We start from the raw sequence: 134653 nt of genomic DNA on the forward strand, positions 1-134653 counted from the left end.
GAGAGTGTGTGTGAGTGTGTGTTAGGAGGGTGTGATGGTGTGTGTGAGTGTGTGTTAGGAGGGTGTGATGGTGTGTGTGAGTGTGTGTTAGGAGGGTGTGATGGTGTGTGTGAGTGTGTGTTAGGAGGGTGTGATGGTGTGTGTGTGAGAGAGAGAGAGAGAATTTGTGTGTATGAGAAGTGGGGTGGGGGTGGAGGGTGAGAGGGTGTGTGTGTGAGAGAGAGAATGTGTGTGTGTAATATAGATATATTTATGTAACAACAATTAGTAAAAAAAAAGAGAGAGAGACCATGATATTGAAAGAAAGGATTATATAGAAGGGTTTGGAGTGAAGAAATGGGACCTAGAGCTGGTATAGTTATATTAATCTCAAGAATAAAAAAAAATTCAAGATATATTTATTTTCTTTTTATGTGTATAAGTGTTTTGCCTGAAAGTAGTGTACACACAACATACATACCTGGTAACCATGGAGGCCAGAAGAGGGCCTCCTATCTCCTGGAGCTGGAGATACGGATGGTTGCAAGCCACCATTTGGGTGCTGGGAACCAAACTTAGGCTCTATACAAGAAGAGCAAGTGGTCATAACTGCTAAACCATCTTCTCTCCAGCCCCTGGTGTGATTGATCTATCTCTAATTGACAGCCACTCACAAATGGAAAATTAGATTTCTCCAACAGAATAAACGTGGCCCCCCATAGGACTTAGAGTGGCACTATTAGGAAGTGTGACCTTGCTGGAGTAGGTGTGGCCTTGTTGGAGGAGGTTTCAGAGGCTCAAGCCAGGCCCTGGTGCCTGCTGATCCAAACAGAACTCTCAGCTATGTCTCCAGTACCCTGTCTGCCTGCATGCCATCATGCTTCCTGTCATGATGATGATGAACTAAACCTCTGAACTGTAAGGCACCGCAATTAAATATTTCTTTTTATAAGAGTTGCCATAGTTATGGTGTCTCTTCACAGCAATAAAACCCTAATGAAGACAGGACTCTCACTGGGTATACAAACCACTCTGAAGAATAGACCTCACACCCAGCGATAAACGGCAAACACAAAATGAATTCAATGACATCTTTGGAGGTTCTTGTTTCGTATTGCTTTGCCTGAGCATTGCTTTTATTTTTACTTTTCCCTTACAGGTCTTCTGCATATGTATTATGGTTTCCCAGCATTGTGTTTTTATGGAGTTTCTGCATGTGTGAATATTTGTGTCTCGGCATCTATGTATGTTTCTTGTGTGTCCCACCTCCCTTCCCCCACCTTTGGCTCTTTTTCTTCTATTTGTTTGTTTCACCCTGTTCTGGTTTATTTTTATTTATCTTATTTATCTCACTACTGTTTTTTAGATGTCTACTTGTATTCTACTGAACATATATATATATATATATATGTATATATATGTATATATATATATATTATGGATTTGGGTGGATAGAGAGTTGGAAGGGAGGAAACCATAATCAGAATACATTGTATGAAAAGATCTGTTTTCAATTTTAAAAAAAACAACCTGTGTCCTGCAATATCATATTTTATAATGAGAATGAAGGTCCAGGAGTGTGGTTCACTGGCAGAGCACTTGCCAAGCATGACCAGGGTTCTAGACTTGATTCCCCTCACTGGAAAACAAATAGTGAGATATATCAGGAACAATAAAAATCACTCCAAAATTATCATCTGAGACTGGAGAAGCAATGGTGAGGAAATACAGTGGAAACAGTGTCTGTAATTGCTCTCCGTCTGAATGGTAATGACAGCGGTGCCTGACGTCTGATGGGACAGAAAAGGACAAGAACCAAGACATTTGACAGCTGCGTGTAAGTCAGAGTAGAGAGATAGGATCCAACCTGGGTAATTCTTGTTTTATTCAAAGAGGGATTAAAATACTGCAAGTGTAACTTCAGATTTTTGCTCAGTTAAATCTGTATAAAAAAAGTTCTTTAATAACCAGTAGGAACACATGATAAAAATTCCAAAGCAACAGAAGGGAAAAAGGGTGGGCAAAAGGAAATACATTGAAATGTACAAATGTCAATAAAATATAATCAAATTGAGGGTCTAGCTATTAGTTATATGGCCATTGGAATTTTTTTTTTTTTGGAGTCAGTTTCCCATATACCCCAGGCTAGCTAAAGAGAGGCTTGATTCTCTGACCTTCCTGCCTCCACCTCTCCTGTGAGTAAAGTATGTCCCACCATGTCTTCTGTGGTGCTGAGGATCTAGCTTAAGGCCTTGTGTGTGGCGGGCTAGGCATATAACTCTACTGCCTGAGTTATATGCCTAGTTCTGGTCATCAAGATGATTCCATGAAAGGAATTAATTTTTTAACAAGCAATGCTAGAACAATTGGATAACTACATGCCAAAAGATGGTCCTATTTCTTATGGTGTGCACAGAAATTAACTTTAAGTAAAAGCTGGAGCTATAAATCCCCTAGAAGAAAATATTGAATTAAATCTTTGTGACTTGAGCTATACAAAAGCAAAAGTAACCATGGGAAATGTAGAGAAAGCAGACATGACAATATCAAACTTGATGCTCCAAAGGCAATCATCCGAAAAGTGAATGTAGGGGCTGGAGAGATGGTGCTGTGGTTGGGAGCACTGATTGCACTTCCAGAGGACCCGGGTTCAATTCCCAGCACCCACATAGCAGCTCGCAACTGTCTGTAACTCCAGTCCCAGGGGATCTGACACCCTCACAAGGAGGTGAATGCAGATGAAACACCAACGCAATAAAATTAAATGTGAATGCAACCCACAAAATGGGAAGGAAGATTTTTTCAATCATATATCATAAGTAACTTGTATCTAGACTCTATAAAGAATTCCTACAGCTCAATAAAATAACAGAAAACTCGGTTTCCTATAAATCTAAAACTATTAATTTGTTTTAAAAAGACAAAGCCAATTTTAAAAAGAACAAATATCTGAATGGACACCTTTCCAAAGAAGACATACATGTGGCCAGCTAGCACTGAAAAGATGTTTAATAGCATTACCCATTACAGACATGCAAACCAAAACCCCAGTGAGAAGCCAGGAATAGTGGAACATACAAACCTATAATTCTAGTTTGAGTGAAGCTGAGGCAGGAGGTTAGCCTGTACTATACTGGAAGGCCCCATCTAAAGACAAGAAAGAGAGAAAGAGGGAGAGAGAAAACACAAAATAAATAGCCATACTCACTAGGACAGTTTTTTTTTAATAATTTGTTGAAGAAACAAAAGTTATTGGTGGAAATGTAAACTGGTATACTCACTTTGGAAAAGTTGGACAGTTCCGCAAATGTAAACATCTGCTTGTTCTACATGATCCAGAAATTCCACTATAATCCATAAAGTTTGGGCAGGTGGGGTAGGCCAGGCTGTTAGCAGGGATCAAAGTGAGAGAAACAAACAAGAAAGGAAGGAAGCAGGGAGAGAGGGAGGGAGGGAGGAGGGAAGGAAAAGAAGAGGGAGAGAAGAAAGAGGAAGAAGAAAGAAAAGGAAATGGTCAAGTTGAGATCTACAGTTCACAGACAACCCCACTTCAAAGAGCATCTATAAACCACAGTCAAGAACCTCTGCAAGGCAGTGGTGGCGCACACATTTAAACCCTCCAGGAGGCAGAGGCAGGCGGAGCTCTGAATTCAAGGCCAGCCAGGACTACAGAATAAATTCCAGGACAGCCAAGGCTGCACAGAGAAACACAGTATCGAAAAACAAACAAAAAACCTAAAACAAAAAAGAACCTTAATCAGTTAGTCCTAAGTGGAAAAAGTTGTATGTGGGCAACAGAGACATCCAGTTAGCGGGCCAGCCTGCGGATGCCCACCTTTACAACAGTTTGGTAGCTACCTACTGAAGGACTTGCTAACAGGCCCAAGCATTGCAGACAGATTCTCCGCCCCCCTTCATTTCCACTCCCTTGCTAGAAACCATTAGATTATGCTCCAGGGTCTATTACCCAACTTAGCTACTGACTCATTCCTGAGACGAAATACCAAGGTCCAGCAATCAAAATTCATTCTTCAGCTAATACTGAAATCCAGGCAGGATTTCCCAACTCACCCTAACACAGACTTGCCCTTTTTCTCCTTAAAAACTCACTCCTTGCCAACAACACCTCCTCGCTGCTACTGCTGCTTTCTGTCTGCCTTGCCCCACTCAGGAGCAGCACCCACCCTAACCCCCTGCTTGCCCCTCCGGGGTAATAAATCTGTTTTGCGCTGAGAATTTGGTGTCTGGGTATGTCCTGTGCTGACTCTAAGGGGCTGTCCCTCCCTTATGCCTATTATACAAGCCTCTGTCTAAAGAAGGTATATTCCACTTGGATATTACCCAGTACAAAAGGGTTACATAATTGAATGATTTTTGTCTGACTTTATGATGACATTTATGTGATTGCTTTTTGGCAGTGACCAAAGCCAGAGTTGCTCTGATAAATTAATTTTCTTTAATACCCACCCTTAATCATTTTCCTCAGAGGCTCATGTGCTTTAGAATTTACTAGTATTAATTCACTCCAATAAAAAAATTTTTTTCTTCCTTAGTTTCAAGTCTATTGTGCTTCCGAAAGGTAATTTTATCAACAGAACTGCCGAAATTGTCAGAGTACAGGGATGAATGTCAGAAGACCCAGGGTTTCCAGACAAATTCTGACAAGACAGAAAAAGTCAAAGCAGATTTCTTCAACGTGTTTAAATGTGGTCCTGATTATAAAGATTTTTACAAGGAATATTTAGGTTATTTCTTAAAATGACTGTGGTATTCCGCTCTTCTCGATGGATTAAATTTTGCTTGGGATGTTGTCTCTAGCGCTCCCACCTCCTGCCTGGTTTCTGGTCTGCCCCATTTCACGTTTCTGCTGTTGGTTTAGGTGTCATCTCTTCCAATCTTTCCATGCAGCACACGGCAGGTGCCCCTTCAAATATCTTCTCTGGACTTAGAGTTTGCCTCTAGGGTAGTATGCAGTGCCGTAAATTGTACGTACCTGCTAGTCAGTGTATCCCTCTTCCTCTGCATGATAAAACATGGTTTGCTGTATGACAAGAACTTTAAAACTTTGAAGAAAGAAATTGAAGAAGACACCAGAAAAGAGAAAGATCTCCCATGCTCTTGGGTAGGTAGAATTAACATAGTAAAAATGGCAATTTTACCAAAAAGCAGCCTACGGATTCAACGCAATGCCCAGCAAAATCCCAGAAAAATTTTTCCCAGATCTCAAAAGAACAATACTCAACTTCATATAGAAAAACAAAAAATCCAGGATAGCCAAAACATCCTGTACAACAAAGGAACTTCTGGAGGCATCACAATCCCTGACTTCAAACTCTGCTGCAGAGCTACAGCAATGAAAACAGCCTGGTATTGGCATAAAAACAACAGGAGGACCAATGGAATCGAATCAAAGACCCAGATATCAATCAACACACCTACGAACACCTGATTTTTGACAAAGAAACTAAAATATAAAATGGAAAAATAAAAGCATATTTAACTAATGGTGCTGGCATAACTGGATATCAACATGTAGCAGAATGAAAATAGATCTATATCTATCGCCATGCACAAAACTCAAATCCAAATGGATCAAAGACCTCAACATAAAGTCAACCACACTGAAGCTCATAGAAGAGAAAGTGGGAAGTACACTTGAATGCATTGGCAAAGGAGACAACTTCCTAAACATAACCCCAGTAGCACAGATACTAAGAGAAACAATTAATAAATGGGACCTCCTGAAATTGAGAAACTTCTGTAAAGCAAAGGACATGAAAAACAAGACAAAATGGCAGCCTATAGAATGGGAAAAGATCTTCACTAACCCCACATCAGACAGAGGACTGATCTCCAAAATAAACAAAGAACTCAAGAAAATTGACATCAAAAGAATAAATAATCCAATTAAAAAAATGGAATACAGACCTAAATAGAGACTTCTCAACAGATGAATCTCAAATGGCTGGAAGACATTTAAGGAAATGTTCAACATCCTTAGCCATCAGAGAAATGCAAATCAAAACAACTCTGAGATTCCATCTTATACCTGTCAGAATGATCAAGATCAAAAACACTGATGACAGCTTATGCTGGAGAGGATATGGGGTAAGGAGAATAGTCCTTCATTGCTGGTGGGAGTGAAAATTTGTTCAGCTGCTTTGGAATTCAGTATGGTGATTTCTCAGAAAATTAGTAAACAATCTACATCAAGACCCAGCAATACCATTGTTCAGTATATGCCCAAAGAATGCTCAATCATCACAAAGACATTTGCTCAACTATATTCATAGCAGCATTATTTTTAATAGCAAGAACCTGGAAACAACCTAGATGCCCCTCAGCTGAATAACGGATAAAGAAAATGTGGTACATTGACACAATGAAGTACTACACAGTGGTAAAAAAAAATGACATCTTGAAATTTTCAGGCAGATGGATGGATCTAGAAAAAAAACATATTGAGCGAGATAACCCAGACCCAGAAAGACAAATATAATATGTACTCACTCATAAGTAGCTTCGAGACATAAAGCAAAGAAAAACCAACCTACAGTCCATAACCCCAGACAACCTAAACAACAAAGAGGATCTTAAAGAGACACACATGGATCTACATAGGAAGATGAAAAAGACAATATTTCCTGAGTAAATTGGGAGTATGTGGGTCATAGGAGAGGGTAGAAGGGGATAGGGAGGAAGGGGAAAGGAGGGGAGTAGAGAAAAATGTATAGCTTAATAAAAAAATGGTTTGAGGAACATCATTTAAATGTTTTACAGTCCAAAAAAGTTAAATGGTTGTGGAAAGTCCAAGAAATTGTACCAATAAATGGTTGTAAAGGAGTCCAAGAAGGCATGCCACCCATCCTTCTTAGAATCCTGGACCAAAAAAATAAAACCTCAATGGGACAATTTAATTGGGTCAATTAGGTCAGATAATAATATTGTTTAATGTTTGGTTGCATTAGATATCAACATTTAGGGATCTGGGTGAAGGACATAAGAGAACTTTTATCTTCATAGTTTTTAATCAACCTAAAATTATTTCAACATGGAAAGCTATTTTCTTTTAAACAGAAGCAGGTATGTGTAATAGTCTGTCCTATACCTTTAAGAGAAAAGGCTCACCCACTCCCTCCCCCATCCCTTCCCCAGGCAAGCCAATCTTCCTTGCCTGATCTTCCTTGCCTGAGTTCTTTCTTTTCAGTCTCTCTTCCTAAGAGGTAGCTTCTCCTCTCCTCTCCTCTCTTCTCTCCTTCTCTCCTCTCCCTCTCCTCTCTCCTCCCCCCCTCTCTCTTTCTCTCTCCTCTTTCCCCTTTTCCCCTTTCCCCCATAACCCACTAAATAAATACCCACTTTCTCTGCATGGCATGTCCATTAATTTCTGTCTCTCACCTGCTGCCTCCCACCTGCCTGGGACCGGCAGAGGCCTTTGGTGATGGAACCTGCTGCCCCTGGTGGCCCACTGCTGCCCCTGAGCGAACTGCAGCATTTTATCTAAACCATTACAGTATATATATATATATGTTGACTTTGTATAAAAGGGAGGGACAGAGACGCGATGGAAAGAGGCAAAGAAGGCCAGCTGGGGTAAGAGCTAGAAGCCAGCTGACTTTGGGAAGTTGAGCTAGAAATGGACCTGGAGAATTTTTATAAACATGGTATCTGAAAGTCATGCTGCATTCTCATTCTCTCGGCACTCCAATCAGGGGACTCTTCTCACTGCCACACCCTCTGATGTTTGCTCCCGAGGTTTATTCCATGTGCTTTCAAACTGTTTGGTTCCGTTCAGCAAGTACTTACCAAGTGCTTGCTGTGTCCCAGTTCCTGGAGCACTAGATGGATGCAAAGGTAGTAAGATTTGATCCTTGCCCTGGGTGGGAAGCAGGGCACAGTCCGAAGGGAAGACTGAAGAAAAAGAAATCAAAAAGTGTCCACACAGTAAGAAGCATGAGCTGTAGACTCAAGACCCAAGTAAAGAAACGACATAGAAATATGGGTGCTTTTCTCAGATGATGAAAGCCTCACAAGAAGGGTAACGTCCTGTGGTCGCTCAAAAATGTGAGCTTGTTTCCACCTTGTCTGAAGGTCAGAGAGTTGGAACTTATTTCTGTTCCTTCAAGGTTAGTTTCTGTTTCTACCTCAAACAAAGGTCCACCTTGATTTAGTCCAGAGAGTTCTGCTCTTTCAAGGTTATTGTCAGCAAGCTAATAGCCAAGCCTTTTACTCCAGGAATAGAGAAGCAGACTACAAAAGTCTAAGGATCCAACTAAGTTCTTAATCCCCTCACCACTCAGGGAGTGGTTTGCCTACAGAATGTTTTGGTCTAGGGCAGGAGCGTTACTCGTCTTGTTCTAGCAACAGAATGTTTAACTAAGAATGTAGCTTGCAAACTTCTACTTGTCTGTTCATTTCCTTGTATCATGATAATGTAGTTTTTGTCTTACTTCTCCCTTTTGGGGTCATGGTATTATAAGCAAATGAAAATTAAACATGGATGATTTCAGTATTCACTGGAACTCCCTCCTGATGTTATCCTATATTTCTGTTTTATTATTTTTCACTTGTGTTTTTGTTCTCTTTACTATTTTTCTAATCCCCATGCCCCTACCCTGGTCATTGGGATCTTTGCCAAAGCTGGTATCCAACAACATGCAAGCTGAATTTTGAAGCTCAGTAGAATTTTTTCAGGTAGAGAAGTTAGAAAGAAACTTCCAGGCACAGTGAGTATAAGATCTCAGTCATGGGAAACAGTAGATTTTACTCAGCAGATCTAAAAAGAGAAGCAGACACAGTAGCTGTTCTCCAGTGGTTTCTTGGCTATTCACAGGGAGTACGAGCATCACTACTACCTAACTGCAAAATATTTTCATGGGGCTGAGATGGCTCAGAGGTCAAGAACACGTGCTGCTCTTCTAGAGAGCCCAGGTTCAGTTTCCAGCATCTGTAATTCCAGTTCCAGAGGATCTGATGTTCTCCTCTGGCCTTGCATGCACTTCCAGGCATGCCAGTTGTGCAGACATACATGCAGGCAAAATATAAATAATCAAATAAATCTCTTTTTTCAAAGAATCATTTTTTTGAGGCTGGAGAAATGACTCCGCAGTTAAGAGCATGCAGTACTCATTCAGAGGACCCATGTTCAATTCCCAGCACCCACGTCATGTGGTCACAACCGTCTGTAACTCCAGCTCCAGTCATATTAAATTACGGCCCATCCTAATCTAGTCTGACCTTATTTTGACGTAATTATGTATGCAAAATCCTTATTTTCAAATAAGGTCATTGTCAGGAATACAGAGAACTTCATATATATTAGAGGGACACAAATGAACTCCTCAAAAGTAAATTTGTAGGGTTTTTTTGTTTGTTTGTTTGGTTGGTTGGTTGGTTGGTTGGTTGGTTTTCGAGAAAGGCTTTCTCTGTGTAACAGCTCTGGCTGTCCTGGAACTCACTCTTTAGACCAGGCTGGCCTCAAACTCACAGAGATCCTCCTGCCTCTGCCTCCTGAGTGCTGGGACTAAAGGTGTGCGCCACTACACCCATCTACTTTTGAGTTTTGCTGTAACATATAGAACACATTTTGTTGTTGTTGCTTATTTGTTTTTGTTTTGATGAAGTGTAACTTATCTATTTTCTGCTACCTATACTTTGGTTGCTGTTTTGTGTTTATAATTTAATTTTGAGATGATATATAGAATCTTGGTGAGTTTTTATTCTCAACTTGAAGCAACCTAGACTCACCTGGGAAGATAAAACCTCAACTGAAGAACTGCCTCAATCGGCCTTTTGAAATATTCTTAAGAGATTGTCTCAATTAATGTCTGATGTAGAAGGACCCAGCCCGCTGTGGGCAGCACCATCCCTAGACAGGTGGGCCTGAGCTGTCTAAGAAAGCGAACTGATGAAGACACCACAAGCTTGAGGCATAGAACATGGAGAAATCAAGCTGGTACCAACCTAAGATCTTCATCTCTCTGAGTAACTTTAGTAGTGCTAAAAGGTTCTATGCATGCTACCAGGAGAGAAAAATAATTATCATCTTACCCAGCTGTGGATCCTGAGAGCTATGATAATAACCGGCCTGACAAGGCATGTCCACTGGCAGGATCGTGCTACAAATGTTGTGGGAATAACCAATCACCTTCTTGGATCTAAAGCCTATTCCACAGAACAGAACTCATACCTAACTCCATTAATAGGGACAAGAACCTTCCTTTACTCTATGTGTTAAACAATCTGCAGCTGAATTGCAGTACCTAACGCAGTATGAATGCAGTGTAAACAATTGTTATATGATGTTGCTTGGGGAAATAAGGACAAAAGGTCTGCACATGCTCAGCAAAGGTGAACTTTGTTCTGATGATTTTTCATCCGCAGTTGAATCCTCTGCGCAGAATCCACAGATACAGACAGCCCACTGAGATTGATAACTGCTGCAAGAGAATCTTTTCCTAACTTGCAGTGGTGTGGGAAGTCTGTGAACCTCGAGCACAGGACCCCTCAGTCCTCTCTTAAGCATGACCTCCGGCAGGGCTGGCTCCCCACCCTTCTGCAGGCTGCTTCCCAAGCTCTTCGCCCATTTCTAAACCATGTGTTCTGCTCTGGGGTCATATTTTATGGAACAAATTACATAATACGTGCTTGAATCCATAGACTGATCTCCTAAATCCCATTTTAGTAGAGCCACAACTTGAAATAAAATGGAAAGAAAAATTAAGATAAATCATTTTCACTAATAAAAATTTAATTACTTAAGGTTTTTTTTAAAAAAATTAACTATAAACGTTGTACTTCACAAGAAGTATTTCCACATAGAAGTTGGGGAGATGATCAGTGTAGATATCTGCACCAATTCCACAGGAAACTCCTAGTCACTTTCAAGGGATTCAGAGGCTAATGTAGAATCTTGGCTGATTCTCTCTCTATCCTTTCTAAATCTATTTTTTAAAAATAATTTTTCTCATGCAGCCACGTGAGGATACTTAATAAAAATCATTTTAAGTTGTAATTTATTTTTTGGTTTTATGTAGGCATTTCGGCAAGGGCGCTCTTTCTAGGATTTGAAGTACACAGTGCTTTAGCTCTCCAGTCCTCCTTTTAATCCCATCTAACGCAGGATACATCAACTGTTGCTAAGGAAGCGGTCTGTCTCCCGGCTTTTCCATCCTCCCAACTCTCCTGTAGCTCCAGCACTCTCCGTTCTCTTTTAAGAATTATTTCTTTTTCAAATCTTACGATTCAATGCTTTCTTTCTTTTAAACAGTGTGTGTGTTTATTTTATGCTTTGCTTTTGTCTATTTATGTTCATATGTGCAAAGGGCCAGGCATGGTTGGTGCACACCTTTAACCTCAGTGCTCAGGAGGCAGAAGTAAGTGAATCTGTGTATTTGAGGTCAGGCTAGTCTATAAAGTGAGCTTCAGGACACGGTGAGAGAGTCTCAAGAAAAATGTTAAAATTCACAAAGAATTTTTAAGCCTGAAAATGAATGATTTGATGTCAAAATAGACCAAGAGCTCATATGCCAGTGTTGATGATGGGACAGACAAAACAATATCTATTTGATTTAGAATCAATGTAATTGATTTATAATAGAATTGGAATTATGTATCAGAAATCTCACCCTGTATTTTAACGTTATTATTCTGTCTTTTAAAAGTAAACTCGGACTTCCAGGTTCTAGTAGAGAATATAAGAGGTTGTGTGCTGAGTGTCTGTAAGAGTGAACATGAATATGCTGAGTGATATTTCCTTTAGAAGAAATTTTATATTCTATGTTCCCACTAAAATGTAAGTTAAAACCATGTGGTAACCAATACGTGGAGCCCAAATCCAGATCACAGAAAACGCCAAGCCCTAGTGAGGTTATAGGCGACACTAGTGAGGTTATGGACAACACAACTCTCACCTATTGCTGACAGGGTTGTGAAAAGCCACAGCCCTTTAGAAGGACAGTTTTACACACCTAAACAAGCCAGCAATTGTGTCCCTTGGTATTTCAAAGCGGTTATAAAATCATGTCCACACAAACCCCTGGAGAGGCAAGTTTAGCAACTTCATTCATTATTGCTAAGTCTTGGAACAACCAAATGTCATTTAAGAGATGAATGAATATATAAGCTGTAATGCATTCTGATAATCCAAATAACCAAGTGGAAAATATTATTTATCACTAAAAATAAATGAGCTGTCAAGACATGAAAAGACATGAGTGAGGGAGGGTGGTGGTGGCACACACCTTTAATCCCAACACTCGGAAGGCAGAGACAGGCAGATCTCTGTGAGTTTAAGGCTGGCCTGGTCTACAGAACAACTTCCAGGGCAGCCAGAGCTACACAGAGAAATCCTGTCTCAAAAAACAAAAAAATAAAAAATAAAAAGATAAAGACACAGAAAAAATGAAACCTGTGTTACCAAATGAAAGCCACCCAGAAAACGACCTGCTATGACTCAGTCATACAGCATTGTGGGAAAGGCAGTCCTGGAGACAGTCGGCTCCTGATCTAGGAGATTAGAAGGGAGAACTGAGGACTGGAGAGAGGTTAAGAGCACTGGCTGTTCCTCCTGAGGTCAGGAGTTCAATTCTTAGCAAACACATACCATCTGTAATGAGATCTGGCACCCTCTTCTGGCATGGCAAATCTCTTTTTTTTAAAAAAGGGGGTGGAGAACTGAATAGAGAAAGCAGAGAGAGGCCTGTGAAAGTGTTCTGCACGACACAGTCATGGTGAATATATGCTATCATACACTTGTCTAAACTCAAGACAGCAAGCGTGAATACTGTAACCTGTGGGCTTTGGATGACGACTTGTCAGTGTAGGGCCATCAGTTGTGATGAGTGTGCCAGGCGGTGAGGAACCCTGACAGCACACCTGGATGACCCCACGTATGAGAAAACTCTGCACCTTCTTTTGGCACAGAGAACCTAGAGCTGGCCTAGAAATTTAAATCTATTCAAAACATATAAACCAATTTTGCCTAAAAAAACTCGAACTAGAGAAAGTTTTCAAGTACTGAACATGAACCTACAGGAGAGAAAAATAGAGCCAAAATTTAAATTAATATAAAAAAAAGTCATAACAAAGAGCTAGCAGCGTCTTCAAAGGAGCGGGGCAGCTGCTCAAGCCTCCAGCTTCCAGGCCTTGCTCGTGTGCCGTCCTTTAGAACAGTTTCCAGCTCACTGAAGAGGGAGTGCTTCTCGGCGGGCCAAATTACAGCGCTGAGGCAGTTTGGGAAGAAATATAATCAACCATTTGTTGATTATTTATTCTTTAATCATGTCCTCAAGCACCTACAGATGTAAGGAGGCATGTGGCCTCAGACTGGAGCTTCCGCAAACAGCAGGATAGCCTGGCCCAAGAAATGGCACTCGCTGCGTGATGAAAGCCGCCCCTTTCAAACCGTGTTTGGTTAGCACCTATGCCCTGCTGAAGCTGGCAGAGCGCATCCTCTGTGGGCATGCTGCCAGCCTAACAGATGGCTCTGAATGTAACCCTGCCAGAGAATCAGTATGTGCAATGAGTTCACAACTGTGGTCAGATTCGCTTCCAAGGATGTTGCAGCTACTTAGACTGCCTAGCAAAAATGGACAACTTCCGTGTTTTTCGGATGGCATCCATAAATATGCAAATCATTCTTCGAGTCAGTGGTTCCCTGGAACAGCAGCAGCAGCAGCAGCAGCAAGGAAATTGGTAGAAATGTGAATTCTTGGGCACTACCCTTACTTAAGAAACCTGAAACTCTGGGAAAGACCTCCTCATGTGGTATGTGCAACCCACCAGGTTAACTCTGATGCAGCTGGTAAGGTTCCCAGTGCACAGAACTACTTGTGAAGTTTTTCAAAATACTAATGCGGCTGGAGCGATGTCTCAGTGGTGAAGAACACTTTCTGCTCTTGCAGAGAACTGGAGTTTCGTTCCCGGTATCCACACTGCTTCTAACTCATTCTAGCCTCCGTGGACACCCACATGCATGTGCACATTTACATACATAAAATAAGATATTTTTATAAATAAAAGAGAAGCAATTACGTTATGTTGTCAAATGTCCTGAAAATGCACAAGATGGCTTTCACCAAAATGGCAGGACACCACAGTGAGAGCAAAGCCAGCACAAGACCAGACTCTTGCACACAGCTAGAAGATCAGAAATCCCCAGAACAGAGGCTTGGGAATAAGAACTAAGTGGAACGCAGAGGATGAACTGAAGCCCAAAGTGGGATAGAGGCCTTTGATGTGATATTTTTAAGGAGCAACCTTGAGACAGTCACCTGGGAAAAGGGGAATACAAACAGGGTTGAGCAGAGGTAGAAGCCAAATGGGAAGAGCTGGCGTTAGAGTGACTTACCAAAGTCACCTCAGCTTGGGCAGAGATTATAGGACAAGGAAATGATGATGGAAGTGATGTGCCCTAGGGAGATATGACCTGGAGCTGAGCGGCTCTCTACTTTATTAAACACTGAAGGGGCCAACAAGTGATGGTGCTCCCAGAAACCATCCCAGGCTCTCTGCACCCCACCTTCACCTGTCTTGTTGGCGTTCCCCCAAAACTAAACCCCCCCTTTCTTGCCTGCTTCCTTCTCACAGTTGGCTTAATTAGTATCTTAATTTCTTCAAACTGTGGCCCCTAATACCCTGGCTTTGTTCTTGCCCTCTAGTCTATACACAGCCTTCTTATACACCCTTCCATACCAGTCTCTACCATTACCTCGAGTCTATACACAGCCTTCTTATACACCCTTCCATACCAGTCTCTACCATTACCTCTAGTCTATACACAGCCTTCTTATACACCCTTCCATACCAGTCTCTACTATTACCCACCACATATTCTATTTCCCAAATCAGATTCTCATGAATGACCAGATCACGGGTCTTGAGTCACGCCACCCCATCAGTTGCTCTCTGATCTGTGTTTTGGCTCCCCCTACTCCAGGGAGTCATATGAAAGGCAGATTTATATGGCACCAAAAACTGGTTCCTTTCCAATGTCCCTTTGTCAGGACAGTGTACAACCACATCCAGCACAGTCTCATACTACATGCCTTCTCACTTTATGCTCTAGAGTAAGAGCCCCTTCCTAGGCATAGTCACAGAAACTACATCTGAGTCGGAAGCATCTTTGGTATTGGTTTAATCCTAGCAGAAAGAACTTCTGCCATTGGTGAGGCTGAGCACCAAATGACTGACCAGGAGACGCCAGCGGCAGCCATATCTCCAAGAAGCCTCCTTTGCTCTGGACGCCAACAGTAGACAGCCTTACTGGAGAGCCAGGAAGGTGAGAATTCAATGCAGATGAAATTTAAAGCACCTAACTCGAAGGCCGGAGCTATAGCTCGGTTGGTATAGTGCTTTCCCAGCCCGGCTCAGCCACTCTCTCTCTGTCCTCTTCATGAGACCCTCAGATCCGTCCCTGGCACCATACACACTGTGTGTGGGGGGGGGAGGGGGTGCATGCCTGTAATCCCAGCACTCACTCATCCTAGGTTACATAGCTAGTTTGAGGCCAACCAGGACTACATAAAACCTTGTCTCAAAAAAATATGGTTAATTGGTTAATAACATTATATAACATATATATATATAATTATATATGATATTCTATAATAACACACATATATATTTCTTACACTTGATGGCAAATTAGTATGTTCTTAATTTTGGCATGGCATAAATTTTAAAAATATTACCACAAATGAATCTTTTTTATCAGAAAATTATTTTTAGTCTTTGGTCTTAAATCCTAACATTATATATAGCACATTTGGCCTGTAGCAAATACACTAGTTATTAATGTTTTAAGCATCACATAATGGTTTATGATACTCCCTGAACTTGCAGAGAAAGAAAGCCGTTCTTGGAGACATCAGATCTGGCTATCTGAGGCTTCTAGAACAGACTGAGCTTGTCATCTGGCTGCATTCCAATTCTGCAGGGCTGGATGCTTCTAGGCAAGAGAACAGGCAGAAAAGCTGCATTGTGGGTGCCCCCAAGTGGGTACTCTCTGAGGTGCACACTGCAGAATCTCTGGCCAGTTCCACTAGCATCAGTTCATGTGTGTAAGATGTTTTCAGATACAGGGAAAAAGCTGAGCATGTGTGTGTTTTTTAGCATACATCTCTCACTGTCATATAACAACAACTGAACTAATATTTAATATAATATTCCAGGTTATCACAGATCATTTATTTTCTAGCAAGTATCTTAAAGTAAGGTTTTCAAGTTATGTCTTATAATAACATGGAATAGAAAAATGATAGACCTTAGTAACAGATAAAACCTGACTTTGAAACTAACTTATTATGTAAGTTATTTTGGGCAACTACTTAACCTCCATAATCCACAGTTGCCTCATTTTTAAAATGATGTTAGGACTGCCTAAAAATAAATTTATCTTATAAGATTATATGTGACATAAGACAATACATATAATAGGACAGAGTTAAGCATATTATAAACACTTAAGAAATATCATTAGTATTTTTATTAATCCTAATATTATTAACAATATTGTTATATTTAACATACGCTGTAATAAAATATATGAAATAATATATATTTATATACTGGCACTATAGAAACTCCTAAATACCTTTTCAATAAACTCTTTCTTATTTTCATCATCCAAAGGCAATTTCTATTGTTTACAACTAAGAAACGAACAATTAATATTATTATAGTAGTGAAAAAGGATGAAGTAGACTTACATTCTTCAAAACGGTGAATAACATGAGAGATGCTAAAAAGATGGAAAAAAACCCAGGCTGTGGTGGTGCATCCTTTAATCCCAGCACTCGGGAGGCAGAGGCAGGTGGATCTCTGTGAGTTCGAGGCCAGCCTGGTCTACAAGAGCTAGTTCCAGGACAGGCTCCAAAGCTACAGAGAAACCCTGTCTCAAAAAAATATGTGTATAATTTCATAAAAGGTTTGGTTGAGGTAACTGAAATACGAATTGTACAGTGGATAAAAGTTTTATATCAATGTAATATTTTTTGAATTTTATACAATAGTATGGTTATATGAGAGAATCTTATGGTTCTTAGGAAACATGTGTAAATATCAATGACACAATCCTTATTTTCATACAAATTCAAAAAATAATAAAATGGGAGAATCTTTTTATAGTCACCAAAAAAAAAAGTCTGTACATGTAGACATTAGTGTGGTAGTGCCAGTAACTCATCAAGAGGCAGAAACAGAATACTCACCACAAGTTTGAGGCCAGACTGACCTACACAGTGTGTGCACTCTCACAGTGAGGGGTGAGGACTACACTTACCTGTGGGTGTTAAAACACATATTTAGTATGTGGTTATGCTGGTTTAGTAAGTGATGGCTGCAAGATCCATGACTTCACTAGCCCTGACTAGTTGGCTAGCTTCCAGGCATGATTTCCTTTTTGTTGGGCTGTGGAATAATCCTTCTGTACACTGTGTGAAGATGTGCTGCTCTCGTCGTTAATAATTATAATAATAATAATAATAATAATAATAATAATAATAATAATAATTGTCCAATGGCTAGGCAAGATTTTCAGGGCAGAGAGAATGCTGGGGAGAAAAAAGGCAGAGTCACCAGGAGTCACCAGGAGATGCAGGGTGAGCAGGATGAGAAGTACGTACATGAGGTAAACGAGGCTTGGGACAGTGCTTGGATTAATAGAAATGGGCTAATTTAATTTGTAAGAGTTAGCTAGTAATAAGTCTAAGCTATTGGCCAAGAATTGATAATTAAGTCTCCATGTGGTTACTTGGGGTGTGATGATGGGACAGAAAAGTACATCTACAAACGGCACCCAAATGTCCAGCACATACATCCATATAAGACCTGAGAAAGCTTTGAAAGGTTCTAAACACACAAAAACAGAGCCAAACATGACTTTTTAGACTTGTGTCTCTCACACCAGCCACAGTACAGAGAAGTGTCTCCTAACAGGTGCCAGCAAATTGGAGCCAGCTGCTAACCACCATGTACTACCACCATACACTAAGCTGAGCTGGGCTGGCAGCTGATGTAGCAGTTAAAGGTTTGTCTAATGAGATCAGACAACAATACAGATGCTCAGTAAAGACAGATCCAAATTGGAGGGAAAAAAATGCTAAATGGTTACAGTGTATTTAAATATATACATAGACTTGTGAGAGAAAAAGGAGGGTATATTAAAAATAGTTTAAAAGTTAAGTAATGTCCTTTAAAAGGGAGTAAAGTTCTAATTAGAGAAGCAAAGAGATAGATACAGAAGAAGAGAGGAGGGTGAAATAATAATAAAAATGTCTGAAAAGTCATAAGGAATCATACTATGAACTATCTACCAAAAAAAAACCCACTATAACACAGGTAAATCTGGCATGTATATATTAACAGATAGATGGATAGACAGACAGACAGACAGAATTTAAATTTTTTTCCCATTTAGGCTGACAATGCTCCCACTAAGAGCCAAAGGAAATGAACAAGAACCCCAGCATCAGGCGTGAGTTACGTATAATTTTAAAAGATCATACTACTTTTTTTTTTTAAAGAAGTTGGTAAGAAATCAAAGCATGCGCCAAGGAGGCCAAGAGTCAGTATTTTGGCAGGAGAAAAATCCAAATTAAATAAAAACTCTGAGGCAAGAGATCTCTAGAAGGAATTAGAAAATCTCAAGGGTAATGCTGTTTATCTAGATAACCTGGCAACAGCAAAGAGTAAAAGCATTTCGTCTGATTTTAATTTCTATCCTGTTGTCATCACCACCACACACCCTAGTTCTGTTGGTTTGGGTTTTTGCTCTCCCTCTGCATTTTGGCAGCTTGTATTTGGATCATATCCACATGAGGTAACTAAAGACACTGAGTTCGCTGTGAATTTAACTGAAGCAAAGCAGACAGAGTTACAAAGTATCTCTCAAAACTTTAATGGTCCTGAATAAGCCTGGTCTCACTGTCCCCTTGGAAATCACGTCATCACTTGCCTGCTACTGTGGCTCATATATATCTATGGCATTGTACAAATGTAAGACCCATAACAAATGGCTTATCTCTCAAGACAATGGGTAACTCAGCAGCCTGAACTCTAAATCAAGGCTCCACCCACATCCCTTGATTTGTGCTTTCATATTAATGAACCACACAATGAATCAGGCAAGAGCTTCATAACTTTTTTAGTTTCAAAATGCTGCTATAACAAATTGTCACACTTGGTGACTTCCAACAGCACACATTTGCTAGCTCTGTTTTGGAGTTCAAAGGTTTGACAGGGATCTCAGCACACTAAACTCCATATGTTGGGAGAACTATGCTTCTTCTAAAGGCTGTACAGGAAAACCTATCCTGAGCCCTTTCTAGATCCTGGAAATGACCCACAATCTTGCCTCATGGCCATCCTTGCTTTCAGAGCTTGTAACAACTAGTGGAGTCTTCCTCACGTTGTGTCCCCTCTGCCTCTGCTTCTGCCACCACATCCCCTGTCTCCCCTCTGTTTCACTTAGAAAGACTCTTGGGATTATACTGTGCTCATCCAGATACAAGACCATTTTCTCATCTCAATATCTATGATTTAATCTCCTCTGTGAGGACCCTTTGATCACGTGAGATAACACATTCACAGGTTCTGAGGATTAGGATGCAAACACATTCAGAAGGAGATAAAACTGAAGCAGCATTCTACCTACCGAAAGGACCCTCCATGCCAGACATGATGGCTCTTTCTGTAATCCCAGTGTAGGGGAGGTGGAGACCCTCCATGCCAGACATGATGGCTCTTTCCGTAATCCCAGTGTAGGGCAGGTGGAGACCCTCCATGCCAGACATGATGGCTCTTTCTGTAATCCCAGTGTAGGGGAGGTGGAGGCAAGGGAATAGAGTCCCAAGTCAACCTTGACTATACACTGAGTTCTAGACCAGCCTCAACAAAATGAGATCATGTCTTTTTTTAAAAGGGGGGTGGACTTTCCAAAAACTCATTTTAAAAAGTAGCAGAGAAAAAATAGACAATAAATCCCTTTATCTACCTAGGGTTAGACACTTATGCTTTGATAAGGTGAGAAAGGGACCTTGGCAGAGGGTCTCATGGTGGGTGAGGTCCAAATGCAGTGGGTGACGGAATACTCCATGCAGAGAGAACTTGAGTGTGGATTTTTCTTAAAAGGGAGGGAAGGAAGAGAGAGACAGACAGAGAGAAGGGAGAGAGAGAGAGAGTGAGGTGGAGGGAAAGAGGCAGAGACCCACTTGCCTCCTCAGGAAGAGAGAGGGGGAGAGACAGAGACAGACACTGGAGTGGGCGGAGCTTGTCCTTTAAAGGGATCTTTGCATCTGCTTACAGTCAGGGAACTGCCTGCCGTACACAGATGGGTGACTGTGCCAGATTCTCAAGAGGTGCCTGGATCCTAGTACCTTATGCTGCTGGTGTTGGCTGGTGTAGGAGGTCCTTCTGTATTTCTGTTGCTTTCATTGGTTAAATAAGGAAACTGCCTTGGCCTTTTGATAGGGCAAAACTTAGCTAGGCAGGGAAAAGAGAACTGAATGCTGGGAGAAAGAAGGCAGAAAAAGAGAGCAGCCACGAAGCTGCCAGGTCAGACGTGCTAAATCTTTCCCGGTAAACCATGACCTCGTGGTGACATACAGATTATTAGAAATGGGTTGAATCAAGATATGAGAATTAGCCAATAAGAGGCTAGAGCTTATGGGCCAAGCAGTAATTTAATTAACACAATTTCTGTGTGATTATTTTGGGGTTAATCTAGCAGGGCAGCGAGGCATGGCCCGCCACTCCTCTTACTACAGATGGCAATGGTGGGGGAAGAGGAAAACATGGTGTGCCTTTGGGAGAATAAAGTGAGAAAAGACTTAAGTGATTCAATTGGCCGCTTAATTTAGGGGTTAGAGAGATGGTTCACCATTTAAAAGCTGCTCTTGTAGAGAACCAGAGTTCTACTCCTAGGACCACAGAGCAGCTTACAACCATCTATAACTCCAGCTCCAGAGGATCTGGCACCCTCTTCCCGTCTCCTTAAGCACAAAGCACACAAGCAGGGAAAACAGTCATACACACCAAATAAAAATGAATAAATTAAAGTGAGTCTAAAACAGAAGTTTTCAACCTGTGGGTCAAAACCCCTTTGGGATTAGAATAAATCTTTCACGGGAGTCACCTCAACCATCCTGCATATAAGTGTTCATCTGGCCATTTTTCTACTCCAAGCTTTTTCTAACATTTAAATGTGTCTCTTACCTTAGAGTGCTTTTCTAGGCTTGATCTCCAGTACTGGGAAAAATTAAAAATCTTGATCTTGCCTATTCTAAATCAAGGAGGCAATTTAGGCAAAGCTCTAACTTAGCATATAAATGAATCTTGATGATTCCACTTACAGATCTTATTTTATAAAATGTATTTCTTTAATGCTTTGCTTCTGAAAAACACATTTTAAAATTGTATATGCATCACCTCTTTAGACCAGGTTACCTGACTTGGAGATGAGCCATAGGAAACAAAGCTAATTATCAAAGTGCTTAGATTAGAAAGTCTTTCAGGGTTAGATGGGCAGTATAAAGTGTGATATTATCCATATAATGGATAACTTTTTTTTAAATTAGTAACGGGAAAAGGTGCCAAGAAAAGTATGGTTAGTACTGTGTAACCGTGTTTTTCCTTCATGAGGCCATAATAATCCAGAAGTAAATTCAAAATGAGCATTAATCAGCATAAAGTATTTGCACAATATGGAAGCCACTTAATTTTAATCGATAGAGTAGCTTCATAATCACATAACCTTAGGGTTAGTAATGTAACCCACAAATACCTCCCTGGGACTAGCGCTGAGAAAAAAATGGTAGAAAGAGCTCTCTTGGGTCTTGCTTGGTAGTTAAGACTGTAATACCCACATCAGGCTGCTCCAGTGGGCCCCATCTTTGGAGACTATTCGGGCTCCCTCTCTCTGTCTCTCTCTCTCTCTCTCTCTCTCTGTCTCTCTCTCTCTCTCTCTCTCTCTCTCTCTGTATCTCTCTCTCTCTCTCTCTCTCTCACACACACACACACACACAATTTTAAAAAATATTTTTAAACTAAAAAAAGAATGCTTACAGATGTTTTGAGTGTTATAAAATTTTTCATCTCATGGAGCTGGAGATATGGCTCAGTATTAAGAGCACTGAGCCCTGATTACTCTTCCAGGGAAACTGGGTTCCATTCCCAGCACCACACAGCAGCTAACAACTGTAATTCCAAAATCTGACATCCTCACACAGACATACATGCAGGCAAAACATCAATGCACATAAAATAAAAATAAATAAATTATTAATTTTTCATCTCTTAAGCATATGTTAAATATTCAAGTCTTCTAAAAAATAGATGGTTTTGATTTTTTGAGGGAGATGGGGACTTACGCTAAGAATTGATTTTCAAGACAAAACAAAATCCACTGAAATTCGTGTAAAACCTACCTGTATATAAAATAATTCTAGCCAATACGGAGGTAAGATGCCATATATATGAGAACATAATATTTTCAAACAAGGATAGCCTAGCCTTATATATATTAAGAGTTTGAATGTAACTTGAAGAATATTGAATGCAGTTACTGCCTAAAGTATACACAAGTTCATCACCAAGACCTGAGATTTAGTATTCATTTAGTCATTTAGCCTTTTACCATCAATGTAAGCACAATAGGGAAAGTATTGTTATCGATCACTATAAAATATTAAAATATCCCTAATGTACTGATTTTTACATTTTTAAATAATCCATTTTTACTATAACATATCAAATAATAGATAGATGGGAATAAAAGATTAACAATTTCTGTATTTCTTCTCAACCTTATTGCTCAATAGTTTACTGACTGCCCAAATTAATTAACTGATTAGTAAGCCAAGCATTTTCTAAACTGTGGATACAGCAATAAGCATGACAAAATCTCTATCCTCGGGGACAAATATTCTGTGAGAATCAAAAGAGCAAGCAATAAATAAAAGATGAAGGAGGAGGAGCTGGAGAAATGACTCAGGTTTAGAATGCTCCCTGCTCTTCTAGAAGACCAGAATTTAGTTCCCACACATGTCAAATGGCTCATAACCACCTACAGCTCCAGCTCCAGAGATCTAACACCCTCCTATGGCTTCCCTGGACCCTCACACACATGGCAGAAATTCACCCAAGCATACAGACAGACATGTTAATAAAAAATAAAACATAGAAAGCTGGAGCGGTGACTCAGTAGTTAAATAAGTGCGCTTGTTCTTGAGAAAGACCCACGTTTGGTTCCCAGGACCTACACGGTGGCTCACTACCATCTGTGACTCCAACTCCACGGGATCTGGTATCCTTTTCTGACCTCCTTTGCTATCTGGCATACACCACACACACACACAGGCAAAACATTTATACATATAAAAGAAAAATAAATATCTTAAAAATAAATAACCTTTTCAAAGACGAAAAAAGACAGGCAGTGGTGGCACAGGCCTTTCATCCCAGCACTCGAAGGCAGAGGACAGCAGATCCAGCCTTATAAAGGAAGAATATTCTTACACATGCCTCAACCTGGATGAACTATGAAGACAATCGCTATGTGAAAGAAATCAGTTATTAACCAAGTACTTGGTACACACTTGTGATCCCAGCCCTCTCAAGGCTGAGGCAGGAGGATATGAAGTTCCAAGTTGGTGTGAACTATATAACTAGATTAATCTCAAAAATACACAACATGAACTTAAGAAAAGGACAGGTATGTTGTGAGATGGCTCAGTGAGTCGAGCTGCTTGCCAGCCCCTGAGCCTGATGACTTGAATTCAATCCTGGGATCCGCAGGGAGGGAGAGTACTGCCTCCCTCCGGTATCCTCCGACCTTTACAAGCATACTGGCTTATACATCCATACACATATGCCTCCCCTCACATGAGCACAAAGCCAGTAAATGAATGTAATAACAAAATTAGAGGAAACAGCAGCTAATTACAAAAGAAAATAGTGCATGACTTAAGTGAAGGACCTAAAGTAGTCAAGTTCACAAAAAAGAAAGAATAGTGATTGTCTGGGGCTGGGGAGAGTGCCAAGGAAAATACCATGATTAAAACATTATTCAGGCAGAGCAAATTGTATTTTTATATTTAGGAATGTGTGTGTGTATGTGTGTGTGTGTGTGTGTGTGTCTGTGTGTGTGTGTGTGTGTGTGTATAAAAGAGACCATGAATTTGAAAAAGACAGGGAGTTGAGTATGTAGAGGGTTCAGGGAAGGGAAACAGTAAAGGAAAACTATGTCATTATAATCTCAAAAAACATTTTTAAAAATCTATAACGAGACCAGAAGTTCAACAACAGTCATTTATCTGAGACATTCACCTGGTTTGCTCAAAGTTACCAAAAATAGGTGCTTAATAAACTTCAAAGAACATTCAGACACTTTTTAGTCCAAAATTATGATAGTTATAATCTCAATTTTTGATTTTTGCTTTGTTTGTTTGTTTCGAGACACGGTTTCTCATTAGCTATGGAACCAGTCCTGGAATTTGCTCTCTAAACCAGGTTAGCCTCGAACTCACAGAGATCCATCTGCCTCTGCCTCCCGAGTACTGGGATTAAAAAAGTACACCAACACCACCCAGCACATTATAATCTCTTAATTCTTCTAACTATAAAGTTGGAAGAAAGCCAAACACAAATCGGGCAGTGGCGGCTCACGTCTTTAATCCCAGCACTCAGGTGGCAGAGGCAAGTGGATCTCTGAGAGTTTGAGGCCAGCCTGGTCTACAAGGACTAGTTTCCAGGAGAGGCTCCAAAACTTCAGAGAAGGCCTGTCTAGAGAGAAAAAAAAAAAAAAAGCCAAGCACAGCGTCGCCTTTAATCCCAGCACTTGGCAAGACAGTTCAGTGAAGGAGGCCAGGCTAGGCTACATAGTTACAAAAGCAGTTGACCGCTTATTTGTTTATCCCAGTATTTCTAATAAGGACCTCTTTCTGAAGAAAGATTAGCTGTCTAAACACCTTTTTCTGGGTTCATTTAAAGAAATAATCCCTCTGGACCTGGTGGTGCAGACCTGTGATCCCAGCTACTTGGAAGGCTGAAACAGGAGGATTACAGGTTCAAGGCCTGTGTGGGCAACTCACCCTGTCTGTAATAAAAGTGCAAAGAGGGTTAGCTTGTATAGCTTGTCTGGCACCTCCAAGGTGCAAGGCTCGGTCCGCAATAGCGGAAAAAGATTTTAAAAATATCTGCACCCTTAGTGATGCTAACAACGCCGGGGGTAGCCTTTTGCGAGCTCTTTTTAATTCCATTGCCTGCCGGCCTGCGGCCGTGTGACTGTCCTTGTCCTTCTCTGCTGGTTACTAATAAAGTTGTTACAAAGTGACCTTGAGCGTCTACCCCCGCCTTCTCCATCCGGGTGCTGCGGCGTGGATAAGAGCCGCACCGCGCCTGCGCGCCCAGCCCCACTGCTTCGACCTCTGCCGCCGCTGTCGCCGCCGCCGCCGCTGCCGCCTCGGGAGGTAAGTGGAGGGCGCGGGCCCGGGGCGGAGCGGGCCGCTGGGCCCCGTCCACGGGGCTTGCACCTCCCGGGCACGCGGCCACGCCGACGGCCTGCGCGGGGGCCCTGGGGGCCCGGTGTGGGAAGGGCAGGCCCCTGGGGGACACTTGACCTTAAGCCTCTTTTTTCCCTCCGCAGAGAGGGAGCGGGAGAGGAGCCCACGTCGCCTGTCACCCACATCCACGCCGCACCTCCGGGAGGAAAGATGTTCGCCTGCGCCAAGCTCGCCCGCACCCCCGCTCTGGTGCGTAGCCCAGGCCTCGGCCCAGCGTACCCGCTGAGGGACGGGCTCTCCTTCACCCTTGCCCCGGTGCCCTTCTTTCCTCCTTCCCCCTTCCCTCCCCACCCTGCCCGGCAGGCCGTCCCCACGCCCTGCGTCCCCCGAGGCCTGTCAGGCCCCACTCAGCGTAGGTCACAGCCTCCTTGCTCCTGGAGCGCGCCCCTCCCCCACCCCCCTCCCCTGGTCCCGGTGGAGTTGGGGTCGACGCGAAGGTCGGGGTGCTGGGAGTTGGGAGGGTGCCGCTGAGGCCTAGCTGCCTCTGCAGCGCTTCCTTCCCATGCGTGTCTGTAGGTCAAACTCTGCCGCTGCAGAGGGAGGGCCTTTGCTTCCCTGTGTGGGCGGAGAAAGGTGGTAGGGGAGCCCTGAAGATTTCTTTTTAGAGACTGAAAGTCTGAACCTAATGGATTTGTCCTAGAGAATCAGGTCCGGGCTCTGAAGGAATTTTCTGTGACCTTAGTGTCGTGGACACTCAAGGGCAGAGAAGCCAGAAGGCAAGATGTCCTTATGGTGCCAGAGTTTACTACTTAAACTCTGTAGTAAATCTGTGATTAGTGGGCATTTAGGAATACTTTGGAAATACTGGGAGCTGTATTAACTGCTGGGCTGTTGTAAATGACAACATTCATAGTGACACTTTTAATAGGTTGCTGGCCCACATGGACTTACTTGAATTACAAAATTGCACTTACTGAAACTTCCACAGCAGTGCTCAGTCACTTTGTAACTAATTGTTCTTAGGATTTTAGTTCACAGATCGATTAGATCGCATGGTTTACAATTCTTTAGTCTGAAGTGTTGTTGGGTTCAAAAGGACCAAACAGCCAAGATCATTGTACAGAGAAGTAAATCTCTGCTCATTTTCACTTCAGCTTTCTCCTTTGGAATTTATGGTTACGAGAAGACCCACCTATATTCCTTATACTTGAAATTTTTCCTTTCCTTCCATTGATAGATCCGAGCTGGATCCAGAGTTGCATATAGACCAATTTCAGCAGCAGTGTTATCTCGACCCGAGGCTAGGACTGGAGAGGTAAGTAGTGATAATAAAGATGAGGAAATAAGTTTTCAGGGTTGTTATAGTGAAGGGTGAGTGACTCCAAGGTAGTTTCTTTCCACTTTAATCAACAATGTGTAAAATGAGCCTCTGAGAGGAACTCTGCTGGCCAAAACAGCCTCCCGACTTAGCAAATGAATGTTTTAGTCTGTACTTATATTTAAGCCGGTAGTTTTGAGTTATTTGTATTTAAGATTAAAGTAGTCATGACTATCAAAAAGAGCCTGCTGTGTTGAAAAACATTCACATATTCTGTGTCATAATTTTAACAACTCTAGAAGGTATAGGTATAGATTGTTAATTATCTTATACAAGATAAGAATTAGTACAAGTTCTTGGTTTTCTTTTTCATTGTGCCATGCAGTTATTTATTCATACCAAGCTACACTATAAAGACATCACCGTTTTGACAGTACAGTCGTTAAAATAGATGTGATTGCTGAATTGACCTTTGCCTTATTTCCCGTTCCCAGGGCTCTACAGTATTTAATGGGGCCCAGAATGGTGCGTGCCAGCTGATCCGAAGGGAGTTTCAGACCAGTGTAATCAGCAGAGACATTGATACTGCTGCCAAATTCATTGGTGCAGGTGCTGCAACAGTGGGAGTTGCGGGCTCTGGTGCTGGTATTGGAACAGTCTTTGGCAGTCTTATCATTGGTTATGCCAGGTAATCACTCTGTCTCAGAGGAAGTTAAACAGTGGGAAGCTGGAAAGTAGTGAAGTAATGGTAGCTCCTTTGTCGTGTCTGTTGTGTGTCTCCCATTGTATTTTGTGAGCTGTGTGTATTAGTCACCGAAAGGGCACATGCTCTAACCCCAGCCAGCCAGGAGAGAGACAAGGGATCATAAGTTTGAGACCAACCTCAAGAATATCGGGACCCCTCAAAGTGGGTGTAAACTAAGCATTTATATATGCATAGAAAGAGAGCTCCCTAACTGTGTGCCACATGATTAGGAGTGGGTTTTAAAAAAGCAATTTGAGAGACAGAAGCAAGGTAGTGTAGGGAGATAGCGCCTCTATAGAACTTTCTAGGTTGCAGAGATCCTCACACTAGTTATCAGATCCTTGACCATCTGCTAAATGTGTAACCGTCATCTGTGTTACATTGTGTCTTTTAGAAACCCTTCACTGAAGCAGCAGCTGTTCTCATATGCTATCCTGGGATTTGCCTTGTCTGAAGCTATGGGACTCTTTTGTTTGATGGTTGCTTTCTTGATCTTGTTTGCCATGTAACAGAAATTACTGCCTGAAATGTTGGCATTCATAGTAATTACGGATGTAATTCTGTGTATCTTACTGTGACCCCAAAAGCTGTAGTGCTGGTGTCATGGAAATGTACCGTTTCCAAAGTCATTTCATTAAAGATGAAAACTTTAATTTCTGCTGTGGTTTGTACTTATCTAATGTGGGGTCCTCATAGAGAAAATGACACATTGGGGCAGTTGGTTGTCCAGGTCAGAGGAAGGTGGCATGCATGTGAATTCTACGGGAATTCTCTTAGTGCTCTGCAGATTGTGCTTTATGAAGATCTTATTTCTTAATGTAAGGGAGAAATATTTTAGTTCTTTGAGCTTCTTTGAAATATGACTAATACCACATCTAAATAATTTTGTGTTTTTTAAAGGTTACCATGAAGTAGAACAAATAGAAACAGAATCACCTACCACCCTACATTGCTGGATCTGAAAAGAAATCATGTCAGTTTCTAGAACTTGGAAGCAGTTACTGGGAGGGAATGTGACTTTGTTTTTTCCAGAAGCCCCACATTAAGTTGTTCTGTGTCCGTAGTAAATAGCCATCGATCTTAGTCACACTGGCAGCTGGTTTCATATTTAAATACACCTCTTTTAAAAAGTAGTTGCCAGGAGTAAAATTAATTGGCTACAGTTTTTTGAGCCCCAAAGTTGCTGAAACACTCCTGCCACCATTTGTAGTGGAATTGCTAGGAATGATGGTTGAGTGAGGTCTACCCCAGTAGTGCACAGTGCTTCTTGCTGAGACTTTCCCTAGTGAAAGGAAGAAAGAGTTGCTACCATGGAAAGACTGTTCTTGACCTAGTAACTATTGTCACATTGACATCCAAGTTTCTGCTTTAGGTAAAAGAAACAAGTTTTAGGATTTTTCTTTTTGGAAGATGGACAGAATTAGGACAAATGTGCTCTTTCACTTTAGTACCCTCTGCCTGTGTTGGTTTCAACTGAGAAAAGGAATTGCTGAAGCATACCTAAGTGCTTGTTTAAATTAATCTGTGGTCTTTTGGCCCTGGGTAGCTTTGTACATAGTGTTGGAGAATCGCTATTTAGACATAGCCTTGCTTACAAAAAACAAACGTCCCAAAGGGCAGGGTTGCTTTAGTTCATTGTTCATCCAGTCTATCACATACAAAATTTTTGGAAAAGCAATTTTTTAATCACTAGAAGGAATGAAGACAGTATTGTAGCTAATACCTGCAATCCCTGATGGTTGAGAGGCCAACAGGAACTGATAGGCGGTAAACATTGAAGATGCTAAGAGAGCTAGGTGGTGGTGCTCCTTTTCTTTAATCCCAGTGCTAAGGGAGACAGAGGCAGGCAAATCTCTTGGGTTTGAGACCAGTCTGGTCTACAGAGCCATTTAGTTACAGGACAACCAGGGCTACACACGGAGAAATCCTGTCTTGAAACACCCCCACCCCAAAGAAAAATGCTAAATTAAGTAAGCCAGAAACAGAAGACTGAGTATATGATTCTGCTTTAATAAAATAGGTATGTTTGTAGAGACTAAGCTAATTAGAAGTTTCCGGGAACTCTAGAGACAAGGGAAGGTGGGTGACTGCCTCATGGTGGTGGAGTTTCTTCTTGGGTGAATGAAAATGTTCTAGCACCAAATGGTTGAAAAAGGTTATAAATGTACTAAGTTATCAAATTGTATACTTTTTAAATGGTTGACATGACAAATTTATGTGTATTTTACAATTAAGTCCCTGTGCCATGTAACAAAATAGTAAAGTCATAACAAAATTTTTAAATCATAGGAAAATACTTAGAACTAATCTGTTCCAAGTTCATTTTAAATAAAATCAATTTGGGTAATTTTTAAATCATAGGAAAATACTTAGAACTAATCTGTTCCAAGTTCATTTTAAATAAAATCAATTTTGGTAAAGACTTACCCATGGTTGACGATCAAAGTATGGAAACTGATTCTCTAGAATCAGATTCTCTAGAAAAGCTGCCTCCGCAGGGAGAATCCCAAGCATAAAAGAATCTCTGTGTAGTGAGTGCACAGGTTTCAGTTTACTGAGCAAAAGGAGGTAAGTCTTTATAAACTCACCTAGAACTACAGGCTGTTTTATGTAGATGGGAGAAATATTTATTGTGTACCATTTGCTATTTTTCAGGCAAAGTCTCACTATGTACACTAGCTTCCCAAGTGCTCCGGTTAAAGGCGTGTGCCACCGCGGCACTGAAGGTTGGACGTGACATGCTAGGCAAGTGTTCAGTCACAAAGCTACATCCTTAACTGGGCGCCACTTTTGTAACAAGTGCCACCTCTTAGTTTATGAGCTTTGGAGGGCTTTTTAATAACTTAATTTCAGAATGGAAGCTGATAGAGATGTTACTTTCATATCAACCAAACATGAAATGAAGCATTTCCTCTGTTGAGAATATTGTGCTTATTTTAAAATTACCAACAGGCAAGGATACCCCAAAGCACTAGAATGCCAGTTCAACTCAGAATGTTGTTCCTTGGTGCACTGCAGGTTTGTAATCTTTTTGTTTGATAGTGCATTTCTTTAATAGGGGAGAAGGGCGATTTTCAGAACTGGGAACCAAACCTGGGCCTTGTGCAAGTCAGGCACTCTGCTGGGTGATACCATTACCTTGAAATACAGTATTTTTAATGTTTTGCTGATTAACTCAATATTAGTTTGAGTATCAAGTTAAACTAATAGGAAACTTGTTATCTAGCAGTAAACCGTAAACTTGTATTTGATTAAATTAAAACAGGTGAATTTCATAAGTGCCATAAGAAGTGAGGCGTTTGGAAGGGGTGGGCTTCATTTTCCACTGAAGAGATCCCTTGAAAAACCTTGAATAGTATGAGGACAGTCCAGAAAGAGAATATATTGCCTAGTGAATTAGCATAAAGGAAGATGAAACAGCCAAGCACTGATGACAAGAAAACGTTTCCTGGAAATACACTAGCTTGTGGGAGCCTAGCCTGTTTGGATGCTCACCTTACTAGACCTGGATGGAGGTGGGTGGTCCTTGGACTTCCCACAGGGCAGGGAGCCCTGATCGCTCTTTGGGCTGATGAGGGAGGGGGACTTGATTGGGGAAGGGGGAGGGAAATGGGAGGCGGTGGTGGGGAAGAGACAGAAATCTTTAATAAATAAATAAATTAAAAAAAAAAAGAAATACACTAGCTTACACACTAGAGCTGAAAGGCAGGCTGGGACCAAATCATGTAAACAAGCAAACATGAGTTTTTATCATGTGATCATAATCAGGCTCTCAAAATTTGGCGTTGTATTTTGGAATTGTTAAAAAGAGACCAGTGTGGAATGACCTGAGGTCAGTACCAGTGGTTACTAGCAAATCTGCCAGTGATAAAAAGGACGTGTGACAAGACTTCTGGAGAGACGCACACACATCTACACCCCAGATTGGGAGCCACAAGGTATGGACAGCACCAAACTCCACCTTGGTGAACCAACGGGTTTTACTGGGATTACTTAACAGGAATACGGGTTACTTACAGGAGCAGAAATGGCTCAAAGACAGCTACATCACCAAAGTCCACCCCAGCACCTGTGACAGCTCACCAAACTAAACCTGAAGCACACTGCAGGTTCCGAGCTGTTTACCTTCCTGCTGCAGGAGCTTCCCTGCAGGATGGATGTTCCAATCTCTGTTGTTACACAACAGGGCTTACTTAGTCTAGGATGGTGACCCTGGTAATTTCACAGACTCTTCAAAGGACTAAAGAGATGGCTTTAGTAGTTGAGAGCATTTATGGCTGTTGCAAATGATGAGGGTTCTGTTCCTAGCCCCTGTGTGAATCCATGGGGCTTCACAACCATCCAGTTCCACGGACTTTGAAGCCCTCTTCTGATGTCTGCAGAAACCAGGGACACATGGTGCGTAAACACACATAGGCAAAAAATTCATATACATAAGGTAGTTTTTTTTTAATTTTTAAAAATTTTAACAAGAAAAATCTCCAAAAGAGTTTTGGCACTTGCCTAGCTCTCTGGAGCCAGTCGGGAAGGCAAGGACGACCACTCCCCATCTATTGAGTGCTACTTATGAGAGAACCTCCACATGTACTGTCAGCACTCAGAACAAGCTGAAAATAAAACCCAGCTCATTTCCTAGATTATATAACCGTTGTTCAGTAGGACCAGGATCTAAATCCATACCTTCCTGCTGTGGGAACTCCTTCAGCTAGAAGCCTTAAGATACCAGCCCACTTAGGCGCGGCCTCTTACACTATAAATGCAGATGTAAAGCACACACTCACTCTCTCCCGAATTCTGGATTCGGTTCCTGTTCCCCATCCGTGCAGGGAATTATGATCTGTGAGTCTACCCCTAAATAAATAACCCTTTATTATACTCAGTTCTTAGCTAATGTGGGATTATTTCATAGCATCCATCATTACCTTCCTTTATTTCAGAGCCCATGCTTTTAATTTGCAATGTGACTATTTTAGAGATGCTGAGAGGAAATTGATTTGGGGAAATAAGGAATTTTGACTTTTGTATAATTTTAAACATGAGACAGAATCTTAGAAATGAACTTCGTTCTGTACAGAGAATGATTTATACTGGGCCTAAACGCTGTGAATAAAAGTTCAGAGCAGAAGGTCTGAGAAATGGCTCAGTTAAGAATGCATTTCTCAGCCGGGCAGTGGTGGTACACAATTTCAATCACAGCACTTGGGAGGCAGAGGCAGGTGGATCTTTGTGAGTTCAAGTCAGCCTGGTCTACAAGATCTAGTTCCAGGGCAGGCTCCAAAGCTACAGAGAAACCCTGTCTTGAAAAACAAACAAACAAAAAGAATGCATTTCTCTTGCAGAGGACCCAAGTTCAATTCCTGGTACCTGCATGAGGCTGCTCACAATTGTCTCTAACCCCACCTCCAGAGGATCCAATGCCTTCTGTTCTCTGTAGATACTATACTTATGTGCACAAACCCACAAACATACACACAGGTTTTTTTTTTTTTTCTCTTTAGGACAGAGTCTCATTATGGAGCCTTGGCAGGCCTGGAGCTCACTGTGAAGACCAGGCTAGCCTTAAACTCACAGAGATCCACCTGCCTTCACTTCTCAAGTGCTGGATTAAAGGAATGCACCACTACTACACCTATTAAAAAAAATATTAATGTGTAGAACAGCAGAACCCACTCCAGGTAGGTAACAAATTTGTAGGAAATCTAATTATCCTAATTTTGTGAATTGCAACTGTGTTGGGAGCCGTGTTAACGGAAATGAAGAGCAGCATCACTGGCAAAGAAATGACAAAAAGGGAGCTTCAGACAGAAAATGGGCATGCACCTTATTTAACAAAATGACCTGGCCAGGCGGTGGCAGCACACGCCCTTAATCCCAGCACTCAGGAGGCAGAAGCAGGTGAGTTTGAGACCAGCTTGATTGATAGAGCCAGTTCCAGGACAGCCAGGACTACACAGAAAAACCCTGTCTCAAAAAAACAAACAAACAAAAGACAGAATGACCTGCAAACTGAACAAGTGAAGGAAATGAGACAGACAAATTGTAATAGCTCAAAAGCCCACAGCCTCAATAGACTGAACCATTTTTAGCAAGAGCTACACACTGGCCAGGAAATTCAGAATTTAAACTCTTAAGAGTTGACATAGACGTGACGAATTATCAAAATCTGTGACTATAGGTGATGCGGATGCTCCCAAGAGCTGGGATTAAAGGTGTGCGCCACCACTGCCTGGCCTGAGACTTTTAAAATATATCATTTTCGCAAACTTTTAGAGAGCCAACAGCATGACTATATTTGTACTCGTCTCTCACCCAACCCTCCCCATATCCCAGGCTTACCTGTGCATACCACAATAGCCTTTCTTCTGCTGTATCTTTCATAATACACTGGAGTTTGCTAGCCAAAGTGAGATGCAGGGAGAAGTAGCATCAGCACCCCCAACTGCTTGCTAGAAATGCCAGTTCTCTAACCTCACTCCAGATCGGCTGAATCAGAACTGCACTTCAACAAGGAACACATAGGAGTTTTAGACATGTTAACCTTGAAGTAGCATGATGCTACAGTATTACAGTTACACAGAGGAGTTCTAGACATGTTAAACTTGAAGTTGCACGACACTGCAGTATTGCAGTTCTCTCCATGCTGACACTCAGGTCATAGCTTTAAACATTGTCAGCTCATGCACTGGAGATTTTTTTTCCTCCCTGCATTGAAATCATTCCTAACTCAATGATACTCCAAGTGTGATCTGAACTATGACATTTGGGGCTCAAAGGCCTTTCAAATGATCTGATCTGTGCTATGTCCATTTTCACCTACCCTGGGATACCAAGTTTTCATTATATACTTCAAAATGTCACAACTGACATCATAAAAGCAGAGATAAGAATATCACTGCCTCTTATCAAGCATTGATGGAGGAAGGTCATTGGTTAAGTAATAAAGAAACTGCTTGGCCTCATAGGTTAAAACATAGGTGGGAGGAGTAAACAGAACAGAATGCTGGGAGGAAGAGGAAGTGAGCTCAGACTTGATAGCTCTCTTCTCTGGGGCAGACACGATGAAGCAAGCCGCCAGGTCAGACATGCTGAATCTTTCCCGGTAAGACTGGTGCTACACAGATTACTAAAAAATGGGTTAGGCAAAATATGAGAATTAGCCTGTTAGAGGCTAGAGCTAGTGGGCCAAGCAGTGTTTAAATGAATACAATTTGTGCGTTGTTATTTCTGGTGTGGAGCTAGCCGTGCAGGAGCCGGGTGGGACGAAAAGCAGGCCCGCAGCTCCCACAACAAAGCATGACATAATAACTTTCAAACTTGAAAATGTGCATTGTCTGTCTTTATCTGTACAGGTGTACCCATGATGGCCATAACTTCTGGAAAATGTGCATTGTCTGTCTTTATCTGTACAGGTGTACCCATGATGGCCATAACTTCTGGAAAATGTGCATTGTCTGTCTTTATCTGTACAGGTGTACCCATGGTGGCCATAACTTCTAGAAAATGTGCATTGTCTGTCTTTATCTGTACAGGTGTACCCATGATGGCCATAACTTCTGGAAAATGTGCATTGTCTGTCTTTATCTGTACAGGTGTACCCATGATGGCCATAACTTCTAGAAAATGTGCATTGTCTGTCTTTATCTGTACAGATGTACCCATGGTGGCCATAACTTCTAGAAAATGTGCGATTACTGAATCAGTCTTTACTGAACTCAAAGCAGTTCCCCATTGAAAACCTGAATAAGTATCAATGGTGTGATGTACATATTTTAGTTATCCAAATTCTACAAAATGGAGCACATCCATCTGCCAGTTTTCATTCCTTTGAGTACTCTTTGGGTTACTTCCTGAAGGTAGTGGTATTTGGTTGTATAAAGAACCAGAAGGACATCTCCTTATAATTTCCTTGGCTTGTTGCCACATGACGGAAAAATATTTTTTTTTAACCTTTGCTATTGGCATGATGTTTTTAATGAAATTCTGAGGGCTTCAGCAATTTCCAATCAATAATTGATCTATTTCTGCATTACTTTGTGCTAGAGGACCTGGCAGACCTGTGTGGGAATGGATGTGTGTTATATATATGGAATGACTCCTATTCTTGATTGTATCTTGTAACTGAATAAATAATAAAGTCAATTCTATATTATCTGGTATAAATTCAGAGATTTCAATATGCAAAACAACTCTTTCTACATATTGTGAATTAGTAACTATGTTGAGAGATTCTTTAGAATCCTTTAGTACCATGAGAATAGCATATAATTCTGACTTTTGGACAAAATCGTAAGGACTTTGATCCACTTATTAAATTTTCTGTTTTGTAACCTGCCTTTTCTGAGTTTATTTGCATCAGTATAGAATGTAGGGGCTTGAGCTATTGATGTGTCCTGTACAATGTGAGGAAGGACCCAGTTAGCTCTCTTTTAAATTTTGTTTTGGAGATAGTTGTTGTTAATCTCTCCCAAAAAGTTTCTACAAGCTCTTTTCCAGGGTTTGTTTTCTTCCCATAATTTGTCAATATCATTATTAAAAGGTACTATAATTTCTTCTGAGTATGTTCCTGTTAATAGATGAAGTCTCAATTTTCCTTTCAGAATTAACTCAGAGACCTTTTCCACATGTTTTTAATTTTTTACTCAGTTTATGTGGTAAAAAGATCCATTCTAAGATAATATCTCTCCTCTGTATTAAAATTCTTATAGAGAAATGTTTGGAGGGTAATATGACCAAAATGCAGTTAATATTTGATTCCATATTAGCTACATGTGGAATTTCTCTTCAGTCAAAGCCAATTCTCTCTCAGCTTCAGCTAATAATTTCCTGGCACTATTTATTTAAGTCGTTGGCAACATCTAATTTTAAATTAATCAGGTCAGTAGGACCTATCCCAATAGTGTGCTGAAGATGGGAAATGTCTCCTGGCAATCTTTGGAAGTTATTAAGAGTTTGTAATCCATCTCTCCTGATTTGCACCTTTTGGGGTCTAATTTTCTGTAAACCTATTTTATAACCTAGATAATTAATAGAATCTCTTCTTTGAATTTTTTAAGGAGCAATTTGTAAGCCTTAACAAGGCAAAATTTTCTTCTTTAAAAATTCTTTCTAAAGTATCTACATTTGAACCAGATAGCAAAATGACATCCATGTAATGGTAAACTACAGATTCAGGAAATTGCTTATGTATCATTTCCAATGGCTGATTTACAAAATATTGGCACAGAATGAAGCTATTTTAACATTCCCTACAGTAGGAGAATCTTCCATTGATATCTTTTAGCATGCTGAGAATTATTTTAAGTAGGCACTGTGAAGGCAAATATTCTTTGTCTTTTTCTTTTAAAGTTTAGTGAAGAAATGATCTTTTAAATCAATAATTATAAGAGGCCATCCTTTAGGCAATAGAGAAGGCAAAGGAATGCCAGACTGTAGCAAACCCATTGGCTGAATCACCTTATTAGCAGCTTAGATATATTACCATTCTCCATTTTCTAGATTGCATTTTAACAACAAATACAGGAAAATTCCAGGGGTTGGTTCTTTCTTCAATATGATATATTTAGTTGCTTTTGTACCAGCTGTTCTAAAGCCTGAAATTTCTCTATTGTTAAAGACCATACAGCTTTGTCTGTTAGCCATTTTAAAGGAAGGGCTGTTGGTGCCTTTGAAATATCAGCAGCTGTTGTGTCCTGTTCTTGTATAACCTGAATGGTTGGTGACTGTTCTTTATAATAACATGTAATATTTTTTCCCAGAAATATACATTAATTTATGGTTTGTTTCTAAGATTGGGGGAATGTTAATCTGAGTATTCCATTGCTGTAACAAATCACATCCCCACAAATTCATTGCTATGTTAGCCACATATGGTTTTAATATTCCTCTCTATCTTTCTGGTCCTGTATGTTTGACCCATCCCATGCTCTGCTTTACTTGAGATAAAATTTTGGTCCCTGAAAACTAAACATGTACATCTTGAAGAGGCAAATTTGGATACCAAGATTCTGACAAAATAGTTATGTATGCACCTATGTCTACCAGACCTTCAATGACAATGTCATTTATTCATATTTTTTAATATTTATATATTTATTATGTATACAATATTCTGTCTGTATGCCTGAAGGCCAGAAGAGGGCGCCAGACCTCTTTACAGATGGTTGTGAGCCACCATGTGGTTGATGGGAATTGAACTCAGGACCTTTGGAAGAGCAGGCAATGCTCTTAACCACTGAGCCATCTCTCCAGCCCATTTATTCATATTTTTAATTTTGGTCTTTGTTCATTTATAGAAGTTTGCTTAAATACTTGCTTTGTGGTTTCTCCTGAATTTTTTGTTCTCTCTTTTAAGCTGTTCTATTATCCAGAGCAGTATGGTGTCTTACATTACACATCAGGTTCTTTAATAGCTCTGGGAAGGAGTTTCCTCTACACTGGCAGGAAACAACCAACCCGGATTTGGCATAGGGGTCCATGAGAGGCCCCTCAGTGAGTTCCCCCAAAGGCAAAGAATTACCTTGAATATTCCTCCTTGAGTTACATTCATGAGTCCAATGCCTGCCTTTGCCACACCTGCATCATGCACTAGGGAGGGGCTTTTGACTGGATTATTCTTAGAAAAAAACATTGTTTCTAGGAATTCTCTGTCTACAACCCCCTTTTAAAGTGACTTCATTTGCCACAATTATAACATTTGAAATTTCAATTTTTTTTCTCAACCCTCTGGAAATGACCTCTGCTGTCCATGTATGATCATGTAATAAGACTCAATGTAGCAATCTCTTCTGCTCCAGTGAAAGGCTCTGGTGGAAATTTACTTTTTCTGCTCAACTCCCAAGGACTTTCCCAGCAGATGTAACTTTCTTCTGTTTATTTCTGTTCAGCTCCCCTAGCAGAATGCCTGGTAAAGGTTCTTTTTGTTTGTTTGCTTAGTTTATGCTGTTTGTTTATTCTGATCCTCGTCAGGAAAAGAAGATCTTCACCCAAACTCTTTTAAGAAAGAGATTGATTTGGGAAAGAGTAGTGCAGGAGGTGGCTGCCTCTACCAGGGTGGGAAAGGACAGACAGCAGCTGACTGGTCACAGGGGCTTATATAGGGCTTCTTAGGGGCAGAGTTTTCCCAGGGAGAAGATTTTCTGTTCAGGGATTGGTTAGTTTTCCTACTCAGGGACTGATTGGTTTAGTTGGTCAGGGGCAGAGTTGGCTCTGGTTTCAGGGAGAAACTGTGTTTCCTTCACTGGCCCTTTTTAACCTTTTGGCTCTATTTTCAAGGTTAAGGCATATTTCTTTCACTGGTTCTGGCTCTAGGGTCAAAGCATGTTTCTTTGGCTCTGGTTTCAGAGTCAGGGTGTGTTTCTTAGTTTCTGGGTTCAGGGCTAATGTGTTGTTTTCACTGGCTCAGGTTCAGGGCCATGGTGTTAGATTTCATGCTTGGGGATTGGTTGATTTCCTGCTCAGGGATTGGTTGGTTTTCCTACTCAGGGATTGGTTGATTTCATGTTCAGGTGGTCAGGTACAGAGTTGGCTCTGGTTTCAGGGCCAAACTGTATTTCTTTCACTGGCCTTTTTTAGATTTATGGCTCTAATTTCAGGGCCAGGGCATATTTCTTTCACTGGCTCTGGTTCCAAGGCCAAAGTGTATTTCTTTGGCTCTGGTTTCAGGGTGAGCATGTGTTTCTTAGTTTCTGGGTTCAGGGCTAAAGTGTTGCTTTCACTGGCTTGGGTTTCAGGGCCTGGGTGGGTTTCTTTGGTTGACCCTTTTACCCTACAGTGAAACCATCGCAAACAAAGAAGAGGAAGAAAAGGGTAGTGAGGGAGGGGGAAAGAAAAAAAATTCCATTTTTGTTTCTGGAAAAAATAATGTTTTTCAGAAGTGTTATTTATGTTTTGTATTATTAGATGTTCAAAGACCCTTAGCCAGAACCCCACTGATTTAATGTGCCAGTGAAAAAACAAATTCTAATATTTCACTTTCAATTTTATAGACATTTCATTTACATTTCACTCAGCATTCTAGAGAGCTACACAAGATTGACTGGGTCTCTTAGCTGCTGGACAACTGTTTTGCAAACTTTGTAACCCTATCTTTCCATGTCACATTCTTTCAACTACCAATCTGTTTATGCTCCCTAAAACTTGGCCCTGCTGCCTGACAGGAATTTATATCATTTTTTTCCCACCTGAATGTTGTAAATGATATATTTCTTCTGAAATATTTAGCAATTTAGATTTTTTTTTCTCTCCAGAGAGTAACAATACTGAAGAGAAAAACTGACCTAAGACCTAGAGAGACCCATAACCCAAAGACTCTTGGCTGTTCTTCCTATTTGCATAAGCTAGCATTCTGCTGATGCTGACAGACACTCCCTAGAGAACCTATGGGACCTTGGCAACAGCTGACTTCAGTGGTAGATTAGTCGGCACTTTCCAGGCACAGTGATTCCATTTTTTTATATTTAAGTCTCAGGAATTGCTTCCTCTAACAGCTACACAAGGTTGGCTGGGTCTCTTGGCTTCAGGACAACTCAATATTATTCCCTCAAGTCTTGTACTTAGCATAGAATTGGCAGATTTTCCCATCTCTCAAGAGATACCTAAAGATCTGCTACACTCAAGCTTCTCAAATTGTATAAAAATAGCATTTGTAACATTGCATATTTTCACACCTTTTTTGTACCATAGAACATAACTCCATTTAAGTGATCATACTAGCAAAAAGAAATTTACTCAGAGGCTGATGGTGAATGCCTTCAGCACTGGGGAGGCAGAGGCAGGAAGATCTCTAAGTCCAAGGCTAGCCTGGTCTACATAGTGAGTTCCAGAACAGCTAGGACTATGCTTTTTGACAAAACTAAACAACAGCACTTATTTAGTAGACCTCCGCACAAGAGCCTTAGTAAGGTAGCTTCATCCAGGCGCAGGGCTGGAGTGCCCACGCTTGAGGAGCATTGATGCCCTCTACAGGAGCTAGAGCATTTAGTTGACGGGTGACCTACCAGGTCGTGTGCAAGGTAAGAGGGCTCTGGGAACGAACAGTGTATTAGTCAAAGGGTCTAGATGGATCACTATGAACAGAAAGGCCTCCCTCAGTTTCTGGCATAAAGAATCAATGGCTTTGGTATTTCGTGGGCCTTAGGTTAACACAGACTTGTGGGGGAATCATGAAGGTCAAGTAATGTAATTGCTTCCTCAAACAGCTACACACGGTTGGCTGGGTCTCTTAGCTGACAGACAACTCATTATCCTTCAGTATTTAAACTTCTCAGAGGTAAATATCTAATTACTATCTCAAGTGAGATATGCCATTCAGTAGAAGAAAGTAAACATTCTTGCCAAGAAGCAGGGCCAAGTTTTAGGTAGAAAAATCTATGCTAGAAATTAGTTCCATATACTTTTATTGATCACTTAAGAATGTACAATATGGTGGCAATCCCTCCATCTAACAAGTCAGATTGGAGATGAAACACTGATTATCAGGGATAAGAACGAAGCTCTGAGCTTCTCTCATAAGCCAACTGATAAAATCTGAAAATGAACCATACCCTTTTAATCTCCCCCAGTCACACAGCACTAGTTATCATTAAGAAACCAAGGATTTGGTTTCGCTTGGACAACTGCGTTTTTAAAATGTTATGAATAGAAACCTCCATGGTGAGCACAGGAACCAAGAGGCAATAAAAACATTTCAACAATGTGCAGGAAACCCCGGGGTTGCCAGAGGGTGGGACAGAGAATCTGTCATAACGTGGAAGAGCCTGGAATATCTCAAGTTTTTTTTGTGACACCTTGGACATTGGCCTAGCAGTCGTGCCCACTTTCTCCACACCTTTTACACTTGACCCCCCTGGCAAAGTCCAAGCTAATCCACTCTATTACGATGTGCACTGATACCATGAACATATGGAATCTTTCTCCAGGGGCTTGATGCTAGTTGTATCAGACAGACACAAGAGCCTTGCTAGACACACAAAAAGTGTTTCATATGTTAAATACCCCCTCCCATGTATGTGGGTACACACATCTTTTAGCAATAACAGACTAGCGGATTAAAATAGATTGAAATACCACATGCCCTGACATTTGGGAAGTTTGAGAGCATTAAAGACGATTCTTGTAGCACTCAGTACAAGAGTACTTTCATGATAGAAGTGAGTTCTTCCCAAACAATCTCTTCTTGTACCTAAGGGATACATCTTTTGTTCAGAAGCCATGCGTTTTTTCTTAAAAACGTCATTGTTGATAATGCACTTAGGGACAAGTATAAATTGATATCTGGAATGTTCGTTCATCAGAAAACATAGTCCTAAGGCATTTACACAAAAGGATACAAAGACATTTCAAACAGATAGTGCCTATATATCAAGGCACCAAATAAGAAAAATGTAAAAACACAGGGAATAGAATCAAATGCAGGTTTTCAAATAGACAGCATGTCACATTAAATTCTTTTTAATTTTTTAATTTTTATTTACGTGTCTGTCCGTGTCCGTGTCTGTCCGTGTCCGTGTGTGTGTGTGTGTGTGTGTGTGTGTGTGCGCGTGCGCAGGATCTCTCAAAGCCCAGAAAAGAGTGTCAGATCCCTTGGAGCTAAAATTACTACAGTCTTCTGTGAGCTACCTGACAAGTTGGGAGCTTGGGTTCATGGTTTTCTTGATACAGCAGCAATGGATCTTAACCAAGGACCCATCTCTTCAACCTTTGTACCAAGTTCACTCTCCTTAAAGATAAAAGAGGTAGATACAGTTATGAAACAATAAAACACTTCCTACATTGTAAGCCTGCAGAGAACTTTGTGGCAGCTGGGAACACTGAGGAATTAGACTCAAGGCAGGACAATGGGGAAACAGGACATCTTATTTGGCTGGAGAGAGAGTTACAGATGGACGGGATCAGAACTGAAAATGCTCAGTTAGCTTGCTTCCGTCTGTAGAAAAGCTAGAGTAAGAGGGGAGAGGGGGGACAGAATAAGAGGTAAAGGGAGCTCCCTTGTTTACCACCAATTAGCCAATATGCCTAAGCAAGAACTACATTTTTTGCATTGGATTTTTTTTTTAACTGGGATTTCTTTTTTTTCCCCTCACCCGAGGCGTCTTTAAAAAGTTAGTGAAAGCTGGGCAGTGGCACACACCTTTAACCCTAGCCCTTGGGAGGCAGAGGCAGGCAGATCTCTCTGAGTTTGAAACCAGCCTGCTCTACAGAGCAAGTTTCAGGACAGCCAAGGCTACAAGAGAAAGCCCATCTTAGGGGGAAAAAACTTAGTTAAAACTAAAATTTCCAAACAAAACAAAAACCACATTTCTTGCTTATATAAAAATTCTGAAAAGATTTTCTTTAAATTAACATGTTCTTCTAGTACAGTGTGTAGAAAATTACTTGATAGCAGAAAATTTAATACCAAAACTTCTGATACTCAAAAATGAAAATGTCTGGATACAAGAACTTTAATTTTTTCATATACATGGTGGTAAGGCAATTTAAAAACTCAGTTCGTACTGATGTAAAGTTCTCTTGCAATGCTTTAACGTTTTAAGGTGTATCCTCACATTAGATATTTTGTTGGGTGGAGGAAAGGCCATTTTGGTGAGAGTTTTCTAGCTCTAGCAGTTTATGATCTGGCACTTTGACATTTTGTCTACCATCATCTCGACCAGCAATCCGAGCTCAGCTGATATAATTAGTGTTAAAATCCACCAACGTTACTGCAGTGTTACTAATATTACAGGATGGTACTTTCATGTCAACTTCAGAACCAACGCTGTTAATAATCTGATTTCTTTCAGGTTTCTTGAGTAATTACAACTCGTTTTAAAGGAAGATTGAGTTGGCTCACACTCATGTACACAGGCCAGGCACCTATTAAAAGGTCCAGTGCACGACAATTTCACTTTCCTCCCTGGCATCATTATTAGACCGCAGGTTCATTAACCCTCAAGCACTATTCCCAATAAGCTTACAACAAGTTTAGTTCCACTTGGCATGGATAAACGGTGTATTTTATGTAAATACCTAGGTTGTACTCATAAATCTAGATTAGAAATAACCACTTAGCAGATGGAGAAGCGTGACACCAAAAAAGCTTGCTTTTAAAATGATTCATGCAAAACTTCACAGACCCCTTAACCACATTTTTCCACTTTTGCATATTTGTTGGACAACCAACATCCCTAAAATTAGCACCAAAATCTTCAGTTTGGACAGAAAATAATAAAGCAACATTAGGAATAAGTATTTTCGCACCTTATTCTGCTTTTAGGAGTGTACCTGTTCGGGAGTTGTCAAGGTTTGTCTCTTTCGTCGTTAGACTAATCAAATAATCTTTCTTACTGCTTCCAGCTTTAAGGACCTACCACTTTGTATTTGCTTGCTTGAACGCATGTGCACCACACGTTCACCTAGACCAGAAGGGGTTGTCGGATTCCCGTTTGTGAGCAGTCAGCCATATGGACGGAGCAAAACCCGAACCTGGGTCCTCTGTACGTCAGCAAGAGCTCCTAACCACTGCACCATCTCTCCAGGTTCTTACCCCCGGTTTTTAAAAAGCTACTTCCAGATATTATCAGGCGTGTCTTTGGCACTACAATTTACAAAGCAAAAGGAAAATATTGCTGTTAGAATGCCACTTCTATGCTGTGTTAACTGGTCCTCTCTAAAACGTTAATATCGGTTTTGTAAGCTTCAAAAGATTGAAGCAATCCTACTGAAATTAATGTTTTTAACCTGTAATCAAGTAAAGAAAATGTAATAAAAGAGAACACACCATGATCTTATTTCTCAAGTAAAAAGATCGTTGCATTGTTTTAAAATATGGCAACATGGTTACCATGTAATATACAATGTACTTGATGCGGGGTGGGGGCGGAGAATCAGCTCCAGTTCTAGCTTAGGAAAATCTGAACAAAGACCTCTCTGAGACAAGGCTTCTCTTTTCTAGGCCCCTAGGGCTGACTTATTTTGCTTCTGCTCGCACATGGAGCGGGTGTGATGACTGGCAAAGCCCCACTCTCCCCAACCTTAAGCATAGTTCCCCAGCTATGGCTTCCGGGTAGCCGGAGGGTGGTCCAGGAGCGCGTCTCCCTCCGTGTCCCCCAGATCCCTAGAGGCCGGAAACCGACACACCAGAGACGCCCCGAGCTCTGGGCTGGGCTCCTTCAGCCTCCCCAGACCTCACCTTTCTTCTCTCACACCGGCCACGCCCTCCCTTCTCCCTCCACCGGCACCTGCGCGCGCGCCCCCGATGCCGTGCCCGCCTCCCGCTGGTTGCCAATCACAGCTTCCTGCAGTTCCCTGGTTACCGAAACAACGGTCCTAAGGCTTTGGCCACGCCCCCTGGCGCTGCTTCCCGCCTTTCGCGCCCTTCGTCCAATCCCTAGCGTCCGAGTGCTCTCCGGTTCCCGCCTCCCCGGCCCCGCCCTCAGAAGCCCCGCCCCCTTTCGGAAGCAAGGCGGCGTCACCTGACCCGTAGGCGCTCCCTCGGTAGAAAGCAGGAAGGGGCGTGTGCGCGAAGGGGCGGGGCGCGAGAAGAAAGCAGCGGGGATGCCGGGAGTGGGGCGGGGCCAACGCTTGTCAGTCGGGTCTCGCGAGAGAGGACGGAAGCCTGTGGGAGCCCTTGGCCTTTAAAGTGCGATTCAGCCCTTTCCTCCGGGGCTAGTTTGTAAACACGGCTGGGCTCCGGGCTGCCAGGGGGTGGACAGGACCATGAATTAGGGACCTGGGCAGGTGAGTAGTGGGGGAAAGGGCCGCGATCTAGGGGGGCTGTGAGGATCTAGAGGAAGAAGGCGCTAACATGGCGACGTCTCTGCCCGTAGTCCCCACCCCCCGCCTCCCACCCCCTTGGCGCCCCTGCTGTGGACCCCAACCCTCCGGACGGCTGTGGCCGCGCCGCCGCCGCTGGCCTGACGGACCGACCGGACCCGTTAGGTAATGCGGCTGCTGCGTCTGCCTCTCCCTCGCGCGCTTTCCCAAGCCTGAGCAAAAGGGAATAACGGCTCCCTCAGACCCCTCCCTCCGCTGTACCATCCCCTTGTGTGGTCACTTGAGAGGTCCCCGGGGCGCTCTTCGGATCCGCCCAGCTGACGGGCGGGGGTGGACCCCCGCCTCAAGTCCTTGATCGGGCCGCAGGAGGGTCCACGCTGGGCTCCCCACCTAGGGCTCCGACGGTTGAGCACCGCGGGGTTTGGGATGGTGCGGTGGAGAAGGCTTGGGCAGCGTGGCTAAAGATCGAGCCGGGGTCCCGGGCTTAGGTGCAATGTGATGGAGGCAATGATATGAAGGACCTGGGAGCTAGAGGTGTCTCGGCCTTTCCCGTCCTTTCTGCCACCCTCACACTCCCGCCACCCCCCAGTTTTTCCAGGTGGGGCGGGGCTGAGGTGTGGGTGCAGGTTGATTCTGCTTTTTCCCCCATTTTTTTTTTTAATCTCGACGGGTGTTTTGCAGAGCTAATCTGTTCCTTTTATCAATACCCCAGAGACAAGGGAGAGAGAATCGTGTGGGTATTTTGGGGTGTGAGTGTGTCTGCCTGCGCCTGTCTCTCTGTCTCCATAGTGCTCATTCATTGAACCAGACCTAGGAGTAGCTGGGGACCATTTTTATGCATCTAGGTAATATAAAATTGTCTCTTCTTAATGGGGATCCTTAAAACTGAGGAAGCCAGGTAAAACTACCGTCAATATAATGGAGTAAAAGGGATTTATTCATTGTAAACTCTTAGGCCTGTTTATTAATACCTAGATTACCTTGTGGAAGTCACAGTTTCTTAGGGATTACAAATTATGGAGACATTCACATCACATGCATGTATTGCTATATTTGAAACCAGACCAAACTCTGACTCTTCTCTGAACTCACTTTTTCCTATTTGAAGAAATTCTTAACCCCTGGAATTGCCATTGTAGTAATAACCATCTCAGGAATACTCCTTCAGAGCCAAATGGCCTTGATCAATTGCTGGAAAGTAAGACTTTATAAAAGCCTATTTTCAAACAAGTCTAGATAATTTCCTGAAAGAGACACAGTAAGAATCTTGTATTTAAATTTACTAATCCCACTTGAAGAATCCACCGCAGCAAACTTTTTCCAAACATATAGGGATATTTTTTAGAGTAAGCTAAACATGTATCCTGTATAGGTTAAGAAAAGTTAGTTCATGGAATTTTTTTTATTTTGACTTTTCAAGACAGGGTCTGTCCTGGAACTCATGTGTAGACCAAGCTGGCCTCGAACTCACAGAGAACCTCCTGCCTCTGCCTCCGGATTGCTGGGATTAAAGGCTTACACCAACACAGCCCAGCAAGTTCGTGGGTCTTAATTCATCAGTTGTGTTATAATTAAGCTTCTAGGTCTTAAAAATAATTTTGAAAAATCTTCAAATTAACAGTGTTTATGCTGCCCTCCTAAGCTGTTTTTCAGTCTCAGTTTTAAAGATGCTGCTGCCATTAAGTTTTGAAAAATCGCTTAAAATGTAATATTGTGCTCACTTAGAACTTAATTCTTTGGTATCTGTTTTTGTGGGAGGGTGGTTTGAGACAGTTTCTCCTTGTAGCCCTGGCTGTCCTGGAACTCCCTTTGTAGACCAGAGCTCAGAGCTCCTCCTGCCTCTGCCTCCTAAATGCTGGGATTAAAGTTGTGAGCTACCTCCCTGCAGTTCTTTGTTATCTGTAATTTCTAGAGATGCACTTTCAGGGCGATTGTCTTATTTTTGATATAAGGTACTAAAAACTTCTACCTGGAGATTCCTTTAACATTACTAGGCTCTTTATTTTGTATTTGGAGCAATAGCAAATGTGTTACCTAGAAAAGCTTACATTTATTTTTATGTAGAGGAGCAATGTTAAACTAAGATAGTGGTGGAACTGGTTATATGTCAGCCCTTTAACAAATAATTGGGGGGTGCTTTGATGGGTGTTTAAAATTTTAAAGCTGTATTTTGAAATTCTATCATCCATTAAATATCTCATGGCTAACATTAAATCAAGATATATAGTTTTGTCTACTTTTAAAAATCTTGAAACCTTGAGTTCTAATCTGTACTTTATCTGTACTCTCCCAATCAATTATATATCTAAATCTGGTAAACAGCTCTACCTTACATGCTGTTTCCATCATTTTTGCCTTTGGGCTCTTCCGATATGATATGTGTGTCTATGAACTGGCATTTCTTTCTTTTGTAACTCCTATTGAAATGCCCTTAGAAAGGTAATTCCTTCATATTTAAAACATAATTCCAGAATGTCCCTTGATTAGAAGCAATGAAAATAATTGTATAATTCAGTTGACCCCTTTCAAAATTAGTAGGGATAGTTCTTGAACTACTCCTTGTATTATTAACTTGTAGCCTAGAAAAACTACCTAGCATAGTTATATAGTCAATAGTTCGACATTTTTGTGTTTATCTTATATTCACATCTATTTCTTCAGACTAAAATTTTTCCTGAGATGCTATATGGTCTGTGTATTTTTTAAAGATTTGCTTATTTTAATTAATTTTTTTGCTTGAATGTGTGTATGTGCATCATTGTGTGCAGTGCCTTAGAGGACATCTGAGATCCTGATTCCCTGAAACTAGAGTACAGGTCTTTGTAAGCCATGATGTGGGTGCTAGAGTCTGCCCCAGGTCCTTTGCAGGAACAGCAGGTACTCTCAGCTGCTGAGCTTTTCTACCCTTGTAGGAAAGCTCTTTCCTATTGAGCTGTGCATTCCCAACCCTCTTTATGTAATTTGTTTGTAAGTTTAATTTATGTAGTATGTGCCTGTCTGTGGGGTGCTGACATATGTATGGAGATCACAGGACAACTCTGAGGAATAAATGTTCTCTTTCCACCTCATGGGTTCTGAGGACGGAGCCCTGGTCATCAGAGTTGATGGCAAGGTTCTCACACATGAAACCGTCTCATTGGCTCTAATGCTGAAGTAGTAGAGATCGTCATCACTGTTTTTGTCTGTGGGAGAAAATTCCTAGAAAAAACACTTCCTTTGTTCTGTTTCTCAAAAAAGTTCAAATAAGGTATCATTTCATAGAAAATGGAGGACTGTTATGAGTCTTTAAGGCCATGATAATTGTAATTACCTGTTTTATATCACAAAATATGGAATATACAATTATAAACATGTATGTGATATATATGTCTTCTTGTTGACTTTTATTGACAAACCTAAAACTGGTATATTTTCAGTTTAAGATAGATTCTATGATGCTTACTTTGTTTTTGTTGATCATTGTAAGTTTTTCATCTTATTTATCATTAGGCTATGTATAATGTGTTTATATTGGTGCGTACATGCCACGACTTGGGTGTGGCAGTCAGAACAACTTTATGGAGGCAGTTCTTTCCACCTTATATGGGTTATGGGTGTTGAATTCAGGTTATTAGGTTTACACAGCAAGTGCTTTGCTGGCTGAGCCATCTCACTCCCCCTAAAATAATAATTATTATTTCTATTTCTTTTCTTCCCTCTGCTCCTTTTTAGGGTAGACCAAAAGGGTCGTAAATATATTTTGGGGTGTAGGTGTATTTATTCAGGTTCATATCTTATCCAGTAATTCTCAACCTTCTCCCCCCCCCCCGTTCATATCCCAAAATAAAAAGCACTGGAATATAGTAGTGAGTGACTTGTTACCGTGAGATCCTTGACAGAGTTCTTAGAGTAATTGTACTTGGCAAATGGACAAATGGACAGACAGATTTGACTTATTTTAGTAGTATATGGTTACCCCTCCCCCCTTTTTTGATACAGTTTCTCTATGTAGCCCTGGTTATCCTGGTACTCAGTCTGTAGACCAGGCTGGTCTCAGACTCAGAGATCCCCAGGCCTTTGCCTCCCAAGGGATTTAAAGCATGGGCCACCTTCAGTTTTTAAATATGTTCTCTAAAATATTTTCCTTTTGTCTAATAGGCTCTAAACTTTTGGATTCCAGTTTTCTACCTTTACTCGCTTAGTTTTGTCTTTCCTAGCATTATAGTTTTCCATTCTATAGATTTTGTGATATCTGATGATTATCTACAGTTAATAAGTCACTTAAACCACTCTTAAATTTCCTGCTATTAAATGCCTGAATGGAAAAAAATGCTTTTTTTCTTTTCTTTTCTTTTCTTTTCTTTTCTTTTCTTTTCTCTCTCTCTCACTCTATAGTCCAGACTGGCCTGAAACTTGTGATGGCCTCAGACCCATGGGAGTTCTCTGGTATCAGCCACCCTGTCCAGCTAATTCGCTGTGTTCATTTATTTGTTTGTTTGTTTATTCATTCATTTATCCATTTATTTATTTACTTCTTTTTTTAAAGTTTTCTCGAGACAGGGATCCTCTGTGTAATCCTGGCTGTCCTGGAATCACTCTGTAGACCAGGCTCACCTTGAACTCAGAGATCTGCCTGCCTCTGCCTCCTTAGTGCTAGAATTAAAGGTGTGTTCCACCACTACCCAGCAGTGCAGCTAGTTTTTAATAAGTTTATTTATTTAATTTTGAAGACAGCATCTCACTGTGTAACACTGACTGGCCTAGAACTTGCTGTCAAATTGTGCTGGCTTCTAATTCCCAGAGATGTGCTTGCCTTTCCTCATGGGTATCGTTGACGGTGCACACTACCATGCCTAGCGGCTGTGCTCTGCTACTTTTTTTTCCTTTCCCTGCTTTTAACATTGAATTAATAAGCATAATTTTCTGTTGTATACACTTTACAGTATTTGATACCTTTTTCTTTCTTTGAGTTGGCTCATAAGATAATAAACTCAATGGAATTGCTTATCAGAGGAAGTAAATATTTATGAGGTTGCCAAGACTTTTGGTTTCTCCCAGAAAAAAGTTAAGCAGGCTCACGCTGGCATTTTAGTGTAAATGTGGTAGCTTTGCCATCATTTTTCTAACTTTGTGGTTATGATTGTTAAGTATGATGTGATTACTTAATTGAGAATTATTAAGGGAAATAAGTTGTATTGTTTTAAGTTTCAAAGTCATATAGTTGACTATATAATTTTATAGTTACTGAACAATAACATATGTACTGGGACAAATATCTATTTCATATTTTCTGCCACTTCCATTTGTTTCTCTTAAAGTTGACTGAAACTTTATGACAACCTAATAACATCAGTGCTTAAATTTTGTGCACTTTGCACATTGAATTTATTGGTTTTAATTTATTAGCTACTTTCTGAATTACATATTTTAACGAATTATTTAATTTTCTTTCATATATTCTTCTGGCACAATGAATGTAGTTTTAGGGTAGTTGTTAGGACTCAATTGTCATGAATCCACTTATGACCCCCATAATTTGCTTAGGCAAATTATTTGTTTTCTGTAAGGAGAACTGCACTTAACCTTGTAAGCATTTGAGCAGTGTATATCAGTGCTCACAACTGCGTCAGGACTGGCTGCATGCTCAGTGCGTGTTAAGGTGATTACTGTCGAAGATGACCCAGAAATGATCATCTTCTGCAGTCCCTTTAGGAATGCTATGGCATGACTTGCAGAGAGTACAACAGTCATTTATTTGGTAGCTTTGGCAACAAATTTGTATTTTCCCTAGGAATTTATAATTTGTAGTAGAAATTACTACCTTAGAATTTCCATAAACCTATTGCAGAGAATTTCATTTTGTTCCATATGTACCTTTCGCCCTAAGTCAGACTTACCTTTTCATGTAGTAGTGTAGCATATACATATTTTGAGATTATAAAAATTGATGCCATAGTTTTCACTAATCCCATCATCAATATTTTAGTGAGATCTTTCATAATATCTTCTAATGAAATTAAGATGCTACAGTTTTCCAGGAGGTGGAAGCTTGCATCTTTAATTCCAGCATTTGGGAAGCAGAGACAGGTGAATCTCTGAATTCTAGGCCAGCCTGGTCTACAAAGTAACTTCCAGGACAGCCAGAGCTACATAGAGAAACCTGTCTTGAAAAAACAAAACCAACCAACCAAAAAAAAAAAAAAAAAGACATAGTTCTAATATTTTTTTTTCTTTTGAAGTTTTTACCAAGAATTCAGCTAACATAGTTGTACCATCAGTTCCCAGTTATCATGTTGCAAGTTGCTGGTGTCTTTCTGTCATTTGTTGGGTATGTTTTAGTGGTGAAATATGGCTATTGGGCTAGGGATTTTTCTTTCACTTTCCTGAACTTCAACATACTTAGAAAAAGAGAGAAAGAAGTGAAATTACTGTTACTGTAATAGGAATTATATGTAATCTGTATTTTCCTTGTTGTAATGAAAAGTTTTTATTAGTGAGTTCTTACTACTAATGATGATTGACTAAGTGTAATTTTTTACAATGTGTGTGTGGTGTACCTGCATATCCATGAGGATGAGCACATGTCTGCATGGTTGTGCATTCACATGTGTGCACATTTATGGAGGCCTGGCAAAATTTCCAGTGTTTGCCTGGATTAGTCTCTACCTTATTTTTTTTTATTTATTTTATTTATTTATTATGTATACAGTGTTCTGTCTGTATGTCTGCAGGCCAGAAGAGGGCACCAGACCTCATTACAGATGGTTGTGAGCCACCATGTGGTTGCCGGGAATTGAACTCAGGACCTTTAGAAGAGCAGGCAATGCTCTTAACCACTGAGCCATCTCTCCAGCCCCTCTACCTTATTTTTAAAGTTTTTATTTTTTGTTGTTGTTACTATTATGATGGTGATGATGGTGTATTTATGCATTGCATGATGTGTGTTTGTGGGCATTCATGCCATGACATGGGTGTAGAGACTGAAGGACAGTTCTCTGGAATCAGTTCTCTCTGTCCACCTTTGCATGGGTTCCAAGGTTCAAACTCAGGTACCTTGACTCATCTAGCCATGCACATTTGTTTTCGAAGTGGCGTCTCTCACTAAAATTGGAGCTCTTGCATTCAGCAAGGCTACCTGGCGATTGAGCTCTAGAGATCCACCTGATTCCTTTACCCCCAGCACTGGTTCCAAATTCATATCTCTCTTTTTGGCCTAGCTTGTATGTGAGTAATGGAGATAAAATTCAAGTCCTCATTCTTGTGTGTCAGGTCCTGTGCTGACAACCATTTCTTTGTCTCCTGAATAATTCCAGTTCTTTTTCTTTTCATTTTGGTGTGTTTGTACATGTGGTGTATGTGCGCGTACATGTACACGGGTACATATCAGATTAATTTCTTCAACCTTTCCTCTACCTTATTTTTTGATACAAAATCTCTCTCTGAACTTGAAGTTCACTTTTGGGTAGGATGATTGTCTAGTGAGTTCCCAGGATCCACCTGTCATGATGTGTGCTGAGAATTTGAACTCAAGTTCAATGCTGAATGCATTACCCACTGTGCTATCTTCCCAGCTCCCAAATCATCATAATTCTTGAAGTGTGAATTTCTAGTTCTCATACATAAAGGCCTAGATTTGATCTCTGGCACTGTATAAACCACTGTGTTGTAACACAGGTATGTGATCTCAGTAGTGGGAAAGTAGAGGCAGGAGAGCTGAAGTTTAAGGTTATTCTTGGCTCCATAGCAAGTTCCAGGCCAGCATAGGTCATACGAGATTTTACCTCTGAAAACGAAAGCAACCTTGGCTGACTTAGAACTCACTAGAGAGATCCTTGCCTCTGTCTCCCAAGTGCTGAGTTTAAGGTGTTTGCTACCACACCTGGCCCCAAACATTTTATATTAAAATTTTAGAGGGGGAAGGCAGTAAGTATATTTTATTCTATGTTTTGAGCAAAAATGATACTGTAAACATTATATCATATAACTTAATCCATTACCAAATCTAAAACCATGTTATTAGTAAAATGATGTGGGCTTTGCCTCCGTATGCTGTGAATATCATTGGTTAATAAAGGAACTGCTTTGGGCCTTTAGCAGAGCTATAGGGAAACAGAGCTAGGCAGGGAAAACTAAACTGAATGCTGGGAGAAAGAAGGTGGAATCAGAGAGAAGTCAGGTAGCCCCGCCAGAGACAGACACCACAACTTTACCCGGTAAGCCACAGCCACATGGTGATACACAGGTTACTAGAAAGGGGTTAAATTATAAGAAGCTACAGCTTTAAATAATAGAGTTTTTGTGTGATTATTTGGGGGCTGAGCAGCCGGGGACAAGTGACCTCCCTTCCACAGTAAAACTTAATCTACTGCTTTTCATACTTGTTGCTTTTAAGTCTGTGAGTTCTGGGAAACAACTAGCCCACTCAACGCAGGCATTGGTGGTCTGGAAATAATTTAAAATAAAATTTAACTTTGAAAGTAAACTAATTTGCTAGATGGTGGTGGCACATCATGCCTTTAATACAAGCATTCAGGAGGCAGAGGCAGGTGGTTCTCTGAATTAGAGGCAGCCTGGTCTACAGAGTGAGTTCCAGGACAGCCAGGACTGTTATACAAAGAAACTCTTGTCTCTAAAAACAAAAACAAAGCCCCAAAAAGTAAGCTAATTTATTTGTTTTGGGTTTTGTTTTTCTTTTGAGATAAGTAGCTTTAGCTAACCTGGAATTCACTATGTAGACCAGGCTGGATTTGCCTTCCCAGAGACCTCCCTTTCTCTGCCTCCTGATTGTTGGGATTAAAGGCATTATGCCCAGTATTACTTTTTTTAAATTGAAGACTATTTTTGTGATATTGAACTGATATTACTATTTAATACTCATTTATTATGTGCTTTATGAATCTTTATCAACTTTGAGATCAAAGCTTCAGTATACTGTTGATACTGATATGCCTGGAAAATATCTATTGTGTGTCATAAGTAGAGAAAAAATTAAAATCTGCTTGATATCTGTATGCTATGAATATGTTTTATTGCCATTGGTTAATAAAGAAGCTGCTTTCGGCCAATGGCTTAACAATATAGCCAGGCTGGAAAAGATACATATATAGAGAGAGAAGGTGGGGTCAGAGAGAAGCCATGTAGCCACTGCAGGAGACAGACACCGGACGGAACCTTACCGGTAGGCCACAAGCACATTCTGATACACAGATTAATAGAAATGGGTTAATTTAAGATATAAGAGCTAGTTAGAAATATGCATAAGCTAATAGGCCAAGCCGTGTTTTGATTAATACAGTTTCTGTGTGATTAATTCAGGTCTGGGCTGCCAGGAAACGAATGAGCAGCCTTGGACAACAACTGCTTCCCTCACTGAGGTTGGGAATACCTTTCTCACTTTTGAGGAGTTTCCTTTCCCTCCAGTGGTGAACTAAGCATTCCATAGCCAGTATACACAAGGATGATATCAAATTCACAAACTAACAATCTGTTTGACCCCCACAGAAGGTTTTGGTGTTAAATGTGTAATATTCAGTTTCTAGGCATAAAGTATGAGTTAGTATTTATTATTAAGTATGATTTAGTATTAAGCATTAGGAAAACAGCATTTAATGTCAAAGTAAAATGCAGTATAACTTACATAAGCTTAATACTGTAAGTTCATGCCCTAATTTGTATTGTACACATTATTTTCTTAATTCTTTTTGGTATCCGTTAAGTACATGTGAAGGATTGTAGTGAGATAGTATATAAAGGAAATCAGAGATACTTTAACATTGAATAGGTAGTAATTCTTTTTAAGTTACGGCTGTAGGTTTTCATACTCATGGATTTAGGTTTGTTATGAGCATATTGCTGTTCCCAGGGTCGTACTAAGATCACCTTTTATACTTTGTGCTACTTGTGAAGTTATGACGAAATTGTACCACAGAAAACTCCCTGCCTATATATGGTTCTGCTGCCCTTGAATGACCTTGTGATAGAGCACAAATCCATCCTCCTGATACCTTAACATTTTTGTTCACTATAAAGGTTTTCCATTAGTGACTTATAAATTGCCATACACTTAGCATCTTAAGACGGTATAAAATTATTTTTATAGGTCAGGAAAAGTCCATTTAATAAAGTTCTCTGTGGTGTTTCAATATATGTATAAATTATGTAGCATTTTAAAACAAGTTGAAATTTCTTCTCAGTCATCTTTCGTTTTTGCATGGTGAAACACTGAAAATCTAGCTTTTATAGAGCGGTAGTACTTAATGGCTATCTGTAAGAGCATCTACCATGTGTGACTTAACTCAATGATCAGCCTTTCCTCACCTTCCTTACTTTTGCAGATGGATAATCACTGTTGCATTCACTCACAGTTTGTGTGTGTGTGTGTGTGTGTGTGTGTGTGTGTGAGAGAGAGAGAGAGAGAGAGAGAGAGAGAGAGAGTCTTGTAAAGTGTGTTTTTGTTGTTTATACATGGGTAAGAGAATGTAGTGCTTCTCGTTCTTGGTTGGCTTATTTCACTTAATATAAAACTTATAAACATATAAACAGAGACTGCTTTAGTTTCCCAGCTACCCAGATGCAGATAATCACACGGAAACTATATTAATTAGAACACTGGCCAATGGCTCAGGTGTATTCCTTGTTACCTCTTACATTTTAAATTAACACATTTCTATTAATCTATGTATCACCATGAGGCTGTGGCTTACCGATAATGTTCTGGCATCTTTTTCCTTTGGCAGCTACATGGTGTGTCCTTGACTTCACCTACTCTATATCTCTGTTCAGATTTCCCGCCTAGCTTTACTCTGCTAAGCTATTAGCCAAAACAGCTTTATTTATCAACCAATAAAAGCAACACATATATAAGTCGACATCCCACATCATCTCCCCTTTTCTGTCTAATTAAAAAGGAAGGCTTTTAACATAGTAAAACTACATATACAAAACAGTTATCAAACAAGAATTATAGTTACATATTGAGCCTGTTTACATTCATCAAATAAAGGAAAATACTCTTATCTATCCTATCTTTGTGAGTCTAAGTTTTATATCTAATTTATCTTTTATTATAACAAAAGTAAACTATAATTATAACTATCTTGTCTTCAATCCATCAAAGACCCCAGAAAGATATATTACCTAAGTAAACTGGAAGTGCATTGTAAGCAACTTCCAAAGTTCTAGAAATGACAGATATCTCACTACCTGGACAGTCACCTAAAGTTCTTTTTTAACATTGGGGCATCTATCTTCAGCCTTTAGGCCATAATATCTGGCACACTTTTCAGTAAAGCAGGAAATAAGATCTCTTCTGCCATGTAATGGCAAAATTTATCAGTTGCTTTATTCGGTATTCTGCATAATGTCTGGCAGTTTCTTCTGTGAAGCAGGAACCCTGAAGGACCATCCTGCCTTTTGGAAAGTTCAGCAGTCAGTTTTCTGTAGGTCCTGCATGTCCATTTTATACAGCATACTATTAAGCACTCCAGGCAAGAGCAGTTTCTTGCCCAAATAACTAGCTTTGCCACATTGAAGGCAAATTTCATAACAAGTTTCTTCAGTGCACATGAACCTCTCAAAAGGTGCTGCCAGAAGTAGACATGTATCACTGTTGAGAAATTCTTAAGTTCTTAAAACCTTTTAAATGCCATATTATGTACGTCTTCGAAAGGTTTGTAGGACTAACTATCCATGTTGAATATATCTCTGTACCTCTAGAAAACCTAACTAACATTACTACAGTTTGACTGTTATAGATGACTATTAATCCACAAGTTTTAATTATACATTTTTAAATGAGCTGTATAAACATAATACCTTAAACAAGAGTAGAAATATACATATAACAAATTTGACCTTAAATTTGTTCAATAATGAAGAAAAAAATAAACTAAATTCTTGCTTCCTTTTCATTGCTTCAACATAATTTTGTTTGGTCCAGTGTTTAAGAATACTTTATTGATCATTTTTTACTTTGTAATAACTGTGAACCTAACGTCTCAATTTTCATGTTTATTCTTTTCTTCATTCTCATGGAAGTCCCTCTCAGGAAAGTGTATTTCAATTAGTATTTCATAAGTGGAAAACATAGTCATTAAATGAAAATTGTTTTTATTATGAACTACAGGGCATATAAAGAATTCATAACATTATTGAACACAGAACAAGATACAGTTGATAAAACCATGTTTTGCTTTTAGCAGAGATACATTATTGGAAAATATGATTAAATTAATGGAGGTGCGTTGTGACAGTCTTATTTAAAATTATCCATATTTTGAAATATAAAGCCAGGGCAGGGTGTGCAAATAAGATTTCAGTTAAGTGAGGAGTATAAGGGCATTTCTAGTTTTGAAAGCATGAAAATGAGGACTCAGGGAAAAAGACAAGTTGAAGACCTAGAAACCAAGTATTCTTGGGAAGCTTTCATGTGACATTATTGATACAGACCCCTCAAGGTTGTGACTTTGTAAGTTTGTCCCAGCAATCTTACTATGTACCACCCAGTACTTCTCTTGTATGTATTAGACTCTTGAGTTTGTGACCAAGAACAGATTGGTTCTCTTTAACACTGATGCCGTCCTCTGTGCTCTGTGTTCTAGTAGTGTTTGGTTCAGGATAGAGTATTTACTGTTGGCAGTCCTGGTACCTTTGTGTGGAGATATTGCCTGTGCCCACAGGTTAGTTATGCCCAAATGTACAGAAAGTGGGTAGGATGATATTGGTGAAGGAGAGATTCCTTACATCTGTGACTTCTGAGCTTTAACAAGTGTTCCTTTTAATCGAAGTCTAGGTGATTATGGAGTAAGTTAAGCTATGTAGAACAGGTATGGCTGGTTAGTTTAACCTTGTTGCCTTTTGCTTGAAGGATAATTGCCCTGCTGTGTTTCAAGATGCTAGTTCCAGATCTTTTGTGAACAACTGCTGAAATAAGAGCATAAACATCTGTGTGCAGAAAAACATACCTAAAGTCACACTTGTAAAAATGAGCATTTTTCTGAAAAACAATAGTTTGTAGGAATCTATCTCTGCCTGAAATATGTGAGCTTTTCCTATTATTATCACACAGAGCAGTATGCAAGGCCAATCTGCAGGTGACGAGGACGAAGGGACAATCATGAATACCAGGATGGCAGTGTAAGAGCGCAGAGAAAAACGAATTGTACTTGGAGAGAGTAAACTACAGACTGTCCACAAAATTGTCCTTGAATTGCTGTCCCATTTATAGCTGCATTTTGCATTTATGTTGCTAAATATCTTTTTTTGAATCCTTTCTCCATAAGGAGCAGTTTATATTTAAAACAGATTTTTTTTTCCCCCAGCCTTGCAATGAGACACTTCCTGGTTTCTGATTTTCTACTTTAAGATATTAAGGAAACTTCACTAACCCTAAAGGAAAGTATTGCCCTTCTTTCCAATAATCTGCAATAGGGAAATTCCCCCAAATTCTTATGTGGCCTGATAATAGGGGTTCATTCCAAGGTGATCTATTTCCTTTTGAACATCATGCTTTGGAAATCAGTACCTTTCCCTAACATGGTTGATAGCTGAACCATCTGCCAACTTCTTATTCATCTCACCTTATCCAGTACTTACGTAACAGACCTGTGTAGTCATTTGTAAATTTTTTGGATTGTCTATAAGAGCTTACCCTCAGCCTGGCTGTGGTGGTACATGCCTTTAATCCCAGTATTTGGAGGCAGAGGTAGGTAGATGTCTGAGTTTGAGGACAGCCTAGTTTACATAGTGAGATCCAGGACAGCCATGGCGGCTACACACTACACAGAGAAGCTCTGCCTCGAGAAATGAGAGAGACAGAGAGAGAGAGAGAGAGAGAGAGAGAGAGAGAGAGAGATAGAGATATGTCCCAAATGACAATGATTTCAGATTTTTCTTTTCTCTTACATTGGCGTTCTGATATTCATGATTGTCCCTTCTTTATTACCTACAGATTGGCCTTGTATATATAGAGAAATCTTTATGAATGAATGTTGGTCATTCTCTGCCAGTGGCAGGACCTTTAAGACACTTTTATGAGCTGTTTACATTTTAGAAAGAAATGAATAGGATGGCAATTAATTATCCAACAATATGCATCCCTTTTTACTCACTGATATTTCAGTTTTTAACTAGGCAGATGATGGCCTGATAATGGAGACTCAGTCCCAAGGGAATGGTACAAGATCATCTCTTTCCTTTTGAACACCATGCTTTGGAAATCAGTACCTTTCCCTAGCATAGTTAATAGCTGAAGCATCTGCCATTTCACTTTGTTCACTTACATAACAGATCTATGTAATCATTTGTAAGTTTTGTAGATTGTCTATATGAGTTTACTCTCAGCCAAATAACTTCCCTGGCATTTTTTGGCCACTTGTGACTAAGTTCTACCCCATAGAATGTCAGTAGAAATTTTCTCTGGTGTTTGTGAAAAGCTTCCTTAAAGGGAAGTCATTATTTACTTTCCTTTGCTGTGTGATGTACAGCTATGATGACTAGAGCTTTACAGTTGTGATAAACCTTGAAGGGAAAGGACTTATGAGCACGTCAGAGCACCAAAGGGCCCTGAGTACCTTATGATTATGGTTCCAGGATGCCTGTGTTTACGTGAAATAATTTAAGTTCTAAACAATATAAGGTTGCATTTAATCAGTGGATCTTGTTCTAGCCTGCATGCATGGAACATCAGGCTATTTCCATATGAGATACACATAAACTAGGGTCCATAGATTTTATTGTGTAGCAGCAACATAAGAAAAATAGTTTTCACTATGAACGTTATGATGCCTGAATTCAACTCTGACACTTCATTTATTACTTGTTTTTTAGGTATATACTGCTAAAAATAATTTATTTTCTTCCTTTCACCATGGTTCTATTGCCTTACCACCATCCTTAAAGCTGGTCTATATCTAGTAGATGGTAATGTGTTGGCAATTGGGGTATTATTTGGTGACCATCTTTCTGAAACATTTGAGATTTTGGAAGAAACTATATAATAAGGTGAACAGTGGGCAAAATTTAAATATAACATGTATGTTAAACAGGGTAAAAGTGTTTTCTGTTTCTCTCCTTTTCTCTAGAGATACTGATGGCAGCTTGGAAAGTGCTGCTTGTGTAACAAGAACTTAAGGATTCCTGTCAGCAGACTAAAACTCATGGCCCACCAGCGACAAAGGTAAAGGAATTTGAGCTTCTCCCCGATCCTGCGTGCGCGTGTGTGTGTGTGTGTGTGTGTGTGTGTACATGTGTACACATGCACATTCATATCATGAGTGCATGCATATGTTGAGGCCAGAAGTCAATGTTAAATGTCTTTCCATTTGTTTCTACTCTAGTTTCTGAGACAAGGTCTTTGAACCTGGAACTCACTGATTCAGCTAGACTAACTGGCTGACTGGCCAGCAAGCTCCAGGGTTTCTTCTATCTCCACATTTTCAGGGCTAGCCTTTTTTTCCCATGAGTTCTGGAGATCTTTTCAGGATTGTGCAAAAAGCACTTCACCAGCTATGCCATCTCCCTGCTCCAAAGTAAAACTTTGAATGTAAAATTGTTCTCTTCATATTGTAATGATTAGTCTCTAAAATATTAATGAAAATAACAGCTGTTTGTGTTTGACAGTCCTCAAACACTAGTAGCCTATATTGATAGTATTCAGTCTAGGGGGTCAGGGAGGGATCTAGAGGGTTAGCAAATTTGGAAATGACCTCTTGAAAATGAGATGTGTATTAGCATATGAGAACACACTAAAGACTTAAATTCTATAATTCTTTTCATAATCCAAAAGTTCTTAAACTTAGCTTTTTAGCAAAAGGTCCAAAAAAGTCCTAATTTACCTAAAAAATTGTAAGGTAACAAGTTAATCTATAAATTGTTTTGTGAGTTACAGAACTTTAAGTGTTCATATGTTTTGCTCTTTTTGAATGATCTGATATTAGCATATGCAGGATGCCTAATCTCTCTCTCTCTTTCTCCTCAAAGGAGTTTATGTTATTTAGGTTCTCATAGTCTGATAAAGTACTTTAATTTTAACTTATATTTGTGGGTATTTAGCTTTAATCATAATTTTACTTTATGCTTACAAATTAGTACACTTCAACAATTTAGTGATAGAATTGGTTAATACACTGTAGCTTTCCGTCTGGAATAAGATTATAGGACCTTACTCAGTCTATACCATGATTTTTGGATGGTTTTGTTTGGATGTTGTTTTGAAACAAGTCTTACATTCTTGTTCAGGTTGACCAAGAACTCACTGTATAGCCCAAGCTGTCTTCAAACTCAAGACATTCTTCCTGCATATACCGCAGTAGCCAACTCTAGACCAATTTCTGCTTCAAATGGGAATAAAGTGATGTTAGTCATGTTTTACATATAGACTTAAAAATTTATCAGTGAAAAAATTAATGAGTACTTAATATGAAGTTATTACCCAGTGTTTTTAAAATCTTTTCTTTCTTCCTTTCTTTCTTTTTTTTTTAATTTTCGAGCCAGGGTTTCTCCGTAGCTTTTTTGGTTCTGGTCCTGGAACTAGCTCTTGTATACCAGGCTGGCCTCGAACTCACAGAGATCCGCCTGCCTCTGCCTCCCGAGTGCTGGGATTAAAGGTGTGCGCCACCACCGCCCGGCTTTTAAAATCTTTTCATTCGAAATTATATGGCTGTATATTTTCAGTAGCTATAAATTTATAAAGTACTCTTTTAAGTTATTTCTGGTCTGGAGAATTAGAGCCTCTGTAACAAAAATGAAGCCTCAGAAGCCTGGGCTAAATCATCTTATTATCTAAGCCATCTCTACTACATCTTGCTCTTATTTTAAAGAAGAAAACAGTGGCTTCCATTTGATTGCTTACGGCAAACAAATCATTGAACTATTTTTTATTTTACTCTCAAAAGTATATTGTAGATATCCCCTTTTATCAAACCACACAAGTGACTGAGTTAAAGCTTAGTCTTTGAAGAAACAGTGTTTTCTTTCTCAGATGTAGGAGATCTGTAGGACTAATGTCTTCCCACCTCAACTAACAGCACTTGGTTCACATTAAAGGTCCTTAAACTTAGATCTGTGTAGTTCTGTGTTACTTGGTGTGGTTAATCTCTGACCTTTACCGCAAGTAGTGGTCGTTTGTGTCTTCACTGATACTAAAGCACCATAATGTAACTATTCACGATTTTCTTAGGAATGGGAATGCCATATTTTAGATTCTTCATAATTTTTGAACTATAAGTTCAAAATGCACTTCACAAGCCATTTATAAGCTCCCTTGGCAGCTTTCGTTATATGAAGATATTTTCAAACTTGCTGTGAAAACATGATGAGCACAGATTTAAAGGTTTGAGGTTTAGTTAGATTATCAGAGAGATAACACTTAGAATCTCTTAGAGGAATTGTTAACATTTCTAGCGGTAGATGCTTACAGGGTATTTATGGCTGTCTCCCCTGGGTATTATGTAATAGTGATAAGAGAATGGGTATCTGTGTTAGTTGGCTAGGAGAGCAGTTGTGTAGATTTGTATTGGAGAAAGACAGTGATTCTGGAGGTGTCAACTTGTTAAAAAGCTTCTTTAGAACTGTCAGCTTGTCTATAGATAGTTAATATTTACACGCTTATGCATTGAAATGAGTGGTGTGTTGCCTCAGGTGTACTCACAGACAGCTGCCTTGCCCTGCCTGAGCTTACATTGTGTTGGTAATGACAGAAGCATGATGAGATGGTCTTTGGATTATCCTAGTGTTCTTTTCTTCATAGGTAGCATCGTACAGTTGGATGTGAGTAGAGAAATGATTTATTTTACCTAGGGTAAGGGAAGACAGTTTCTCCTTCCCGTCTCCTAAGGTAGGACTCCAGGACTCACCACTACTGCCAGTTGTCTGTTTCTGCATGGGAATTACTACTTTTTCTGAACAAGACATAATTTCCCCCCCACACCACTAATTTATTTGCAATGAGAAAACTGTTTACTGTCTTTAACACATGATAGGGGAAAAGAAGATGAGAAGGAGGAGTCGGGATTGTAGTGGTGGCTTAGTCGTAAAGTACTTCCGGGACAAGCTGGAGCACACTTCCTTAACCCTGGCTTAGAAAGTGGGGTGGGCACAGAGAGGGGTGAATCCCTGAAGTTCATGGCCAACCAGTCTAACCCAGTGAATGAGTTCCAAGCTCAGTTCTAAATTCAGCGAACCTAGTTTTAGAAAACAGGGTGAAAGACAAGCAAAGTGTGCCTCTGTTGACATTCATGTATATCTGCATGCACATGTTACATACACAAGCATACCAAAATAATCAGAAAGAGTTGGCAGATTTTTTTTAAAGTGGGCCATTTATCTTGTTAATTTCAGTATGATTTACATATACACACACAATTTGCTTATATTTAACCTAGCATTAAATAAGTAAGTTGCAAAGATATGGAAGAGGAAACTAGATCATTTATATTCAGGAACAAATAAATTTTGATAACTTTCTAAGTACAAATTTTGAAGTTGTGTGTGTGTGTGTGTGTGTGTGTGAGAGAGAGAGAGAGAGAGAGAGAGAGAGAGAGAGAGATTGTGTCTTTGTAATAGGGTATTCCGTTTAACCCAAGCTGACTATGATTCTCCTGCCTTAGCCTCACTTAAGTGGGGATTTTAGGCTTGTACCACCAAGCCTAACTTAGGTCTGGTTTTTCTTATCAGATTTCAAATGTAGTTAAAAAAAAAATTGCTGTTTTTTGTGGAGCTTGATGGATTAATACCTCTAATTAATACATTTATATAAGTTTTCTTATTTCAGAAGTAATATATTGATATAAATATTCTTAATTTTTTTGATGAAATAGTGTTGAGAATGATCAAGGGCTTTCATTTTCAAAATCAAATGCATTTTAAGAAATGTTTCAGTGCTATTTGTAACAGTGTGAAACCATTTTGTTTTCAGTATCTTTGCTATGAATCAGAGGACATGATAAGCTATTTAACTTAATGAAATTCAAGTTACATGTGAATTCTGCCAGGTAAGTACATGATACAATAGTTAATATTTTGAACCATGTTTCATATTATAAGTTGTAAAACTTATTTTCTCGAATGTTGTATCTACTAGATGCATATTTCAATGTTCTTTTCCTAAATCTGAAGCCTCTTATCAGTATGGTTTTCGGTTGGTTCTTATTTCTGAATTATCAAGTTAAGAGCATTAAAATAACTGGTGTAGTGACACAGGACTATCTATAATCTCATTATAGAGACAGGACCCACCCAAGATCAAGACCTGTGCTATAGTAGCAACATCCTATCTCAAAAACAACAACAACAATAACAAAAAGAAACCAAAACAGTGTGGAAGATTGTACAAATACATGTTTTCTGTTTTTAATATCTTCTAAAATGAGTTCTTGTTGATATGTTAGAAAAGTTTTTAGCTATCAAATAACAGTTGCAAAATGTCACATACTCAAGTCCTCTTGGTTCAGTTTACCAAGTACCATGTCATGAGGGCATTCCAGTGCCCTGCTTTTAAAACACGAGCTATCAGTTCTTAAAAGAGTTCATTAGAATCTTTAAGTGGAAATTGTGAAGAACGAAGGCAATCTTGACCAAGAAATATCTTTTTATAGTTGTATTTGAGTCAGGATCAAAATCGTTGGTTAGTATGTCTATTAGATCTTCATTTAAGCTTAAAAAGTTTCTCCCTCTGGTTTTCCTTTTTCCCTGTGAATTTTACTTGTTGAAAAGACAGAGTAGTGGGGGCTGGAGAGATGGCTTAGTGGTTAAGAGCACTGGCTGCTCTTCCAGAGTTCCTGAGTTCAATTCCCAGCAACCACATGGTGGCTCACAGCCATCTATAATGAGATCTTGTGCCCTCTTCTGGCCTGCAGGTACACATGGAAGGAATGTTGTATATATAATAAATAAATGAATGAATGAATGAATGAATGACTGACTGGGTAGTGTCTTAATAAAGGCTTCCATATTGGTTTGGGCTGATTGCTTGCTATTGGTAGTATTAGATATGTTTCATATGTTCTGTGGAGTTTTGGTGGGTTTTTTTTCAACTTGTGATAAAAAAGTTTTACTAGATTCAGCTCTAACACCACTTCATACTCTGCAATTATTTTTAATTTTATTGTTCAATTGATGTGTATTATCAGCTGGATGTAAACACTGTCTCTACTTAGTGATTTTTAAACAAATGATTCTTTAATGCTATGTAACCATCTCAGATTTAGAAGGATTTTCTGGAACACATGTGTGGATGAAGATACCTATATTATTTTTGTCTTATATCTTAGATAAACTCTTGGTTTTGCTTGATACCAAAGTATAAATTTTATAGAACAAATTACATTTTGTGGAGTTTTGTTTTGTCATTTTTTTTTTTCTCCCTGAGCATTGCCTTTTGGGTTCTTTTAAAGAAACTTCAGGGCTAGAAAGATGGCTAAGCAGTTAAAGAACTTGCTGTTCTCCCGAAGAATCCAGGTTTGTCCCAGCATCCAGGTGACTACTCACTACTGTCTATTTCTAGGGGATCTGGTGATCTTGGTGTTGGCAGGCACCATACACAGACAGTGGACATACACGTAGGCAAAACATTCACAAACGTAAATTAAAAATAAAATAAAAGAGAGACAAACTTTTGCTTACATCAAAATCATGAAGATCGTCAGTGCTGAGTTCCATCTGGACGGAACCTTCATCTGGTGGTGGATGGAGATAGAGACAGAGACCCACATTGGAACACCGGACTGAGCCCCCAAGGTCCAAAAGAGGAGCAGAAGGAGGGAGAACATGAGCAAGGAAGTCAGGACCATGAGGGGTGCACCCACCCACTAAGACAGTGGGGCTGATCTATTGGGAGCTCACCAAGGCCAGCTGGACTGGGACTAAAAAAGCATGGGATAAAACCGGACTCTGAACATGGCGGACAATGAGGACTGATGAGAAGCCAAGGACGATGGCATGGGGTTTTGATCGTACTTCATGTTCTGGCTTTGTGGGAGCCTAGCCAGTATGAATGTTCACCTTCCTAGATATGGACAGAGATGGGAGGTCCTTGGCTCCCCACAGGGCAGGGAACCCTGACTGCTCTTCGGACTGGAGAGGGAGGGGGAGAGGAGTGGGGGGAGGCAGGGAGGAGGCGGAAATTTTTTCAATAAAAAAAATTAAATGGGGCTGGAGAGATGGCTCAAGTGCTTAAGAGCATTGCCTACTCTTCCAAAGGTCCTGAGTTCAATTCCCAGCAACCACATGGTGGCTCACAACCATCTGTAATGAGGTCTGGTGCCCTCTTCTGGCCTGCAGATATACACACAGACATAATATTGTATACATAATAAATAAATAAATATTTTAAAAAAATTTTTAAATTAAAAAAAACATGAGGATCATTACCATATTCTGTCATCACTGTGACTTGATTTATGTGATGTGAGATGGCCAAAGGTAGAATCCATGGGCTTTGTTTTTTCCTAACAGATTTAAAGACTCTCAAAGGACTTAGAAAAATTTAGAACATTTCCTAAATTTATTTGTATGTAAATATTTTCTGTAACTACTGATAGCCCTGTGTAGTATGCTTTGGAAACACTTATCTAGACGGTTAATAAACCAGAGTTGTAAAGGGTATACCCAAAACTACTAGTTAAGGCAAATATTGATAGAAATTTTTTTAGCTGACATGTGGATGCTGAGAATCGAACCTGAGTCTTCTGTGAGAGCAGCCTCATTATGTAGCCCAGGCTGGCATTGAATCCCTGAGTGATCCTCCTCCCTTCTGCCCAGCCCTCTGCCTAGTGGTGAGGTTACAGTTAGTTGTGTGCCAAAATACCAGGTTGTTTTGTACCCATGAACAGTAGTCAGTAGGAATGAAGTACACCCCTTTCTTGTTAGGCACCGAATTGAATTCTTTATGTTTCATGACACGTATAAGTGTTGCCTGCAGCAATAGGACTTTACCATCAGATTGCAGGGAATAACCAATAAATGTACATAAGTAGCCTGTGATGTTTAAGGGTTTTCGTGGGTGTCCATTGGACTCCGACTAAACAAGGTGTGACCCTTGCCTTGCATTGGAGGTTTTGCTTAGCGGAATAAAATGTCTGGCTGGAACACTCTTCTATTATTTGGTGACTCCATTTAGATTCCTTTCATATATGTATGTATTTTAGGATGCTTCTGCATTAATAGGTTTCCATATGGTTTTTCTAATGACCTTTAGTGTTAGCTGTCCTTCCCCATATTTCCTATTCCTTTTTTTTTTTACCCTTCTTTTCCATCCTCCCTACTTAATCTTCCTAGTTTAGTTTCCCCTTTGTCTCCAACAATATATCCTATTTTCCCTTCTTTGGAAAGACCTCATCCCTTCACTAGGTACGTGAACTCTTTGGTTATTTAGATTATAGCACACATTTTGAAAACATATATACAGTATCTATATATAAGAGAAAACACACATGCAATATTTATTTTTTGGGATTACCTTACTTGGGATAGCTTTTTTTCCTGGCCCCACTTATTTACTTGAAATTTCCATAATTTCTTTTTTTTAGTGTTATAATGTGCCACATTTTCATTATGCGTTCATCAGTTGGTAGACATCGAGGCTGTTTGTAATCTCTGGCCATCATGAGTAAGGCAGTGAAGTGCATGGACGAATGAGTCTGGAGGAGGGTGTGGAGTCCTTTGGGTCTATGTTATAGCTGGCCATTGAGGTAGATTGACTTCCAGCTTCCTGAGGAACCGCCACACTGATTTCCATATAGTGGCTGTACAAGTTTGCACTTTGGCCAGCAATGGAAGAGTATCCCCTCTCCCCACATCTTCATCAGCTTGAACTGCCATTTGTTTTATTGGTTACAGCCCCTCTGGCTAGGGTAAGATAAAATCTTAAAGGACGTTGAACCTTTCTTTAAGTGTTTTTTAATAATTTGTGTTTTATCCTCAAGACCTCTGTGGTTAGTTCTGTACCCTAGTTGGTTTTTTGGGGTGGGGTTTTGTTTTTTTGTTGTTGTTTTTTTTTTTTTTTTTGGTGTTCAGTTTTTTTTAGTTCTTTATATATTGCAGATTGATTGGGAGGATCAACATAGTAAAAATGGCAATTCTACTGAAAGCAATCTATAGATCCAATGCAATCCCCACCAAAATCCCATCAAAATTCTTCACAGATCTGGAGAAGACAATAATCAACTTTATATGGAAAAACAGAAAACCCAGGATAGCCAAAACAATCTTATACAATAAAGGATCGTCTGGAGACATTACCATCCCTGACTTCAAACTCTATTACAGAGCTACAGTATTGAAAACAGCTTGGTATTGGCATAAAAACAGAGATGTCGACCAATGGAATCGAATAGAAGACCCTGACTTTAACCCACAAACCTGTGAACACCTGATTTTCGATAAAGGAGCTAAAAGTATACAATGGAAAAAAGAGAGCATCTTCAACAAATTGTGCTGGCAAAACTGGATGTCAATCTGTAGAAGAATGAAAATAGATCCATATCTATCACCATGCACAAAACTCAAGTCCAAATGGATTAACGACTTCAATATCAGTCTAAACACACTGAACCTGATAGAAGAGAAAGTGGGAAGTACTCTACAACATATGGGCACAGGATATCACTTCCTACGTATAACCCCAGCAGCACAGACATTAAGGGCATCATTGAATAAATGGGACCTCCTGAGACTGAGAAGCTTCTGTTAAGCAAAGGACACTGTCACTAAGACAAAAAGGCAACCCACTGACTGGGAGATCTTCATCAACCCCACAACTGACAAAGGTCTGATCTCCAAAATATATAAAGAACTCAAGAAACTAGACTATAAAAGGCTAATCAACCCAACTATAAAATGGGGCACTGAGCTGAACAGAGAATTCTCAACAGAAGAAGTTCAAATGGCCAAAAGACACTTAAGGTCATGTTCAACTTCCTTAGTGATCAGGGAAATGCAAATCAAGACAACTTTAAGATACCATCTTACACCTGTCAGAATGGCTAAAATCAAAAACACCAATGATAGCCTTTGCTGGAGAGGTTGTGGAGTAAGGGGTACACTCATCCATTGCTGGTGGGAATGCAAACTTGTACAACCACTTTGGAAAGCAGTGTGGCGGTTTCTCAGGAAATTCGGGATCAACTTACCCCTGGACCCAGCAATACCACTCTTGGGAATATACCCAAGAGATGCCCTATCATACAAAAAAGAATATGCTCAACTATGTTCATAGCAGCATTGTTTGTAATAGCCAGAACCTGGAAACAACCTAGATGCCCTTCAATGGAAGAATGGATGAAGAAAGTATGGAATATATACATATTAGAGTACTACTCAGCAGTAAAAAACAATGACTTCTTTAATTTTGCATGCAAATGGATGGAAATAGAAAACACTATCCTGAGTGAGGTAAGCCAGACCCAAAAAGAGGAACATTGGTTTCTAGCCATAAATAAAGGACATTGAGCCTATAATTCGTGATCCTAGAGAAGCTAAATAAGAAGGTGAACCCAAAGAAAAACATATAGTCATCCTCCTGGATATTAACCTTCATCAGGCGATGAAAGGAAACAGAGACAGAGACCCACATTGGAGCACCGGACTGAAACACCAAGGTCCAAATCAGGAGCAGAAGGAGAAAGAGCACGAGCAAGGAACTCAGGACCGCGAGGGGTGCACCCACACACTGAGACAATGGGGACAATCTATTGGGAACTCACCAAGGCCAGCTGGACTGGGTCTGAAAAAGTATGGGATAAAACTGGACTCGCTGAACATAGCGGACAATGAGGACTGCTGAAAAGTCAAGAACAATGGCACTGGGTTTTGATCCTACTGCACGTACTGGCTTTGTAGGAGCCTAGGCTGTTTGGTTGTTCACCTTACTAGACCTGGAAGGAGGTGGGTGGTCCTTGGACTCCCCACAGGGCAGGGAACCCTGACTGCTCTTAGGGCTGATGAGAGAGAGGGAGTTGATTGGGGGAGGGGGAGGGAAATGGGAGGCGGTGGCGGGGAGGAGACAGAAATCTTTAATAAATATATAAATAATAAAATAATAAAATAAAAATAAAGTATCTATTAGTAAGGAAAAAAATTGTGTTTCATCCTCGAGACCTCTGTGGTTAGTTCTGTACCTAGTTGGGTTTTTGGGGTGGGTTTTTTTTTTTTTGGTTTTTTTTTTTTTGGTGTTCAGTTTTTTTTTTTTAGTTCTTTATATATTGCAGATACTGACCCTTACATATTAACCCTGTATTAGATGTATAATTGATAGAGATCTTTTTTTATTCTGTTGACTGTTGTTTTGCCCAAATGAGGTGTCCTTTGCCATAAAGAAGCTTTTCAACTTCATGAGGTTCTATTTATTGTTGGTCTTAATGCCTACTATTAATGTCCTGTTCAGAAAGCCCTTTCCAGTGCCAGTAAGTTCAAGCTTATCCCCCACTTTTCTAGCAGATTCAGGATATCTGGTTTTATGTGGAGGTTCTCGATCCATTTGGAGTTTTGTTTTATGCAGGGTGATAAACATGGGTCTATTTTCAACTTTCTCCATGCAGCCATCCAGTATGACCAGCACCATTTATCGAAGATGCTCTCTTTTCTTCCTTATGTAGTTTTGACTTTTTCTTCTGTCAAAAATCAGGTGTGTTCATAGGTGTGTGAATTTATGTCTGGGTCTTCACTTCAATTCCATTGATCAGCCTGTGTGTTTTTATGTCAGTACCATGCTGGGTATTATTATTATTATTATTATTATTATTATTATTATTATAGTTTTGAAATACAACTTGAAATCTGAGATTGGGATACTGCCAGCCCTTTTATTATTCAAAATTCATTTAGCTTTTGTGAAGCCATAGGATTTGAAGATTGTTTCTTTCAGCTTCTGTGAAGAATTTTTATGGGAATAGTACTGGATCAGGTTGCTTTTGGTAAGATGACCGTTATCACATTATTAATCCTACCAATCCATGACATGGGTGGTCTTTCCATCATCTAGTAACTTTATTTTTCCATTTCATTTCCATGTTCATTTTTCCATTCATTCCAGTATCTTCAATTTCTTTTAAGTTTTTATTATATAGGTCTTTCACTTACTTGGTAAGTGTTATGCCAAGATATTTTATTTTTTGAGGCTATTTTTCAAAGTATTGTTTCCCTGATTTCTTTCTCAGTCTGTCATTTGTATATAAGAAAGCTAGTAATTTTTGTTTTAAATTTTGTATCCTGCTATTTTGCCCAAAGTACTTTTCAGCTGTTAAGTTCCCCTGGTGGAAATTTTTAAGAGCCTTTTTAAATAAAACTATTTAATCTGCAAATATAGTTTGACTTCTTTTCCTATTTGTGTTTTTCTTGGTCTCCCATTGCTCTAGCTAAGACTTAAGTACTATATTGAATAGGTATGGAAAGATTGGACATGCTTGTCTAGTTCCTAATTTTAGTAGATACACTTTATATTTTAGTCTGTTTAGGTTGATATTGACTGTGGGCTTGCTTGAAATTGCCTTTATTATATTGAGGTATGTCTCTTGTATCCCTAGTGGCAGTGTTCTAACCCCTTTCTATAGAATAGATTTTGCATGTTGCATGTGTCTACTCTCATAGTAAAGGTAGAAGATTATCGACCTGTTCTGTGGTCGGTGAAGCTAAGTCTCCAAAGATAGAAAGAAGGGGACACCAAAACTTGTGTGGGAAGCCAGGGGCACCCCTGGCACTGAGCTCAAGAGTAGTGCAAACAAAGCATCTCTATTCATTAAAGTAAGCAAACCATGAGGCGATGTTCACAGTTAGCTTAAGCCAAATAAGTACAAGGAGAGATTACCCCTGCTGTTAAGACCTGTCTTTGGTCATGTGAAGAAGCCAAGAATATTCCTCCCAGGCCTTTGCCTTTCCACAGAGCTATAACATGGACGTGCCAGGACATTGCCTTCACTTCCATGCTTTCAAGTCCATTCACTTACCATAGTTTATGCAGTTCTTTCTAGAAAGATGTGGGAAGAATATTCTGTACACTGCCCCATTTGACAGAAGACAGGATTAAAAATGTCATCAAAGTATGCTATTTTGCATTCAAATAGAAAAGTTAGCAAGTTTGGTAGAAATCAGATCTTGAGATAGTTAATTGAAATTGTTCTTTATTCACAAACATCTCATAAACACTTGACTCTCTGTGCTTTGTTACAGGTGATACAAGGACCTGTGGAATATGAGTGATGACAAACCCTTTCTATGCACTGCCCCTGGGTGTGGCCAGGTAATATAGCCGTTGCTTACAATAATCTTGTATGTTTCTTTTCATTTCATTTCAAATCATTGCTGGAATATATTATCATTAAGGTTTTACTGCAGCGATTTTATAAGATTAGAATTAGGATAAGAACAAAACAAAAACATTTTAAAATTCTTTAATATCTGTCCTAGTACTAGAAAAAACAGTGCGGTACAGTGGAACTAGTTTATCTTATAGTAAAGGTTAGAACCATAGACAAAAACCCCAGACTTAAAAGAATATTATTTGAAAAGACAAGATCTTCTGAGTAATTTGGGAGCCTGGGGACCATGGAGGAGGAGAAAGGGGGATGGGAAAGGAGGGGAACAGAGAAAAATATATAGTTCAATAAAAACAATAAAATTTTAAAAAGAATTTTATTTGACCTGTATTCATTGAAGCTACCTAACTTAAAATCAGAAATGCATCGCTATATTTAGAAATTGTTTTGCTTATTTGAACTTTTATAAAACCAGCTGATATCTACCTTAGACAGTATCACTAATCTATTAATGTTCTGAAATCTAACATCTTTAATTCAGTGCATGTGTGGAAGTATTTTCAGAGATGTTATTTTAATTTTTACTAGGATATTGTTATTAATTGATATTACGATTATCTTTTAACTACAGATACTAAAGAAGAATCGAGTTTTAATGTATAGTAAACTTACAGAGTACTTATACTACAGAGTTAAGTCATAGACATTAAAGTTTTTTATTGGTTTCATGTATTTTTAGTTGGTATTTTAAGTTGAAATATAATCGACATACAGTAAACTTCACTGTAGTTCACAGTTTGATGTTTTGGGCTTTTTTTTACAGTTACTGATTTTGTTCACGTGTGCATGTTGTGTTTGTGTTTGTTTGCTTATTGGCACAAACAGCCACATTTGGCATATGGAAGTCAGCGAACAACTAGGAGCCAGTTTCCTCTTTCATACCTGATGAGTTTGCGAGGATCAAAGTCAGGTCATCAGGCCTGGAAGTAAACACCTTTACCTGCTAAGGTGTGCCACCTTACACAGTGCTGCAGTTTGTCATGTGTGTGTCTGTGTGTTCATAGAGCTGTTGCCACAGTCATGATAGTGGACTACTCATCACCCCCAAAATTTCCTTATGCCCATTTCCTTGCCTTTTACTTGTGTCAACTCCTGATCTGTCTTCCACAGTTGTGAACTAGTTTGTGCTCTCCAGGCTGTGTGACTGAGCAGACAGTAGAATATGTATATTTTTCTGAATTCTTTCATAACAAAATATGAGTTCTCAATTGTCTTGTCTACTTTCTGTGACTATACTACAGATTAGGTACTTGGCAATTTATAAAGAAAACAGTTGGTCACATAACAGGGACACTGTAATTTGATTATATCCCCAGAAATTCACAGATTGGAAACTTAAGCTCTGAAGTCATACGTTAACGTACTTGGAGGTGGGACCTTTGTGAAGTGTCTAGAATCCCTACTTTAGACCTCTCAACCTCCAGAGTAGCTAGCTATATGAGCCCTTTTCTTCATTTGAATAATTTTATTCCACAGTTTATCCAGCATCTTTCTATTTCCAAATTTACCTACCAAAGATAAAATGAGTGAAATACAAGTCTTTATGTGTACACATGCTGTGTGTAGTTTCTATTGGATTACCAACCGGAAGTGTGATGGTGGAGTCGTGTAATAAAGCCTGCTTATCATTTTAGGAAATTACAAATTGCTTTCCAAAATGTATGGGCCATTTTATATTCCCATCAGTAATTTATAAGATATTTAATTATTTCATATTCTTGTTAACATTTGGTGTTTTCATTCTTTTAAATTTGACTCATCTTGTTCATAGATGATATCTCATTGTGCTGTTTCATTTCTTTGATGATTATTGAAAAGATAACCATTTTTTCTAAGATGTATATATCACCCATTTGTGTATTTTTATTGTTCTATGAGTGCTTTATCAACTCTTGCCTGTTTTTTAAACTTGCGTTGTCTAAGGGTTAGCAGTGTAGCTCAGTGGTAGACCATTTACATAGCCCCTCGTAAGGAAGGGCATTTTTATATTTATTTAGTTCTGTTATATCTGTGGATGTTTTGTTTGTGTCTGCACTACGTTCATACCTCATGCTTGCAGAGGCAAGGTCACCCAGGAACTGGTGTTATGGATGGTTAGTCAACATGTGGATACTGGGAGCAAAACCTGGATCGTCTGGAAGAGCAGCGAGTGTTGTTAATCACTGAAATATTTCTCCAGCCCCTTATTTTACTTTTTATTGATCATTACTATGGGTGGTGTATGTGTCACATGCATGTGTGGAAGTCAGGACATAAGGACTGGTTGTCTCTTTCTACCTGTTTGTTCTTTCTGGGGATGGAATTCAGGTCCCCAGGCTTGCACAGTACATGCCTTTACACACTGAGCTCTCTCTCTCTCCTGCCTGGATGCTATCTAACGTAGATTGGTGAGGAAATGTGTCAGTGGTAAGGTGACAGTTGGATCAGTTGGACAACTGACAAATGAAGAAAAAATGGAAGAAATTGCATGTTTCTATTGTGGCTGAAGTCTACAGTGATTGGTGGGGAACTTGGCAAGAGATCAGAGACATAGGAAAAATCTTATCAGTAGAGCTTTGTGGACATGAGATACTTGGATTTATTCACAGAGTATTGTAAAGCAAGGAAATTAGATGATAATGATCAAGGTGAAAGATGGACTAGGTAGGTAGGACAGCGGACACAGGAGAGATAGACTTTTAATATAAAGCTCTCACTTACATGCATTTTTATAAAGTTAAGTAAGAGTAAAAATTATAATCTTAAAAATTCTTTGACAGTAGGAATATGGCTAGTTTTCACTAGCTGGATTTATTCTCTGGTAAGTCAGATTTGCTTTTATTTATTTATTTTTGGATTTAGTACCAAGTTGACTAAAGAAGAAAACTGGGTAGTTAACTGTTCTATGTGTGTGCCTGTGTGTAGGCACTGGAGTGCACATGTGGAGGCCAGTCTCTCCTACCATATGGTCCCCAGTAGAGAACTTTTCCTTGGTAACTCAGAATGTTTGAGGTTTTACCTCATGGCCAGTTAACCGTTACTTGGGACCTGTAGCATGGCAGAAGCAGAACTACTCATATCACAAACCAAGGGATGAAGAGGCACTCAGTCCTCTTCAAGGTCACACCTCAAATGACCACAGGACCTCTCCAAGGCCCACATATGACTGCTTCCACCGTTCTCAATGCTTCCACCCTGGGAAGAAGCCTTTGGATTTTTGAGGGAAATTGGAGCCCTAAAGCGTAACAGCAGATACATTGTTTCTAGAAGCAGTGTTTGGAAAGTAACAAATTTGCCATGTTGTTCTAGAAGTCATTCTTGGAAACTTGGGCTCAAATAAGCCAGCCCTAACTTTTTCTGCTTAAAATAGAATAGTTACTGTGATTCTGTGCATGATCCCTTATTAATATATACTTTTAAAAAAAAATGAAGGGTATTACTTTTAATTACACGTGTATGGGGAGGGAGGTTAGGGCAGTGCCCATGAAAGCCAAAAGAGTGCATTAGATTCCTTGGAGCTAGAGTTACAAGCAGTCCAGTCCATCTAGCATGCTAGGAATTGAACTCTGGCCCTTCCCATGAGCATTAAGCACTTTTAAATGCTACCCCTACCCACCCCTCCATTTCTTAGATCTTAACTATATATATAGCCTTACCTGATCTGGGACTCACTATATAGACTAGATTGTCCTTAGAGTCAATGGGACCCACCTACGTCTGCCTCCCAAATGCTGGGATTAAAGGCATAGGTCACCACACCTAGCACTGATACTATTTTTAAAGAGTTTTGTTTAATTTATGCATTTTTATGTGTATGTGTGTGCTAGAGATGCTGTGCAACATGTACTGCTGCAGTCTGTAGAGACCAAAAGAAGCATCAGATCTCCTGTAAATGGTGGTTCATTAGCTGCCCTGTGGGTGTTGGGAACCTAGGCAAACTCCTGAAAGAGCCTTACATGCTCTTCATGTCTTTATGGCGGACCATCACCACAGCTCTATATATGCTAACTTTTTTTGCTTATTTTTTATTATTATTAAAATCATTGTATTTTAAATTTGTTTAAATAGTAGAATCAATGGCTGAATGTTAGAATATATGTTTGTATGGGTATCATAAGAAATTGTTTTGCTGGGCATGGTGACACACACCTTTTATTCTAGCACTCAGGAGGAAGAGGCAGGCGAATCTCTTGTAAGTTCAAGGCCGGCCTGGTCAGTAAAGCAAGTTCCAAAACAGCCAGGGTTTAGTTATACAAAGAAACCCTGTATGGAAAAACAAAACAAAAAAGAGGGAAAGAAAGAAATTATTTAAGAGAATTTCTAGCTTTAAATTTATAGTATTTGAAAAACGTTAGTGAGTTACACATGTGAGCCACCATTCCTGACTAAAAATGGTTTTAAATTGTTGACTGTGTTCTCTTGCTAGAGCTTGTCCCATCATTTACTTAATTTTTCTATTATAAACTTTGAAATTAATTTTAGTATTATTACAAAGCCTTGTGATGAGTATCATTTTACATAACTATGTGTGCATCTCTATTAGTTTCTTAGACTATATTTCTCAGACTAGAATTACCAGCTCAATATTATATAAACAGCCATGGTGGCTGAAGCACAAAGACCAGAAGTTCAAGACCACCATAAGACTAAGACCTTGTCTTTAAAAAATAAGGACTGAAGTGAAGCTCAGTGGTAAAGCACTTGCCTAGAATGCACAGGTCCCTGGGGTTGGATTCCAGTTATAAATAAACAAATTAATAAATGAATGAAATGTAAATATAGTTAAATATTGGGCCAAAAAGATGGCTCTCTGGGTAAAGGCATTTGCTCAAAGACTGGACCTGAGTTCAGTCCCTAGAATTCGCATGGTAGAAGGAGATCCTAACCCTGCAAGTTGTGTCTTCTGACTCCCACACATTCACACAATACAAAAGAAAAAAAGAAAAGGTCACTCTGCTTTTGCTTTCATTAATAGTTTAGCTCTCATTAATAATATGTACAAAATGGAACCTAAGAGGAATCTTATGTGCAGATAGTTTTCATGTGGAATGTAAAGTATAGCAATGAGAATTTTAATACAAGGATAAAAGGCAGCAAATATCAGTGAGCTCTGCAATGTGTTCATTATCTTAAGAGCTTTGTTTCTGGGTTGCTTATCAAAAGCACCACTACTAATTTTTCCAGATTTTGGGTGGACTCTTAAAGGATAAAGCAATAGGAAGGTAGCCTGAGTGGCAAAGAGTTGGATTGTTCCAGTGTCCACAGCTGAGTGGATAGTTAGTGACTGAAACAGTTCCTTCAACATGGAGATACAGACAGGTTCTGAAGAAGTAATAATTATTTTCATAAAGTAATGATTAATTTTGTATTGATGTTTCTAAGTAAAGTACATTGATTTTCTTTAATGTAGCTTAGAATTTTACTGATTTTAAGAATCAACTATTATTTTAAGGGGTTTATTTTTTCCATTAACATTTATGTGGTTTTGGCAGACTTGGAGATCATAGGAGGTGCTCAGCTTACTTAGAAGGGTAGACATAAAGATAAGTCTATTATAGTGGTAGGCCACGTAATGAATGTTCAGAGCACATGGGTACTGGTGAGGCTTCTAACTTGAAGCTGGAGGATGGAGAAAGGGCTCAGTAGTTAAGAGTGCTTGTTGCTCTGTCAGAGGACTGGAGTTTGCTTACAACTTTGGGCACTCTAATCTTCTTGCTTCTGTAGACATATACGTGAACATAAATTAAAATAGCATAAGCCTTTTTTAAAAATGGAAGTTGGGTTTGTGTGCAGGAGTTAGGATGCTGATAGGTACTAGGTGTCGGGCTTCTCAACAGTTACATGACAATTCTAACATCCCCATTTGTAAAGCAATAGAAAAGAGTGGGGGTTACTTTAACTTCTGAACCAGGAAATGGACAAAATAAATGACTGGTTCTGATTTTGGGTAAAAGTAGTGCTTAATAAGGAGCTCTTCCTAAAGGTTGACTTGTGGGCACAGTAGGTATTTAAACATGTAGTGTCTGTTGGATGCAATACTTCCCCAGTGTGAGGTGAGGAGAGGTGTGGCAGAGCTTTGAACGTGCATCCACTTTAACATGAGCTAGGATTTTAAAAATCACTCTTAGGTTAAAGCCATTTAAAGTGATGTTGTGGTTGCTGTTTCTTTGCTGTATTGTAACACAGGAATTCTTTGTTGTTGTTGGTTTTTGTTTTTGTTTTTTTAACACAAGGTTTTTCTGTGTATCTTTGGAGCCTGTACTGGAACTCGCTTTGTAGATGAGTCTGGCCTCGAATGCACAGAGATCCACCTGCCTATGCCTTCCAAATGCTGGGATTAAAGGCATGTGTCACCAACTCCCAGCCAACTAGGGAATTCTTTACTGTGGAATATAAAGCCAGATTTCTATCTTTCTTTCTTTTCTAAAAAATTTTCTTTTTCCTTTCTTTTTTCTTTTTTAAATTGAGACAGGGTCTTACTATGTAGCCCTGGCTGACATGGAACTCTCTATGTAGATCAGGCTAACCTCAAACTGACAAAGATCTGCCTCTCTAGTGCTGGGATTAAAGGTGTGCACCACCACACCTGACCTCAGGTTTATTTTTTAATTTGCACAAGAGTCATGTTTAGAATATTCTCAGTTAAAAAGTGGTAAGTAAAACAGTATTTTTGTAAAGTCTTTGAATTATGGAGTTTATATTTATGACATAATAAAAAATGAATAGTAGTCATTTTATTAATTTTTTTGGCCTAAGGCTTTATTTTCAAGTCTTTCAAATTAGTTATATACTATCATTTCTTATTCTTCTGTAGTGGTTTTTCTGGTTATTTAAATCTAGTATGTCTTTGTGTGCTAACAGTAGATGGATTGTTTTAGTTTATAAGTTGGTATTTTACTGTTAATGATGGTTTTACATGTTGTGGAAATTGATAATCCTTAACAGTTTTCTTTGATCAAACTGAAAATCTTAACTGTATTTCAAAACTTTTTGCCACAGCGTTTTACCAACGAGGATCATTTGGCTGTCCATAAACATAAACATGAGATGACACTGAAATTTGGTCCAGCACGTAATGACAGTGTCATTGTGGCTGGTTAGTATATGCTTTTATTAATGGCTTATATACTATTTCACCCAGAATGTGCACAATTTTTGTGTATTCTCTGTAAATGCTATGAAATGATATCCCAATCACTTCACTTATAGTAAATGTTGGCAACATGTATTTACCCATTAGTTTCTGTATGTTCTTTTGATCATTCCTTTCACTTTTATGTGTGTTTTTCAAATAATCATTTGAAGTCAGTTTTACAGAAGTTAATTAGAACCCCAGGAACGTTCATGACTTTTACAAAGTGGACATTTAATGATAATTGTCTTCATTGATATTTAGTGTTTCTTTTAGCTATCACGCATCTGGTTTTCAAAACTTTATGAAGATAATAAATGATTAAGCACTTCCTGTGGAAAAGAAATCTTTAGTAAACTTGGTCATTATAATTTTGTTAAAAATGTTTTAAATAAAATGTTTTATTAATTAATAATACTCTGAAACTGGGGTGTAGATCAGTAGTGTAGTGCTTGCCTAGCAGTACAAGGTGTTGGTTTTAATACCCAGCCATGCAAAATAAAATAAAATACTCTTCATACAGGAGACCTAAGTTCAGTTAGTGTTTGTGTATGTGTATGTGTGTCAACCCTATAACCATATGTAATATACCCTGAACAGATAATTATTTTTCATATGTGAAAAAGAAACCCAATTCATGCATTAGCTTATCATCACTGTCCCATATTAGCTGTTTTCTTTGATGCTTCATATATATACACATTTTTGTGTATTTGTATAATAACATACTATGTGTAATTTCAGTATATAACTAGAATCCTTTTGTGAAGCTTAGTTTATCCTGTGATTCTAGAATTAACTCAAATACTGAATAGTATTACTATTTTAAAATTATTACTTGGTCTAGAGATCAAAACACCATATGTAATGTTTTGGAAAGATAAGATGTTGAAGCAATATCAGATAACTCCTCTGTGTGTATTATAATTTTTGTAATGAATAAGTGAGAGGAAACAAAGAGTTAGTGATTTGTTAAACAGTTTGAGGACGGGAATTTTTGACATATCTTCAGTTCTGTAAGTAAAAGGACACAGAGCAGAGTGAAGTATGTACTTCTTTGGAATATGTAAATAGTAGGGCCACAATAAAAATTAAAGAGCAGTAAATAAAATTAAAAATTATCTAGAAAGTGTTTTCCTTGGTAGGAAAATCTTTGTTTCCTTGAGATTTACTATATCAGACATTCTCTTTGTAAACTTTTATCTCAAGAATGTCTTAAATATGGTTTCTAGAAATTACTTTTCTGATTACATTTAGTACAATATAAAAATAGAACATATACAGTCATAGCATTTTACTAACATTGAGATAGTTTACTATAACTGTATAGATAGAATGCATGATGATAATAGCCTTAAGCAATCTGCATGTTAACCAACTGTGCCTGTGATGACTTTTCTCAAGTCTGGTGGTCCCATTGATTTTCATCATCAATAGCAGTGATTTAGGCTTGCGCATTTTCCAGATTCATTCCTCTAGTGTGGGTTGTCTTCATCCCAATCATCTTAGACAGTCCTTTTATAATAGTCACTTTTATATTTGAATAATTCGAATTAAAATAGATTTAAGCTGATATGTGTGCATAAAACCCTTATTAAAATATTATTTTTGGCCAGGCAGTGGTGGCACACGCCTTTAATCCCAGCACTTTGGAGGCAGAGGCAGGCAGATCTCTGTGAGTTCGAGGCCAGCCTGGTCTACAAGAGCTAGTTCCAGGACAGGAAACAAAAGCTATGGAGAAACCCTGTCTCAAAAATAAAAAAATAAATAAATAAAATATTATTTTTTGGAGATCTTTGGAATACAGGTTAAAGATTAAATAATGAGTAAGATTATGATTTATGAGGACTCCTACAGTAATTCTGATATTGTTTACACTGAGACAAGCCTACCTGATGTCTAATATGAATGCTTAGTGAATTATTTTTGTTAAAGATATTTATAAGTAGTACATGTAAGAGGTAAATATAAAATTGTAGTACCCCCTGTTGACAGAGGTGTCTGTCTTGCCCGGTCCTGCAACTGTTTAGTCCCAAAGAAACACACAGAGGTCTACATTAATTATAAACTGGTTGGCCTAGTAGCTCAGGCTTCTTATTAACTGTTATAATTTATATTAGCCCATACTTCTTGTCTGTGTTAGCCACGTGGCTTAGTACCTTTTTCAGTGAGGCAGTCACATCTTGCTTGCACTGTGTCTGGCTTCCTCTAGATTATCTGGGTGATGACTGCAGACTGAAACTTCCCTCTTCCCAGAATTCTTGTTACCCGTCTCTACTTCCTGCCTAGTTGCCCTGACTGTACTTCCTACTTTGCTACTGGCCAATCAGCATTTATTTAAAATACAAGTGACAGGGTACAGACCATTGTCCCACAGCACCGCCTATAGAAAATCAGTAATTAACAAATATCTGACCTTCAGCTAAACAGATTTTATCTTAAACCAGTTCTGTCTTAAGTAGACTAGATTCTGTGTATAACCGCTAAAATTACTGCCCTCAAATGCATAAAATATGAATACATTTGAATGTACTCCCAACTCTAATGTAAACAAATGCCCTCAAAATAATAAGACTAAATTGGAAGACTTGTACATTTTGTTTTTCATTCATCTTTGTAGTTGTACAGACAGTACATTAATAGTCAGTATATATGTTAGCATACGTATCAGTGAGTGCATATTCAAGTATAGTTGAAATCACTCAGGCTGTAAGAAAGTTGAATTCACATTCTTATTAAATTAAGCTAGAAATTTCATTTGGCATGTGACTCTTTTATACTCACTAGATTTTTTTAAATTTGCTTTGCTGCATAGTAGAAATAAGGGTTTTGTTTTTTAGGGGGGAACTTTACCTTGTCTTTCCTTTCAGTATTTTGATGTAAAATAGTATATTAGGCTTGAATTCATAATACATTATGGACAGCTAGTTGAACATACCAAGGTAAAACATGCATGTGCTCTCATTAATTTTCCCTAAATGGTATTCATTTAGCAATCATAACTTTTGATGACGTAACTTTAAAAAATTCTTATCACTGTGTTAGATAATAGTAATTCCTCCAGAATATTCTTTATGTCACTCTACTCAGTAGTACACTAAGCATAAAAGAACCTTTATGGTTTGTGAAATTGGGGAAATAACTTGATATAAAATAAAGTATAACCAAATTTTGTTTTAAAGGAAAACATCTCTTCAAAGAGAGAAATAACGTGTGACTGAGTCAGTGCTACTAATCTGTCAATTTGCTAGCAACCTTTTAGAATCTTAACATGATCATTTATATTTGTCTACTTACTTCTTGACATTTATTTCAGATCAGACACCAACTCCAACAAGATTCTTAAAAAACTGTGAGGAAGTGGGTTTGTTCAATGAATTGGCAAGTCCATTTGAGAATGAGTTCAAGAAGGCCTCAGAAGATGACATTAAAAAAGTAAGTTAACCATAAAACTTAAAAAAGAATACTTCTGATAAGAAACAAATGATAGTTTTTGCTTCTCGATTGGCCATTTTTAACTTTTTACAAAGTTTTCTTTATTGTTTGCATTAGATGCCTCTCGATTTGTCCCCTCTTGCAACTCCCATCATAAGAAGCAAAATTGAGGAACCTTCTGTTGTAGAAACAACTCACCAGGACAGCCCTTTACCTCACCCCGAGTCTACTACCAGTGATGAGAAGGTTAGAGCTGTGGAGAAGATTACCTTACATGCCTTTGTTTATTGTCTATATTTGTGGGTGTGCATGGCATGTGGAGGGCAGAGGACAACTTGTAGGAATAAGTTCACTTCTTGCACTGTGTAGCCTCAGGGATTGAGCTCAGGCTTTCAGACTTGGTGATAAGCACTTTTATCCACTGAGCTATCTCACTATTCCCAAACTTGTTTATTTTTAATCTTTTTAAAACTTTAACATAAAATTTTATAATTTACTGTTGGATTTGCAGTATATAAACAGATATCTATATATATATGTATGTATGTATATATACCTGTATGAATTCTTAGGGAAAATTCCACCTTCATAAGTAATTATCTTTATTAAATAATGTCAATTAAAAGAGAACTACAACCCATTTAGAAAATAAGGTGCTATTTTAAGATCTGAAAAATCAGTACAACTGAAACAATTTGAACAGGATAGTCAAGAGTGAGTAATTATTACTTCACAGTATATATTTTATATCAACAATGAATGATATTAGTAACCTGGGCTTCCTGGGCTATAGTTGTGTGTTGAGTTGTATTATGATGTGTACTTGATCACTTTTTCACTTGGAAAATACATACAATAACTGCATTTATTCAGTGCCTACATGTAAAGAGACAGTGGCAGTGTTCCTTTTTAAATTGTCACTATAAAATCATAATAAGAATAGATTTCTAATGTGAGAATATGTATTGCTGATAGGGATATATCCTAAGAGATGTCTCAGCAATATCATCTTCTATCCAAAGCATAATGTATTTACACAAATGTAGACTGTAACCTTCTACATACTTAGTATGTTACACCTGTCATTCCCATGTTATAAACCTGTACTACTTGATGCTACTGTATTGACTATATAGGTAGTTATACCATTACTGATATTTGTATTTAAATATAGAAAAGGCACAATTAAAAATGCAGACTGGGAAAATGGTTCAGTGAGTAAATCTTGTTCCCTAAGGCTGAATTTTGAGCCCCAGGACTCAAATAAGAACCAGTAGCTCAAGCACCTGTAAATTTTTCATGCCTTTAAAGGGAGATGAGAGGCAGGGATAGGAAAATCTCCAGAAACTCATAGGCCTGCTGCCTAGTTTACACCGTGGCAGAGAAACTGTCTCGAACAAAACAGAAAGGTGAAGACTCACACCCAGAGGTTGTCCTTTGGCTTCTATGTGTGCATGCCTGCACACCCCCCCACACAACTATGTACACGTAGTCTTATGTTCATATATTACAGACCTACATACACCAAGAAACAAAACCACTCAACAACAACCACATCACCAGTATAAAAAAGTATAAATGGTGCACTTGTATAGGCACTTACCATGAGTAGAGCTTACAGATTGGAATTTCCACTGCCAGACTTAAGTGAGGGAGGGTCAAGTGCATGTGAAAACCTACTGTAGGCTTTACAAAACACTGTATGTAGACTATTAAATGTATCTTTAATTCTTTAAATAAGAAATTAACCTAGCTTACTGTAACTTTTATAAAGTTCATTTTTTAAACATTTTGACTAATAACATCTTAAATCATAGACAGATGGTATAGGCACATAATAATGCTTTATTTATATACTTATTCTGTACTACTTCTTTCCCCAATACTGAACTGCACTCATAGCGAGCAGGTACCTTGCCACTGAGCTACATTCCCAGCCCCCAACCTCAGAAATCTTGAAGCTAAGTACATGCTCCCATTCATTAGAGATTTCCCAAAGTCATAACTTTTAATGATTATACTTTATCATTATCTTGATATATTTAATTATCCTCTTTTTTCTAAACATATTTCATTCCCACATTTATTACAGTTATTAAACAGATCCTGAGAACAGTCTTATTCCCCTCAGAGCATTCCTTCCTCTTTACATTTATCAGTTTTCATCCTTTGTGGCTACTTTATCATCTTCTAGTGGTGCTCCTTCTGCATTCTTTAGTCCTCAGTTCCTTTTAGTAGTACATAGTCATGCTAAGTTGAATAAAATCAGTTTTGGACCTCCATTTCTGTTTAATTTTCTTTTAGGTGTATACCAGTTATCACCCAAATATGTACCAGGCCACGCATCCCTCCTGACTGTCAGACTTGTATCTAGTTCTGTGTTGGCATCTCCAGTGCAGTGTCTATGGAGCATCTTAGATGTCTGAAACAAAGGCCTTATTTCTTTGCTCAGTTTTCTCTTTGGAGGCATGTTGGCATATCTTTGTAATTCCTGCGTTAGGAAGATAGTGTCAGGAGTATTGCAAGTTCAAGGCTAGCCTGTGCTACTAATGTAGTGATGAGGCAAGCAGGCCTGCTTTTCGTCCTGCACGGCTCCCGCATGACTAACTTTACACCCGAAATAACAATACATAAATTCTATTCTTTTAAACACTGCCTAGCCCATTAGTTCTAGCCTCTCATTGGCTAACTCTCACATTTTGATTAACCCATTTCTAATAATCTGTGTACCACCGCGAAGTGGTGGCTTACCGGGAAGATTCTAACCATCGTCTGTCTTGGGTAGGAGAAGCATGGCGTCTGCCTGACTCTGCTTTCTTTCTCTCAGCATTCTGTTCAGTCTTCTCTGCCTACCTATGTTCTGACTTATCAGGCTAAGCAGTTTTCTTTATTAATTAACCACTGAAAGCAACAGATAGATAGAAGACCCTCCTACATCATATTAAGTATATTTTAACCCTCCTGAGTTGTGTAGCAAGCTCCTGTCTCTCCCTTTTACTCCCCTCCCTGTGCAAGACCACCCCTCCAACAAAAGAAAGAAAAATATGTATCCATCTACTTACTTAAGCCAATCATTTAGGTGTCACCTTCAATTCTTTTTAACTTGACTTTGAACCAGTAGCAAATCTTACTAGATTTTCTTACAAAGTTTTGAATCTTGCCCTGTTTTGTGTTCCCTGTTGTTGTCCTAGCTATCATCTTTCAGTTGGATCACGAACACCCTACTTCTCTTCCCCCGGCCTCCACTGCTGCGAATGGAATCAAGGGCCTCCAGCATGTACTCTAGACTACTGGGCGTTACTGATCTCTGTTTTTCTTAGAAAACACGGGGCTTCTTTATTTTGCCCAAGCTAGTTTCATATTAATAATATTCTTGCCACAGCTTTCCAAGTTCTGGGACTGCGTATAGGTGCATGGCACCATGCCAGGCTAAAACTTGTTTCTGACCTGCTCTGTACCTGATCTGTTTCCCTAAGTTCTGGATGAGGGAACTTAAGAACTCATTGAGTCCTTCTTTTCCCAGCTCAAAGTCTTATAGAGAATTGTTACTTAAGGGAGTTTATATCCATTCCTTAGGAAAAGCCTCTGATCTCGACTCTTCTACCCATCCATCCTCACTTCATGCTACTCTATTCATCAAATATTCCAAGGTTTTTCCTGCCTAACATTGCTTCCTTCTCCATTTCCCTCACTGTTAAATTATCCAGCTCTATCTAATCCTCTGCTCAGTCCTCCCACTTAGTACTGGTTGTTGAACATCTCACTTGTACTGTGGAGGGAAGTTTCCTTGACTGTTTCACTCATTTCTTGTCTCTCTGCCCACAAGTTCTTGAGTTCTAAGTTTTCAAATGTGCTGAAAAGCTATAGTTACAATGTTACCAATTTCTCCTTCCAAGTATCTTAATAAGACTTTAACTGTAAGTAGCAGCATAAAGGCAGGTTCAAAAGAATATGCTAATTAATGAGTTCTAGGTAAGGCCCTTATCTTCCTTTTGTAATCTGTAAAACTATGGAAGAATATTAAGAATCATCCTAGCTAATTTATAAATTCTATTTCCCTTTAGTTTTGGAAGCTCTCAGCAGTAGTTAGTAATTTTGTATAATTCATAATACCAGTATTACTTGGTCTTTTGATACTAGAAAAAACTATTTGAAATTAGAAAACATTTCTATTAATTTAAAATGTCTTAAAGCTTTTTTTGTTGTTGTTGTTTTGTTTTGTTTTGTTTTGTTTCTCAAGGCAGGATTTCTCTGTTGTCCTGGCTGTCCTGGAACTCACTACATAGATCAGGCTGGTCTTGAACTCTGATATCTGCATGCCTCTGCCTCCCAAGTGTTGGGACTTAAGACTTGTGCCACCACTGCCTGACATCTTAAAAATATTTCTAAAGACCAAATTTGTTTAAATCATAATACTACCTTTCTGGATCAGTTTCTTGTTTCTGTAATATAATTAGCAAATAAGATAGGGCAATCCCTTCTAGGTTTTGTTTTTTCATTACTGACAGTGGATTGGGTTTGTATTTCTTACTGAAATTCTCACAGAATCATTGCTAAGTAGTCCAGCCTAATTTATCTTAAATTGGTAGGAAGACACATTGAACCAAAAAAATGCAGATTTGTTTTTTAAATTTTGAGAATTGCATTTGAACTTTATAGCTACATCTAAGATATTTTCAATTAAATTTAGATAGTAATTTATTTGGAAGGTCATTAAGTATTATCTAGTGGTTGCTTTCAGAAATGTGTTACATTCTGTTCACTGAGGTACATGAATTAACTTGCATTTTTAAATACCACCCTTTATTTATCTTAAAATTAAATAGGAAGTACCATTGGCACAAACTGCACAGCCCACATCAGCTATCGTTCGTCCAGCATCATTACAGGTTCCCAATGTGCTGCTCACAAGTTCTGACTCAAGTGTAATTATTCAACAAGCAGTACCTTCACCAACCTCAAGTACTGTAATCACCCAGGCACCACCCTCTAACAGGCCAATTGTGTAAGTGCTTCAGTCAGCCACTGGCTGTACGTGAGTGGTAGGGTTTTCTTACTATGGTTTTTTCTAGAATATTTAATTACTTGAATTATACTATATGTGTGTGTGTGTATGTATGTATGTGCGTGCACTCGTGTGTACATGCGTGTGAGTAATGATCTGTCTTTCTTGGTTTTTGGAAATTTAGTATTCTTTTAAAAATAATATTATCTAACAGACTGGAAAATAAATATCTAACCTTAGCTAAAAATAGACTATAAGTTTAAGATGGTCTTATTTTTATGCTGTTTGACACAAAACATGAATTATTTCATTACGAGTGAATTATTTCATTACAAGACGACAATTGTCTCAGTTCTTAAAAGTAATTCCCAAGACTTTTCTGATGAGAATTTTTCCTTTTTCAAATTGGGAATTGACGATTTTCCCCAGTTTTTTTTTTTTTAAGCATTCCTACATGGATTATGCATTTAAGATGCAATTAGAAAGAACTAAGTTTTGGAATTTGCCTTTTGGAGGTTAGAAGACATATTTTTAAGTAATAGGAGGAAAAAGACTGTTATTTTCCATAGGTGGTTGGTATAGATCTTTACATTTTCCCTTGTTTTGTTTTTCTTAGTCCTGTACCAGGCCCATTTCCTCTTCTATTACATCTTCCTAATGGACAAACCATGCCCGTTGCTATTCCTGCATCAATTACAAGTTCTAATGTGCATGTTCCAGCTGCAGTCCCAGTAAGTTGGAAAGTTAGACCATTTAAGTCTTTGTCTCAAAACTGGTCTTGGTAAAATAACCAGGAAATTTAATTGAACTGCTTGATTGGCTCACTAAATGGAATTTATCAAATGCTTATTAATGGGTGATATTTATTCATTGATACTTAGTCCTCGGCAAACATGATTGGATAGAAAACATTTTTCTGTACCTCCCCCCACAAGTTTTCTATATTTTGGGGGTACTATTTCTTGATTCACTCCTTTCAGTTTGCCTAGATTTATGGAATTAAAATATTTCCGATTTTCTATTTTAAGATATTTGTGTTGGAATGCTGTCAGATAGCTCTGGTGTTTATAGTTCTAAAAGTTCTTCACAAAACCAACTTACCCTTTATGATTACATGTAGTTTACAGAAGTCCTTGATAGTCCGTGCATGTTAAGGTCTAACCATTCATATCTAGGCCTGATGACACATTAGTAATTCCAGCACTCAATCTGCAGGCATAGGAGGACCAAAAGTTGAAAGCTCGCCTCAGCTGTGATAAATATGAGACCATTCTGGATCTCTTTGTTGTGAGAAAATCCAAAAGAAGTTTTATGAGGGACACATTAAATATACAAATTTTAGAAAATGTAGAGAAGATAATTAACTAACACATATAAACACATTGGTGGAGATGGGTGTTTAAGAGCTTATCCTGCTCTTGCAAAGGACCTAAGTTCAGTTCCCAGTTTCCATTTTGAGTGACTCACAACTGACTGTAACTCCAGTTCTAGAGCATCCGACAGCTTTGACCTCCATGGGCACCTGCACAGAGTGCATATACCCCACACACAGATAGACACACATACACATAATTGAAAAACTTAAATCTTTATAAAGCACATTATTTGGAATGATGAAAAGTTAGAAATAGTTTTTTCTATCCTCACATTTCACAAAATAATTTTACTCACGCTTTTCAAATTCGTCTTCAACATTTCACATACTTATTCTGAAAAGCACTGTTATTTAGCAGAGCTGTTCAGAACATACTGTTTTCTTTTTCCGTAAATTTTTATGATACAGCATGCTTTGAATTTCTCTTAATAATTTCCTGTAAAGAATACTTCACATCTTAATTGTTCATATAATTAAATAGTTCTCCCCCAGCCCCCGGGGCCCATGAAGTAGCTCAGTGGATAGACATTTGCCACTGAGTTTGACAACCTGTGTTCCAGTTCCCAGGTCCCACATGGAGAGAACCAACTCCAGCAAATTGTCCTCTGACCTCCATATGTGTGCCATGGCATGCTTGTGGGAACAACTATACAAAATAAATAAGTGTAAAAAACATTTTAAGTTTCATTCTGTTACTACATGGATAATAGTGTTGATTCGTGTGGTGTAATCCTTTACTATTTAGCTTTTTGAGATTATTTTTAAAAGCGTACTTTATAGCAACATTCTAAAATTTATGGTCTGGATATGCTCCTTAGCAATATTAGTAGCATATTAAGTATTAACTTTATTTTAAAAATCTTTCTTCCTTCCTTTCTTATTTTGAAGCAGGATTCCACTATGTAGCACTGGCTTGTCTGGAACTCTGTAGACCAGACTGGACTTGAACTCACAAAGATCCACCTGCCTCTGCCACCTGAGTTCTGGGATTTTTTTTAAGTGATCTAACTATCCAAATTATGCTTTATTGAGGTAATCCAAAATATTTTATCATCCTTAAATAGAACCTTGGTACTCAAATTGCATTATTTAAAAGATCTAGTGAGGACTTGGATATAAGGTTTGATTTCTCTGTTTTGAGTATATTTTTGAAGCAAGAAATATTCTTGCATTGCATTTTAGATAAAATGGTTATCCTTTTAAATGTGCCTTTATTGAAAACAGCTTGCAATGAAAGAAGAGATCAATCCTATTCATGTAACAACTGTAAAAGTGGCAGACCCTGTTCAAGTGCTTTCTGAGAAGTTTTCAGGGACCACCTGCTTCTTTGTTATTACACAATTATATTAATATGTCAAAGCATATACAGTTTAGAACATTCATATACTTAGTAAATCAAAGTTGATGATGAAATTGTTTTTATTTCTTACTATCACGCTTTTGATACTCCGTTGATATGAAAATTAGAATGTAAGAGATAATAGTGCAAATTTTTGCACCAGTCACTTTGAATATTATAAGTTTATAAAAAAAAATTTTCAAAAAACCAGGTCAGCTGTTACAGGCCTGTGTCACTTAGGATGCCGAGACAAAAAGTATGCAAGTTCAAAGCTAACCTGAACTACAGAGTGAGTTCAAAGCCATCCAAAATAACATTATGAAATTCTCTCTCAAAAAACAAAAGTAAATTGATGGCTAGTGATTCAGCTTTATAATAGAGCACTCACCTCATACACACAAGGCCTTGGCTTCAGTCCTTGCGGAGTGGGGTGGGAGAACCTACAAGTCAGTGTTTTAGAGAAATTGACAACTTTTAAAATTTTTATTTTTTTCTATTTCATTTTACACTCCAACCACAGTTCTCCCTCCCACCAAATTGACAACTTTTGAAAGATAAATCAGGCTATACAGTTCATCAGAGTTCATTGCAAACATAGAATCAGCTGCAGTTAAAGTTTATAATTTTCTAAATCCAAAGGTTACAGATTATAATTGTGTTTGGTAAAAAATGTATATCTTGTTTTTAAATGCTGAGTCAAAGTTATTTTTAATGTCTTTTACACAGCTTGTTCGGCCAGTCACCATGGTGCCTAGTGTTCCAGGAATTCCAGGCCCTTCATCCCCTCAGCCAGTGCAGTCAGAAGCAAAAATGGTAAGCAAGGGCTGTTTCCTGTTTTTAGTTTTGTGTCTCTCTCTCTGTCCCTCTCCACCAAGGCCAGCATTTTCTAGTCATGGCCTGAATTACACTATGGAAGAACTAGAAATTTTGGAAAAGGAACGCTTCCCTTAGTGTAGTGATTGACTAATGACACTTTAGTATAAAGGGTAAGCTGGGACTAAAATTGTGGTTTCTATCACTTGTTTGTCTGGTTTGGAGTATGACCTTAAACTCCTCCTGGTGGAAGCTTTGAGTAGTACAGCTCTGAAAGCGGTGCTGAACAGGTTTTAAACATAACTTCTCCAAATAGTATGCCAGTTAGAAAACATTTCATGGGTTAAAAGGAAAACACTATTTTTCTCAGCATTAAAAAATTCACATTATTTAAAAAGATGAGCTATATGTTAGGAATCAGGAATTTTTATTTTAGTCCTTATCTGTACCCTCCATTCTTTGGGTCTTTTCCCCCACACAGGCTAGGCAAGCACTCTGCCCCTAAGCTACATTTTAACGCCCTATTTTTTGTTTTATTTTGCATCAGGGTCTCACTAGGTTGTCCAGGCTGGCTTTGACCTCGCTCTATTCCTATACAGACTTTGAACTTGGGATCCTCTTGCCTTAACTTCCATAGTGCTGTGATTGACTTTCATTATCTGAAATTAGTTTTATTTTCTGTAAAGTAAAGGAGTAAGCTTTCATTCCTGCAGGTTTTTTTTGACTCAAGTACTATAAACTGTCTTAACTTTCTTGACAGATTCATGAAGTTTCTCATATTTATCAAAATCAGTGTATTAGACTCCCTATGGTCTATTAATGATACAATGATACTTTGTCCTAATATAAATTAATATATCCTAGTAAATAATAGATAAGTATTGCTAGATTCTTTCTTTATTTGCTTCCATTCTTTATTGGCACTGTGGTCATAAAAATTTGTGCATCTAAGAATATAATTTGCTAGCCGGGCGATGGTGGCGCACGCCTTTAATCCCAGCACTCGGGAGGCAGAGGCAGGTGGATCTCTGTGAGTTCGAGGCCAGTCTGGTCTACAGAGCTAGTCCCAGGACAGGCTCCAAAGCCACGGAGAAACCCTGTCTCGAAAAACCAAAAAAAAAAAAAAAAAAAAAAAAGGAATATAATTTGCTGAAAGACTTAGTGGGGTTTTTTTTTTGCTACTGTCTATTAATCTGAAATTTGTACATGATAACGTCTGTGTAAAGCTTGTATGTCACCTGAATAAAGGATGTTAGAGGTTCATAAACGATGTATTTACTGTGTGTGGTGAGAAAGGAGCGCACGTGCTGAAGGAGAAAAGCTCTCACAGTTTTAGTCAACACTGTGAAAATACTGAATTGGGTCTTTATTTAATGACAGAGTGTCCTGCTATATGTTTTCTGTTTAAATACATTGTGGTAATGGGGAAAATGAGTTTTAATTTGCCATGCATGCAGAAAATAAAAGCGAGTAGAGTAGAAATGAGAGGAAGGGCCTGTTGTGGTACTTGTATCTGGATGTGATTTCACATAGTTTAGCTTGTACCTTACAAACCGACTCCTGGAACAGGCACTAAGGAAATTCATTTGACTGTAAGAACCATCATTCTAGCATCTGTTGAGGCTAACAGTGAATCTTTGATTGGAAACCTAAAAATATAAGGGGGAGTCAGAATGACCCACTTAATCCAATTAAATTTTTATTAGAATTTTGCTAATGCAAAATAGCCATATTTTCATGATTACTTATTTTAGTTGGAGTAAGTAAATATACTTTTCTTAATTTTGATTAAGTAAAAAACAAAAATTACTTTTTAAATTTTCTATGTGTTAGAGGATATGTGTACCTGTTTATGTGTATGTAGAGGCCAGAGAAGGTGTTCTGTGACCCTTCACCTTTTTTTTTTAATTTTATTTATTATGTGTAGCAGTGTTCTGCTGGCATGTACGATTGCAGGCCAGAAGAGGGCGCTATAAGATGGTTGTGAGCCATCATATGGGTGCTGGGAATTGAGCGCAGGACCTCTGAAAGCGCAGCCAGTGCTCTTCACCCCTCCAGCCCTCGCTTCACCTCACTTTTTTAGAAAGGACCTCTCACTGAATCTGGAGTTCAGCGTTTGAGCTGGAGTGGCTAGCCAGCAAGCTCCTGGGATCCACCTGTCTCCACAACCCCAGCACTGAAGTTATAGGCACATGCAAGCACTTTACTCACTGAGCCATCTCCCTAGTGTCTTCCTCTACTACCCCTACCTTAATTTCTTTTTTTAATATTTATTTTGTTTTAAATTGTGTGTATGCATCTCTGTGTATTTGTGGATATGTACACATGAATGCAGTTGCCTATGGAGGTAAGAGGCACCAGAATTACAGATGCTTGTGAGCTGCCCAATGTGGGTGCTGGGAATCAAATTTAGTTCTTTTAAGAATGCTCTTTACTGCTGAGCCATATCTCTAGCCCCATTTTTTTTAATGGTGTAAACTTTTTTATATATGCAAGATACATAAAAGTGAACAGGATATAATATACTGATCACCCAGCATCATTTGTTAGTAATTAACTAACTAGTAGTTAGTAATTAACTAACTAGTAGTTAGTAATTAACTAACTAGTAGTAAAACCTGTTAGTAATTCAGGTTTTAACTGTACTTAACCTCCATTTTCTATATATTGAAATATGTCACTTTTAACAGCAAAGTTCTGGGAAATACATACATTACATGACATATACTATTGTAATATAGACCATACCATAAACATACCCAAAAAGTTTTTCTAACCCGCTATCTCTGTTTTGTGACTTGGCAGCATAGCTTTTAGTTTAGTATATATAGACTCATACTATGTTTTGTGTGCAACTCAGCATATGTCTCTGAGATTTACCCATGTTGTTAAATATATCAAAACCTACTTTATTTTATTGCAGAGTAGAATTTTATTGTGTGAGAGTACTAAAATTTTTTAGTCTATTTTCTCCGTGATAGACACTTAGCTTCCAGCATTGATCTATTGTGAGTAAAATACTATGTACATTTGTACATTTCGTTTTCTTGTCTTGTAGTGTCTCTACATTTATAGAGACAGAAATGCTCATCGAGGTCCCTGCCACTGAGCTACACTCAGACCCAGCCACCACACATATTCTTATGTGTCTCTTTGTGGGCATGATTATTTATATTTTCTTGAACAAATACCTGAAGAACACAATTGCTAAGTCCGATACATATTTAACCTTTTTTCATGTAGCCCAGGCTGGCCTCAAACTGTAGTTAAGGATAGCCTTGAATGTCTTATCCTTCTGCTTCTACCACCTGAGTGCTAGAATTAGAAGCAGGTGCATTTATGATGCTGGGAATCAAACTCAGAATTTTGTACATGTGAGACAAGCCTCTGACAACTGAGCTACATCCCATTTATTTTTAAAAGTTTTTCTCTTAATCTACACCTTGATTTTTTTTTTTTTTAGACAAGTTCTTACTTTATAACCCAGGCTGGCCTAAAACTCACGTTGACTCAAATTTGAAGCAGTCTGTCTACCTCAGCCTCCCAAGTAAGTGCTGGGGTTACAGGTGTGAGTCGCCGTGCTCAGTTGCTTTACTTTTCTTAAGGCTGTGTTTGTAGTCTTGTGCTATTTTTTTTCCCTTTTTTCTAAATTTTAGCTTTTTACAGGAGTAGCTTATGTCATTTATTGAAATTTTTTATTTTTATTTTAGGCATTTATAGCTATAAAATTTTCTTGTGTCAGTTTTGATATACTTCAGTTTCATCATGATGAATCTTCTAATTTCCCCTATGTTTTCTTTGGCAGGTGGGTTATTTAGAAATGTATTGTATAATTTTCATGTATTTGGGGATCTTTCCACTTAGTTTCTTATTGGTTTCTATTTTAATCTTGTGAGAAGCCGTCTCTGGGGATCGTTAAGCATTTGCTTTATAGCTATTTCTGTCCCTTACTATTTATTTAACAAATATTTCATGCGTACTAAGACATTCACCAAGCAAAATGGTCAAAATTGAGATTTTTCTTGGATACATTTCTAGTGATCACGAGACAGTCTAGAATTCTATCATCTGGAATGGAATTATTGATTTGTTTTTAACACCCAGAGCATTAGGATTGTATCCTACAAATGAGATATTTGGGTTTTGTTGTATCGATGCCATTCATGATGACTTTTGTGCAAAAAATTATAATTCAGGGACAGCTTTTAAAAACAATTTACACTGAAACATAATAAAAGTTTACATGTATTAAAGTTATAGATTTAATGTTTTGGTTTTGATTGGTTGGGTTTTTAAAGATTTATTTAATGTATAGTGTTCTGCCTGCATGTATGCTTGAAGGCCAGAAGAGGGCACCAGATCTCATTACAGATGACTGTGAGCCACCATGTGGTTGCTGAGAATTGAACTCAGGACCTTTGAAAGAACAAGCAGTACTCTTAACCTCTGAGCCATCTCTTCAGCAAAGTTACAGATTTGAAAACAATTCTGAAAGTTCTCAAAGCACCTTTGAAGCACAATTACATTAACGGCTGCTTTTTTAAAGTTTTAAGATGTACTTGATTTAAACTATGTTGTATTCCTTCTGTAAACTCAGTACCTCTTTCCTCAGTTTTCTAAGAAACTTTATTAAGTTCTCTAATAGTTGCTAATATAGTGAGATTTTGTTTTTCTTAAATATCCTTATATTACTTTAAAGCTTATTAGTTGAGGTTGTCTTGTTGCTTACATTAAAATCATATAGCTAAATCAGCCTGTCGATCTAAATACTTTAATCTGAAATTCAAGAATAGAGGCACAGGTGTTTCAGTCCAGAACTGAAAGGCTAAATCAGAATTGTGAGCCTGGGCTAACTGGGCAACCTAACAAGACTCTGCCACCAAAAACAAACAAACAAAAAACAAAAGAAAAGAAAGAAATCCAAGGATAACCTGGTCTTCAATATAAAAAATTTCTTTAGATATTTTTAGAACATAAAATACCAAATAAGTACAACTTACACATTTGAGATTGACTTTTCGATGACCAGAGGGGCAGTGAGGTAAAGTGTTTGCTATCAGCCCTGATGACCCGAGTTTGAGCCCTGGGAGTTACATGATAGGACAGAACCAACGTGTACAAGTCGCTCTCTGACCTCTATACATGCATATGTACATACAAACACTAAATAAGTAAATAAATAAATGTAATAAAAATTTTCGAGGAAAGGCATAAATTCAGCATCCAATTTAGCAAGTTTCTGGGAGTTGAAAATATTTAACACACATATAGTTTTATCATTCCGTCTGAAGAAGGTTGCCTTGAGTTCCTGTCCCAGTGTACAGGAGTGTCTTAATTGTCAAATAAATGATTTCCTGCACCAGGGGTATGTAGTAATAGGGGCATCGGGGCTGGTTCCCAGCACCCAGGCCGCCTGCTCGGCTAGCTTATGCCCCGAAATAACAACACACAAACTGTATTCATTTAATCACTGCTTGGCCCATTCTCTTCTAGGCTAATTCTCACATATTAATTTAGCCCATTTCTAATCATCTGTGTGTAGCACCCCAAGGTGCGCTTACCGGGGAGATTCTAGCCTAGTCCATCCTGGGTCGGAGCTTCATCCTGGGAGCGGAGCATGGCGTCTCTCTCTGAGGCGTCTGCTCCCGAGAGAGCTGTGGAGTCTCTGGGCTCACTTCCTCTTCCTCCCAGCGTTCTGTTCTGTTTACTCCTCCCACCTATCCTCTAACCAATAAAATGGGCCAGGGCAGTGCCTTTATTAGCCAATGACCTTCCTCCATCAGGGGTAGAACTCCACGTCTGTGCTTCCCAAATGTCTGAGTCTCACTCACTACCAAGATCTGTTATGTGATGCTGTAAGTAATTCTGGCTTTACCTGTCTGTAGCTCCCTCTTGAATCTCCCTTTCACTGCGGTAGTTGGAATTTGCTTTGTTGTTTTGGTAGTGATGCTGACTTTAGATTATCTGAACATCTTTTTTAATGATTTATTTATTCATATTTTCAAGTTTTTTTTGCCTACATATATGTTTTAGGTCATGTATGTTTATGTACTACATGTATGCAGTCCCCAAAGAGGCCAGAAGAGGACATGAGATCCTCTGTAACTGGAGTTACAGACTGTTATGAGCCGTTGTGTGGGTGCTGGGCACTGAGTTCTGTTCCTCTGGAAGAGTAGCCAGTGTTCTTAGCTGCTGAGCCATCTTTCCAGCCCCGTGTCTGAACATTTTAAAGCATTGTTTGAATTACATATCTCTATAACGCTTATTTTACTACATTGACTTTAATCTGTCTGCATCTGAAGACGGTCACAGATGATCTAACTCCCTAATTTTAGGTACCCAGTGCCTATAGGTAGATAATATATGTTTGTGTCTACTACAAATACACAATATAAATATTTCGGTTTTTTGCTAAAACTTGCAGTTCACATGTTTAAGACATTTTAAGGAACTTTAAAGTTTTGGGGAAACTTAAAAAATGTGATACAGAAATAAATAGAAACTCACAAATATTCAAGTTTATAATGTTACTTTTTAATACTATAGAAAATTCTTAGTCTTTGTAAATTTCTACAAAATTACACTAGTTCTCTTGAAATTTAGACTTAAGGGTTTTGTCATTAATCACATAAACCACAAACCATTTATTTATTTATTTAGGTTCTTTTGAAACAGGGTTTGTCTGTGTAGCCCTGGCTATCCTGGAACTCATTCTGTAGACCAGGTGTTCTCCATCTCACAGAGATCTGCGTGCCTCTGCCTTCTCAGTGCTGGGATTAAAGGAGTGGGCCACCACTGCCCTGCTAGATATTTGTTTTTATATTGCTATTTTAATAATGGAACTTTTCTGTTTATAATTTAAAAAAACAACCCACCATTCCTTGAGTAAGCTGTTAATCACCTTGGAATTGTGTTTAGGTTTAGTAAAGTGAGTTCCTCCAGAGTGACTTCTTTAAGACCTGTGTGACAAACCAAGAAATATCTCTGTGCACAGTTGGTAGCCAGTGGCTTTCTGCAGGGGGTTTCTACTAAAAGCTGACAGAGTGCATCTTGGCAAATGTTCAGAAACCTACATTACCTTAGCTGGGCCCTGCGTGGAACCTCATGTTCAGCAGAATTCTTCTGACCTGTCTCTGCATGCCGAGCTAATCAGCATACACCTAATGAGCCCACACCAAAGAAACAGACCCTCTCCCAACCGACTTCATTTTCCTATGCTCTCTAGGGGTGGAAAGACAAGACTTCATGAGGACTGATGATACTGCAAAGACCACAATAATGATAATTAACTTGCTGAATTTAGAAGATTATGCTGTTAATTAGTTGCAAAATAAAGATAAGTACTACCGCAGCAGATGGTAGGATAACACCCAGGAGAAGGAGGGTTATCACTCTGATGAGCTGCTGCGGCACACGTGAAATATGGATCTGACTTGTTCATAAATTGCTCCTAGAGCACATTATCTTTTTCTTTGAACTATGATAGAGTAGTTTATTCCTACTAAATTCTGACAGATGTGATAAACATTTATTTTCAGGTGCTGCATAAACATAGAACATAAATAACAATTTTTTAAGCAAACACCTCTGAAGAATGAGTGTGTCAGATGGTCAGCACAACAAACTATTCATCCTTTAACTGGCATAACCATTTCCTAAGGAAAAATTCAGTATAGCAGTTAAAATTTATACCATTAAAAATTAACTCTAAACACAAACACATATGTCTGCTTCTTCGAAATACATTTTATTCTTTCAAACAGGGAATACCTTTACCTTAAAATTAAAGCTATGCCCTGGCTTTGTTGCACTTGTTGGAGATTATAGACCCTGTAAATCTTATTTAAATTGTTCAACCTTCATTTCTCTAGATACTCAGTTTTTATTTACTTAACATTAAGCTTCTCTTTTGAGAGGAATACTGCTCTTATTTTGGACTTAACAAATATATGATAGTACTGGGCTAAAGCTTTTATTTTTGCAAAGCTATTGTTTAAAATACTGAATTACGGGGCTGGAGAGATGGCTCAGAGGTTAAGAGCACTGACTGCTCTTCCAGAGGTCCTGAGTTCAATTCCCAGCAACCACATGGTGGCTTACAGCCATCTGTAATGAGACCTGGCACCCCCTTCTGGCTTGCAGGCACACATGGAAGGAATGCTATACACATAATATAATAAATAAATAAATAAAAATGAAATAGTTTATTCTTTAAAAAAAAATACTGAATTACTAGTCAACAGAATTTCTTCTTTTATCTCTGTTCTAATTTATTCCATAATTTTGAGAAGAAGCTTCAGTCCTCAGGGAGTTTCTTCACTTGTAACATGGTGATTGATTTCTGTATCTCTGCCAGTTCCAAAGGTCAGTTTGTAAAACTAATGTCCCTTGTGTTTAGGTTTGCATTGATTATTTTAGCAAAGGTATTTGGCCTTGAAAATATTGTAAAAATGAATATGAGTGAATTATAGATATCTTTATATCAGTTGTGTGAAAGTTTGCTACTTTCATCACCTTGTTTAGTCTTTTGTGTTTTTTTTACATTACATGTACTTCTGTAATTTTTAAAATTGGCAATTCAGAGCAATGTCAATTAACCCTTAGAATCTCTGTCTTGTAGTTTATACCTCGTAGCACACTTCATATGTCAGACCCATTGTAATCAGTATAACAGCATGGAGCCAACATTAGTGCTTCCTCACTGGATGAGTGCTGGGTACCCTAGGGCAGTCAAGGGAGGATAATGAGTGAGTCCTGATACTGCCGTAAGCGCTCTATATGGTAGTAACTTACCCTACTAAAGATTATTCAGGAGAGTGATGTTTATGTACTTCAGACTCCCTTATGTGTAGTTATTGTATTTCATTAATTCTGAGTTAAGCTCTTAACTATAAAACTTTAAATGCTTTTTAATTCTATGGTGTTTTCTACCTAAGGCATTTTTAGGTTTTCCCTTCACAAAATTTACTAAGCTAACCTGTGAATACATTATACATTTTTTACCCAGAAATGAAACCCCTGCACAGATTAGGTGTTATTCTTTGTATTTTAATGTCTGACATTCTAATGATGAAAGGCATAAATCTGAAGCTTGGTCACCTCCCCAGAGTTTCTTCCACTGTTCTGATTATATGACCTGCAATGTTGTTTTCCAGCTTTGATCTTTCTGCCTTTACTTCTTGAAGATTTTTTAAAATTTTCCCGATTCTAGTCAGTTACTGATTTGTTAGTCATCTGATTTGTTTTAATCCTCCCTTCAGCATTATCCTGACATTATTTCTAATTTCTTAAAAAAAGAAAGAAAGAAGGACCGGACCCAGTGATTGCATCTGGATTCTGTGGTCTTGCACATCGTTTGTGTAGACTACTGGGCCACAGCAGTGCTTCCGATGATTCCCAAGGACATTTGGAAAACGAAAAGTGTTTAAGTTAAACTCTCCCAAGTTTTGCCCCTGTGATGAGAGCTTACTGGCTTCTATAGCACTTTTGAACAAATCAGGGAACCTGCTAATGAGATAGCTCAGTGGATAAAGGCATCTGATAGTAAATCTGACCACCTGAATTTGATTCCAAGAACCCACCTGCTGGGAGCTGGAGAGATGGCTCAGAGGTTAAGAACATTGCCTGCTCTTCCAAGGGTCCTGAGTTCAATACCCAGCAACCACATGGTGGCTCACAGCCATCTGTAATGGGGTCTGGTGCCCTCTTCTGGCCTGCAGGCATACACAGAGACAGAATGTTGTATACATAATAAATAAATAAATAAATAAATAAATAAATAAATAAATAAATAAATTTAAAAAAAAAGAACCCACCTGCTGGAAGGAGAAAGCCGACTCCCACAAGTTATCCTGGCCCCCAGCTGTGCTCCCATGTGTACGCATGTGCACACACACAAAACATTTGTTTATGAAAAAGAAATAAGGAAACCATATTTGAGAAATCCCTTTATGGGTTAGTTAGTTTTGCATGTTACGTTTAATTTTCACTTCAATTCTTACAAGCAAATTATCATCAATTTTCTAAATAAGACTTTAAGGTTGACGATTTGTTCAGTTGTAGTTTGAGAAAGTTAAATCTAAATTTGTATTTTAGTTGTATAAGGCTTAACAATATGTGTGCTGACCAATGAAGTTGATAGAACCTTGCAAACATTGTGCTTTTGTCATTCATAAAATCAGCTGGAAAAGAGGAAGAAACATGCCTCATCTGGGTGACGTGGATTAGGAGTTGGCAGTGTTGATGTTTACCACTCTCATTTAGTTCCCGGTGGTTTTTATTTGAGTAATTCAGTCATGTAGTCTCAGACGATCTTTTCTGTTCCATGGTTTTAGTAATACTAAGGACAGTGTATACAAAGGTATCCTGGAAGATTGTGTACTTGGAAAGTAGGTCTGTTTACACCTAGTATTTGAACTAGTTTATTTGCTGTATGACCTTGAGTAAAATGATGGTTGGTTAATTTATAAAGTGGGACTAGGCTCCAATTAAAAACACATTGGGAACTACTGATCATAAAATAGCACAGATGAATCTCAAGTGTACTTTACAGAGGCAAGAAGCAGATTTAAGTGGTTATAAACTGGGTGCAGCTTTTTGCTGTGATAGTTAGTTTGGATAACACAGAACACTCAGCATCACAAAGCAGATTGGCAGACCCAGGGGCAAGGATGGAGGTGCTGTGACAAGAGGCAGCAGGGTATTGTGTTGACAGAGTGAACTGCTCCAGGATGCATGTTGCTTGAAACTCTGAGAACTGGAATACAATGAGTAAATCACTACACACAGCATACACCAGTGAAACTTTAACTGCCGACTTCATTCTAAAATCAGATCCCTAATCTAAAATGATTGACAGAAAGAGGAAATGCCCACTAATACACAGACATAATCATGATCCCAGATGAATTCTGGTGACATTTTTATGGAATATGGGCTCTATATAATAAAGAAATTGCTAAAGTTTGGATATTTGTAGAATTTAAGTTGGAATAAATGAGAGCAATTCTAGAATTGTTTAGAAAACTTTTTCAAAAGCTCTTCTTGAACAGCTATGCTTAGATCATCAGAGAAAGTAGGAGAGTAATGATTGCCAATGATCTGCTTAACATTTAACATCTCATGCAGTTATATTTACACCTAGCAAGCACTAAATCAACTACAACATGACTCTTACACACACACACACACACGTCTGTCTACATGTGTATAGATAACTCTTTTCCTCCAGATACAAAATTAGTCTCTTAAGAAAAGTCTTGAGGTGTAGCTCAGTGGTAGAATAATTGCATAGTACCTCCAAAGCCCTCGATTCATTTTTTTATTAGTGAGAAAGGAGGGAGGGATAAAATTATCTCTGACTCATTTGAGGCTTAAGGGCTACATCTCAGTTATTAAGAACAGTGTCAGCAATAATGGCTCTAGGTCTCTTAGGTCACTGAAGTCCCTTCATTAATCATGTTTCTATTCATCAGTGGACTATTTCTAAAACAGGATATAGAAAAATATACAAGACAACATCTGCTGTTAAAGAGCTTATTATCTGGTTGGTTAACAAATAATTTAATGTATAGAAATTCTATTATAAGCTTCATTCAAGTTTCATTTATTCAGTGTGTGTGTGTGTTCTCGAGTTTGAGCATTTGTGAAACAGGGTCTTACTATGTAGCTCTGGCTGACCTGGAACTTCATGCATAAAACAGTCTGGCCTTGAACTCAAGAGATTTAACTGTCTCTGTCTCTCCCCAGTGCTAGAATTAAAGGCATACCCCAAGCCCAGTTCAAGTTGTATCTTTATTAAAAAAAAAAAAAACAACCTTCAATTGTTTCTAAAGCATCATTCTAACACTGGATCTTTCATATTTAAATTCCTGAGATCTGATTCAGTTACTGGCAAAATGTAAAGTAAAACAAATAGATCTTTCAGGGCTGGAGATGGCTTAGTGCTTAAAAGCATTTGTTTCTCTTATAGAGGACCTGGATTGGTTTCTGTCACCCACATGGTAGCTCACAGCCACCTGTAACTCCATCCTAGGAGATCCAATGCCCTCTTTTGTCCTACATGGGTACCAGGCACACAACACAGCACGCAAACATACATGCAGGCACTCACACATATGCATAAATAAATCCCAAAGGTGGTATGAAATGGTCTTTGTACTAGGGAAGGAGAGGACCATAAATTTAAATTTTAAATTCTTCAGTATTTTAGATCCTCATAGTAGCCTGAAAAAGGCAGCATCAGATTGCTGAGATGGCTCATCTGGTAAAAGTACTCCAACCCTGGAATCCATGGTAGGAAAGGATCTACTCCCAAAAGGTTGTCCTCTGCATGTGGTGTATGTACACACACAGAAATAAATAAAATACGCTTAAAATGCAACATCCAATCGTCATCCTAGTAAATCCTAAGCACCTGAAAGCAGAGATCAGAAGGCCTGTCTAGAAGAAGAGAATTAAATCTTGGGATCTGTGCAAAGGCTGATAAAAGGGGCGTGGGCATAGGGTTAGAGAGGGTAGATGAAAACTTACAAAGAGTTGATGTTCTTTATTAATTTTTGTTTTAATTGAACAAGACTGGATACAGTATTTTCCGTTTTTTACACCAGAATGAAGTACAACAAAGTATAAAATCCTATAGTTGTGCTAGACAAAGAGCAAAGCTTTCCAGGGTTCTAGTTTTTCAAAGTGGTATTTATTATAACCCAGTGAAATGAAAACAAATTTTAAAGCCAAATGTATTTATGTGTTCTTTGATGAATACTATCTTTCTAGTTAGTCAAAGAATATCTTGAGAGTTAGACTTGCATGTAACACAGGAGCCATTTTTCAAAATAGTGTTTGCATTTCAGAGATTAAAGGCTGCTTTGACCCAGCAACACCCTCCAGTTACCAATGGTGATACTGTAAAAGGCCATGGCAGTGGATTGGTTAGAACTCAGTCAGAAGAATCTCGTCAGCAGTCCTTACAGCAGCCAGCCACCTCCACTACAGAAACTCCGGTATGTGTGATGCTGCCATCATTCACCACTCTGGTCATCCTTAAAAGAAAAATACAGTACAGCTTATGCGACTTCTTTATCTATTTATAGTCTCTAAGCATATGATATGGATATAGCCATCTTAATTTGGCATTTATTTGTGCTGGTAGAGATTGAATACAGAATTTCAAGCATGCTAGACAAGCTTGCTAGGTAAGCTCCCTTTTTCTGAGCCATATCACCACCCCTAATGCTCAGTTCTTAGTATTAGTTATTTGAACAAAGAGTTAAATGATTATTTTATTTCTTAAGAGTATGTAGAGTAAGAAATTAGTTTGGTGATATGCCTGCCAAACCCATCTTGAGCTTATTGTGTTCATAAATCCACATTTTATTTGGTTATGCTATTTTAAAATATACTTAATAATAGATAAAATAATTTTTTAGGTTTTTCCTTTTGAGCACATGCTGGTAGTCCAAAGTTCTCTTTCCTCAGCATCGTTTTCAAGAGTTTGATTCCCCCACACTGCCATATTCTGTGGCACAGTTTGGAATTTGTAAGGCGATGAGGGTCCCTAACATTGGACAGCCCTGCTTACTACACAGGGTGATTAGTGACTGAAGTTTCATATCCTGGGCTGATCAAAGATAACTAAGCTGACCATTAATGAAAATCAAGGTCCGGTAGGCTTCTCCTTACCTGGAAAATAAGTATTATTATGAAAACAACTATTTATTTTAGTAAAACTGGCATATTTAATAAATTTTATTTTAAAATAGAATTGAAAAATGGTTGTAAACTAACTTATAGTGATTAGTTTTCAAATGGTTGAATAGGTATAAAATCAGTTAAAAAGAACATTTACAAAAATAGTTTATTAAAATACACATGCATTTTTTATTTTACTGAAAATAGATTTTTTTTTCCATATAAATTTTCATTATGGTTTCCCTTTCCCCTACTCTTCCCAGTTCCTCCCCCATCTTCCCTCACATTTGTATCCACACCCTTTCTTTCTCTCATTAGGAAACAAACAGGCAGTTTTGAGATCAGCCTGGTCTACAGAGTGTGTTTCAGGATAGGGCTACATAGAGAAGCCCATTCTTGAGAAAATAAAAAGAAGAAGGAAGAAAGCAGTCATCTAAAAAATAATAATAATAATAATATGATAAATCAAAAGCAAACAAATTAGAATAAGAACAAGAAACACATGTAGACACTGAGACACATATAGTCATACATATAGGAATCCCATAAAGACCTAGAAGCCATAATACATACAAAAAACTATAAGTTAAAAATAAAATGAATTCCCTGACTTAACATTATTAGACAAAGACCCTCCAACGATTACTTTGAGTTTGTTTTGTGTTAATCACTACTATTGGGCATGCAGCCTACCCTTAAGTGGTTTGATTCCCCAGTGAGAATCCCTTGGAGAAAACTAATTTTTCATTTGCAAGTGGCTGCCAATTGAAGGTATCTTCTGGGTGAGGGATGGGGGTATGTGTCCACTTCTTTCATCTTTAAGACCCCAACCTGGTGCAAACTCCACAAGCCCTGCACATGCATGCCTTTTGTCTGGCTGTGGATCTCTGTATTTGTCCCCATTTGCTACAGGAAGAAGCTTCTCTGATGAGGACTGAATAGGGTATAGTAGAATGCCATTAGTCCCTTCATTTCTATGGTCCTTTAGCAAGGCAGTCAATAATACAAATGCTTTTAGGAAGACATTCTCCGTACATCACATTGAGCATTTCGCTATCACATAGCTTAGTTATTTAAAAGGAATTCAGCCACAGAGTGATTTTCATGTTGTTCCAGAGTACTGGTGTTGATCATCAAGTTTCATAGCATAAAGTTAGCAGCTCTCCCTTTTATACCGTGCCTTGCCTGTGTTAATTTACTCAACACAATAATGTCACAAGCTTCTCTCCATGTTATTACAGGCTTCTCCGGCTCACACAACTCCACAGACCCAAAATACAAGTGGCCGTCGAAGAAGAGCAGCTAATGAAGATCCTGATGAGAAAAGGAGAAAGTTTCTGGAACGAAATAGAGCAGCAGCTTCAAGATGCCGACAAAAAAGGAAAGTCTGGGTTCAATCCTTAGAGAAGAAAGCAGAAGACTTGAGTTCACTGAATGGCCAGCTGCAGGTAAGGGGCATAAATGCAGCTTACTTGTGTTTATTAGTTAGGAACATAGTTTTTCCATTTCTCTCTCGATGAGTCTTCAAATACTTTAAGACATGATGTCTACTGCATCTGTGTGGACTGTAGTAAACCGTGGTCTCCTAAACCTTTGTGGATGATGCCATGAAGTGATACCACTTTCAACACTGGCACAGTGAAGAAATGTTATATGTTTATTTGTGTGTTTCACAAATACCCTAATTACCTTGCTTGAACTTTATAAAGTTCTCAAAAACTTTAAAAATATCACTGGGGTTTGTTGTTGTTTGGTTTTTGTTTGTTTGGTTCTGGTTTATATTAACCAGAAAGTTGTTTCAGTGCCAGTTTGTCATTCTTTCTTTGAATTAGTTTTATTTTGTTCCTGTGTGTGTGTTTTGTTTTTTAATTTTAAGTGAATATAGTGATTGTGAAAGGTACCAGATTGACAGCTTTGGAAACTGAAGGATCCTGTATCTACAGGACAGGTACAGTTTGGCCAGTGGCAAAGCAAATGGTTTTATACTGCCCTGCCGATGTGCCTCAAATACATTTCTTAGGGCCTTGTGTGGTATAAAGATTTTAAGGCTTCTTCCCCATTCAAGTCTTTGGTAAGATTTCCAATAAAAGTATCAAGTAGCACCAAATGTGTTTATTGCCTTCCTTTCTTTCCTGTTTTCATAATTTTGCATTTGACATTGTGAGCATTCTCTAGTAGTATCTTTTGAACTACCAATTAGCTGCAAATTAATGTTAACAAACTGTAGTTGTTTGTTATATAGATGAACAGTAGTAGAAAGTCAGGGCCTCTCTACTCTGCCACTAGTGCCTTCTTTATTATTTAGGAATTTGAGCTTAGAGCACTAAATTGCCCAGACTTGCTTAAAATTCAAGACCTTCCTGCCTCAGCTTTCCAAATAGCAAGTGACTAGATCAATCTTTTAAAATGAAAACTTTCCATTTTTAAATGAAGTCATTGAAAATTCATCCTAGTTACTGACATTTTCAAGTCTTCAGATAATCAAAAGAGCATATAATATTTGTAAAATAAAGATCTTCAGTGAGTAACCTATAGTGTATGAGGGTTCCCATGGCAATGGTGAGCTAGAATGCCAGTTATGGTGTTGATATGATTTCGGTTTTTTAAACTAGAAATGTTTGTATAAATGCTAAAACGCAAAACTGTTGTATATATTGATTAAATTTATTTAAATAGCATATGTCCCTTATATCTGCCAAAAGATGCAGTTTTCATACCTTAAGTCTCACTTCCTTTAAGTAGTAAAATGTGTTGTGTCTAATGATGGTAAGCACAGGAGTTGTTTCTTCTCCAGAGCGAAGTCACCCTGCTGAGAAATGAAGTGGCACAGCTGAAACAGCTTCTCCTGGCTCATAAAGATTGCCCTGTCACCGCCATGCAGAAGAAGTCTGGCTATCACAGTGAGTAATGCTCCGTTACCTACAGCCTAGGCTGCCTGCATCAGGACAGACTGCCAGAGTGAGCAGAGCTTCCAGTAAAACAGTGCAGGCTGCAGTTGTAGTGCTTAAATTAAATAGCGGTTTCTGCAAGATTATTTTAGTCTGGGCTGGGAAGGAAAGTTTCCTACCTCTAGCTTTTTCTAAGCATTATGAATCACTGTTGGTCAGCTACACATTTTTTTAAGTACACTCTTTACTATCAGTGGTCATGTATTGTCACAGGTTAACACTTTGTCTTGAATTGACAGAGCCAAGCAGTTTTTCCTTTCCTGTCCCATTTAGTCATGATGAGAATTTTTTTAGTCCGCTGTCTTCATTCAACCATATACTCTCCATTTATACTATCATACCCTACTGTTCTTTGTCTGATGATGTGAGCATTGGACAGTGTTTGTATGGTTGTGAGTTCTTATGTGGTACTGTCACATTAGTCATAAAAATGCTAAAACAGAAAAGTATTGGAATTATTTGCTTATAAATTTCCTTTATGCCCCCCACTACCGCCAGTGAGAGTCTTCTGTTTCCAGCTTTGTAGAGGTTAATTGTGCTTTTTCCTTTCTCTAATGTCCTCCTCCTTGACAAGATGCACAGTGTTGGAACCAGCTGTTACTCCTGAGTAAATAGCCAATTTTGTCTGCCACACACAAATTTTTAACAAATAACAGAGCTGGGAATGCATTAGGCAACATTTATAATACATAACCCACGGCCTTCCGTTTTTAGGATTTAGTGGTATTTCAGGATATTGGTAAATGTGAAGATTGTTTCAACCATATGTATCCACTTCATTTTAATTTGCCGATGTCAGTAATTCAAAAGAAGGAAACATTTTGTATTGGATGCAAACAGTTCCTCAGGTACTTACAATAAAACTTAATGGCTACCATCTTTACTTGTAGTCAATTGTAAGCAGTTTCATCAAAACGAGCAATATTTTTTAATTTAAGAGATTCAGTAGACGTAGCTACTCTCATTTGCCATATATATTTAGAATACTGATTTTTGTCTGTTCTGAACATATAAATCTCCGTTATTTGATATCTAGTCATTTTGACAGGACAGTGAAACACATTGTGGAGTAAATTGGAACCATATAGAACTATGTTTGGGATTTGTATTAACTGTGATTGCTGTAGGGATGAGGCCATTATGGTTCCCATCTGACTTAAGAGCATAATTTCCCATAGATGCTACTGAGTTCAACATTATGCATACACGATTTTCTTCAGCAAGAAAACTGCATTGGATTTTGATGGTTTACAAGGAACTATATGAATGATTTTGTAAAATTAGAAAGAAATTAACTCTTACGTTGTACTTAATTGAAAATAATCTACAGTTTTAAAATCTTTTATTACTGATTGGATAATCTCAACTATTTTAATTATGCAGACAATATATACTTAATAAATGTAAACCAGTTTTTATGTTTTTGGTTTTATTTTGTTTTGTTTGGTTTTTTGTTTGTTTTCAAGATAGAGTTTCGCTATGTATGTAGCCCTGGATGTCCTGGAACCCGTTTATATATAAACCAGTTTGAGGCTGGCCTCAAACTCGTAGAGATCCACCTGCCTCTGCCTCCTGAGTGCTGGGATTAAAGGCATATGCCACCGTGTCTGGCTTAAAATTCTATTTTAAATTTTGATATAAGTCTAATGTCTGTCATCAAGGTAACAGAGATTAGACAAATAGATCTTGAAGAAATAAATTCCACACTCTGAATGTAGCACACAATATCGGTGTGTGCTACACTGTCAGCTAAATCTTTTAAAATATTTGTGAAAAGAAAGCTAGGTTTAATGAAGCTTAAAGTTATTATGAATCTCTTAGGTAAAAGTAGCAGTACTAGCAGTTGAAATATTGCCTAACCAAGATTCAGTACTGAAAGTTCTATACCACATCCCAAGAAACACCTCAGTTATGGGAAAACTTTGTATTGAGCACCCTAATTCTTAAATAATATAAAACCTGACTTAAAAAAATCACAATGCACTTTTAATACTTAAGTTCGTGATCTTATTGGCATGAATCATATTCTTTAGAATATGAGCATGTATAATTTAAATTATATTATTGTCTGTATAATTGTAATTGGAAGGAAGCCTTTTGAGCCCGAATTGAATATCAACAAATTTTATTATTGACTATATGTATGAACATAGGTAGGGAACTTAGGTAAAGAATTAGATTGCCAGGCTTACAAGATGGCTGAGCGGGCAAGCATGTGCTGTGCAAACCTGACAGCTTGAGTTCTGTCCCTGAAACCACATCAGAAAGCTGGGTGTATGGTAAGCATCTATGGAGAAAGAGACATGTGGACACTAGAAGCCAGCTATCTGTAGTACACACAACAGACAAGAAAGGATGCCCTGTCTTCACAGGTTGGAAGGAGAGAACCAACTACCAGAAATGTCCTCTGGCTTCTACGTGCTCAAACACATCAGAGAGGGAGAGGGGTTGAATTTTCAAACATCTTATTTAAACTAAAAGTTGTTCTCTGAGGGCAGCATATGCGTCTTTCTAGTATTTTTGGTTATTTTGTTCATTTTTCCCCTAAGCTGCTAAAATTAGACATAGGTTCAGATATAATATATTGCAAAAGTATTTCATATACACACATTATAATTACCGAATAAATAACTGTTAATTCTTTGTACTGCCTAAAGATGTCCTTTAACCTATTCTGTGAGTCTATAGATACGCACTTCTTTAACTTTGATTTCGAGTCATTCTCTCCTATATATTTTTATATTTTCTCATATTACCAATCAGCCTCTCTGTCTTTGAGATTGATGTTTTACTAGAATCTAGCATGTAGACTTAGCTTGTTGTTTTGATGAAGAAGAATAATAGGGAAATAACAGCTTTTTGATATTTTCTCCACTTGAATTGTTATTGCCAGTATTTTCTTTAAACTGTCACTGTTACATTGGTGGAATAGAATTATAAGTGTTACAGTATTCATTTTTGCCTAGAGTATGTTTTCTGATTCTTGTATTTTTTTAAGATTTCTGATTGAGGTTTTTTTTTTTTTTTTGTAGTTTGAGATCAGATTTGGTTCAGGGAAACATGTTTGCATTTACACAGCACATTATGAAAAAGATAGAATTGCATCTCACAAATTTTAAATTCAGCTTTTTAAAAATACATGGATTTGAGGCTGATGTATAAATCCTGTAAGAACTTCTCTATTTCAGAAAATGATCAAAATGAGGAATTTTATTTATTCTCATTATACTTGCCAAGTATTTCTCCCTCTATAAGGTACCCACTGTCCATGACAAATCATGGGGTAATTGTTCCATTGCAGTCTGTTGTCGATAGTAAGTAGGTCCATCAGTTGGCTGGTCTGCATTCTCATATTTACTAGAAAGCCTGAATACCTTCTAAAACACGTAACTAAAACTGATTTTTAAGTCCAAAAATAGAAAGCATCCAAGTTGGGCATGTCAGCACACACCTATAATCCCGGCACCTAGAACGCCGAGGCAAGAGGATTGGCCATGAGTTTAAGGCAATTCTGGGCTTCATTGTAAGACCCTGTTTTAAAAACCTAAAAGAAGGAAGGAAAAATGAAAAGAATGTGTCTAGTATGATGGTATTTTATGTTGTATAGCAGCAAACAAAGCTGTGATAAATCTAGAACTCGAGGAGCAGATTAAAGAAATCCCAAGAGTTACCGCATGTGAAAAAGGAATGAGCAGTGTCATTGACAAGCTCAAGTCTGACTATTCTAAATTTGTTTCCACGGATACTTAGAATGCCCTTTCCTGAGTGCTTCCTCTGTTTCAGTATCTTAGGTTTTGTATGGATGTGCATTTGAATCCCAATTAATTTGTATAGCTCCAACAGCTGGTGACATTTAGTCTTTGAATATTACTTATTCTCATATGTATGCATCATTAAACTCAGGTTTTCTAATCATTCATGACTGCAGTAGATGAAAATTTAGGTAGAAAAAAATAGTCTGGTAAATGCAGAGGGAATAATCGAAAATAAAATTTGTAATATTCATCTTGTTTGTGCATGTGGTTATAAATTGTTTTTTATCTTTTAATCGGGGTGACGGGTAGGCAGAAAGCTTAGTTTGTTAGATGTGTAGTTCAGTCCATGCTAGTTATATCTGTGAGCAGCTGTGTTCCAGACTCTGGCCTCTCCCATGCTGGCCTAGAACCCAGGTTGTCCTCAAACTTGCAATCCTTCTGTTGCTGCCTCTGGAGTGTCATGGGATTACAGATGTATGGAACAGAGATGCCTCTTTTTTGTTATTGTTTTGTTTGTTTTTTGATAGGGTCTCATTATATAACCCAGATTGGCCTTGATCTCAGAGATCTGTCTGCTTCTACCTCCTGAGTACTGAGATTAAATACATACAGCACCCACCTGGCTCTGCCTCATTTCTCTGACCCTGTTTAGCAGGTGTGATGATGCTCTGCCTTCATTTGGCCTGATGCGCACACAGTTGCCTCCTTTCTGACTGGAGCCAGATTCAGTTTATTTCAGTTGTGCGGCTTGTCCTGAGTAACAGTACTATAAAACGCCTTCCAGCTCTATGTGTGGACTCAACTCAATAATGGGTTTTTGTCAATACTGCTAAAAAAAAAAAAAATGGGTTTTCGTTTTTTCCACTCAGCTGCTGATAAAGATGATAGTTCAGAAGACCTTTCCGTGCCCAGCAGCCCACACACAGAAGCAATCCAGCACAGCTCTGTCAGCACGTCCAACGGAGTCAGCTCAACCTCAAAGGTGGAAGCCGGGGCTACTTCAGTCCTCACCCAGATGGCAGACCAGAGCACGGAGCCCGTGCTTTCCCAGATGGTTATGCCTCCTTCCTCTCAGCCACAGCCCTCAGGAAGTTGATTAAAGACCCTCCGTGCAGCAGCTCTAGATACTGATGAGTGACTTCAAAGGGAAATCAAGGAAAGACCAGTTTGCATTTATGCGAAATCTGTGGTTGTAAATTTCTTTTTTTTTTTTTCCTTTTTTTACTTGAAGTTGTATTTGGCTCTAGAGTTGGTGTAGCAGCAGACGATCAGACTGAACAAGATTTTAGTCTCTGGAAGACTGATTTTGCTTTTTTTATAAATATTGTTAGATTTTTTTAATTTTTCTGTGCTCAATGTGTAAATTGTATTATAATCCATTGTGGTTTATTTCACTTTGGTTTAGTGGTGTTTTAATAAATGGGGGTGTTAACTGAATCACTCCTTCCACTTCCGTTTCTTTGCCCACCCCTTCCTTCACCCTGAGCTGTGATGTTATCTTGTTATCATTTATACCAAAGTTCTGCAGAGTCCCTATTGACTTTGTAATAGGAACAACATTGTAAGGCACTAGGGAAGAAAAGACAGAGAGTTCCTTTTAATATTTTTGCCTTTTATTTTGCACATCATGCAAAAGGAAGAATATCCGAAACCCTTTTTTAAGTGGGTGGGAGTTTGGTGAGACACTTGGTGCTTTATGCACATTCTTAAACTGGCCGGAGTCATCCACCACCCTGCAGTGTTGCAAGATTAAGTAGACAAAAATTTTGGAATCTTGAGCATTTCAAAAATGACTTGATTTTTTAAGTCTTAAATTCAGTATTTTAAACCTGTGTTCTTGAGACTGAAAACTATGAAATTATATAATGTATGATACAGGGTTATCAGATGTCTAGTAATTTTTAAAGTTTGCTCTTGTCATTTTGGGATTTGTTTTGTTTGAGTTTCTGTTGTTGAGTGTGGTTTGTTTTGTTTTGTTTTGCAGATTTCAGGTAGCAATGTGAGAAGTTTATGCATAATGAAGTATGATGTGGTTGCCAGAAAAGCCTAAAATTACGACTTAGAAATTTTAAGACTGTTTCCCCCCATTGTTGTACTTGTACTTGCGAGCTAACTTGTACTTATTCTTGTGAAAGCACTGTCATCTTTTAGTAGCCAATTTTGATAATGTTTCTCGTGGAAAAAAAATCAGTATCTATCTTTAGAACAATGTAATTATAATGTGGGAATGTGAGTGAGAGAACGAGTGTGTGTATGTGTGTGTGTGTGTGTGTGTGTGTGTGTGTGCATCTTCCAATAGTTTATGCCAGCGATCTTTGCTTGAATGTTTAACGATGCCTTCAGTGTGATGCTGGCAATAGATGACTGCAGTTTCAGATGCCATTACCGTGCAGGCTTGGATAACTAACATTCCATGAAGTAGCTTGTTCTGATGAGATGATTGTAGTTACACTTCGCTCATATCCAGTTGTCTGTGGAATACTGAGTTTTCTAATGTGCCATTATCTATTTTTATTCTGCAGTTATGTTAAAAATACAGTACAATATTTTAAATAGACTAAATTGTTAAACATAAAAATAAAAAAGTAGTAGATGTGTGTAAGAAAACTTTGTAAAATAGTTGAGTCCTACCCAGTAGCAACTTCTGGCATTGAAGCAGGATTCCATTCTGTAAATACCTGTACTGTGTTTATACTAAGCTGTGTGGTCTGTCCTGCATCCGTACTACACTATCGCTGCGGTCTTGGGGCCGTCTCTTGATGAGACTGACGTTTCCAAAGCCTGTATGGAGTGCCCTTGAGTCAGGGGAATCTCCATCCCGCCTGCCTAAGTTCCAGACTGGGAAACATGCAAATTATAGAAATCACATTTCAGAACTTTTAAGTATGAAGATAATAGGAATTTTATTACTTGGCTTATTAAAAATGAGAGCATTTTGGTTGTTGATTGTATTTGTGTCTGTTACTTTCAGCCTGATGTCATATTTAATCAGTTTCAATCATGGTTTTGTCATTGTTATGCTAAGGAGTTGCTCTCAAAGGCACAAAACATGAATTCTCCAGACAAGCTCTTTCTGTTGTAGATGGGTAAGGTTGGTCAGAGCCTCCATGTCTCACTCTCTGCACCCTGACAACATTTTGCTTTCCTCTTCCGGTTTGTGAACGCTTCAGTTCTTTGGTAACAGGTTCTTGCAACTGTAAAGTAGAAATACATAGATGTGAAAAGTCATGTAATGGTTAACGAACTTACCACGGTTGACAACGCTCTCATTGTAAATCAGTCTGTACTCAGCAAATAAAAATCATTATTAGTTGTATAAACACAAAAAAAATCCATTTTGACTTCCAGAATGTCACACTACTTCTGTACCTAGCATTTTGAGTCCTTATATTTGCAATGTTACACAAACTGTACTATTTTCTTTTATGTACAGTTTGCATGACTAAACCATCAGAGAATAAATTCTATCTTTAAATTATGTTTATAATTTGCTTGTTTTTATCTGTCTCTCACAAAGTGATTAGCCTGCTATTTTTTTCCCTCACTTCAGGGCATTTAATTTCCTGAGAGGAGCCTGAGATTCTTTCCTTGTCCATACTGCCACTCATTCCCTCTGGAAGGCCCTTTAACCAGTGCCAGGCATTGTTTCTGTCTCTGTGCTCGCTTTAGGTTCCCTTCATATTCAGTTTATGTGCCCCGCCTGGAACACCACCCAAGCTTCAACCATGAGACCCACCTGTCACTACCTAGGAAACCACTGGAAACCATATCCAACACTGAACTAACCTTCCCTCATCTGCCCTTTTTCAGTCTTCCATTGGTTGGTGACAACATAATTCTTCCAGCAGCTTAAGCCAAAACAACCTTGTCATTGATTCTTTATTCCCACAGCCCATATCCAACCCACCAGGAAATGCTGTTTGCTAATTACCTTTGAAATAATCCAAAATGCCACTTCTCATGATTATACTGCCTTCCCTGACCCTTGCTCTTAGAGTTCTCTCTCAGATTGCTGTCTTCAATCCCTGCTTACCCTAACTCATCCCTAGTAGGGTAACCAGAGCGGGGCTCTCAGAGTCCGTCACAGCCCACCGTATCCTAGATTGAATCCCCTTTTCACTTAGAAGCTTAAGTCCTCAAAAACGGCTTGTAAACCATAGACTACAGACCCTGTTATTCCGTTTCCTCACTGACCTCTTCTCCTACAAAGTTCTCAGTCAGTGAACACCTAATGCTCCTAGGTGTCAGTGTGCTAAGCATTCCTAAAATTGTCCAATGTCCCTGTAAGTCCCCATCTCTGGCCTCCATCTTTGGAGGCCCCGCCCCTGTGCCCGCCAAAACCTTGACCACTCCCCCAGTCTATTTAAACTGCTCCCAGGAGAGTCCCTTCATGGTCTTCACTCTTTCTCCCCGGTGGTCAGTGGTCGGAGCACAGAAGTCCCATTAAACCTGGGTATCCTTTAATTCTGCTTGTTGTGATTTGGCTTGATTGGGAATTTTGCATCGACAGAGAGCTCGTGTTAGGAAATATTCCTAACAATCCCAAGCCAAATAATCTAGAAGGTGCGAGAAATTGTTGGAAAACAGTAAGTTATGAAGTAAGCACTGAGTGAAAACTTGGGCCAGTTATCTAGACAGCATTTGAGTAGCATCTTAATAATAGTTTTCCAGCTAAACCAGTCTGGAAACGCGGTGAATTGTTGAGCCAGTGTGTCATTCCATAGCATGCCTCGTGGCAGCAAACATGCACATGGTTACCTCATCTTTGCAGTTGAAAGATAATTGCATTTTTACTACCTGAAGGTTATTCCAGTCTCATTTGAGCCAATGCTATCACCATTTTCCTTTAATTATTTTCAGGTTTTTTTTTTTTATTGAAAATAGATTTTTTTCATACAATATGTTCTAGTTGCCTCCTCAACCCCTCCCAGGTCCTCACTGTCTCCCCACCCACCCAAATCCACAACCTTTCTTTCATTAAAAAAACAAGTGCCTAAAAAATATTAATGAAAAAGACAAGCTGAAAGGAACCAAAAAAAAAAGCACAAGAAACAGACTCAAACACACATATTCTCACACCCAGAAACCGAATATATAAGCAGAAGACCTGTAAGATTTGGAAAATAAATGCCCAGACAAAGCATTCTAGAACAAAAATCCAAAACACTATTGCATTTGTTTTGTGTTGTCCATGAACTGGGGGTATGGGCCTTGCCCTGGGGCCATTCCCATCTTTCAACAGTATGCTAAAGGTTCCTAGAATTTCTAAGAATGAAGTACTTTTATGTGTGCATGATGTTTTATTAGACACAGTACCTTGTGTAGTAAGCTACTGTCTCGTAGAAACATGACTTTTACATGGGAGAGACCTACAACATTTTACTGTACTGCAGTGCTCTGGAAACAAAGCCACTGTATCTCCAAGCAGTATTTTTTTTCTCTGAGATTTTCTCTAATCTTCAGTAAATGAGGGATGTTTTGAAATTTCAAATTTGTGTTTGCTTGACTTCAAAGGACAGGAAAGATAACTGCTAGTTAATGTTAAAAGTCCAGTCAATTGTCTGTTGCGGGGTTGGTGAAGATCTTCTCCCAGTCAGTAGGTTGCCTTTGTGTCTTGGTGACAGTGTCCTTTGCTTTACAGAAGCTTCTCAGTTTTAGTAGGTCCCATTTATTCAAGAGATGCCCTATCATATGACAAAAGCATTTGTTCAACTATGTTCATAGCAGTATTATTTGTAATAGCCAGAACCTGGAAACAACCTAGATGCCCTTCGATGGAAGAATGGATGAAGAAAGTGTGGAATAGCTACACATTAGAGTACTACGCTGCGGTAAAAAACAATGACTTCTCGAATTTTGCATGCAAATGGATGGAAATAGAAAACACTATCCTGAGTGAGGTATCCCAGATCCAAAAAGATGAACATGGGATGTACTCACTCATAATTGGTTTCTAGCCATAAATAAGGGTCACGGTGTCTACAATAGGTGAATCTAAAGAAGCTAAATAAGAAGGGGAACCCAAGGAAAAACATATAGTTATCCTCTTGGCTAAGGGAAGTAGACAAAATTGCCGGGGAAAAAATTGGGATCTTGGGGGTGGGGTGGGATGGGGGTAAGGGGAGATGGGGAGAGAAAAGTTAGAAGGGAAGGAGGTCGGGCCTTGGGAAAACAGGAGGTTTGGGATAAAGGAAGGTTGGACAGGGGAGCACGGAACCACAATTCTTAGTTAAGGGAGCCACGTTAGGGTTGGCAAGAGACCTGACCCTAGAGGGGCTCCCAGGTGCCCAAGCCGAGGTCCCCAGTTAGTTCCTTGGGCAGTTGAGGATAGGGAACCTGAAATGACCCTATCCTAGAGCAATACTGACGAATATCTTGCATATCATCATAGAACCTTCATCTGGTGGTGGATGGAGATAGAGACAGAGACCCACACTGGAGCACTGGACTGAGCTCCCAAGGTCCCAATGAGGAGCAGAAGGAGGGAGAACATGAGCAAAGAAGTCGGGACCACGAGGGATGCACCCACCCACTGAGACAGTGGAGCTGGTCTATTGGGAGCTCACCAAGGCCAGCTGGACTGTGACTGAAAAAGCATGGGATAAAACTGGACTCTCTGAACATGGCGAACAATGAGGGCTGATGAGACGCAAAGGACAATGGCACGGGGTTTTGAACCTACTTCATGTTCTGGCTTTGTGGGAGCCTAGCCAGTTTGGATGTTCACCTTCCTAGATATGGACGGAGGGGGGAGGTCCTAGGTCTTACCACAGGGCAGAAAACCCTGACTGCTCTTTGGACTGGAGAGGGAGGGGGAAAGGAGTGGGGGGAGGGGGAGAAAGGTGGGAGGAGGGGGCGTAGGGTGGGAGGAGGGGGAGGGAAATGGGAGGCTGGGAGGAGGTGGAAAGTTGTTTTTTTTTTTTTCTCCTTTTCTCAATAAAAAAAAAAAAAGTCCAGTCAAAGAGAGGGAGGAGCGATAATACGAACAAAGGGGTCAAGACCACGACGGGGAAACCCACAGAAACAGCTGACGCTAGCTAGTGAGCTCACCAGCTCTGGACTGACAGCTGCTGAACGCAGAGGACCGAACTAGACCCCCCTGAAAGCAGGGGGATTGGGCAGTTTAGGAGGCTACTGACGGTGGTCCAGGATCTATCCCTAGTACATGAACTGGCTTTTTGGAGCCCATTTCTTTCCTATGAAGAGAGGAATTGCTCAGTTTAGACATGGGGGAGGGCCTTGGTCAGGTTCAAGGAGGTGATGGTACAAACTTTGTTGACTCCCCGTACCCTCTCTGAGGAGCCCATGGGTGATGGGGGGAGGGGAAGGGGGAAAAGACTGAGGGAAGAGAAGGAGAAAAGCTTTGCGAGCTCCACATCTGTAAAGATTAGTTTGATGCCTGACACTTTGTGAAAACATAGGAAAACTCCTTGACTCCTAGGACTTAGGGCTTCAACTCTGGTAAACCTACATGCAAACTCACCATACTTAGAGAACATAGTTACCTAAAACAGTACTTTAAAGATGTTTTGAAAAAAATAAATTTTAAATCTGACATTTCTAGATTACTGACCCAGAATTATAGCCTTTTGTGATTAACGGTTGTGAAAAAATCATTTCTATGAATACAAGTGAACTTTCTCCCTAAGTACTCCATATGCTTGTCCGTGCTTTTAAAGTACAACAGTGTCGGGGTCCGGTGCCAGCCCAGACCATAAATTATTTCTCCGGACCAGAGGGGAGGTGTGGGATTAAAGACACAGCTCACATAACTTTATCAGCATCCCTCATGAAATCCTGAGTTCACATCCTGAAAATTGGAACAAAATGAGTCATGTATGACAATTTGTACACTTAAAAGATTATTGAATGGACTGGAGACATGGCTCAGCAGTTAAGAGCACTGACTGCTCTTCCCGAGGACCCGGGTTCAATTCCCAGCACCCACATGGCAGCTCACAACTGTCTGAAAATCCAGTTGCAGGGGATATGACACCTTCACACCAATGCACATAAAATAAGGTGAAATAAATTTATAAAAAAGATTATTCAACATGTACTTACTGACTTACATCATTGTCTAAATTCTGTTCCATGTCAAGTTACTAAACCAGAGCTTTCAAAGCTGTCTTCTGACATACCGAGGCAGTCTGCTGACCCAAACAACCATCTCCAAGAGAGCAGCCTGCAAACAAAGATCCTCAGGTTATTGTCATGACACTAAAGTCTAATTCAAATAAAACTGGCTGCAGCTACTCATGGACTATAATGTGTTTGTGACAACATTCTGAAAATCAGATGTGATCCCATTGTTATTTTTATTGCTAAATACCTTCTTTACCTCTAGAAGCCTTCTGTGTGCCTCAAAAGGAGTGGTTTCTAAAACGGTATCGATCAATAATTCAGCAACTTGAATAAAACACATTTGTACGTTTGCTGTGGCTGTCTAGAAGTACATTGGCATGGGAAACTCCAATCATAATTTAAACTTTTTCACATCGTGCTTGAAATCCCCACACACACCCCCTAGATCTCTTAACACATAAAAAACTGATTTATTTTACAGGCGAAGGTACTTATGACATCACTGAGGCCATGGGAAGATGACTTTGGTTAGTAAGGACCCATTAAGGATGGGCCTTGGGCTTAAGTGTTGGATGCTGTCAGGACCACGGTGTAAATAAAAACCTTACCTGCAAGTAGGGTCCATTTGGAAAGACAGCGTGCTTGTTATATATCTATCCAGAAAATCAATCTTAACGAGAAGAAACGATTTGGTTTTTTATGTACAAAAACTGATCTTGGCTTTTTATGTACAAAACCCATATCCTGATTGACACACGTCAATTAGCAAGAACAATGAACAAAAGGAGGAGCAACAGAAGCAAAACAAGCAAGCTTACTACATTTAGGAACCTGCCCACTCTTCGGGCTGTGATAGGTGAGGTCTTTGCTCTCATTTTGGCAGGTGTTGGGGTCCATGTGCTGGGCTCTTAGGTCACAGCGGTGCCTTGATGCCTCTAACATGGCCTCACCTGTGCTAAGATCTGAGGACCTGTTACAAAGAGAAGGTCCGTAGGTAAACTAGCACAAGAAGTTTTATAGTCTGAAATATTTAAAAAGTTTCTTCCACGGGCCGTGGTGGCACATGCCTTTAATCCCAGCACTAGGAAGGCAGAGGACAAGCAGATCTTTGTGAGTCTGAAACCAGCCTGGTCTACAGAGCAAGTTCAGGATAGCCAGGAATGTTACACAAAGAAATCCTGTCTCAAAAAAAAAAAAAAAATTCTTTTTTTTCTTCTTCCTTTCTTGGTGATAAGAAAATTCAAGAAAATGTGAAGAAAACACCAAGAAAAGTCAAAAGTAAAATAGAAGGAAAGATAATGGAAAATAACAACGAAAGTCATTTTTTTTGGGGGGGGTTTTTCGAGACAACGAAAGTCATTTTTAAGGTAAAGAAGAAACCAAGTGTGCGGACTCACACATTCACGGAGAGTGCTGGGTGGTTTGTTGCTGATTCTGCTGCTTTTCCCCAAGCATCGCAAAATGAAAGTTTAATCTCAATGAATTCCAGAAGAGATGCGGGCGCCGGTCAGATTGTCAGAGGTGCTCCCCCAGACAGGGTAACGGGGGGAGCTAGTAAACTGGGCAGCAGGAGGTGAGAGAATGGGGACCTTATTTGGTAGGGGACTAAAGCAGGAGGCAATAAAGATGGCTGTAGGCTGGGTGTGATGCTACCGGGACCCGGTTCTGCCACCCAACTCTCCGTCCATGTCTCAGCATCACAAACTGTTGAATGTGGGGCTTCCCTCCGCAGTCATGGGGCCCATCGAGATGGTCCAGACCCTTCAATTCCCAAGCACCCATACGGCAGTTTACAACCATCTCTAACTCCAGTCACAGGAAATCCAGGGTCCTCTTCTGACCTCTGGGAGCCCTGGCAGGCATGTGGGTCACAGACCTCCATGCAGGTAAAATATCCACACATACAATTTTTAAATAAATAGATAAATACAAATTACACTTACGTATGAATTTATTTATTGTGTGGACAGCTTTTGGATATAGTTTCTCCCCTTCCACTATGTGAGTTCCAGGGTTACAACTCAGGTCTTTAGGCTTTGTAAAAAAATGAGCAATTTATCCGTGGGGTCATCTCACCAGCCTGGAGATCCTGAAAATTGTGTGTAGGACAAATTTCACCAAGATATTGGAATACAGATGCTCTGAGCGATGAGCAGCCTAAAGATATTTCTCGTGGTGGCTGGAAAATCAGCTGATTGCCTGGATTCCTGGGAGCTGGCGGGGGGAAAAGATCCGCGAAACGAGCCAGCCCTCCCTTGGCGGTTTAGCCTTCTCCCGCAGGCCCACTGGCCTCTCACTGTCCACCGAGAATGGAAGAACAGAGGATCCTCACCCAAGGGAGTCACCAGTTTTGGACATCCCAGCCTCCAAAAGCATGAACACAAATAATCCGTGTCCTTCATAAATTTCTCAGTCTTGTATATCCTGCTATCCAACCGGAAATGAGCTAGGGCACAAGCAGAGTTGGGTCTCCAACCCAGGGTGAACCAGGGGGAAAGGAAGCTTTACATTAATGCAGGAGGGTTCTATTTTGCACCCATAGTGAAACAAAACATTCATTTTCCCTAAATAGTTGCCCAATTAACTCGAAGCACTTTGTTAAGTGATTCTTTTTCTTTCTTTCTTTTTTTTTTTTTTTTTTTTTGGTTTTTCGAGACAGGGTTTCTCTGTGGTTTTGGAGCCTGTCCTGGAACTAGCTCTTGTAGACCAGGCTGGTCTCAAACTCACAGAGATCCGCCTGCCTCTGCCTCCCAAGTGCTGGGATTAAAGGCGTGCGCCACCACCGCCCGGCTGTGACTTGGCTTTTAATGAAGGGTTTTTAGTAATGAGCTTGAAGAACACATGGGAATGGTAGAAGCAAAGAGTCTTAAAAGACCAGGAAGCGTCCGCAGCTTGTAAAGAACGCAGGGGCAGTGATACTGCACAGCCTACGCAGGAAGGAATGGTCTCCACATCGTTGTTCTTGTTGTGGCATGTGTGTGCAAACACTATGGTGGTGGTGATGGTGGTGATCATGATGGTGATGGTAATTATAGTGGTGATGGTGGTGGTGGAGATCGTGATGCTGATGGTGATTATGGTGGTGGTGGTGATGGTCATGATGGTGATGGCAATGATGGTGGTGATGGTGGTGGTGATGGTGATGCTAATTATAGTGATGATGGTGGTGATGGTGGTGGTGGTGATGGTGGTGGTGGTGATGGTCATGATGGTGATGGTGGAGGTGGTGATTATAGTGGTGATGGTGATTGTAGTGGTGGTGATGCTGATTATGGTGGTGGTGGTGATGGTGCTGGTGATGATGGCGGTGATGGTGGTGATAGTGGTGGAAATACTTTTAAGGAACTTTAAGCATAAACCTTTTGTTTCAAAAGAATTATAAATTAAAATGATTTCTCAGCCAGGCAAAGAGTCACTTTTCTGTCACGTGTCTGGTCTCTTTAATCGTTTATTCCCCTGTTTTTAAAAGAAAAAGCGCCACATCTCATCCCATTTCCTTCAGAGACAAATTGAACAGGATGTAACACGTAAAGCAAAGTTTTCATTTATGCTGTAGCTTCTCTGGAAAATTGACATTAGCCAGAAAATAAACATTAGAAGCAGAACACAGCTGGCAGAGCATTTACCTTTCAGTGTGGCTCACGCTGAAACTGGAGTCAAACGGAAAATTAATTGAGCAAAACGTCGCCTGGTGGGAGCAGTTGAAAACTCCTGAAAAGTGAAGAAAACGCTGGCTCCTGGTAGAAACTTGGGAGTCAGTTCAATATGAATTCATTGTATTAGGTAGGCATAGTTTAGTATCAAAATACTAACGGGCTCAGCGTGCTGGTTTGCTGTTTAGGAGGCGGCTATGATTGTAACCAGCTGGGCAGTGTAATCCCGGGGCACAGATGGCCACCGTGCACTCCAGTTCCAGTCATTGTGTTAGTTTGATGTCTGCTGCGGCATCAAATACCCCAACCAAAAGCCACTTAGGTGGGAAAGCATTTAGAAGGTTTAGTTCCTAATTCCAGGCTTCAGTCCATCAGAGCCGGGAAGCCAGGCATCAGGAACTTAAAACGTCAAAAGTTACATCCATAGTTAAGAACAAATGCCGGGTGGTAGCGGCTTACACCTTTAATCTCAGCACTCTGGAGGCAGAGGCAGGCGGATCTCAGTGAGTTTGAAGCCACCTGATCTACAAGAGCTAGTTCCAGGACAGGCTCCAAAACTACAGGGAAACCCTGTCTCAAAACAACAACAACAAAAAACCAAAACCAAGACCAAATCAAACCAAACAAAAACAGAGAGAAACAAACGTGTGCACATATTAGTTTCTACTCTTCACTCTCACACGCTCCAAGACCCAAGTCCAAGGAAAGGAGCCACACCCAGCAGCCTGGGTCTTCCCTCAGCAGTTACAGTAATACTATCTCCCACAGATGCATCCACAGGCCAACCTGCTCGGCACCATCCCTCCCTGAGACTCTGCCCAGGTGAGCCTAGAAACTGTCAGGTTGATGAATAAGACTAACCATTGCCATAAAGAGAATTGTGCAGGCTCCATTTTAAAACCCAGAAAAACAGTGGGTTTTTTTATTTTGGTTTGGTTTTGGTTTTTTTTCTTTTGTTTTTTTAAAGTTTTAGAACTTTAGGATTAAACTCTGGCGATCACTTGCTTTATTAGGAATATCAGTGTGTCCTGCAGAACCTCTCCCTGAACAGCCCCGGTCACCACCTCTGCTCCACCCAGACCCATATCCATGCTCCTGTCTTTCAGAAGGTACTGGTTCTGCCTATTCATGGGGAATAGGAAAGCCACCTGATGAATCTGACTCAATGTCCCACCACCTCCCCGCCCCTCCCCTGCCTGTGCACTACCATCTATCTGGAGCCATCTTCTCCCTCCTCTTCCCTCCCCTCCCCTCCCCGCCCCTGCCTGTGCATTACCATCTATCTGGAGCCATCTTCTCCCTCCTCTCCCCTCCCCTGCCTGTGCATTACCATCTATCTGAAGCCATCTTCTCCCTCCTCTTCCCTCCCCTCCCCGCCCCTCCCCTGCCTGTGTATTACCATCTATCTGAAGCCACCTTCTCCCTGCTGCCAGGACAGAGGAGACTTCTTTTTCTGTCGAAGCTGGAGTCCTGTGCTTCTGCCTGCTTTCGATATCTTCATTGAAGTTCCGGGCCCCTCCACCTTTCTCTTCTCCTACTTGATACTTGGTAAGTAGCGGGACATAGCCCCCATCTTAGAAGCAAACACTCCCTTGACTGTCTCTGGTGATGTCCTGTTGCCTTCACTGCCGGGCTTCTTGTAAAAGGTTGTCTACTCTCCTGTCCCCAGATCTGTAGTCCTTTACACACTAGTACCTGACCTTTGAAAGGCTCTCTGCAGGGTTTGCCTTGGGCCATTTATTCCTCCTGTAGTACTGTGCCTCATGCCCTCACAGTCCACTGACTTCCCCACCACTCACCTTCTTCCAGTTCCCTCCTCCTCCAAGGCCTTGAAACTTTGGTGTGCTTTGCTCTGGATCTTTCTCCAGAAAGACCTGGGTGGTCTGAGAGTCTACAGGCCCACATACACAGTCACCTCACTGTAGGCGTTCATAGTCTACTTTGTTGCAAATGGAATTGGGATAAATCTTCCAAATCAAGAACTCAGTGCTCTATGAATTGAATACTCCATGGGAATTACTTGGTAATCTGTAAAACAAGTGTGGAAATCAGATTTTATTTTTCTCTCCTATGTAGCATCTGAGGAAAAAAAAAACCCTCCCAAGGTCACAGTGATAGCAGAAGAGCTGGAATTTTTTTGACATTTTTTAATTGAATCTTTGGGAATTTCATATCATGCACTCCAATTTCACTCACTTCCCAGTCCCTCCGTATCCTCCTTCCTCTTCCCACTGCAGCAGCCTCCCACAAACAAAAATTAAAAAAAAAATCAAACAAAAAATAAGTAATCAAACAAAAGAAAACAACAACAACAAATCTCTCCGATCCTCCATTTTTCCCACCTCTCCAACCGTCTTCATTCATCCTGGTGGCATTGGGGGACTCGGTGTATCACACTGTAGACCCTTCTGTCCTGTCAGCTTTACTAGCGAATGTTCATTGCCAGGAGTCACTGGTCTGCTTCAAGTCCTCTGGTTTCTGGTCCACCATCATCACCGGATCCTCACTGAAATTCCACTCAGATATCCTGCTGCCACCCCCATCAGACACTCACAGTTTTCTAGGGCATTGGCTTATAGAAGTCATATTGGAAACAGTCTTCCTTTCTCCTAAAAATAAAATACTAAAAAGAAGCAATTGAAGGGAAGAGGATATTTTGGCTTCCTGTTTGAGGTGGCACAGGTCATCAGGGCTCAGAAGGCAGGTGACCACGCTATGTCTACAGTCAGGAAGCAGACGGATGTCCTAGGACTTCAGCCCACAGGATGGTCCCACCCACATTCAGGACGAGTCTACTCTTGTCACCTAAACCCTTCTGGAGATGTCCTCAAAGGCACACCCAGAGCAGTTTCCATGGTGATCCTAAACCCAATCAAGGCAACAGTGAGAATAAACCATCGCATATTTTTTATTTCTTTATTTTTATTTTATTTACTTATTGGGTTTTGTTCTGAGAAAGGTTCTGTCTACGTAGCCTGGCTGTCCTGGAATTTACTGTGTAGAACACAAGAGCCTCAAACTCACAACTTGCCTCTTTAGTGCTGGGATCAAAGGTGTGGGCCACCACACCTGGCTTGGTTTAGCATTTATTTCTAAGAAATATGTTAGTTTATTTTTAAGAAAAAAAATGGTAGTATGAAGGTATGCATTTGGGGGGAATAAGAGATTAAGTTGGTTTTATTAAAGAGTAGAAGTAAATTAGTCGGAAGCAAAAAAAAAAGTTTGTTTTTGCTGCCGTTTGTAAGTGTGACCGACCAACTCAGGGTGTGAGTAGGGGTCCATTCTTCTCTAGAGGCCATTGTGTCCAGCCTCAGGCATGCAAGTGCTTCAGCCAACCTGTCCTTGCCACCCCAAGTCCTTTAAAGAGATACACACAGCCACAGGCTAAATTTTGCCCCCAAATAGTGAGGCAGTAGGGAGCATGGGTCTCCCTGTGTGGCAAGAATCACCACCCGTTAGTGTCCTGTTTGGCATCTCCCCTTTATGCCCACTTGATTGCTTCCTGTGTGTAGTTTGGGTGCCCAGTTTTAGGGCCAAGATCAGAGGTGTATTCCAAGGGGAACGTCAAGAAATAAGGATCACTGATTTCCATAGTCAGTTAATGTGCTTAACCATCCACTGCTTGACTTCTCAGCTCATAGGATGCTGTTTGGCCCATACTAGGCTAGTAGTACTTAGTACCTGAATGATCACTGACGCTTGGTGGGTGGCTCATCCCGATGGGTTATTCTCAGTCCAGACCCCAGGGTACTGCTGTTGCAAATCCTGCAGGTCCCCCAAAGTTTGAGCATCATTTGCAGGTGCTGGACTTCGTTGGAGTAGGTATTACTCCAGTAAGGGGGTAGCTCACAAGAATATGGTGGAGTAGGAGTCAAAGTAAGATGGGTAGGTGCCCTCCTCAAAGGAGAGAGTTGTCCTCGGTCTTTGTATTAGGTCTCTCCCAATTAGGAAATCGGGGCACACTGGCATGATTAAGGAGTGGGTTATAGCACCTTTCCCCAAGTCCACTGTCTGGGAAGTTCTTCAGGGACAGAGCACAGTCTGTCACGTAGCACCCTAGATGCTATCTACTGAGATATCTCTGGTCCAAGTGGCTCTATCAGAACTGAATGGGCCTTTCCTGTGCTCATCAGGAATTAACAAATTTGCCTTTAATGCCCTCGAATCCTGAGGGCTCAGGGCTCCTGGGTCCTGTCAGTTCTCACTCCATTTGGAGTCCTGGCCTCCAGCTGCTCTTCCCTGCTAGAGATCTTTACTTTCCTTCTGATTTGAGTTACTGAAAGCTGTGTCAAAGTTGTTTACCAGCTCTGCTTCACGAGCACGTGTTGCCTTGGCCTTGAGGATCAGAGGATAAAGTTTTCACCTGTTGGCCCACCTGACTGTTGGGTCTATAAGCCGCCGTGGTGCTCTTGAATAAAGGGCTTCTTACCAGTGACTAGAGGTCCGTGTCTCTGTCTCTCTGTCTGTGTGTCTTTGTGTGTTTTAACCTCCAGCCCCTTGCCCGAAAATCGCAAACTGTATGGTAGCGCATAGAGCGCAGACAGGCGGTGTGCGCTGCACCCGAGAGTTATCCCAGGGGTTAAGAAACCTTGCTGCTTTTCCAGAGGATCCGGGTTCCACTCCCAACACTCACATGACAACTCTCAACTGTCAGTTCTTCTACTTCCAGAAGATCCCACACACCCAAAAGGCTTCTGAGGGCACTGCACTCAGGGTAGGTAGACATGCAGACAGGCAAGACACCCAAACACATAAAATAAACCTTTAAAAAACGCAGAATCACAGAGTTGGTTGAGGAGGCTCCCACTGAAGGCTGGACCGGTACCCAGCCATCCTTATGTTCACACTGTGCTATCTCCATGTCCAGATTCCTCCTCATTTAATGCAGTTTAAGGGACTCGGGACCTATCTTAATGATCTGTTTAACCTGGTTGCCTTTGGGAGACTATTTCAAAGTAGGACCCTATGCTGAAGTTCTGGGGACCAGAGCTTCGAGATGGAATTTGAGGGCACACATCTCGCACAGGTATCTCCTACAGGCTTCGGTTCAATCAGTGGGCACCAGACCCTTCCCCTTTATGTCTAAGAGGTCTTCGAGTAAGACATAGAGGTCTCCCCTGTCTCTGTGACTCAAATGCATCTTAGGACAGTCTCCTGTTCTGATTCCTAGGTCACGACCCCCTTCTTGTCCTCTCCTGCTTCTCTCCATCTCCCTGGCAGACCTGTGTTAACCCTTCATTTCTACTGTAGACGTCTCCCTAGATGGGTGGTTCCCTCTGCCAGTGGCTCCCACCCCATCTACCCAGAGACGATCTTGCTCTGGATTCCTGCCCTGGAGCTCCTTTCTGTAAATCCAGATGTGCAACTGCCTGATGGATATCTCCACCCGAGGCCACTTAGAGTTATTATCCCCACGGGCCTCTTGTCTCAATAGATACTGTCCTAACAAGGTCAATTCTGTGGAGGCAGAAGGTGGGAAACAAAGGCCCCCACTGACTATGGAGAAACTGGAGAGACTCTGAAGAGCCAAAGTGCAGCTGTTCATATGACAGATTTGCAAAGCCAGGTGTCACCGGGGACGTGAAGGGCCCTCCCTCCCTTTCGTCACCGGTTGAGGAATCAGGAAGATCAACCTTGCCATCATCGAGGCCCTGCCTCTGCCTCTTTCCTTCACCCGTGTTTACACAGAGACCGTGCATGGATTCATCTCTACATTTCTCACCGTTTGTCTTACAGCTCACCAGGAGCATGACCTTGCTCGCACACAGCAGTCAGCTTTAGTGGTCAGGCTGTTCAGGGCAACGACCCATTGTTCCAGCTGTTTCTCCGGGTCATCGTGTTCCAGGTAGACAGTGAAGTTATGCTGGGCAGTAGAAAGTACAAACGGTGCTTTAGTGAGCCACTGGATGAATCAATAAAGCAGTATATAATAATTAATCTTTTTAACTTATTCTACTTTAATGAGGCAAGCCTGGCTGTTAGTAATTTTTTACTCTAAGCGTTTAGTTTGAGTTGGTGGGGTAACTAGATTAGTTACCAAACAAACTGAGTTTGGGGAGAATAACTAGCCAGCAGGGGGGTCCAGGGTTTTCTGCTTATCTGTAATTAGACATAAGCCAACTCAAGATACTTTTATTTTCATACATGATAGTCTTACTAAAGTTTAGCTATTGATATAACTAGGACCCAACCTTGATTTCCACATTGGATGTTAGGGAAGGGGCATGGAACATTTCTGAAGGAGGAGCAGGATGGCTCAGTGTGTAAATGCTTGCCTAGCAAGCCTGACAACCTGACGTCATTTCTCGGAACCCAAGCAAAGGGGCTGAGCGATGTGGCACTCACCGGTAATCCCATGGTCTACGGGGAGATGTCTAAGGCAGACATGGAGTCATCAGGAGGCTTGTGGACCTGCAATGCTCTTGTAGGATACACAGCAAACAAGCGAGACTCTGACTCAGAAAAGGTGGAAAGTGAGGGTCCAATTCCAAAGTCCTTTGGCCTCAATACAGGCATCTCTCACTCCAGTTATTAAATTACGAATTGTATTTACCTGGCCTCCGTTGTAGACAGAGGCCTTCACTTTGGTCATGGAGCATAAAACAGTTGTTCCCAACTAGGAATGATTCCCCCTCCCTGAGAGGATATTCAGCAGTAACTGGAGACATCTTGGGCTATCACAACTGATGGATTATTTACTGGCATACAGCGGATGGTGGTCAAGGATGCCACTGAACATGATTATAATGTAATGCCCCAGAGAGCCTCCCTCTCCTAAGCATGCAGTCCAACAGCACTGAGCCTGGAGTGGCCGCTTTCCCTGGGTCTTTTCTCCCTGTTCACGACTTTATCAGCATGAACGGAGGTTGCCAGAGATTTAGGAGCAATAATAAGGAGCTGAGTCAATGTCATAGGAGCTAAGTGGAGACTACAAATTTCTATTAGATTTTCTATAAAGCCACATTGCAGAAACATTAAAGTTCACACCCACTTTAAAGTTAGTTTGCATAGGAGGTACCTTAATTTATTCTTTGGAGACATTTCATTAGTGCAGAACTGTAAAATTTCTTTAGGAACAGAAAAGTTACTGTGGTCAGAATATCTTTTCTAAACCAACTCTTTCCTCTCTCTCTCTCTGTCTCTCTCTGTCTCTCTCTGTCTCTCTCTCTCTCTCTCTCTCTCCCTCTCTCTCTCCCCCCCCCCCCTCTCTGTGTATTGAACCATGTGCTAGGCAAATGCTTAATTCCCAGGCTGCATCTCCAGCCCTCCCTTTTCTGCCCAAGTACAATGGGTGTCCATGAGGCTTGCCTTACTAAGCAGCCCACTCTCCAGGACCTCCCTCGCCTCGTTAGTGGAGGCAGGCTGCATGGAATAAGCTGTATGATTTCCGTCAGATGCTGGTTATGTTTTGGCATGCTGACACCAGGGAACACTAAGAGTGGGATGGGCTAACAGTAGACCATTGCTCTTCCTTCAAGGGGGTGTTGAGTGAAGAGGACCCATTCTGAGAAAAATACTTCCTTGCACAACTGAATAAATATTCAGCAGGGAAAGAGGGACATGACAAAGAAAAGGTATGAGTTTACTTTGTTGTTTTTATACAGATTTTAATGGGTAATAGCAAGCCAAAAGACATGTGCTGAGAACGAGAATTACGAGTATTATTGTCTCTGAAGTCATGTTTCGTGGTGACCTTTTTTGTCACCGTGGCTAGATTGAGAATTAGAAGATGGTGAGGCACACCTCTGTGTGTGTCGGGAAAGGGTGTTTTCAGAGAAGGTTACATGAGAGGCAAGACCCACCTTGAGCGTGAATGGCACCATCCCATGTGCTGGGGCGTGGATGGAATAAAAGGGAGAGAATAAAGCCAGAAGAGGGCTGGCTCCGCCCCTTTACTGCCTCTTAGGCCACTGGGACGTGAGCAACCCCTACCACACACCGCAGCCATTTACCGCACCTTCCCAACAGTGGCTGACCCAGACCCTCCGAGCTATGAGTCACAGCGACGCTTTCCTCCTCATGTCGGTTTTGCTGTGTGTTCCGTCCCAGATATAAGAGCAACGGATGCAGTCACGCTTACAGACGCGGGGCTCCTGACACAAGTCAACAGTCTCAAGGATTTATTCTTCAGGTATATGCTCATGTCCTCATGAGTTTATACACACCAAAGGCATGCAGTTGCCCATGGAGATCAGAGGGAGTCGAGGGCGGAGTTCCAGGCAGTTCTGAGCTGACTGACAGGAACGCTGGGAATCGAAGCCAGGACTTCTGCAAGAGCAATATGCCCTCTGTACAGCTGGGCCATCTCTCCATCCCTGAGCTGACATTTTATTTCTGTTTTGATAACTAAAGAACTAATTTTAGAGTATCTACTTGCTACATGGCACAGAAAGGTAACATGAGAAAGCCTATAGCTAGACTGTATTGTTCAGCCGGTTACCGCAGGACAATCATGAGCAGGCAGTACAATACTTGGATCATTTAGGAAGTGCATATGACTGCACTGAGTTAGGGGATTGCTTCTGGTAATTAAAATATCACAGTAGGTGATAACAGTGATATCAATTGAACAACCATCACCGTGTGGTAAGAATTTACCAAAGTATTACTATGAAGAGACTAAATGAAGGGTTAGCTGTTTTTCAAATTAACTTCTTAAGATTCGAGAAGTTTTGTTGGCTTCTATATTTTCAGATGTTTTGTGTTTTTTTGTTAAAAGAGCTCTTTTTAACTCGGAGTATTGAAGGAAGGATTCTTTTAAATCCTCCTACCAAATGTTCAAATTTAAGAGTAGTCATGTTTCTTTACTTGGATAAATCAGTGGCTTAAGATTAAATGGCTGTCCGGCAGTGGTGGTGGAAGCCCTTGATCCAGGCACCTGGATGCAGACATAGGTGGATCTCTGTGAATTCGAGGCCAGTGTGGTTTACAAATCAAGTTCCAGGATAGTCAGAGCTGTTATGCAGAGAAACCCAGTCTCAAAAACCAAACAAACAAAAACCAAAAACAAACAAACAACAACAACAATAATAAAGCCCAGCAAACTATTTTAACAATCCTAGCCATTAAGGCTGGGAGCATTCCTGAAGAGAAAGGCAAACTCCCTGCCCTGCTGCCATCTGATGTGGTTCTTACAAGATTAGACCAGCCTGGCTTGTGTCCTGGAGACAGATGATGGGCAGACGTGGTTCAGAATAAATTCTAGGTTGCAGCTGAAGGACACAGCTAGAGTTTGGCACAGAGAACTTTTCTCTGGCTGAGGTGTTCTAGGAGGTTCCATAATCCAAGGAGCCTGTATGTAGGAAGCTGCCGGAGTTCTTCTGATGCTGCCTTCCCGTAACCAGGCCACACTATTGTCCCTGAGAGACATTTCTGAACAGCACCGCATGGCATCTTCGCCTTGCTCCTCAGCTACCAAGCTGATCACACTCCCCGGGGACAGAGAAAGGCATTTTCTGCCTCTTTGAGATTCATTCTAGAGAGGAAAGGAGGTCTTTCCCACCAGATCTCACCAAATATGCAACTAAGGCTTGTTTGTGAAGTAGCCTAGGGAAGCAAGCCCCCAGTCTAGGGGAGCTAGTGAAATTAAACAGCCAAGTGAAACCGAATACGTGCTGGCTCCCAACGCCCTAGGGCTGCTTCCCAGCCTGCAGTGGCCTGAAAATGAAGGAAATTTCATGATTCTGGTGGGAGTTCTTAAGGTGTTTGTTTACGCTGCTGGGCAGGCTGGAGCTGGAAGAACCCCCTCCCCCCTTCCCCCCCCCCCCCCCGCGAGGAGTTCTTAAAAGCCACACTTAAGGTGAAGGTGAAGGGAAGCGGAAGACTGTAGGGCTGCGAAGCTCTCTTTGAGGAGCCCCCGTGTGGCTGGGAACGGAAACATAGTCTGATAGTTTGGCCTCTGGGTCCACCTGCTGGCTCACTTTTCTTTCAGTTTCTTTATATGGTGGGTTATATTAACAGATTTTTAAATATGTTAAACCATCCCTGCATCTCTGAAATGAAGCCTACTTGATCATGGTGGATGGTCTTTTTGATGTGTTCTTGTATTTGATTGACGAGTATCTTATTTAGTATTTTTGCATCAATATTGATGAGGGAAATTGGTCTGTAATTCTTTCTTTGTTGAGACATTGTGTGGTTTGAGTATCAGGTTGACTGTGGCCTCATAAAATGAATTTGACAATGTTCTTTCTGTTTCTATTATGTGCAATAATTTAAGAATATTAGTATTGGGTCTTCTATGAAAGTCTGATAGAATTCTGTGCTGAAACCATCTGACCCTGGGCATTTTTTTTTTTTTTGATCAGGCAATTAGATATAGAGCTGGGAGGGGGAGAAGACGGATAGGTGGGGGAGGGAGTGTTGTTGGGGACTGCTGGGTAGGCTTTAAGGAGTGTTAGCTGGTGGTGGGCTGTGTCTTACTTGGAGTTCCTAGTGACTTGGTCTCTGGTAGAGCAGGAGTAGTCTGTCAGAGCTGTGGCTAGAAAATGGAGCCGGAGGTGGGTGGGGGTAGGTGGGTTGCGTGTTGGTTACTTTTTTTTTTTTTTTTTTTTTTTTTTTGGATTTTTCGAGGCAGGGTTTCTCTGTAGCTTTTTTGGTTCCTGTCCTGGAACTAGCTCTTGTAGACCGGTTACTTTTTAAATTGGTCTAATGTCCGCTCTAGAATCTTTTAACTTATTGCTAGCAAACTGGTCAACAGAGTTGTAAGTATCAATATGTAGCCTATTCAATGATCCTTTCTAGTGAATTGATCAGTGTTGTGGCCCCAGAGAGCCAGAAAGGATCAGCAAGTGTTTGAAGACTCTGTCCTTCACCAGCTGGAGAAAGGGTGCCTCTGGGAGGTGGGGTGGAGGAAGGAAGCCTACAGTCAGC

General features: G+C 39.6%; 2 protein-coding genes across 3 annotated transcripts; both read left to right on the forward strand.

The window, feature by feature from the left end:
• Positions 1-25334: 25334 nt before the first annotated feature.
• LOC121439095 (ATP synthase F(0) complex subunit C3, mitochondrial) lies at positions 25335-28191 on the forward strand. The gene is made up of 5 exons (XM_041639596.1): positions 25335-25442; positions 25619-25724; positions 26713-26790; positions 27288-27481; positions 27933-28191. Exons 2-5 carry the CDS (start codon positions 25686-25688, stop codon positions 28045-28047), a joined length of 426 nt encoding a protein of 141 aa, XP_041495530.1. The 5' UTR covers positions 25335-25442; positions 25619-25685; the 3' UTR covers positions 28048-28191.
• Positions 28192-45113: 16922 nt separating this feature from the next.
• On the forward strand, positions 45114-115521 carry LOC121439096 (cyclic AMP-dependent transcription factor ATF-2). Of its 2 annotated transcripts, XM_041639597.1 has the most exons (13): positions 45114-45253; positions 60349-60443; positions 64182-64257; positions 72428-72497; positions 79552-79648; positions 83001-83119; positions 83237-83365; positions 87946-88124; positions 88741-88855; positions 91565-91651; positions 104503-104652; positions 106582-106788; positions 108135-108248. In XM_041639597.1, the coding sequence occupies exons 4-13, from the start codon at positions 72450-72452 to the stop codon at positions 108246-108248; spliced, it is 1245 nt and encodes a 414-aa protein (XP_041495531.1). In that variant the 5' UTR covers positions 45114-45253; positions 60349-60443; positions 64182-64257; positions 72428-72449. The 2 variants fall into 2 exon arrangements, with proteins under 2 accessions (XP_041495531.1, XP_041495532.1); XM_041639598.1 differs by lacking the exons at positions 87946-88124; positions 88741-88855 and adding an exon at positions 112913-115521 and having other exon boundaries at positions 108135-108240.
• Positions 115522-134653: the final 19132 nt, after the last annotated feature.

This window comes from Microtus oregoni, unplaced genomic scaffold, assembly GCF_018167655.1.
Source record: "Microtus oregoni isolate MIOR12 unplaced genomic scaffold, Mior012 000060F_002, whole genome shotgun sequence".
NCBI lineage: Eukaryota > Metazoa > Chordata > Mammalia > Rodentia > Cricetidae > Microtus > Microtus oregoni.

Excerpts from the sequence above, each read along its gene's own strand:
- LOC121439095 (XM_041639596.1), top strand. The coding sequence starts at position 25,686 with ATGTTCGCCTGCGCCAAGCTCGCCCGCACCCCCGCTCTG. Across the intron at positions 25,725-26,712 it reads TCGCCCGCACCCCCGCTCTG|ATCCGAGCTGGATCCAGAGT; the intron begins GTGCGTAGCCCA and ends TTCCATTGATAG. Across the intron at positions 27,482-27,932 it reads CTTATCATTGGTTATGCCAG|AAACCCTTCACTGAAGCAGC; the intron begins GTAATCACTCTG and ends TGTGTCTTTTAG.
- LOC121439096 (XM_041639597.1), top strand. The coding sequence starts at position 72,450 with ATGAGTGATGACAAACCCTTTCTATGCACTGCCCCTGGGTGTGGCCAG. Across the intron at positions 79,649-83,000 it reads TGACAGTGTCATTGTGGCTG|ATCAGACACCAACTCCAACA; the intron begins GTTAGTATATGC and ends CATTTATTTCAG. Across the intron at positions 88,125-88,740 it reads CCCTCTAACAGGCCAATTGT|TCCTGTACCAGGCCCATTTC; the intron begins GTAAGTGCTTCA and ends TGTTTTTCTTAG.